The sequence below is a fragment of the Anoplophora glabripennis genome, unplaced genomic scaffold (assembly GCF_000390285.2).
Source record: "Anoplophora glabripennis isolate ALB-LARVAE unplaced genomic scaffold, Agla_2.0 scaffold590, whole genome shotgun sequence".
Taxonomy (NCBI): domain Eukaryota; kingdom Metazoa; phylum Arthropoda; class Insecta; order Coleoptera; family Cerambycidae; genus Anoplophora; species Anoplophora glabripennis.
In genome coordinates, this window is record NW_019416683.1 from 152,062 (window position 1) to 296,240 (window position 144,179).

Sequence of the window (144,179 nt, forward strand, 5' to 3'; positions counted from 1 at the left end):
GATATCTCATGCCTTTCTTTTCCGCAAAGTTTTTAAAAAAAGGACGTTTCAATACTCGAGTTTCATATGGCATCGGCTTTTTTCGTGCTTCCATAGTGGCTCTAACATAATCAGCTAGTAAATATATATCTTTGCCTTTGAGTTTTCGTTCTATTAGAGCGTGGACACTGTCGCATTCTATTTGTGTGTGCCCACGCTCTAAAAATTTTTGAAAAATGTCTACGTCATGTTTCATAGAAAAATTTAATCCGTGAACCAATAACAAACTACTTCATGAGACTCCAAGTTATACACGGTAAAATTGTAACAGCATAGTTTGGTTTTAAAAAAAATTGCGCTAGCATTTACATTTGGACTCACTTTAACAGCCTGAAGATCCATCGTTAAAGTAATGCAGATATTTTCTTGGGCATGAATTTTATCTATTTCTTTTTCATCACGAGCCCTATCTTTTTTACCTATGTGTAAACTCCACTCTTCAGGGGATACGTTGCCAACATTATACGCAGCACACGTGTCACATTGATCTTTCTTTTTTTGAATAAAAAAAAAAATTTTTTCTTGCAGCTTCTTAGTGAAAACCTGTCTGGATAAAGGTGTTCGATCCTGTTCTTGGCAGCAGCTTCTGTAATGATTTAGAAGATCCTGCATTGATACAAAAATTGGTTCTAAGTACAACTTGGAAGTATCTTTTCTTGAGTAATGGGAAGGTAATTTTGGTAGTTTGTCTATAAATGTATTTAAAAATCTAGGTCAGAAGTTTTGGCAGATAATGGCAGTTTTCTTTTAGAACGGGCAATTTCTTGTAGAGGAATAATGTTGTAAGTGCTCTGGTTCACCCAGGATTGGACGGTAAAAGGTCTTAGCCCTAATGTATTAAGAAACATAGTGCAACAGACTACTTTTTTTGTCATAACCTTTCATGGGCAAAGTGTAGACAAATGTACCTTCACACCTAGAATTTCCTTCAGTGGTTTTACGTTTGGGGTTAACTCGTGACACATGTGATGCTACAAAAATTTTTTTTGATCCCAACTCGTCTCAGACCAGAAATGATCAAAAAGTTCTCTTCGATGCGTTTCGGAAAAATCTGAACAGAATCTATTTTTAGAACGAGCACAATTTCTAGATTGGCAAGTAGGGCCTAATTTCCGAGGTTCTCTTATCGTATTGTGGTGCACAGTACCATCTCTTCGAGTATATCCCAGATATTGCTTTCCTTCCATGCGAAGTTTTTTATTAGCGTTTTTTTTCCAGGTGTCGGAATTTGTTAGCTTTCTTCTTTTCCGTTGATTTTCTCCATCTTCTGAGTCAGTTTCGATATGGTTATCTAGAATTTGACTTTCTTCTTGTTCAGCAGATTGTAAAATAAAGGTGGCGCTTTTTTCGTATTCTTCTGCTGCAGTTTCATTTAAGTTTGATACATCATTCAAACCATCATGGTCCGTTATTGCATTAGTTGAAAATTGTATAGCTACATCTGGGGATTCAGAACTTTCTATTCCGGTTTCATTTGGGTTCGTTGTGTTATTAAACAAAGTATCATCGACCAGTGGATCACTGTCAAAATCTGTAAGTGGGTTGTCACTAGACTTGGATTGGTTTTCGTAATCTGTAGTTGTTAATAGAGTTAACGAAATATTTTGCAAATTTGTTATTTTAGGGTGCTCTATGGTTGGTATAACACTGCAGAAATTAACTGACCCATCGTTTTTTACAGTCGTTGGGTGACTATACATCATGTCTTGTGATAAGGTGTTAATATCAACATCATTTTCCAGATTATTGAAAACATTGTTCTCATCAAAAATTATNAAAAGACAGACCGAGCGACGGTGGGTGGAACGCCAAGTGTGTGCGTGTCCCGAAACGCTGAATAGACTTCATAATTGTATAAATAACATTTTTATATAAACAAGGTACTTAGTTCGATATAGGAATAGAAAAGAAGGATAAGTTAGTTAGAATTAAAGAGTTGAATAGCGAACAATAATTGAGAATGTACATTTTACCTAAAATAAAGGAAATTGTTGGCATAAATTATTTTTGTTTATAACATATCCATTTTCGTATTTCCCTTTTAAATAAAAAGTACAAACTAAAAAGGCAATATAGCACTGTCCTGACCTGCTTCTGCATATTTTGCAACATTTTTACAATGTTTCTAGAATATTATCTTTTGACCTCTGATAATATATTTCATTAGATAAATACATAATTTTAGTGATTCTTGGTTACTGATGTCATCATGCCAATTTGGCTATTTCAAGTAAACTTGGAACAACTTGTATTAGAATTGCACACGATTGTGTTACCAGGATAGGTACTGTTTTTGCAATTCTTACTACATATAAATATTTTTCGAAAATTCTCTTCAGACTTACCTACATAATATGCTAATTTCAAATCCATGGTTCCACGAGGTTAGTAAAGACGTAGAAACCGACCACCACAAAGCTTAAACGACCGCCACACCACAAAACATATTCGACAACTAATTTTCCGTAATTAATAAATTTACACAGCAGAATTTTGAAAAAACAATTCATATACACGAAGTCGCAAACAGGGCTGTTTTCTTTTACTCATGATTTCGGAATCATAACGCGTTACGATCCGAAATCTAGCAATCTGATTGGTTTTCAGCGGATCGTAACACGTTATGATTCCAAAATCATGAGTAAAAGAAAAGGGCTCAGAACTAAAACAACCAATTGAACACGATCGCATCCATGTATTCCAAAGCCGATGTGATCTAGTAATTATGTACAAGAGTGCAGTGTGCAAGTGTTCTAACGCTATGGTCACAGAATGGTCACACCAGAAGCAACAGTTCCGCTTCCCGCCAATTTTTATTTCGAGTGCGCATGTGCGAAAATCGCCATTATTTTGTAGGTATTCCAGTCAACTTCAAAATATTTTATGTTTGATGCGTGTGTCAACAGTTATTGTATTTCTTCTATTCGTGCATAAATACTTTTTTATTTCTGTATAATATCATGAGTAGAAAAGGTGAAACAGTTTGTGTTGTAAAAAATAATTATTATTATTATTATTCGAAATAATAAAATTTATTGGATAAACTATGAAATATGCTTAAATTATACTTTTAGAAATTAGAAATAAAATTGAAACCAAATATTAACTCATATTCCACTAAAATTGGTTTTCTATTTCAGAGTTGACTCTCTTGCGAACTAATCCGATTTTGAATTTTTTTTGTAAATTACTTTCTGGATATATGTACTTTGGTCAAGATAAAATAATTTTTTACGACAAACTAATGCGATTTAATTTAACTGTATATTACAATAATTAATAACAGAAACAATGTGATTAAAAAAAGCGAATGACTTGTTTCATTCAGAGGCATTCGCACTCTACAGGGTATTTCACATTTTGAGGGCAAAACTGACTGTCTCTTGTACCTTGTATGTGCTGAAAACTGGAATTTCAGTAAAAATCTTGCATCGTTACTAAGGCACGACATTTCATTTTGAAAGCCAGGGCATCCTCTGTAGATTACCTAATGCATTTATAATAAATAATTTTATAATATTGTGGAATGTTTATCCTGTTCTATATTAAAAATCTGAGCTCTGGCAAAGATCTGGAACATTCCATATGCTTCCGCAGTAGATTCTTTAAGCGATGTCGGCAACGGAGAAAAAGTATTCTTATATAACGAAAACGATTGTTCGACATCTAATGACGTTATAGGCGCATATTTGAAGTAATCTCTAAAATCAGTTAATGAATCCATGGGAGAGCTATTGCTATGAAGGTGTCTTAATATGAAGAAATCTGGATTTTTTCTTAACACATTGTCAAACTTTTTCCGACATAAACACTTTTTTCGTCACTTAAGTCATATAGCACTGTTTGTATGTCATCTACTATTTGCAGTGATTCATCTAACGATAATGCAGTATTTTGTAAGTTTTTTTTTATATCATCCGCAATTGGAATGTAATTGTTGTAAATATTTTCCAACTCAACTAGAAATTTTATTTGGCTCTTCCGAATAGCAGTGAATTGTAAAATTACAATTTTATTTTTTGAAAATGTTTAAAATAATGAAATGATGCCTCTAACCATGTCCCCCATCGTGTAAGAATGGGTTGTGGATGTGGAGGTTCTGGACTACCAGGTGGAATTGACGAATACGTTTAGGGGATTTAAGAAACACTGCCTTGGTCTGTGCTATTAATTCATCTACATTTGGGTAACACCGACAAATTGTTTCTATCTACTTACTCTATGTAATGTGTGCAGAAAGACTTGTTTGTTAGTGTGTACTTAATTTCAACATACCTATGTATTTATTTTTTAAGACACTGAAAAAATTTCGTCGCTATGAAAGAACAAAAAACATATGATACGCTGCGACTTAACCGGATACTACTGCTGTCGTTAGAATGACGATTCCAGTTTTATTTGTTATTCCTAGTGGCGCGGCGGCATAGTGTTCCTTCACTCACTCTGCTGTAAGACTAAAAATGTCATGCCTATTAAGGCAGTAATGATTACATTACTGATGTAACTTGACGAGTTGTTCCTTTATCCATCGTTACGAACAGCGAACAGTACCGTAACGACATCAATTTATGAAAAAGAGCTCATCGATTATTATCATTTACACTTTAACTATGATACGTGGGAATTTAGAAATGTACATTGACAGAATGATTTTCAGGCACTTACCGTTCTTTTGCTCACATAGCTTTGCTCCCTGTAGTACCTATGTGTATATCGAATTTAGCTGAGAAAATTCAAGTCTTCTGCGTTAATTTTATTAATTTTCAGGACAAACAATTCAGGAAAAAAATAAAATTAATTTATACCAGTTTATTTGCAACATGTGGTATATAAATTGAACAATAATGATCAGTATATTACTTCACGTGTATTTATTACATCAAAAGCTAAATTACCTTCACAAAATATATAATTCTATGTATCACATTTAAAAAATATAAAAAAGCAACAAAACAAAAAAAATAGTAACAATAAAAAAACAATTACCTCGACCGAAGAACAATGATCGCTGACTTATCGAGTTTTTGGGACCGTTGAAAAAGTCATCTCTCCAAACTGACTTATTTTATTTACAAACACATTCAAATCGATATGTTGAACAAAATTATCAAATTCTGGTCATTTTACTTACTACATTTTCTGAAATGGCACATTTTGGTATATTGGAAAGTGAAAAAGTTAAATATTTTACAAAAAGAAGAACTGTTTGACGTCAGAAGTAGATTTATAATTTTTTTTTCAATAAAAGAAACGTTTAAAGACGCGATGAGGTAATCATTTCAATTATATTGGAATGAGATTCCTTGGAACAAAGAAACAAAAAAAAACAAGTTTGTTACATTTTGGCTTATCAAATAGTGGCAATTTCTTAAAAATACTAGGCATTTAACTACGTATTTCTCGGAGGGTTATTTCAAAACTTATATGCTATAATTTTAGAGATTCTCAATCTAAATCCTAATCCTCCTAAGTTTTGGCACTAGTTTACAGAAGCTTGAAAAGGCTACCAAACATTTTTTTATTTTTCCGATTTGCAAATTCAACTGTCGAGTAACAACTCAGAAAAACGTAATTCTGACCTGTACGATATAAAATTCCGACTCATAGGTCAGAAAAATCTTACTTGTAAGTTGGAAAAATATAATTCCATAATGTAACAGAGAACAATTCCACTTACAAGTTGCAAGTTTTGAGGTACAAGTCAGAAAAATATTAATTTCAAATCCTAACCTAACATAACCTAATTTAACCTATCATGACATTTTCCTAACTTTGTAACTTATAACGTTTATCTTGTAAGTCAGAGTTTTCCTCACTTAGAACCTTGAATTATAATTATATTTTTTCAACTTCCAAATCAGATTTTTCTGATTTAGAACTTTAAATCATATTTTTCTTACCATAAATTGGAAATTTCAACTTGTAATAGCTGTTTTACATTGACAATTTATTGATCAATTAATTCATGAAGTCGCTTAATCAAGAAATTGGACAAATGCACCAAATCTGCTGTCAAATAACTTCATGAGTTTATTCATCAAGTTCTTGACGCATTTTCTAATTTTTGTCAATTTCTTCGTGAAGTTCGGAAGTACCAACCCAACAGATTTCCAGCCTCAGATCAGAAATGAGGAGTTAGAAAAATAAAAATATATTTAGTGACCCTTCTACCCTTCCATACTAACTTGTTAACAGAAAACAGATTTAAAAAATTATTCTGAAGCAAATACAAACAATGAATTTTTTACATAAAACACACATAAGCCTGTCATGGAAAATATATGATAAAAAATGTTTTGACAAAACATTAAAATCGCAGAACTTACAGTTACATAAAACACAAAGTGGCAACTAAATTTAGAACAAACCTAGAAATTTTGTGAATATGCCATGACGCACAGAAAAGTGTCTACTACCGATGAACACATTAAAAAATAGCAACACTTCGCTCCCGTCACGTATAAGTCATGGTGAAAGTGCCACACAGCACCTACTTAAAGCTGAGAATTCAAATATGTGATTATTCGATGTAAATCGATGTCAATTAGGCCATTAGTCTTTGTCAAAATCACTAAAATTGTAGATGAGCAATTCTAAAATGTGACAAATACTATTCTGTAAATATATCTATAATATAAATCACACAATGCACGTCACAAAAATATGTAGGTGAAATTTTTAAACGATTATAATGTCTGAAATTATTTATTTGTGGCATAGTTTTTGTTTTTTCATATTTAGTGGGCATTTTGACCCTTGTGCCAAAAGGATCAGTCAGGAGTTGTTTCTATGAAGTTTTGTCTAACAAAAACATAGAGTGAGCCAATTTTAACATTTTTAGGTGATTTCTCGCATTTCCCGAGGAAATATACAAAAGTAGTTCAAATGACTCGAGCTTTTTTTTGAAAAAAATTGGAAAGCGAAAACCACATCCCGATCTTTACTCGTTTAGAAGATATAAGGCATTCTTTATTTTTGAAAATTTATGAAATATTACATTAGAGTTTTAAAAAAAGTCTTTTACATAAAAAACATTCATAAATGAAAACACCTTACGCTCTTACAGATATCATCGGGATACAGTTTTGCCTGTTAAATTTTTTTCAAAAATCGAACTCGGGACCTCTTTTATCTACTTTTTTTCTACCCACTCGATAAAAAAATAAATTTCTAAAATTGTTGAAATCAGCATATCCCGTAAAGTACACCAATGTTTGTTATGGCATAAGATGTCCCTCTAGTGGCTTAATCTGGTACTTTAGATATGTCATCTTACGTATGAATTCTGCTTTTGGAATTCATTAGCAATACAAATACTAAATATTTCACATTCAAGTACATGGACAAGTAAGTTTTTGACAGCCAGCCAATTATATTTTTGTGTTAAGTATCCATTCAAGAATGGTGAAAAGGAATAAAAATGCCTCTACATATTTTCATGATCGTAGCATTATCTGCAATGCAAAATTATGTTCTGTCTTATTCTCAACAACGATTTTTCCCTAATTTCAACCATAAAAAATATATATATCATATATAAAACACTTTTGATTTAAACATACTATTACAAATACTATAACGTGAAAGTCTATATATGTATTTACAGAGGAAAACTGTGTATAGAGTACGGAATATGTTATTGCGTTATAAATCTTCTATTGGCTAGCTGTGCACCTTCACGTTAGTTATGTCTCGAACCTCACGTCTCCCTCCACTCTCAATATATTTATAGGAACAAAACCAGTCTGAAAAAAAGAATTAACCTATACTGATGGCGAAACGTTTCATAACTCAATGTCAGTATCTTCGTTTATAATAAAAATATTAACCTTCGGTGATACAGGGAATGGTTTTAAACGGGGATCAGTTTTTTAGTGATAATAGTAAGTATTCCTCAGAATATGAATTCGAAATTATGTTTGAAATCCAATAAATAGTTTGAGATACAATTCACTTTTTAAAATGTACTTAAACTTTCATCTACAGCTAGTGGTCGGCTCTTAAGGAGGTTCGATACCGAAAAAAAAAAATGGTAAGTTTCCAAAACAATTGAAATCCAGATTTCACCCACACTTTTACAAGCTCTTAATGAATAAATATACACTTTTATTAAAATAAAAAGTTAATTGCCGTGCATGAAACACTAAAAATATATGCGAGCTAATATACCGGGTGATTCAGTTTGGTATTCGCGGCCCTGTATCTTTTTTATTTTAACAAATAGCTATAATAAACCCTATATATTTTTAAATCGCCATTCAAACTCTATTAAATGACATTATTAGATCGTCTCCATGGTAACATATGTCAAAATTGCTATAGATAACTGTTTTTGTTCAAATGGCACACTATATATTTTTTTATCAATTCTGGAAGATATTTTTTTTCTGCATTCAGATATATAAGGAACTCTATAGTTTCATTAGAAATATTGTTAGAAAAACAGCAAAAAAGATTAACCCTACATTTCTTATCTTTATTTTGAAAAATGATAGCCAGCTGCGGAAGCAAGCTACTATGTTTTTTAAAGTATCAAATTTTATTTGTAATACGATAATAATATAACAATTTAAAACAATACTTATTTCAAATGTTCAAAAGGGCCTACATATAGCTCTGTTTATGACTCCCTCTCTACACTCTACTCTTATTCTATTTTTAAGGTCGTCAATATCATTTAGGTAAGGGCAAAGAAAGAGTGAGATCCAGAGATCTAACAGGCCATTTAACATCTTTATCGAATGTTCTTCATCTCTTGCCCTTCTGGGTTTAAAAACTCTTATTTTCTTTTGAAAACTTTCATCTGCCACCAAATTCCTGGCTAACTTTCCGAAAATTTTATCTGATGGATTATTTTGACACACCGTTATTTAGAAACTTCAAAATTCAATTGTTTCCACAGCTGGCTATCATTTTTCAGAATAAAGCTACTGAAAGTAGGGTTCACCTTTTTTGCTGGTTTTCTAGCAAAATTTCTAATGAAACTATAGACTTCCTTATATAGCCGAAGGCAGAAAAAAAATATCTTCCAGAATTGATAAAAAAATATATAGTGTGCCATTTGAACAAAAACAGTTGACTATAGCAATTTTGACATATGTTACCATAGAGACGATCTAATATCATTAATAGAGTTTAGGCGGCGATTTAAAAATATATAGGGTTTGTTATAGCTAATTGTTAAAATAAAAGAGATACAGGGCCGGGAATACCAAACTGAATCACCCGGTATATTTGCATTATATTTAGTTCGTTTAGGCTTTCCTCCCGTACCGCCTGCCACGCAAGAGATCTATCGAACCTCCTTAAACCCAGTCGTATGTGCGCTGTTTATTAGTATTGCCTGTTATTACCTTTTCAAATCAACTGCGTGAATCTGAGTGTCAGAGAGTATTTCTTACCATTGTTTTAAAGCATTGTGTTTAGTCTGTGATTCTCAGTGTTAGTGAAAACGAGAATGGTCAAATACGTCAGCACTTAATTTTATATTTATTTTAGTTTTTGTTTTATCCATTAGGTGTTTGTAGCAAGGTAAAAAATTTTGCAACAAAATGAGTAAGTCTGATTAACAAAAAGTCTCCTTTCCCGTAACACCAAGCGGGTGGTTTTAGTTAACCTAAATAGTTACATATTCGTCCCTCTTATCACGTAGGGGCGTATAATCCAAGAAATTGATATACACATACGCCTCTATGTGATAATAAGGACGAATATATATATATATATATGTATGTATATATATGTATGTATATATATGTAAATATTTTTAGAAAGAGATCACAAAGCCTCGGCAAAATCTGAAAAAATTAAACAAAAAGGTGTTTAGGATTTGAAATTTTATATCAGCAAGTCGCTGATTGCGTGACCTTTTTTGTTTTTTTGTTTTTTGTTTTTATAATCAATGCAAAAAGTGTAGGTGTTTAAAATTGAATCAAACCAAAAAGGGCCTCCATAGAGCTTACAGCTGGGCCTCATTATAGGTTAATCTGGCCTTACAAATTCTACCTCCAGTGACAAGTCTGAGCTGTCATAATTTATTATATATAGCAGACGTCTCTCCTTGTTTGGGCAATATCAGGAAATCATAGTAACACATCGTTTATAAAAAAACCAAAAAATAAAAACTTACCTCATTATTTTCCCGTCTGCCTTTCCACCACCCTTCTCTATAGCCCTCCAATCCTATGATAGTAATTATCTCTCCTTCTACAACTCTCAACTGGTTTGGGTCTCGTGCTTCGAAATTTTTTAAAATCACTGCTCTTAACTGTCTATAAGGCCAAAGTAGCTTTGTGTCTTCTTCCAATCTATAAAATAATATATTGTACGGGGGGTTGTGCATAATAATCCTAGCTCCTAAAATATTTTGACCGAACGATCTAAAAACTAGAATCTTAGAGCTTCAAAATGCTTTTTTTTAATTCCCGATATGACCTTTTTTCACCTAAATACAGTCTGTCAAAAATCACGGAAAAATTTCAGAAATTCTTTTGCATTAGTGTATATTATATGCACACACAAATTTAATGTATGTATATATGTATCAATATCTTTGTTAATAAACAATTAAAAGTAACGTTTTTTAATAATCGTGCCGGATTAATGAAATGAGATTTTACTGTATTACAGTTTATCCCCAATCAAAAATAAGAGTAGTAGTTCAAAAGAACATTAGTTGCAAACATCATTTTTTATATACGGGGTGAATCATTAATATCTGTACACAGCTTAATGGCAGATTATTAACATCAAAATATAGCGATTGAGCCGAATATGCCTTAGTCAATTATTGCTCCTTTTCATTCTACTGGGTGTTAAAGTTGAAAAAATATTTTCGATTTTTTGCTATATTTTATCAAGGGTTTCCTGCCAGAAGGGCGTATCAAGAAAAAAAAAATTTTTCAGGAGCTAATAAAAACGTTTCAAAAATCAGTAGTAAAATTTAAGAGTTTGTTTATTACCTTATGTAACTGTTGATTAGTATATTTATCGCATATTATTATCAGCTTAGTGAATTATTTGAGAACATGTACAAACTTGACTAGGTACTTTAACTTGTAACTGAAGAGTAACAGTATGTAAACACAACAGAAAAATTGAGGTTATGAACGCCAACTAACTCAACGCATACTCGTGAATGCCATGAAATTTCGTCATGTCAGAAAGCCATATGTTCATACGACCTAGAAAATATATGTACAATTTCATTACAAAGGGACGTATGTACATACAACCTTCTGGGTTAATCGAAGTAATAATTGTTCATATGACCAAGAAAAGGATTGTGTGGCACTGTTATTATTGGTGTGGTAGATACGACCTTTTGTCACGACAGCCTTATGGTATTGGGTATCAAAGTTAACTCATAAACCCAAAATGGCACTTTTGTGGATACGTCCTTTTGGCAGGAAACCCTCGATGTATGTATGGTCCGATTGATTGTTTTGAAAATTTGTAGTTTCATGTTTTTTGAGGCGGCAAATACGAATATGCAAACAGTCACGTTACGTTTAGGAGGCGCTAGCTATGTTCTCCTATCAATGTAAAAATATGTCTAACTTTTTGTATTTAACAATTTTAAATTTCTTAACTAGAAATTATTGAACTATGTTCAATTTCGACACATTTTGACATTTTAAGTTTTGAGATTCGGCGGGAATTAAATTTAAAAATTTAAAAACTTGACACTACAAATTTTCAAAACAATCAGTCCATACATACTTAAAATATATCAAAAAATCGAAAATATTTTTTCCAACTTTAACACCCTGTAGAACGAAAAGGAGCAACAATTCATTAAGACATGTTTAGCTCAATCACTATATTTTGACGTTAACAATTTCCTTCATGCTGGCAATTAAATTTGGTAAAATTAAAAATTATTAAAACAATAAGATCACGATTACATTCAAACACAACATTACAAACGAGAAAAGATTATACTTGAATCTTTTTTTGTAATTTACATTATTTGTAATATTCTTACTTTTCAAAATTCTCCTTTAGGCTGTAGTTTTGATAATTAACCACCAACTCCTCGATAGTACTAAAAAACTTCGATTCCGACAAGTAATACTTCTTGGAATCGCTCGGCACGTCATTGGTGCAACAAATTTTCATATGCTTCACCGTATTGTCAGTCCTAAAACGACACACAAATTAGCAACGAGTACCACCTTAAAAACATGGTACTTGCTTCAAAGTTAAGGCGTACTGGCCCTTTTCGTCGTTCTGAGGCCGGATTCGTACCAAGTAAGTGCCGTTCTCCCTCTTATCCAACTTTGTGGTGGCGGTGGTCCTGTCCATCTCGCCGACGAACCACAACTTTTCCCTCATAGGTTCGCCGTTCATGCCGTTTAACAAACTGGTGTTGACGTGCAGGGGCATCTGCCCGCACTTCCCTGAATACTGGATACACGTTTTGTGGACGGCTATGTGACATTTACTGCATTTGTAACCTTGGTATATGAGGCCCTTCAGGTATTTGGAACAGTGGTGGCACTGAACCGGAGACGGAAAAGTTTGCAAGTCGAAATTGTGAGTAGTTCGTTGCAACGTCTTCGGATGTAAATTATCCCTAAGGTACAAATTGAAAATAAATAGGATTTACATCGATATAGGCACAACTAAAAATAGATATAGACTCCATAGTTGATTTTGTCTCTGGCGAATGCTAATCTCACTTCGACTATTTTTTTTGTTATACATTTATACCTCAGTAACGAGTAACTAAGCTTATACATTAAAAAAAAAAATTTGCTCTTTCAAATATAGGATCCAATTTTAGTTTGACTACGTACATGTGAATTTATTTACAACTGGAATACTCACAAAGCATCAGTTATTGCCTTTATAATTTGTTGCTTGAGCTCTATCGACTTCACGAAAATAGTATAAACGTTCTCGCTGTTATTTTTTACGAGATAAAACTGATAAGTCCACCTGGCCTCCTTCGTCAGGAGAGGTCTGTTGTGAACCTCCTCGATGTGATAGTCGGCGATGTTTATGATATCCCGATAGGCAAACTGGTTACCCTACGATTTAAAATTCGTCACGTGAATGTGAAACAAGGAGGAAAACACTTACCTTTAGCTGTTTGCAAATCAAAACGCACTTGTCGAATATAAAAACGTAGCGATTTTTAATCTTCTGATCCTGGTGGGCCTTGATTTTCAGTTCGGCGTCTTTCATAAGCCTACCGAAGTCTGACAATCTCATGTCTTCGATCTCCCACTCCGTTATTGTTTCCTGGAGGTTATTTATCACTTCCAGGTGTTCGCTGTCTTTCGCCGCCTCATTTATGTAACCGGCCACGTCCAACATAGCTTCCCTCGCCCGTCGCAAGTCGTTAAATTCTTCATGATTCTAGAAGAAACGTTTGTACAGGGTTGTTTGAATTTTTTTTTTAATTAAATAGATGGATCATTAAAAAAAATATAAAGTAGATTTGTTAATTTTTTTCAAGACTGAAGTTTTTGAGAGCCTATTATAGACTAAAAATAGATATATTTCATTACTTACCGGATCTGTGTGCTCTATTAACTTATCAAGCAGCAGGTGATACTTTAAAATACGCTGCATAGGAACAGAAAGGACGTCTCGCAATTTAAACCTCCCGTTATTGTCTTCTTTTTCGTATTTCTATAAAAAAAGCATACTTTCGTCCGAATTTACTTAAAAATTATGAGAAAAAAACTTACAATGACAGCTTGGTTGAACGTTTCGTCGTTATCGCACAGTTCCTGAAGCAAGGTGGTAGCTTTGGTTAAATTCGCGCAGTACTTTCCATAAAGTAAAAATTTCTCTCTGAATCTCATAAAAATATTGCTCAGTTTCACGGTGGGGTTACTTTTAATCCTTAATAGTTCGTGTAAAAATTCCGCATGTATATCGCGTAACTCCTGAAATACAAATATTTAAACATTTTAACCATATGCCTATATAAATATGTTAACCTTAATTTGAAAGAATACTGTGTTGTGTTCGTCAGGCTTCATTTGGTTCATAAGGGGTTGCATAAAATTATTCTTCAGCTTACTTAAAACGTCGACATAATTCTTTTCCGTGTCCAACAGTTCTTTTATTACGAAATCACGTTTTTCGAAAGTCGGAGGTTGCTAGAATAAGAAACTAATTAACAACCAACCATTGTAATATATAAAAGGATCACGTTTTGATTATTTGGAAGGATAAAAACAAATTACACAGGACGACAAAAAAAAATCGACGAAAGGTCTCCTCGGCCAAACCTATCGTATTATATGTTTTTTGGGTCGCTGAAACTGAATCTGCAACTCATTTGGTCCCATCACGTCAGAGTTTTTTTCTAACCTCAAAAAATAGCTGAAAAATGGTAGAATTCAACAAAATCAACCCTGCAACCTGTTAAAACCTTATAACTCCACATCCTTATGATCCCGAACGAGCTCGACAAGCCGTAAAATGATAACTCGCAACCGTAAAAATACATAACCTGAAAATTGGATGAGCACAAAATCCAAAAACCCAAAATAAGCAGTGAATAAACTTTACACATAGGGCACAAACCTTCATTAATCGCCACCCTCACCCTTATTAATGCCGGCCTTGGTTTTGAAGTTTTGGGGTTATTCAGCTTCGGGGATTTGAGGTTTCAGATCAGATTGAGGCCTTGTCGCGTTTGCAGGTTATGGGGTTTTGGGGTTTTAGGTTAAGTGTTTACTATTCAAAAATGAAGGTTTGTGCCCTATGTGTAAGTTTATTCGCTGCTTATTTTGGATTTTGGGCTCAACCAATTTTGAGGTTATGTATTTTTACGGTTGCGAGTTATCATTTTACGGCTTGTCGAGCTCGTTCGGGATCATAAGGATGTGGAGTTATAAGATTATAACTTGTTGCAGGGTTGATTTTGTTGAATTCTACCATTTTTCAGCTATTTTTTGAGGTTAGAAAAACTCTTGACGTGATGGGACCAAATTAGTTGCAGATTCGGTTTCAGCGACCCAAAAAACCTACAATACGATAGGTTTGGCCGAGGAGAGCTTTCGTCAATTTTTTTGTGGTCCTGTATTATTTAACTCAATGAGTCGTTTAATTGAAACATTTACGTTATATCCCCCTTGTGATCAGCACGTAATCAATATAAGTTAAAAAAAATAGGGCACTGTACCTCTACAGAGGTTTGATCGAGACACAGGTCTTGATATATTTCCTCACTGGTCATATCAAAATCACATTCTGGTACGACAACTCCTCTGGCTCTAACCGGCATCTCACTAACATATAAAAAAAAGCCATGCAAAAATTAAGTAACCGTGACAACAGAGAAAAGAAATTTAATAATGCAAAATATAATTATAAAACGAATACCATTAATTGCTTGCTAAGTGTTCGTAAATTAACATTCGCCTATAAATTGTTTCATGGAAAATTGTAACTAAATGAAACAAAACTAAAAAATAAGTACACCTATTAACGAAATTTTAATTAAGAGGAGGAAATGTGTAATATAAAAATTATACTATAACTTTAAATGGGGGTCAATTTTTTTAGTGGTAACTGGTAATATGTGTTTCCCATAATACCAACCTGAAATATATTTTTTTAATCAAATAGTCGTTATAATTCGTTTTTTAAACTATATCAACTACTCTACGTGTTGGGCAGCTCTCAAACTTGATTTTGTGTGCCTGTTGCCATTTTACTATAACTAAAATAAACTGGATAAACCATTTAAACAGTATAAAACTAACGAAGTGACAGTGAAACTGCAATAGAAAATATTTAAATAAAAACAAAATCTTTTTTCTAGTGTTTTAAAAAATATATATGATTTTTGCATAATTTATAATACAGGGTGTTTCATAACTCTACCGACACAGAGCAGGCACATGTAGGGGCTCTTAAAATATTCCGAGATGTTATGTAACATTTTTCCTGGGATGTACCGTTGAAGAGATCAGTGAAGATGAAGATTATTAAATTTTGAAAAACAATAATATTTCAGCAATGCCTTAACATAGAGCAACTAAATTTGGTACATAATTTGTGTCTATTGTTATCTTTAATTGGTAAAAATATGAATTTGTTCGGACTAGGTGTAGGGTGCCCTTAACATGTTATCAATTTTTTTATCAGTATGCCAATTATGAAATAATTTTACCAGTATTACAGGAAATTTAATTTTAAAGAATTTTTTACTCTTACAAATTTTTCGAAAAAAATATGGTTTTTGAGGAAATCGGAATTTTGTGAAACAGCGTGATTACTACACTAAAACCGCTGTATCTTTTCCATTGCGTCATAAGCAATATTCATATGAACTAAGTCCTAAAATCCTAGTCGAATTAGTCAGTTTTCATATAATTGAAATGTCATCTTGACAATTTCCAAATCTGGATATCTCGCAAATTTTACTGGATACGAAAATATGTCAAAAAATCGATATTTCAACGCTCAGAAAATATATACAACAGTTAGTACGGAGACACGATCAAAACAACTGTCAAATTTTTAATATAAGTGTCAGTTCTGTTTTGTTTTAAATGAGCTAGACAAACTACATTCTAAAATTAATACCCAACAAACGTCTTCCATTTTCTTTCACTCTAATACACATAAAATATTGGAATGGTTGTCTGTGATAGATTGAGACTATGAAGACATTTATACCATCATTGTATTTCCTTTTAGCGGGTTTAATAATGAATTCACGTCCGCGGCGACTGTCTGATATTACGACATACTCGTGACGTAATGGCAATCTTAAAACGGTTCTAGTGTAACTGAATCGGACAAAAAGTAAAATGTGCAGTTTTACGACTAGTAGGCTATGATTTCAAGTGTCATTTTTGACGTTCACAAAAAAGTCTCAAGGAAAAGGAATTTCATTAAATTAGATTCTATATTTTGTTTTTAACACATTAAAAAAAGAGGAACCTTACAATCAAAACATTAACAAATTCCACTTTAACCATATGAACTACCGATATCATTAAATAGCTCTACAGTAACTGTTGAAAATGGCCACCATTTTCTCCAATACATAAATTTACTCTCCGCCGAAAATTAGTCTACTCTGCGCAATAACTGTGGATAATTTCTTATGACGTTGCATTTATTATATATAGGATCCCATAAATCTGTTTCAGATACAAACGGTATAAAATAAACAAATTCTTTTAAAGCCCCCCAGAGAAAGAAATCACATTTATTCAGATCTGGTAATCTTGGTAGCCAATTTTCTGCACAATTGTTTCCTCGTCCTATCCATGTATTTGGGAACTACAGATTCAAGAAGTCTTATTGCATGTGGATTTTCATCCGAATATTCATTGAAATTGTGCAAATTTGTGATTTCTCTTCGAGTGAAACAGGCCTCGTCTATAATACCATGACGCAAAATGAAATTATAAAAAGTCTTTGACCTAAATTTTGGGGTAACAATTGTTGAATATTCTGGATATGATAAGGATGAAGCAGACTATATCTTATAATTCGATGGACCGTGGCATGTGGTATATTAAATTGTCCAGATAATCGTCTAGTGCTGATACGAGCGTTATTTTTCAATACTTCTTAAAAGTCGTACCTCGTTTCTTACGTTTATTGCATGATTAACAGGTCCTCCTTCGTTGCTGACTAGAAACGATCCAGTCTTTTGAGCCCTCCTCTCAAAATTAGCAAAAGTCTCCCAGTGTGGAATCAAACGATCAGGAAATATTATTCGGTACTCATGTATACTTCATCGACAATTACCCTCACAAAACCCCAATACTAACAACATGTCAACTATTTTATAAAATGAAATTTTTACAGGCATTTTTCAAGACGATGGAATAGTATGTAGTAATGTTAGGTCTATGAGTAATGTGCAGTTTTTGTGAATGACAAAAATGACACATGAAATCGTAGCCTACTAGTCGTAAAACTGCATACTTTACTTTTTTTCGTAATTAATTTTCACAAAATCCTGAATTTCTCATAAACCGTTATTTTTTTGAAAAATTTGTAGACAATTAGTTTCCGTTTTATAAAATGTACATAATAAATTAAAAAATCTATAAAAATACTAATCTAATAGATCTGAAGTATTTTTCAAAAACATTTCAATCAAGTTTTTAATAAAAATTATGTTACTATTTTTTTAGAGCACTGTGTTCAGTTTATGAATCTTAGTGTCAACGAACTCTACATAATTCAATGAAAAGAGAATGGCCGAATATATTACCTCTTCATTTCATTAGAAGGTAATACCATAGGTAATTTCATGACTGTAAAGTATTGGATTTTACCAAAATCGAAATAAAATTTGTATATTATAGTGTTGTTTTGTTAAATTTAATTTTATAGTAAAATTTAAAGCGGTATTTAGTGAAATGTCTTGTGTAGTGCAGCGTATCTTCATTGTTAAATTTCTGTGTGATATGAAGAAAAAAGGACACAAATCAGGCGACGAGATTTGACAAAAATACATGTTATAGCTCCTGATTGGGTGTGTTTGTGGCTGGCGAATGTTATACTAGCTTGTCTAACGGCGGAGCACAAAAATTACAAAAAAAACAGGTTAAACATAGCTCAATTTTCCTGACAGAACTTGAGAGGAACAAAAACTTAAGACATCTGTTTCAGAACGTTATTGGTAGCCTCTGTATAAATATGACCCTCATTCGAAGTTATATCGTGAACTTCCAAACTACAGCAACGCCTTAAAATAAGATATTTAAGGAATAGGTTCCTTCATAAATAAATAAAAACATGTTTGAATGGGAAAATTGCATGAATGATAAGAAATAAGTAGTCTACATCAAAAAATGCAATGAAATCGTGTGTGCAACAACTGCCCACCTCTGGAAAACTAGACGAAAATGTGACGTAACACAAATCATCGTAAACCTCCTCCTCCCAATCTTCAGGTTGCGGACAAGGAATTTTAAATTGTAACCAACTTGGTTCTGAGCAATTTAGTCCTGAATTAAATCTAATTTCGCTATAGAAAAAAAAACAGAAATTCATTTTAGAACTTCTCGATTTTAAATCAAATTAAAATTGGCCACTTACACACTCTTTAGGCTCTGATAGATCACTTCTTCTTCCCTTTTCAATCTTTGAGCTGTAAATCCCCTAGAAATATAAAAATGCAAAATATATTTTCGATATAATGAATGGGAATGATACAGTTTAACCTTCTTAATCAAACGATCAATATTTCAACAATACTAGATTTATTATATTATCCTTTCAAAGCTATTGCAAAATTTTATTTGTTTCCAGATATGTTTAAAATTAATTACACTAAAAGGTAATTAATTTAGATTTAATAGACTTTCTAATAAATTTCTAACAAATATTTAGATTAAGAAGCATCTGCTCTTTATAACAGCAGACTCTTGTTTACATAAGTAAAATATGTAATCTATTTTTTACTTGTATTATTGTTACGGATAATTATAAAATTGCTTGTAGAGGTTCAATTCACAATACTCAACATGTTAAAAAAGTTTCAAATTGTTTCATTTACAATAAGAAATGTGCAATGTATAATAAACAAATTTCAATGTGATTGATTTTATTGGGAACATACAACACTAACTCCAAAGTTACTAAACATATTAAAAATTATTGCTTTACTACCTGTTTAAGCAGCTAAAGATTTTCCAACTAATAAAAAATCCTATAAAGTTTAATTATACCAGTTACAATAAAAACAGTTATGAATAACATATAAAACTTGCACAAGTACTTACGGTACTTTTCCTCTCAGAGCTTTTGGACTTAAGGAAAGCTTTGACAAAGTGCAAAGGACTTTGTGGAAATTTGTCAAATCGAATAGCATCGTATCATCGAAAAGGTCGATGCGCTTTAGTCCAAAATTGTCCATACATGTCTTTAGGAACAAGTTTATATTACGTAGGCATAAAAACTGGAGAAAAAATTTTAATCAATTATACTTTTGTCTCTCGGTAAATGTTTCACGTACCTGAGCCATGGTAGGTTTGAGGTTTACGTCTTTCATGTCGAGACAACCTGGGTCTATTTTATTGAGCAATTTACATAGTAATACTCCATCTCGAAGGATGTTTGCCAGATCTGCTATGCACGCATTAGGCCAGTTTGCTTTATGATCCGATCTCAGCATCTCCCAACGGGTAAGCCAAGTAGCACATTCTCTCCACAATTCATCATTAGCTTCGTTTTCTTCAAAAGCTGCAGCCATTTTAATTAATTCTCTAAAAAAACAGAAACAAAAAGAATATCTATATCAAAAGAAAGTATAACTGCTTAATTGAAAGAATATTACGAACCTCTGAAATTATATTCATAACTTTGTTTATACAATTGTAGAAAATTCAATAAATGCAGTAATCACATTGTTTTATCAGTTATCATTCTTTACTTTTATCACTGCACTGATAAAATTAACGCCACAAAACATAAAGTACACAACACCATGTTGCTATTTTACAAGATAATTATTACTATTATGTCGATTATACGATAGTCGATTTTATCGACACAAAAGTGGCATTCAATGAAAAAAAGATCCAGGCTGATATGAATCAATTTTGTTCAACACTTTTGGAATTTGGAAGTATATTGTTTATTTCGGTTAACTTACCAGTATACCAGATACATATTTTATTTCGTCTTTATTTATCAGCTGCATTTAAGTCATTGTTCAAATAAACATTCTCATATTTTTATAAGCAATGCATTTTAAAAGAATGTTGTTTGAATATAATTGATCTTAAACAAAATTTAGCTATTGGGTATTCTAGAAAAGTTAAAACTTGAACTGATCTTCATACATAATATTTTCGATGTGATCGTTCTGTTCGAGAGAATTAAAAATATTTTATATTTCAAATCGAAAAATTAGATGAACACGCCAATCGAAAAGGAACCAGACTAATACCAACAGAAATACCAACGGAATCTTCTAGAAAAATAAAAAGAACTAGAATCAGCTTGTCATCGCTGTTAAAATTGCAAATGGCAGATGCGATGGCCGCAAGCAGTGGCGGAGTAGATTGGGCCACAATATTAAAACCATTTTTATCTGTGAATTACGAGACTTCTAACAAAGCAGAATTGATAGAATTATGTTCAGCGATCGTAAAGAGGTATGTTAATCATTTTGAAAAGTGTTGATAACTCGCGATGCGTTCTTAATACGCAATAAATTGTATTGACAGTAACTGATTTTCTCAATAGACATTTTGTTTATTCGATTTTTTGTTTTTTTAGTGAATCTGAGATTTTACGCCACAAGGATAGTAACAAAAACTTTTATAATCACTTTGCTGTGTTAGCCTCAGATTATATTAGCAGCAGTACATCTGGCTGTAAGTATTTTTTTTGTTTGGTTAGGTCCTTGAAATTATAAAAAATTGATATAAATTATTCGATTCAGGATGCCCTATATCTAAAAAAACATCTTCTGAATCCGTTGTCTTTAATCCATTTGTTTAGCTTGGCAAACATAAATGTTTATTTACCTTGATTTACAAACACTTTTTCACAAGTGTCTTATCATTGGATAGTGACTTCTTTCTACCATTTTTATTTGTATTTAACTACTGTTTATCTTTAAATTTTAAATTATATTTTATGTTTGCGACATGCTTTCGATTTATAAGATGTTACAACATGAATGTTCTAATAGTCATATTTGCACCTACTTTATTAACATATATTTCCATCTGTCTAGGTATTTTGAGATTCTCACTCCGCAAATAACTTTAAATTTAAAAAGCATCAATACGCTTTGCAAATATTGTAACATTGTGTAACATGTTCAAATCGGAAGCACTTCTCATTTCACAGTACAGATATATGTGTTAAATACACCTTTTTTTGTGATAACAGTGTCCGCAAGTCAGTTAGAGACAGTTAGTGCTGCATGTCGTGTTTTACTCAAGTATTTATTAAGTGCCCTACAGACAGCTAGTAGTGATACGAACATCTCTAATAACCAAATCAAACGTTATTTAAATGCGGTTCGAGTGTTGTGCATAGGAAAAGGTCTGCTGACCACCACAGAAGTTACTGTCCTTGTCGACACCATGAAGGGGGAAAATTTGCCCCAACATGCCAATCCTACACCAACAGGTGAGTTATGTTTAACAATTATTATCATTGTTGTTATCATAGAGGGATTCTAATATGATTCTTAATAGTTATTGATTTCATCATTATGTAATAAATATATGCGAAGAGTACAGATATTTTAAAATTCACCAAAATTAATTTTGTTGCACTAATATGTCATTCATAAAATTTCTAATCAGTATTGCATTGCCACAATATAGTTATTTTAACAATTAATTTTTTATTGCTATTTTGAATTTTTTATCAGTGTATTTATACAATATGTATTTTGCTTCTAATTTTATAGTTGAATCACAAGATGTAGGAGGGTAATTCTCTTTTCTCTTCCTCAAAAAAAGAGCCATTAAATAAGATTTAAAATAGATTTTCTTGGCAGGGGAACATTATAAACACTTGAAAATAAGTCACAGTTCATTATTGTACAAAAAAACTGAATGTGTGCCAATTTTTTTTAAATATTTTTTACTTAAAAATATTTTTGTTCATAAGTGATACATTTTTTTCAACTTGACTTGCCTATATGAGTTATTGTGTTAAAATTAATTTAAAATTAAAAATTACATTTTCAATCAGCCCTGTATTAACCTATCAAAATAGATATTGTTAGTATTATTACTTACCGGTTATACAAAGAATTGTATGGTTGAACGGAGCATTGCATTTTTTCCATAGGCAATGAAAAGGATGTAAGCAACAAGCAAGAGAGTTCCAAGACCCGATCTGACCTATCGATTAGCATTTTTGAACAACTGACTTTACCATTAAGAGATGGACATACCACAACCCTTGACCAAAGCCCTAGCGGAACAACTAGTGCGCCAGAGACTTCTGCTGGAAATGATCCCACATCTGAAATTAATGTAAGCAAAATAATGACTATACCATAATTATGTGATAACTATAGTTCGGGAAATGTCGCTGGTAACAGTTATATTCAGTTAGGAGCCAATTAACTGTTTTTTTATGCATTTATTTTGAAAGACTTCACAATTGTCTTAGTTGCAGTTGCCTTATGTGTTTAAGCAGGTTCGATACATCTCTTGCGGCGCAGGCGGTGCGGGAGGGAAGCCTATGTTTATACACGGTAGTTTCGTTGTAGTACCAACCTTACATAAACTAATTTGAGCAAACTAAATATAACATATACAACAAATATTAGCTTACATATATTTTTCATATTTAATGCATGACAATTAACTTTTTATTTGAATAAAAGTGTATTTATTCATTAAGAGCTTGTAAAATTATTAATGAAATCTGGCAACATTGCCATTGTCACGGCCTGATGGTAAAAGTTGGGTCAACTGCGATTACTGTCAACTGTGCTTTGCACGTATTCTGTAAACATGAATGAATATCCAAGGTACAAAGGAAAAGTAATGACTGAAAAGCAATATAAAATGTGTGAAACAGAATGTGGATTGATGAGAAAAAAGTAAAATATGCAAATCGAGAATCTATATAATAACTATCAAGCAGCTCAATGTATGACAGTGAGACGTCGCCGTCAGAACATCTCTACTGTTTGTTTTGCAAAGAGATCCTTTCAGTTTTTGTTTCAAATTGCTATTATATTGCATTAGATTATGAAAAATTTATTTAATATTAATTATTACCACATATGTTTTCGATTGGAATAATTTTATAATCTATAATCGACCTATTCAAATATAGCGTATCAGTCGAAGCGTTAAATACAGCGTACAGTGTTGCCATATTTCCTTTCATTGGATCAGATGTTTCTTCAAATTTCAATTTGTCAAAACGTTATATATTCATTCCGTTATCAATAATTATATTGTAAGTGCGTATTTTTATTGTTTTAAAATGTTTAGTAATATTTAATTCTTTAATTACAATTTTATTTTCCCGATCCTAACCATTTTTAAGAGCAATATTCAGGTTTGCTTAAAGTTTTTTCCCAACTCGCAGGAGAGCCTGTATATAAGAGCATAATTTTTAATATCATTTTTCAAAAAAACTATATTGGCAATCGATCTGATATTTTTACACGAAGCAGTTGGCATATTTATTAACAGATTTCGATGATTTTGAAAACTTTACCTCCTTAAATTACTAAATATACCAATAATCTGCATTAACTATTTAAGAGCAATAGTTAATGAAGGCAAAAGGATAAGGAACATAATTTATTTTACATGTGATCTTATAGTGATCCGTAAAGTTGTATGATATATTTTCTCGGCATTTTTTTATTACTTTAATCTCGATGATAGCATCAACATACACAAATTACGAAACTTACTAAAGGATCATTGTGATCACGGTGGCATGTTATATTAATGGATGCTATGCTGTCTTAGTTAAGACAGAAATGAAATTGGAATCATATAAATTATCGCTAAATGTATACTTTTAACTGTTGGAAAATATACGGTTTTATGTACAACGTAATCATCAAAAATCCTAGAAAATGTTTCAATTTTTTCCCGGGCCATACTCCATTTAACAAAATACAAAATTTCTGTGGTATTGATTTTTTTTTTAAATTATGATTAGGTTCTATTTAAAATTGTATTCCTAACAAAAAAATTCTTTGAATTCTTTTTTAGAAAAAGTTCTAGAATTATTTTGTGAAGTAATTGATAACAATAATGTAAGAAATATGTATAAAATCAAAGATATCTTTTTTCTTGGAAAATTTGCAAGCAATGATTGAATTTCCTGGGACTTTTAAAAAAGTGATTCCTGCTACCTCCTCGATTGGTATAGATATTTACGTATATCCAAGTTCAGTTAATAGTAGTGATGGATAAACCTGCTTTTATTCGTTAAATTAAAAATAGGATCTCCTGCTCAACATGTTTAAGTAGAGCATCACAAGTCTCCCAAAATGCTTCAGCTATTAATTAATTTCTACTAGTTTACTATGCAGAATGTCCCATTTGAAATCGACTCTTCCATAGCTCTAATAATGTACATTTCAAGTAAAAATTGTATCAAATCAATTTCTTCATATTTTGAAATAATTTTCCACTATACAAGGTGTCCCATTTGTTCTGGATGTTCCTGACATTTTTTTTAAGAATGGAGTTTGAAGCATACTTGAAAATATCAAATATTCCTGACAGCAAAATATGGCTCTTCGCTCACCTTGTTGTCATATCATATCAAGTGGATAGATATTATGTAGACTAAATAGAGATCATTCACACTGAAATTCACATACTAAACGCAATGCTTAAAAAAATGAAAAATAATTTTTATTAAAAACTTGAAATTATAAAAAAAAATATTTCTATCAGAACGGGAGACATTGAACGGTCGTTTTCCAAGTCACTATTAAGTGATCAAAATTTCACTAAAGCACATAACGATGTGTTTTATACACGTCCAATACAGCCCCCTTGTCTGATTTCTAAACTTTGTTGTCTAACCGTTTTTACTTTTACTTATTTTCTCAACTTTTCTGTTTAGTGTTACTATTTATTAGTTTAGCAGTGTTAGTGCCGTGTGTCCTTGAACTCTACTGCGTGTTCCCAAACTCTATTTATAATTTTTTTTTAACATTTATAGACTAATTTAAATATTTTGTTGTAGAAGCTATTTCTTAAAACCAACACCGAAAGTTTGCAAGCTCTCAGAGCAGGAGATACTCTCGTGGATCTTTGTTTGAATCTACCTTCTATAAAAAGAGCAAAAACCAAAGTCGAAGATGCCTTGGCCGGCAAACCCTTCAGCATACCCACCACTCATTCCGAGGCCACAGCTCTAAGAAACGGGTACGTGGAAAAAAATATTTCCTAAAAACCATTAAATATAATATTTAAATTTTTTCTTTAGGCTCGCCTCAAACGTGTCTGAAATCAACTTGGCCATGTCGGCGATAAATTTGCCCGTCCTAGAACCTCTCACGCCCAGTAAGCTAGATAAGCTATGCAGTCTAGCGATGGCAGTGCTGCACTGTGCCGTTGGACAAGCGACTGCGAGTGCAGTTTTGTCTACCGGAACGGCGGTATCCCCGAAATGTTCTAATCAACCGAACCAAACAGGATTGAAGGAAGACGATTTGGATTCCAATGCCGTGGCATTGGTGGAAGAAGCCCTGAATATGTACAGTTACATCGGCAATACTATTAAAGCTTCGACGAGAGCTGGAGGACATGTAAGTACATGTTATGAAAATTTAAATGTGAAACGGAATTATCTTTACCTTATTTTTGGAATTTTACTAATTTTAAGTAGATAAATAATCATTTTCACTTGTATAATAATAATAATAATAATAATAATAACACAACTTTATTTCAAAATAACAGTGCAATGTACAAAACAGTAGTGTAGTTTACACCATCAGATGAAATAGTAGTCAAAAATATAACAATAACAAAACAAAACAAAGAAAACATAGATGGATGATCAATGATACATTACTGTTAAAGCAAACATTAATTTTGTAAATATTCATTTAAACTGTATGGTTCCAAATTTAATAACATTTTGTGTATATATTTTTTGTACTGGGATAAACTCTGGGTATTTTTCACCTCTTGAGGGAGTTTATTATAGAATTTTATGCAAGTATAATGAACATTCTTCTCAGTTAATGTTAAATGATGTATGGGAAAGATTAAATTTGTATTTCTAGTATAGTAAAAGTTAGTTTGAAAACATTCCCTAAATAAATTCTTATTTTTAAAAGTGAAAAGTAAAATTTCTTGGATATATACGGCAAAAACTGTTAATAAACCATTTGACCTAAATCTTCCACGGCAAGACACACTTTGTGCGAGCCTCAACAAACACCTCAAAGTTCTTTTTTGAGAAATGAACAACCTATTTATGTGGATACTTTGACCAAAGAAAATTATTCCATATCGGAATACAGACTCAAAATTTGCATAATAAATCACTTTGAGGGTTTTGAGATCCAAATACTTAGTCAACACCCTAATACTATAGCATACACTATTCAACCTTTTTTCAATGCACTCGATATGAAAGGACCAACTAAGTGTGTCATCTAAGTGTATTCCAAGAAACTTCATATTTTCTTCCACTTTGCAGCTCATAGTGTTACTTAATTTGAAACTGTCCGGAGATATATAGCTGCTTTGTCTTGTTTTAAATAACATAACTTTTGTCTTATCCTGATTTACAACTAATTTATTTTTACTGCACCAATCAAGTATTCTATTGTAAACATATACAATTTTTTCTCGTATATCACTAAAATTTGACCCACAAATAAGAACGGTTGTATCATCAGCATACTGGACACAATAACCCTTTGTGCCGTCAATGTGTAGTGGCAAATCATTTACAAAAATCAGAAACAACAGCGGTCCCAGGATACTCCCCTGAGGAACCCCAGTTGTAATTGGTACATACATCGAAGAGCAGGTTATCCCACTTTTAGTAATAGTGACCTTTTGTCTACGATTCGTTAAATATGACCGAAGCCAATCCAGAAGACTGCCACGGATCCCATATTGTTTGAACTTATTTATCAATATAGTATGGTCTACACAATCATATGCTCGTGACAAGTCAAGGAAAAGCCCCAGAGGCACTTCATTATTTTCAAGGCACTGTACAATTTTATAATTAAAATGATAAATGGCTGTACTCGTAGACCTGCCCTTTAAAAAACCATGTTGGGTTTCAGAGAATAACTGAGCAGATGACATATGGTTCATTATTCTGGAATAAACTATTAATTCAAATAATTTAGCAAAGGCTGACAATAAACTTATAGGCCTATAATTTAACATATTTTTAGGATCACCCTTTTTATACACTGGGGTTATTACAGCTAATTTTAATTGGTCAGGAAACATACCATACTTTAAGGAATTATTAATAATATACATAAGTGGTCTGGTTATTAAGGACATGACCTGTTTTACAATGTTTGCAGGGATTCCATCTTCACCACTGCTCATCTTATTTTTAATTTTTTTACTTAATTCTAATATCTCAGCCTCAGTTGTATAATCTAAAAGTATACATTGCTCAGCCTGCTGTATTCTACTAGGACTACATGAATTGGGTATCCCTATCAGCTGATGTGAAACAATTTCTTTTAAAAAATTAGAATAATCATTTGCAATATCTTGCGAATTTCCTGGTATCATAACACATCTATCTTTTACCTCACCTTTTACTTCTCTCACTATACTCCAAACACATTTACTCTTGTTATCTGATTCCATAATTCTATTTCTATAAGACTTACTTCTAGCATTCATTAACAATTTATTATAATTGTTTCTTACACTGTTATAAACTTGATTAAATTCCTTGCGAACATTACTGATTGTATACCATATATCCAACTGTCTCTTACATTCTTGGATATCCGAATCTACCTCATAAAACTGACACTTATCTCTAGTTTTCTTATTTCTAAACCTTTTCGTTGGAAAGGAGGCCTCAAACAGCCTCAAAAAAACTTTCATAAAACCATTCCACTGCTTGTCTATGTCTTGCTCCCTCACTGAGTAGACATCATTCCACTCAGTTGATTGTAAACTCTCCCTAAATCGATCTTTATTTTTACCACTAAATATTTTTTTATAACTGAAACCTTCATTTGAAATCGCCTCAATGTTGAAAATCACTTTTTGAGCTGTGTGATCTGATATCTTAGGATGCAACACTTCCGAAACATACGTATCACCGTTAATAAAGATATTATCGATACACGAACCACCATTAGAGGTGATTCGGGTATTTTCAAAGACTGTTTGATATAAACCATATGAGTTTAACAAAGAACACAATTCATTTTTCTTCTGATTATCCACAATAAGCTCAACATTAAAATCACCCGCAACAATAGTTATAGCATCCTCATCAAATATTTTCATTAGCATAGTCTCCAGTTTACTTAGAAACACCATGCTATCTCCATCCGGCGGTCTATATATTGAAACCACAATGAACCTTCTACCATATACATCCCCTTCTATAGCTGAACACTCGAAATTGTTTACTTCCGCTAACGACTTTATGTCGGATCTTTCATGACACTGTACTTCATTAGACGCATAAACTGCGCTTCCTCCATGTCTATTCACCTCTCTACAACAACTGGATATTAACTTGTAATTTTGTATACCATAGTTTGTCAATTGCTCCTGGCTCTTCCAGTGTTCAGTTACACAGAGAAATTTACAAGTTGGATGGCAACTCAGAAAACGATTACAGCCATCCACAGCATTACCAATAGATTGCAGATTCTGATGAATTACACTTACTTCATATAGTTTCATATCCCTACTAGAATGTACATTATGATTTTCGACCCTATCTATAAAAAAGAATTTGGTTGTGTTTGTGCAGATGAGTCGTTATCCTGTGGGTTATCCGTTCTGAAATTAAACCGCCGATATCCAACACCTCTAGGCCAAAAGGATGGATTATAGAAGTCATCTTTATATTTGAAGTTGGCTGCTACCATAAAACACTTAAGATTTGTCTTTGTCGTCTTAATCAACTTCACAACAAAATTTTCTGCGTGGTCCCCTGTTTTTTCGGCTAAGAACTCCTTTATATCACTTTCGGCAACTTCTGGAACGACACGGTAAATATACATCCATACCTTTGGGTTAAGACCTTTAAATTTCCCACCATGTTCTGACACTCCTATTTTTGATGTTTTCACTTTATTTATTTTTTGTACATAATTTCCCTGGTTGTCGTCGTTCTGGTAACTTCTGTTCTCACTTTCCACATCTAAATTTATTACTGATCGCATAATCTTTCTTTGCTCACTCTGTAAAATATCCAAATTTCTGTTTATATTTACCTCCTGGTTTTTATCGTTTATTGACTCCTGCTTTTTATTTCTAGTTTTCACCTTATCAGCAAAACTCTGTTTTTGTGTATCGACTACACTTTTTACCTTGCTTGAATTGTCCAGGATTTTATCTGAATTATAATTTATGGTTTGAAAACCACTTAATTTTTCTTCTAATAACATAACCTTCTGTTGGAGTAGATTAATTCTCAATCTCAATTTTATCATTAATTATAACTTCTTTGTCACAGATAATCTGTTGCAATAGTTTAATTTCTTCTTTCAGATGAGTTTCTTCTGCATTAAAAACAGCTGCACACATATCATCAGGTTTATTATCACCTAATCCTGTTCCACAGCAGGATTTTACCCTTGTTGCACAACTAGGATGATATATAAGCCCACACACATTGCACTTTGGGCCACTTTTAACTGAGTTTTTGCAATAATTACAAAGTTTTTTATTCTGAGACAGAACCACTGCCGGCTCATTGGCTGCCATTTTTATTTTTATTTTAATTTTTTATTTTTATTGAAACATAATGACCATTCAAGTACTTTAGAATTTGTTATTGTTAATTTGTTTAACTTAAAACGTCTCATATTTTTTTTACTGTCATTTAAATGTGAATATACAGGATGTAGAAACATGTATCAATACTTTATTTTTTTCAAATTCTGTCCTAAAAACTTTAATTTTTTTAAAACTTTGAAAATATTCGTAATCCTACTGCTGGACAAGTTAGTGACCAAGGTGCTGATTCTCCAGTTGTGCGATCAACATTCCCATAAGAAAGTGGGCGGAGTTTTCATAAAAACCTGCCAATTTCAATCGTACAACAAATTTATGCATTCTTGAATCAGGGCAGCAGTCGCATCACAAGTTTTGGATGGGAAAGCTGCTTCCTGTGCTATTTGTGTGTAATACAGACGATCTCATGAACATATTTAATTTTGACATTTGTGAATTCAAATTCAAATTAGTTTTTGAGATTAAACGTAAATTTGGTGATTATGCCGATTATGCTGTTGAAGAATGTGGCATTTTTTTACTAAATTTTGGGGAGGACAGTCCACTTTGCAACTCCTCGTGAGCTTCCATGAATTCTATAAGGAGCTCCTTCTGTCGATGAGTAATAGGAGTGGCACGACTTACTTTTTTTACGAGTACTTGACAATTCATATTTCTATCTTACTAGAAAATTAGAAATTCACAAATTACCGAAGTAGAAGTTGCATAGATTTGATCAAATCTATGAGAAATTATAACTGTCAATAATAGTCAAGGTCACAGTAATAATTTTTATTTTATAATGCTGGCCTGCAATCCGAAACCCACCATATTTAAATCGCCGACTCTGATTGGTCCAAACACTACAATAAAAGTGGCAACTATGGTCATTTCTTTCCCGTGAAACAAGACGAGGCGATCGCTTCGCACCTTGGTTGCATTAGTTGGAGAATACACATTTTGACATTCATGAGAACGTTGTGTGATGTGACCACATCGCATCAACTATAAAATCATCGCATCACATATACTCGAGAATCGACGTCCAAAGGTCACTGTAATCTCAAAAGTATTTCATACAACACAAAATTATACATTTCTACATCAATACCGTCAAAATGACATATGTTTCTGTACTATTTTTATTTTGAAAGTTTTTCATTTAAAAGAAGAAATGCTGTTAAGCATTTTTGAAAAATTGTATTTTGTAAAATAAGGACATTAAAAAAAGCTGTGAACCGCTAAATCAAGAATTCATCCACTATTACGAATTTTTATCGACTAAATTTTGTAGAAAATTCCTTGTGTTTGCATCACCACGTAAGAATTAAACATGTGGAATGTCGTGCTTATACACTATTCTGCTTTCAGTTCAATCATTAGGAAGATTGATTCATATTATCTAGCAGCTGCGGCGTGATACCATTAAGATATAAAATGGAAATATTGTTTTTTATATTTACATATTGACCTATTAATATCCATATTTTGCCCTCTTTAGACCCTTTAGACCTTTTACCTTTAGAATGTAGGCCATATTGTACCATTTAAACTGTCTAATGTTTGCGGCCTATTACCGATCAACGATATATTCATATCTAAGTGGTCTATTGGATACTGATTCTAAGTTGATGTGATATACAAATTTTCCAAAGCCTTTAAAAAAAGGCAGGCTTCATAAGTTTGGTATGTGCATTCCTCTTCTAGAATGGATGGAAACTTATCCTTCAAAGAGACATCAGGTTTTCAATTTTCAAAACTTCATATCTTTCAAAATCTCAACAGTATAAGATGTGCCTCAAGGCTCTCACTTGGCACCACTGTTCATTAATATCTTTTTAAATGTCATCATAGAGTTTTGGTATTTTCAAAATAGTGTTAATTATTCGTTGAACACAACACTTTCCATTATGGTAACTAGGAAGTTTGGGGGATATTTTATTTATTTATTTATATTGCATACGTATAGACAAAGGGACAGTCCAATTACATGTATACAGTTGAGAAATGTTAGCTAATATAAAAACCAGTTAAAAATAATGTATAAACAACCAAACACATGCAAAATACAATGTAAAAAGAGAACAAAGAAAGAAAACAAAAAAAATGTCAATTAAAATGTACATAAAACACCCAATCGTATACGTATCATAAGTATGAGAGTAGCTTAGTCCGACTAATATTAAAAATATAAATATCGTATATTAACAAATTATTCACCGTACACAGACACTGTTCTAGGGGTGAATTAATATTAAATATTTTAAAAAGTCTATATCTAGTTGGCATTCTCATATCGGGTACATTAATATTAATAGACGCCAACAAATCGGGAACAACAATCTGACTATGTAAAATATTATAAGCGAACAAAATCTGAGCCCTTTCTTTTCTCCTATCCAAATAGGTCACACCAAACTCTGCTCGTTGATGTTCATATGATACCATGAACGGGTACACTCCATACTCTTTAACATATATTGACCTTAAAAGCTTCTTCTGTATTTTGCTATTGTGCTTGTTACTGGTAGCTTGTGGGTTCCAAATCACACTGCAATACTCCAATTTTGATCTTACAAATGTATTGAATAGCCTTATAACGTGTTAGATTTAAACTGTTGGCTAGTCCTAAGAACAAAACCGAGCTTCCTGTAACATTCAGCTGTTAAACTTGTAATATGCTCATTAAATGTTAAATTTTTGCTAAAAATTACACCTAGGTCCCTGATTCTATTCAGAGGCTCTATCTCAACACCATTCACCGTATATACTCCCAATATAGGGTATTTCTTCCGTGTATATCATACCAGTTTACATTTTGCCTCATTTAAAGCTAGGTCGTTATCTTTACAAAACTCAGAAACAGCTGTGACATCGCTTTGCAATTTTGCAACATCATCCCAACATGTTACGTTAAGGTAAATCTTCAAGTCATCTGCAAAGAGTAAAAAACTTTGCATGCTTTATATAATCAGAGATGTCATTTATAAATAAGATAAAAAGCAATAGTCCCAATATGAACCCTTGAGGTACACCGGAAGTTGACACAAAAGTTTCAGATTCTGCATTGTTGAATTTTGCAAAGTTTATCCGATCAGTCAGATAAGTTCTAATAAATTGTATCAAATCTACGCTAAAAGAATAAGAGTTCAATATCCATAATAGAATGTTATGGTTGAGTCTGTCAAAGGCCTTCACCAAGTCAGTATAAACAGTATCAATCTGGGAATTATATAAATTTTCTGTTGAAGAAGTTTCGCTATCAACATTTTATATGGGACTTGTTTCTTCTATATACATTGTCAATTGCCCACAATTGCTACAACCTAAGATTGGAAAATATCTGTTTTTCACCTTGTCTGCTGCTCCTTCTGTCGACACCGCTAGCCTCTCTCTCTTTCTCCAATTCATCGAGCTTTATTCACCGCCCCACTCCAACCCACTCCCGAGTTTTACATACCTATTACAATTTCCCAAGCTTATTAAGTAATTAAATGATCGATGGATTAAGATATTAATGAAATTCTAACTAGTAGTAGTGGACTTGGATAAATTTTGTAGTCGATATATCTAATGAAAAAGTGGAAATGTTAAAATTGGCGTTGCCATGTGTGTGATGTCGGAAACTTTTGGGGTTTTTTTCATGCAACTTTTGAGAATCAAACCATTTGTGTAATAAAAAATGACTTTTTACACATTTATTAAATAATTATGTATTAGTCAACTATAAAGTATCTTCTTTTTACCTGCTTCCCAAAATTAAATTTGATATTCCTTATTTAACCAACAATTTATCTAATCACTTATATTTCTTCATTTCCTTTTTTACGAGTCGGTTGTTGTTATTCATTTTTATTTTATTTTATTATAGTTATTTTCTTTAGTATTCTAAGTTCTGACTCATATGAACATTCTAATAGGTGTACCAAAATTATCTGTTGGCTGGGGCTTGGGTCCTCATCTCCGGTCTCCAGACCCATCTTACCGCCAGCACCTCTTCCGAAAAAAATCCTCATTTGCGTGAAAGAGACGAAAAAGGCCGAAGCCCTTGCAAAACCAGAGATTCGAATTCTGCCAGGTCCGGACTGCAGAAATTCCAACAATCCTTCGGAGTGCTGTCCGTAGCCTTGGCCACCAGAGCCTTGACTTTACTATCGGAGTTATTCGATGATTTACACTTAGAAGTTTGCGGCGGAGCGGGAAGCATCGTACAGGTTAGCTATCATCGAATAATATAGTTATATTGGTGATTATTTATGGTTATATCCAGGTTGAACCTGCACCGTTAGCAGTAATGGGACAATTCACGGCACTTCAAAGGGTCTCGAGAATTTTAAACGCAGCACCATTGAACCATCTTTTATTTTACCTGGCCATTGTTAGTTACCGCAAAGCTTGCACCTTGAAAAGGCTTCACCCACCAGAGGGTGACACTTTCAGTCAGTCCGACTCTACCACTTATTACGAGGATATGATCATGTGTTCCAGCGAAAGCTCAACCGATGAAGGTAAATAAACTAAGTATCTTTGAATCGATTTGCATTGAGACACACTTTTATGAAATAGATAGTTTTACTCCTTTTTTATGAAATGTTGCATTTTTTAGATGATGACAGCGAACCGATATTAGGGCAATGGTTTGAGGAAACCCTCGCGCCTCCCGACACGACCGAAGCGAAAACTCCGTCGACTTCGGACAATGTCGAGACGAAAACCTCCCAGTCCGACCGAGTCCGTTCTATAGTACCGGAAAGAGGGGAAGCTCATGGTTACATTTCCTTAGCCACCAGTATATTCGTATTCCTAAACAAGCATTTCCTTTGCTCCAAGAGTACTTATATCACCAGGTACGTTAAAAACGGACTCACGGAACAGCAGATGATCATCTTGGCGGCCATCATAAGGGATTTGGACAGGGAGACGGCCAGAACGGAAGTTGGTAAGTTGTAATAAAGTGCGTCTACATACAGGACGTTTGAATTTGTAGGTGTACAGTGTAACACTTCACACATGGGGTCACTTCAGAGGTGATCGATATGTCACTGAAATAAATAAGTTCAATTTTTTTTCATTATAAATGCCTGTATATTAATAAATGAAGATTATTATAACTTTTGTTGCCATATTACATGAACGTCGGTCACAATAGTTAATTTTTCCCATCACAATAATCTGTTTCTATTGGTGCAGTGCTAGGTCAACTGTATTGCGAGTTCTCTGGGGCCCTGACGAGATTCACCCACAATTTAATAACCAACAACAATCTGAGTTCACTCCAAGCCTGCCTCTTGAATCACCTCGGTGTATCGCCATGGAACACAGACGTACCACACGCTTGGCCGCTACAGGTTTATCCCAGAACTCTGGCCGTTTTATCACAGGTACGGCATTCGGAGAGGTATTTTGAGAATGTGGAGTAATAATTTTTTTTTTTTTTTAGGTCCTACTTCTGAGGCCTCAGAACGAGAAAGAGGCGTCTGTTATCAGCATTTGGCACAGGCTGGTAAACACTTTGATCGAGAATGTGTTGAACACACCACAGACTTCGAGTGCAGAATCGGAAAATGAAGGTAAAATGAGATTGTCGAAGAAAGAAAAAATTACGATTGTACTAAATATTGTTTCAGATTTAAATGTAGAGCATGCCCAAGTCTTGCTGTACCTGTTCCATTCTCTGAATCTGATGCAAAAGAAATCGGTGGTTCTGCTGATGGCAGGGGGCGTATTGAGGTGTTCCGAAATTGCTAGAGGCCCTCTGAAAGATTCCCAGCTTTTGCATTTGTCCAGGTTGTTGCTGCTCTTCGACTACATCATGAAACATCTCTATGACGCTCCAACGTCTCTATTAGAGCAGGTAAGTTGAGATAATCTTCTAATAGGCGAACCAATCAAGTATCAATCAAAAGTCGTAAATGAACCGCCTGTAACGATACACACACAAACTTTGTGACTCCAAAACACTGAAATAAATACCTCATAAGGTTATATACGAGGGGGGATTAAAAAATAAGGTCCTCAACGCTGTAACTCTGGAAGGAGAGATGTTGAGCGAAATCCACCAACACCACCATAAGCGGCAGTTCTCCCACTCCAGATCCTGACATTGAACGCTTTGCTGTGACTGTCGGTACCGGCCTGACAGCCATTCGTGATGGAGCCCGTAACTTCTTTCACCGCCAGATGTGAAATTCGTGCAGTGATAGATTTTTGCACTTGAAAAAGTTAGAACCTATAGACATTCATCGCCGATTGAGTGAAATTTATGGTCAAAAGTGCATCAGCGTTCAACTCGTCCGCAAATGGTGTAAGGAGTTCTCGAATGGGGGCACAGACATCCACGACGAACAATGAAGCGGGAGGCTGTCCATCTCAAATGAAACTATCGCAAAGATTGAGCGAATTCTGCTCGAAGACTGGAGAATCTCGATCAAGGAAATGGCTCTTCGGGTTCCTGATGTTTCCGAAGCTTCCATCGAAAGGATTTTGACCGAGAAATTGTGCTATCACAGGATTTCTGCGGGTTGGGTTCGGCACATGCTTACAACAGAACACAAACAGAAACAACTGTCGAGGAATTCTTAGACTAAATTGTCACTGTTGATGAAACTTGGTGCCACTACGTCACTCCCAAAACAAAATAACAATCTTGACAATGACACCACTCCAATTCTCCGAAATGGAAAAAGTTTAAGAAGTTGTTTGCAGAGAGTCATGGCTATGATGTTTTGGGACCGTAAGGGTGTTTTGCGGGACCGTAAGAGTGTTTTGCTTGTTGAGTTTATACCTAAGAGATCCACAATAAACTCAAACAATTATTGCAAGACCTTAAAAAAAACTTGGAGAAAGGGCTATTCAAAATCACCGAAGGGGAAAATTGACTAAAGACATAAGGCTGCACCATGACAGTGCGTGTCGGCACATGTCACGCCAAACCCAACAATTAATCAACAAATTTAGCTGAACTGTCATTCATCTACAGCCCTGATTTAGAATCGAGTGACTACCACTTGTTCCTTAAATTAAAGAATCACTACTGCACAACAATTCAACACAGATGGTGAAGTGAAAGAAGTTATCAGGTTCATCAACGGGTTGGCAGCAAACTACTATGAGGAAGGTCTACAAAAGTGGATCTCTCGTCAAAAAAAATGTATTGAAAAAAATGGCGATTATGTTGAAAAACAGCCGAAAGAAAAGTAGCTTTCGAATGGTGTACTATTCAGATAAAATAAACAATTCTAACTATTTTTAAAAAATGTGGGAACCTAATTTTTGAATCCCCCTCGTACTTACACTACGCAATCGATTCCAGTTTAAAAAAAATTGCCTATGCTACAATTACCTCCTCATAAACCAATAAACTAAAAACTAAAATAAATGTAATAAAACGAAAATAGCATAATTTGGCAGATCTTTTTTTTTGCTCGCCTAATGCCTTCTTGACATTTCACATCCGGTGGATTGATAGCCCTTTTCTTTTATTCATGATTTCGGAATCATAATGCGTTACGATCTGATGGAAACCAATCAGGTTGCTAGATTTCGAATTGTAACGCGTTATGATTCCGAAATCATCAATAAAAGAGAATAGTGCAGGTGGTATCTGTTTCCGGTTGGGTAAAATGCATATGATCGGAGATTTTTGCTTTAACGGCTTCTAAATAACATCAGAAATGATAATTTTTATATGCAAATTAAAAAAACGTGGCCTTAATTGTTATTGCAAATAAGTATAAAAAAATAGCAAAAAAATTCATTTTTTTTTTGGAATTCTTGCCGACAACTTAGCAACTATTCTTTTAGACAAAAATGAAAGAAGAAAAAAAGTTTTGTAATTAAATTTTGAACAAGATAGTTGCAATTCGAAAAAGTAATTATTGTTTTTGCAAAAATCGGAAAAATCATTTAAAAAATTGCAAAAAATGCTAGTTTATTTGTCAATTTTTTTCAGACACTTGAATAATACCTAAGATATTCATACTTTTCCCAATTAAACTTCTTAGTGTATAAAACCATCACACCAAACTTCATCCAATTCGGTTCGATAGTTTTTACATAATTGTTTAATTTTTTTTTAATTAAAAAATTTTTAAAATCAAATTTCTAAAAATCTAAAGCCTTTGAATACTTGAAAATTTCACCACAAAAAGAAGAGCTCTCAAGCTTTAAAATGCTTTTTGAAAAATTGAAATCGGATGATTAGGTGAGCCGTGGTGATTGTTTAAACATTTTCGCAATTTTCACACATAAACAATTGCAATAATTTGTAAGTTTGTTTAAATATTATGAAATTGTTTAAACAATAATTATTTAAATAAACAACTGAAAATTGAAATAAATAGTTTCAAATTTGAAAAATCGTGAAAAGTGTGTACTGTTTATTCAAGTATCCAAAAGATTCTTATACTTTTTTATATAAATAAAAATTAAAATTATAATTATTCACAATTTATGTGTAATAATTTTTGAAAGATTTTTAAAAATTTATCATACAACTAAAAATTAATACCAATTTTCAATTGTTTATTTAAATAATTATTGTTTAAACAATTTTATAATATTTAAACAAACTTACTAGTATTACCTGGTGCAACATGCAAACATTTTTGTCGTGAATATTAACATAGTAAATAAATCAACATAATAAATAAATTACTTTTTAAAGTAACTGTTTATCGGCATGTCAGAAATCCAATAAATTAATAATAAAAGGTAGTTGAAAATATGATAATTGAATTTTTTAAGTTGCAAGACATTTTAAATGGGACGCCCGTGATTGCAAATTTTGAAAATTTATATCTGGAAAGTAGTGATGTGAGTGAAAATATATAACAAATTGATATATATCAATTTTTGATACATATCAGCTATTATATATATGTTAATAGCTGATATATATCAATTTTCCCGCCATTTCATCAATTAAGCCAAATTTCAAACTTAACCTTACATTTTAAAATGGACTATAGCTCTTGGGTTCTTGGGTACCTGGCATATCTCCGTCAAAAATGAATATAAAAATCTGAAATTTTAGGGGTGTACTATAGATGGGAAGAACTAAGAGGGCACGTAATTTCAAATCACCCATTCCACCGTTGGGGCTGAGGAGGGGGTGAGGGGTGGTTTTTTTAGATGTACCCTATTCATTTTGCTAGTTTCGGATTCTACGTGTAAAACTACCCCCGAAAGCGCGTTCTTGCCGAATTCGCACATAAACCAAACCACCATCCTCGTATCGACTTTGTCGTTTTTTTTTGATGATCATCGTTCTTGGGCACATCTCCGTCAAAAATAAATATATAAATCTGAAATTTTAGGAGTGTACTATAAGTGAGGTGACCTAAGAGCGAATGTGATTTCAACTCACCCTTTCCACCCTAGTAGGTGCAGAGGGGGCGAGGGGTGGTCTTTTAAACGTACCCGCAAGAAAGCGTTTCCGAGGGTAGTTTTACGCGTAGAATCCGAAAATTGCAAAATAAATAGGGTACGTCTAAAAAAACCCCTTCACCCCACCCCCTGGGGTGGAAAAGGTGAGTTGAAATTACGTGCGCTCTTAGGTCTCCCCATCTATAGTACACCCCTAAAATTTCAGATTTTTAAGTACTACTTTAAAGCAGTTTCTTTATTGTCATAAGTTTTTGATAATTTTTATTTCAATTTTTATCTTTAATTTTTTTTAAGTACCTATTGTGATATACAAAGACTAAATTTTCTTGTTCTAGAAATTTTCCATTTTTTATTTGTGGGTTGATAAAACTAAATTGCTAATAAACAGCGTACTTGCTTATAAACAGTCATTGTATCATATTAAGTACGCAACAAAAGTTAGAAGTCATTACCATCATAATTATAATGAATTTATTAATTAAAACAACAACCTATTTCAAATAGATTATTACTTTTACTATAAAGTGTCTTAATGTAAATATGGTAAAAAAAAAATAAAAAATTCCAATCTAAATATGAAAAAAAATAAAGATCACTTGATAACTTTTCTAACAGTTCATATATATGACATGTATTTGGTGTCAAATTAATCAGCAAGGCATTAGCAATATAAAAAAACTAATTTGAGTATAGTTTTTTTTTAACAAAATTCATCTGATATATATAATGATATATATTTTGATATATATCACCCAAAACTAAATAGCATGCTATTTTACATCACTACTGGAAAGTACTCGGAATGACAAACCTATTAGTTCAAAAAACAGACCTTATACTCTTATAGCTTTGCTGTAAATAAGGGTTAACTTAACTCCGAAAATAATGGGCGGATCATCAGGTTTTTTTTTAAATACTTGTCTTTCCGAGTACTTTCAAACCATATTTTAAAATAAAAAAAAGACTGAAAAAAACATTAAATTATTGCAATTGTTTATAAACGTGAAAATTGCGAAACTGTTTAAACAATCACCACGGCTCACCTAATCGTCTGATTTGAATTTTTCAAAAAGCATTTTAAAGCTTGAGAGCTCTTCTTTTTTTGGTGAAATTTTCAAGTATTCAGAGGCTTTAGATTTTTAGAAATTTGATTTTGAAAATTTTTAATTTAAAAAAAAATTTAAACAATTATTATGTAAAAACTATCGAACCGAATTGGATAATAAGTTTAATTGGGAAAAGTATAAAGATCCTAGGTATTATACCAGTGTCTGAAAAAAATTGACAAATAAACTAGCATTTTTTGCAATTTTTTAAATGATTTTTCTGATTTTTGCAACAACAATAATTATTTTTTCGAATTGCAACCAACTCTATCTCGTTCAAAATTTAATTACAAAACTTTTTTCCTCTTCCATTTTTGTCCAAAACGAATAGTTACTAAATTGTCGACAAGAAATCCAAGAAAAAAATGAAATTTTTTGCTATTTTTTTATACTTTTTTGCAGTAACAATTAAGCCCATGTTTTCTTTTATTTGCATAGAAAAATTATCATTTCTGATGTTATTTAGAAATCTCCGATCATATGCGTTTTACCCAAGTATACCCTTTTTAAAACAGATACCACCTAGACTAAAAGAGATAGTTCATCTCAACTATGTTAATGTCAGAAGTCATCATGTGAATTGCAAACTAAACACAGTACTTTATAAAAAAAAATTTCTGTCAAGAAATTAAATAATTAAGAAAATATATCAAATCTGTCAGATTAGTAATTTATTTTTATTATGTACATTTTTAAAACAATATTTTAAAACATAAATTGGTTATATGTATTTACAATAAGTAATTTTAAAAAATGCTCAAATGTTTTTAATGTTCGGTGTCTCGCTCACATTTACATAAAAAAAATATTTTAGAACGAGTTGCAAAGTCATACCAAAGCCATTTGGTGTTGCCAAATTATTGTCCATTACATTATTCAATAATAATACTCGCCGATACAACAATTTGTATCGGCGAGTCACAACCCTCGCTGAGATTTTTAAAAAATTTTTATATTAGATACAATGGAATCTATTCTATTCGACAAACCTCAACACTGACAAAGAGAAAGAGAACAACATGTCCAGAATGTACACGGCTTGGCAAGATATCGAAGACAACTACAGGAAGATTTCTTCTGCCGACGAATTTGCCATGAAGCCAAGATTTTACATTTTGACTAACTTAGAAGTTAACAACCAGGATGCACCCAAATTAGACGGTTTAGCTTGCAATTTCATACTCGGAACTCCAGACAAGCTGCGTTATCCATTACTGCTTGACGCTTTGATTGAAATCTTGAACATCACCCACGTGACATCAGGCGCGAGCGTCTCGAAAATGAGCTTCTTGGGGCTCTGTGCTACTCAGTACTGTTTCACTATTTGCTGGAGGTAAAATATTTGTTTAAATTATTAAATGAAGGTCAAACTATTTTTTTTTTTAGACTGCTGCAGTTATTACCACCTTCCGCGAACTACATGGAACGCTTAGCAGCGGGAGAAAATTTGGTAGCGGGACCGCTACTACTGCATTCTTTGATTTGGGGCCCTAGAGCTTCGCATAAAAATTTCAGTAGGTGGCTGAAAGATTGCCTCGTGAAACAAGGGATGTACACGCAGCATACCGACAAGCTGCTTAAAGCGGTATCGGACGCCGTTAATAATATTAAATATGACTCTAGCAACGCTAAAAACTGCATCATAGCGCTTACACCTGATATTAAAAAAGGTATTTCGAAAATCACATATTTTTCCAAAATTTTATATAATTTATTTTTTTAAGGTTTGATCACTAAGGACAACCTTCCACCACTTTGGCATTTATTCCTTCTCGACGCACTGTTGGCGAAGGTCCAAGTATCTCTGGAAGAATCGGAAGGTAGTAGTGATTCGTCATCGGTTTCGATATCGGAAAACACTTATGTGCAGGACTTACTCCCGCACGTTCTGAGACTCACCCAAGCCGTTTTACATTGCACTAGATGGTCCTTGCTTCATTCCGTCGTAGATCAAAACGAGGCCACTGGCAAATCGTCTTTGCAGGACTTCGAAGGACTGCAAGACGTACTGGCCATCGCGTCGAATAAGAACGTTCTGACGAACACCTTGGCTTCGGAGTTGTCGTCGCTGTTACCCACCGCGGTTAGTTCCGTTCAGCAACAGTGGAATACTTCGACCCTTGAGGACATCTCATCGGTAAGTAGAAAATAAATTAATGTGTCCTTGACAAACTTCCGTTCCGAAACTTCATTATTAACATTAAGAGAAAAATATGCTAATTACAAAAAACAGTGGGGGACGTTCCGCAAGTCCAAAAATTGAATTTTTTATGCTGCTTCTAATTTAGAATTCGTCTTTCGTAAAATGCCACATAATTATAGAACAATTCAAAATTGTCGTCATTTAATTAACTAATAATGATGGTATATGACTCTTTTGTTAGAATTTTAACAATATTTAAATTTAAATTAATATTTCTGACTTAATTCACAATTTTCAGACTCCGTACCAAAGCGACATAATCCCATCGGAAAGCTTCATACTGAAAATTGTAGACACCCACATATCAACCCTCTCGATGAGCAGCCCCTTCACTATAAACTTATCCTTAAAACGGCTCCTTCAATGCCTCGTCAAATTCATATGCGACCACGCCCCGAAAGTGGAAAACACCGACACCAAAAACAAGGCTATAGAAATGCTTGTATCGATTACCCTCGATCTGAGAACGGAATTCTTACATAACAGCGTCACGAAAACCTTAGAAAAAATGATCGGCGACACGGAAACGGACGAGCATCAGAAGCGAGTGTACCTCCGGGTGCTAGATCACACTTACCGGTTGATTATAAACTACACGTCGTCGAATTCCGGCACGTACAGCACCAACATTAACGAGAAGATCTTGCACAACTGCCTGAAGTTCTATGAGAAGATTATCGAGAAGTCGTCGGGACGGCAAGCTTTGGAGACCTTTTTCACTGGCGATAAAGACCTCGTGAAAGTGCTCATGTCCGTTTCCAGCCAGTTAATGTCCCAGCAGTACAGCACCAGGGTGTTGCACTTCTTCAACAAGTTGTTCCAAGCTGCTGAGAAAAGTTCCACGGACCCAAGCCTGAATTATTTGTGCTCCAGCATGAGCAAACTAGCCAGTGTCGACGGAGACAAGTTACAGACTTGGCTGAGACAGATTATAATCGGCTCCAGCAATATAGAAATACCAGTGACTACAGTTACTTTGAACAAAGGGGAACCTTCTTCGTCTAATGAAGCAAAGTGGACGATAACCGCGGTCGATAGTAAAGATACGAATGTTTCCCCGCCGACTAATGACGACCAGAAATCGTTGGTGCAGGAAAATAGCCAGCTTCTACAGGCCCTTACCAGTTTTATAGTGAAGCAGAACAGCAATGTGTCTGAAGAGGTTTCCATAACCATTTTGAGAGCTTTGGTTCCTTTAGGTACCCATCTCCTATCTCCTACGCTTGAAGGCACTGGATTTACCGATCTTATGGTGGTCATGACTATGCTGGCGGATGCTGGATCCGGAAAAGGTAAATGACTGACCATTTTATGCACTGGTCACTTTTAGGAAGTTTGGTATATTCTCCAAAGAAAGACAAAAAGTAGTTCAAATGTCCCCAGATCGATTTTCAGAAATAATTGATATACTTAAACCATATCTTGGTATTTAGATTTAACAAATTTTAGATGCCACGGAAAAATTACCAAAAATAGGAATGAAACCCTCCAAAGTTGTGGAAACAGCATTTTCCAGATCAGAATTAAATTTATTTCACATGTCCCCGCCACAATTTTCGAAAAAAGATCTTTTCACTGGTCTGCTTTTCTTAAAAATCAAGCTCGAGACATCTGAACTACTTGTCTCTCTCTGTAAATACAAGAAACCTCCCAAAACTGACGAAAAATTGCATTTTCCAGATCATTATTAACTTTATTTACATTTTTATAGGTCACACTTACTTATTTCCCGCCACAGCCGAATGGATAGAATTGTGCAACAAACACACGTCAATCAAAGAAGTCCTCGAAAAGATTAAAGCAAGTCCAGACTCTGTGAAAAACAATCCCATGTTCGAGGCAGCCTCCTGCATCCTCGACTATGTCAGCGACGTGGTCTGTGGAATAACATCCCAGCAGTCGTCAAACGTCAGACCGCTCAGCCCCCCTTGGGAAAGCGAAACTCCCCTGGACTTAGACTCAGAGTGGCAAGAAGAAGTGAACGAAGACGACGACAGTGGAGAAGACAGTGACGAAGATTCGTTATGCAATAAACTGTGTACATTCACGATTACTCAGAAAGAATTCATGAACCAGCACTGGTACCATTGCCACACCTGCAGGATGTTGGACGGCGTCGGGGTGTGTTCGATATGTGCGAGAGTATGCCACAAGGGGCACGATCTGAGCTACGCCAAATACGGCAACTTCTTCTGCGATTGCGGCGCTAAAGAAGACGGATCTTGTCAGGCTCTGGTTAAACGCAGCCCACAGTCGCTGGAGGCGACAGCAGCCGCCGCCACCAGTTCTAATCAACAGTCCGGTAGTTTTAGTACGGAACATATGCTTACGAGTTCTTTACGCAGGCGTACCTCTTCGCCGGTGCCGTCGGATAAGGTAAGTTCGTTGTTAAAAATATGTACTTTATTAGCTTTTATCTTGATTTTTTTTAATTTTAAATTTAATTAGTTGAAATAAATTCAAAAAATATTCTTAAAATCGTATATATGCAAAAAAATTGTTTCAAAATTTCATCTTTTTCATGAATATTAAGAAAACTAATGGTACAGCAGTGGCCAATTTAAACATAGTTAGGTTTATTATACCATCCCATTTCAAAGCGAACTCTTTGTTGCAAATTTTAAATAATTTAAAAATATTCCTTTATTTTAATTACAGATTATGTTCAAAGAAAAAAAATCAGGGAACATTGTGAAACAACTAGACGGTTCTAGAGAATTCATCATCAATTACTTAGGGTCTAGCTCAGTGACCGGCTCATTATTAGAATTCGTTCAAACCCTCATACCGGCTGTAGAAGAAACATGCCACCAAAACTCACCCGTCGGTTGCCACACCCGGGGCGTCAAAGCTCTCGGACAACTGTACTCTACCGACAAAAAATATATCCATACTGATCAGTTAATGGTTCCTACATTGGGATCACAAGAAGGCGCTTTCGAAAACGTCCGCATGAGCTATGCGGGCGAGCAAGGACAAACGATAAGGCAGCTGCTCTCCGCTCACATCGTAAGGAGAGTGGCGATGTGCTGCATGACTTCAACACAAGGCCGTCGCCAGCACTTGGCCGTGTCTCACGAGAAGGGAAAGATCACGGTACTCCAACTAAGCGCGCTTTTGAAGCAAGCCGATTCTTCTACGAGAAAATTGACTTTAACGAGACTGGCAACAGCACCTATACCTTTCACGGTTCTCTCTCTGTCCAGTAACTTGTGTAACGAAGACTTCTTAGCTGTGTGTGGATTGAAAGACTGCCACATCCTAACGTTTACGTCTGGCGGTTCGGTGTCCGACCACCTTGTTTTACATCCCCAGTTAGAAACGGGCAATTTTATTATAAAAGCGGTGTGGTTACCCGGATCGCAAACCAAACTGGCCTTGGTGACGGCGGATTTCGTCAAGATATACGATCTTGGAGTGGATGCGATCAGCCCTCAGTACTACTTCTTGGTTCCCAGCGGAAAAATCCGGGACTGCACCTTTATGTATGAAGATGGTATTTACCACATACTTTTGATGTCGTCTCCGGGCCACATATACACGGAAGTTTTGAATGAGGAGAGTTCGACGAAGTACGGCACGTTTTACGTTACGAACACCTTGGAAGTGTTCCATCTGGACGTTACGGTAAATAATAAACTTTTTATTTATTTTTCTAATTTTGATATAGCAATTGTAACCAAAAATTTCAATTTTACAAAAACTTTCCACATTTTCAATATTTTAAACAAAGATTTAACGTCCTTAGTACCTTTTATTTCAAATTTTTATATCGACCTATACTTCTTACATGTAGGATGTCAACGGTCAGGTAGCGGGCGGAGGAGTATCTATCTACTATTCCCACACCCTCGGCTTGCTGTTCTACAGTTACGCCCAAGGCAAAAGCTTTATTTCCCCGATATTCCCCAAAAGTAATTCCTTGTCCGCGGTATTCCCGATAACTTTTCCCCCTTCGAATAACAGCACGTCGAAAAGCAACGGGTCTAGAAACGCAGCAAATCAACCTCTGTGTCAGTGGACGGAGATCCCGAACCATCCGGGTCTAGTGTGTTGCGCTATGCAGTCCAGTAATAATCCCGTCATCCTCATGTTGAAACCGGACTCGATCATGATACAGGAGATCAGAGTTGTACCGTCAAAGTCCAAGATAATGGATATGGTTGCTATTAGACACAACTCCGGTAATGAACTGAGAACGACCTTGATTCTGCTGTGTGAGGATGGCAGTTTGAAGATGTATATGGCGAATATGGAACAAACAGGTTGGTAATAATATTAATAATAAAATTTATTGAAATAAGTGTACGGTATTACGGTAACGCAAATACAAAACTTTATGTTACGAATGTCTTTTAGGTTTTTGGATGTCCCCCAGCATACAGGCAACGATCCCGAGCACATCCCTGAAGCCGAAGAAGAAGAAAGTTGTGAAGGCGGGCAAAACGTCCAATTCCGTTACATTCCCTGTGGACTTTTTCGAGCATTGCGTTGCTATGAACGATGTGGAAATAGGAGGCAATGACCTTCTGCAGATATACAACCAATCGCAACTTAAACACAGGTTAAATACGACGGGTTTGTACGTCGCCTGTAACAAACCACTCGGATTCTCAATAGAAGTTACCAACAACGATTCCAATATGGTTATGACTGGTTTACGGGTACTAGTTGGAAGTCAAGACGTCCAACGTTGTCCTTCATTTGTTGAAGTAAGCTAAAAATAAATTTGTCCTAGCGTTTAGAAATAATATTCTCTATTGTAGGTATTTGGGAGGATAATTTCAGTATCTATTACACGAAGCAGGTGGTACGACATACCTTTCTCGAGGGAAGAAAGTCTTCAGGCCGACAAGAAATTGACGATACTTTTCGGTCCTTCTCAGGACCCAGAAACCGTCACTATGGTCGACAGTATAAAAGTCTACGGTAAAACTAAAGACTCATTCGGTTGGCCTGAAGAAAATGATGAAAGCGTACCGGCTAGCACATCTGGAGTCACACAACCCATTAATACCACCAATGCGGAAGGCGACCATCACACCGGCGCAGTGACTCAACTTACCAAATTAGAAAAGTGAGTTATTTACTTGTGTTTAACCAATTATTTTCAAATATTGTTTTGTTTCAGGCTTGTTGTGGGAATTCTAGAGTCTCTCGACGGCACATTCTCATTGTATTCCTCCGACGATAAGCTCGTAACTGTTAAACCCACCACTTTAAAAGTCGCTACTCAACTCCTCACTTTACCTACACCTCCGTTGATTCAGGTCCACTCTAAGGCTTTGTTGTCATCACTCCATGCTACGAAGCAGTTGTACCACAACTACAAGGATCAAGCGCTGCTGCAGCACGTTTTAACTAGTCTGTCCGCTATGACATCCATTGAGGGTATCGATTTGGACGCAGAGAGTTATTATAGGTTGGTTTTGATTGTGAGAGGTATAGCGGTGTCCAGGCCTCAGAACTTGGTCAAATTTGCCGACAGCCACACTTCCATTCAAGATATCGTGTTGGAAGATCCTCTAGAAAGTAAGCCGCGTAAGTTTTTCAATGTTTGTGAAAAAATTCTGTTTTACTTTCAACTAATTTTGTCATATTCTATCAAAGTGTAGAAAAGCCAAACGTTTTATTTTTGCATATCTTTTGTGAAATTTTGAGTTTGATTTTGAAATTTTGCAATTGACTTGTTTCATGCTCAGAATTTTGAGTTCAAACTTATTTTTTTCTTTGCTAACCAAATTTCGTGATGACATTTCGAATTTGAAACAAAATTTTTCAAGTCTGCAAGAACTTGAACTCTCAAAATTCTTTTCAAACTCAGCATTTTGTGTTTAAATCTTAAAATTTCAAAATCAAGTATAAATTGCTAATTCAAAATGTAAATTTTGTTTCCAGACTCAAAATTTTGTTTGAAATTTGAAACTTTTCTACATTTCAGACTCATTTCTATTTCAACCTTGAAATTGTGTATATACAGTATGCGCCTAAAGTATGGAATAAATTCCTTGAACAGGTCGATTTTTAATTTAAAAAACATATTTTAGCATAAAAGGCGATTTTCAACCGTCATTTTTTTTCTTGATTCTGAAAGATCGTTTCATTGTCGATCCAACAGTATTAAAATGTTGCCATCTTACATAGGAAAGTTTTCGAGTAAATGATGATTGAATGTTAGTAAACTTAAATTTTATTCATTTAAAAAATAACAATTCCTATGTCAAGCAAATAAAATTCATTAAGTTGTCTACTATTAAGTGTTCGAATTGCCACCCACAGACTTCTTGACAATAGGCAAGTCTGTGTAGAAATTCTTCTTGCACTGCACAATTATGAATTATTTCTGGGGTAACTGCGTATTTCATGTATAATATAATTTTGGAGTTCTTCTAAATTATGTGTTCTATTAACGTACACTTTGGACTTTAAGTAGCCCCACAAGAAATAGTCCAGGGGTGTAAGATCTGGGCATCTCGCAGGCCATTCTAACGGTCCTCGTCTGCCAATCCACCTCCTAGGAAAACAATCGTCCAGAAAATCTCGAATAGGGCGCGCATAGTGCGGAGGTGCACAGTCTTGTTGAAACCATATGGTGTCATCAGGAATATCAGGGTCATTATCGTTAGGAAAATTTACTGCAAGTACTGGAACAAGGTCATTTCGTAAAAACTCTAAATATCTTTCTACTGTAAGGGTTCCTTCAAAGAAGAAATGCCCTACTATTCTGTTGTCAACTATTCCAGCCCACACATTTAATTTCTGTGGGTATTGGGTATGTGTCTTTGCCATCCAATGAGGATTTTCCCAACTCCAATACCTGCAAGTTTGACGGGTCACTGTACCATTGAAACAAAACGTAGCCTCGTCTGAAAAAAGTATTTACCAGTGTAAATCTCTATTTACTTGACATAAATCCATCATAATTTCACAAAAGTGTAAGTGGCAGTCGGGATCGTCTTCATTGAGTTCCTGCACAAGTTGAATTTTGTAGGGATGATGTTTTTCCTACCTCAGGATACCTAGCACTGTGGTCTGACTATAGTCCGATCGTATTCGATGCACAGTAGAGCAAATAATTGTCGGTCTTTTATCAAAGGAAAATCGTGTCATCATTTTTAGGAGGCGTAAGATGAACCGTTTCAAATTTAAAATGAAATTGAATGTAAAATCTGAAATACCGCCGCATACGCACTGTGTTCTGGTACTAGCTGTAGTCGGCCAGGTGCATCGAGTGTACGAAGTGGTCGGTTATACGTCAAATACTAACCTGGCGAGCTTGATCGTAGAGCAGGGAACAATAAACAGTGGCGCGTACAGAGGTGAAATGTAGTACATATGTGGAATTTAAATAACGAATTGGATTTATAATAAATTACATTTAAAACAAATAGTTTATGAGAATAAAGGGATTTTTGTAGGAACAGGGTTCCAGACGTGAACTGATCTCTTCATCGCACCCCATTACGATTCTTTTTTTATAAGGAGAACGAAGTTTCAAAGCAAAAACCTTGTATAACAAATAAGTATACTATAAATATTTAAAGAATGAAAACAAAATATAAATCCTATGATATGATTCTATCAAATGAAAACACTAACAACAATTCTCTACCAATCTCAACAAAATAAGTTATTTTTCTATCAAACAAGAAATGTTAACAAATTATAAACAAAATATAAATTCTATGTAGTGTATTTTTCTCATCTTCATTTAATATTAATTTCTTCTTTCCACCCCCTTTTTTAGGTTTCTTAACGTCTCCTTCATTTTTCTTCTCTCTTAAAATTTTGAAAACAGATAATTCGCTTACTCCAGTATATCTAGAACACATTTCCACCAAACCAGTCTTCAGTTTCATGGGATGATCCTTTTCTAAAGCGTTATAGACATTTAATATTATCGTTTTTTCTCTGTAACTTAATAAAAAATTTTTTGTACCCACAGCAGTACATCCGGCCCGCGAACATCCAGGCACCGCCTCCATTTCTCCATATAACGGCATCAGAGCAATAATAATACAAAAAACTTCACTTCACTAGCACAGAAAATATAATAACATTCACGATTCACAAACAACAGCCCGAAACACACACACAGCACACAAATAAAACACTAAAAACACTTTTGTTACGGAGCACAAGAAATATGATTTCACTCACAAATTCTCAAATAATTGCGCGAAACACACATATAGCCCGAAAGAAGTATAATTGCACTTATAACAGTTATAACCTCACAAATATCGCGAGCGAGAAACACGCAGCACCAATACAACCGAAACGAAACTGACCAGTGACCACGCCAGGCCGGCACGCGCGCCGCCGCAAAAAACACAAGACACAAGTCATATGAGGGAGAATGAAGGGAGTAATAAATGTATTGTTTCCCTGCCGCCCAATGTGCGAAGGAGATGCCTTTGTTTTTCATTTTGTCAACTGTTAATCCATAATGCATAAAGAAATTATTCAATTTCCAATACCCCCTATAAAATGTGTTGCACTGATTCCCTTGACAGGCAATGATTTATTACTTTGCATCGAATACGATCGTACTATAATTTCATTGTTTAATGCAACTAATCGTGAAGTATTATGAGGATTATCTACCATACTTATCAAAATGTTCTGTTTTTTTCATTAAATAAATCGCAAACTTCCTGCTGCGTTCTAGTTTTATCCCCGCATCCGATAAGAATTAAAATTTCAATTCTTTGTGTGACAGTTAAATGTGCCATAATACTTTAAATTCAACAATAATTTTATATCGCTTACAATACTTAGAAAGTCGGTGTGACAGTGACACTTTGTAAAGATTTACACCTACGTGATCCATAAAAAACTTCAGGCATTTCAAAAACTAAATTTGATAACGTATTTGCTTTATTTTAATTTATTTGGGTTTTCTAACATTCAATCGTCATTTACTCGAAAACTTTCCTATGTAAGATGGCAACATTTTAATACTGTCGGATTGACAATGAAACGACCTTTCAGAATCAAGAAAAAAAATAGGGGTTGCTATTTAAAAAAAATGTCGATGACGTCATTATTTGAAAACAAATGACGGTTGAAAATCGCCTTTTATGCTAAAATATGTATTTTTTAAATTAAAAATCGACCTGTTCGAGGATTTTTCCCTAAAAAAATTTATTTTGTTTTTACTGAATTTATTCCATACGTTATGCACGTACTGTATTATGAAATTTCAAACAGAAATTTAAAATTTAATTTTCAGTTTTAAAAATTTGTGTTTTAAACTTAAAATATCAAGTTCACTCAAAATTTCGAAATCAAACTTTAAATTTTCAGTCCAAATCCGAAATATGTTTAAAATATCATAATTTTTTCATTTCTAACTCGAAATATCAAGTTCAAACTCTAAATTTTGGATCGGAACTTGAAATTTTGTTTTTGAAATTGAAATTTAATGTTTCAAAGTCAAGGTTTCTGATTTAAATTTCAAATTTTGAAAACCTTTCTACTATCTTGTAATATTCTGCTTATACGATCGATCTATATCATGTTTTATCGTGCAGTGAACCCAAAAGACACAGAAAGCAGGCGCAAAAACCAACACCTCTTGCTGCAGCTCATGGACGTTCTGTGGCTCTTACACTCTCTAAACCCAGAAGTACCCGCTTTGGCACCCGTTGTCGTGCAAGGATTAAAACATACCGAGCAAGTAGTTCACGCTCTAGTCGAAATCGTCCACGCTTTTAATAGCTGCGACACATACAGCAACGTCACTATAGGCGTTTACCTGCAGCTGTTGCTCTGTAAAGACCCACAGATAGCTTTCAGCGCTAGGCAGGCACTAAGCAAAGTGTTAAAGCCGAAAACGAGGAGAAGGAGGGTGTTCATACCGAGCCCGCCTCATTGCATATCTCCGCCTCCTCCAAAGAATACCGATTCTGACGAAGGTAAACGCATATGATTGGCTGAGACAGTGTACTAAAGAGTTTTTTTTTTTATGTCAGTTAAACCACAACCTGCAAGCACTCAATCCAGTCAAGAGGACGAAGCCCAACCTAGGCAACAGAATCAGTACGATGTCGATGCCGTTGAGGCTATAGGTCTCTTAGAACAGCCGAATCATGGACAAAACAACCATAACGTTAACCCACTGGAAGCTTTACTGGGCGGTGGCGTAGGATTTCCTCCATTACTGGATATTCCCCCAGATGCCGATGACGAAACGATGGTGGAACTGGCGATAGCTCTTAGTTTGCAGGTAAGAATCAAATCGTTTCTCAAATTACGCTTTCTTTTAATAAAAACATTTTGTTGTCAACACAAATGCTGGACGTATTTGTACAGGGTGTTACTTTGAATAGGGATCATATTTGTGTGGAGTCTACCTTTGATTTTTATAAACACGTGTTTGTTTTCTCAAATCCCATCGTGAAAATTGATTTTTTGTTACCTTTTTTTAGTAATTTTCATACACCGCCACGGGACAGATTAGAACTTCAAACTGTACATGCTAATTGCAAACGCCAGTTATAGCATGCATTGTCAAATCTCGATCTTGATTTGTATACACGTTTTTTTCATATTATCTCCGAATTTACAATGAAGACACACAAACACACCATACTGTCATTAAACAAATAAGTAGCACTTCACTAAAAACCACTTTAAATTTTACTATAAAATTACACTTAATAAAACAGCACTACATTATACAGATTCTGTTTTGATTCCCATAAAAACCAATTCATGAAGAGCTGATGTATTACATTGTCCATTTATTTCTTACCCGCTTAGTGCCCTGTTGTCGAATCACATCAGGTGGATTAATATTATGCAGTTCACCTATGATGTCGGACATCAGTAATACTGAGATCCGCACAAGATTTTTTATCACAAACGAACGAAAAAGATCTACGGTTAATACTTCGAGTTAAAAAAAACAGTTTATTGTACTTGGGAACACGTTCTATTACCCTTGAAAAGCCTACCCCTCCTCCTCCCTTTATAGTTACATCCTGTATACAGGGTGATTCAGTCATAATGTCATTAATTTTAAGAGCAGATAGAGAAAAATGAGTATAATACGATGGCGTGATTAAAAAAAAATTTAAATGTATATTTAAGCTGAAAAAAAATATTTTCAAATCATTATTTAACCCCCTTTTCAGGCTGTTACTGACCGGCTGACGTCACAATATTATGCACGGCTACGATATGAATCTATGAACAACGCGCCCTAGATGCAACGTTGCCATATTTATATATTTTCGCTCATATAAAGACAATAAATAAACGGTTTTGCTCACGTCAACCAATAATAATTTAAAATGCTATAAATTATTTTTTATTTATGCAATCAACATATTAAATTGTTATTGTTGCCCAGCAAGAACCTCGAGGTCTGAGCATGCCTTGCCAAAAATCAGTTTTTATTAGCATCATAATTTTAATATTTTAACAACATTTGCTGTAAGCCCGAAGGGGAAGGTTTTCAAACAATTCTACTAAAAATTAGTAACGCGGCCCATTCAGATGTTCAGGTAGAAAATGCGGCCCAATTAAACGATCGCCATTGACATTGACACCGAATCTCCTCTGAAAGCTATACCACCGACGAGTAGTGTGCGGGTAGTAGTGTGTTTCATCTGACCAAATGTGACTATTATGGCTGCAAAGAAATTAGCTGTTTCACTTTAAATAAGATTTAATATTGAAGTTACAAAACCCCAAAAGTTCAAATAATTTAAATTTCATTTCATAACCATTTCAATTTCGTTACAGAAATAATGTCATAAAAAACCAACACTCACTAGATAAATTATAAAGAGAGGATAAATTGTATGCAGTATTTAAATATTGACTGCAATTAGAAGAGAGACTTGTATATTCCATAAAAAAACAATGGGACGGAGACAAATAAACAACTCGGTACGTCGTGTTTCCGACCTAGGGTAACCTGTGGTTCAGTAACCTTTTAACCCAGTTTTAATTTGCACACGTGCACCATATAGTCCAGGAGCCAGATGTGCAAACAACTTATTCTTAAATATTTGACCTCTTGAATCCAAAGAAACTTGGTCGCAAAGCCTGAAAGTGGTCAGTTTAATTGTTATCAACAAATTAAATGTTTAAATGGCTGTAAAAAGTTTATTTTTATAGCTAGTACAATTTATTCGCTAATAGTTACGTTTTCTCATAACAAATATGTATTTTTTTGGAAATTAAAAAAAATTAACTTTAACCAAAGTTATTGCAAATTTAGTGCAAATTTCTTACATTTTCCGTCTCCGTGCGCACTAATTTTACCATATCTGGTTCTAAGTTCCATTTATTTATTAATTTATTTAATAATTAATGGCATCTTAGAAAGTTGTGAAATTTCAACGAAAATGCCGGTTTTAATTGTTTATAAGGTTTTTTTTATTATTCAACTTCGACGAAAAGCCAAAAAAGTTACCGGATATTGTTCTTTGCATTCTAACAATCAAGCAAGGCATGAAATCATTGTTAGGATGCGAGGAACAATAACCGGTAACTTTTTTGGCTTTTCATAAAAATTGAATAACAAAAAAAGTTTTATAAACCAATAAAGCCAACATTTTCGTTGAAATTCCACAACTTTCTAAGCTGCCATTAATTTTTAAATAAATTAATTAATCAATGGAACTTACCTATCTTGTAAAATAAAGTTTAAGTTTTAAAATGAGATGTGCGTCTCAATCCGTCCAATTGAACCAGAGATATGGTAAAATTGGTGCGCGCAGAGACGGAAAATGTAATATATTTGCACTAAATTTGCAATAACTTTGGTTAAAGTTAATCTTTTTTTAATTTTCAAAAAAATATATGTTTGTTGTGAGAAAACGTAATAATTAACAGATAAAAAATTGTACTAGCTATAAAAATAAACTTTTTACAGCCATTTAAACATTCAATTTGTTAACAACAATTAAACTGACCACTTTCAGGCTTTGCCACCAAGTTTTTTGGTTTCGAGAAGTCAAAATACTTAAAAATAAGTTATTTGCAGCCGTGGAATTCTGTTTGGCTACGGAAACCTATCTGGCCCCTAGCCCCTAGACTAATACGAGTGTAGTAGCAAAAAGTTGTCGGTCTTTTATCAAAGGAAAATCGTATCAACAAATTTAATTTAAAATCTAAAATACCGGCTGTTTTCGTAGTAGCTGTAGTCGCCCAGGTGCATCGAGTGTACGAAGTGGTCGGTTATATGTCAAATACTAACCTGGCGAGCTTGAACCTGAACTTGGCAACGCTGTTCCTTTAGCCGACAACTGTTCGTGACATTACGTTACAAAATTTTCCGAGCATCCGGGCATCGGCAGGGCAGCCCTCGTAGCGGGAGTTATGAGTTGATTTCCTTCATTTTTAAAAGTCGAGTAAAAAATTTTTTTTCCCGATTTTCTGTCTTTATTAAGCCTTCCGAATACGTGGTTAAAATTAATGACATTATGACTGAATCACCCTGTATATTTTTATATTAGGAACATGAAATCGGTGGCGAACAGAACCCAGCGCTTCACAACCTCCAAGTCCAACTGGGCAATGAAAACCTAGCACATCAAGTAGGTCAATCGGCCCAAGCTCAAGAAGCGGCCAACTTCAGCGACACGACAGCGTCTGCTGCTGGTTCCGACGATGAAGGATCAACTGCTGCCACGGACGGTTCTACCCTGAGAACTTCCCCGGCAGAACAAGGGGGTAGTGCTGGTTCCGAGAGCGGCGGAAGTGGGGTGGAAAGCATCACCGGGGAACACAACGTATCCGGGAGGTCTTCTGCTTACGGCGATAACATGCAGGAAGCCATTACTCTAGTTTCGAGGTCCGATACTAGTTCCGTGGCAAATGCTGCCGGTATCGCCACGGAAAGTGAAAATATACAACATGAAGATCCGGAAGTCGAATCGGAAAATAGCAGCAGGTTGCACGTTTTGAGGCTGCAGCTCTTGGAGAGGCTGATAGAGTACCTGCCCAATTTAAAGAATGTCGATGGGGTTAGAGCCATACCTTTCCTTCAGGTATGTTGTAACATGGTTTTTAATTCGTGTGTATCTCATGATGTGTATTTTAGGTCGTACTCCAGTTAACTACGGACTTAGATGGTCATTCCGAGCGTGACCGAAACTGTCTTAATTCCCTGTTGTCTGCTATAGTGGCCGAACTACAACTAGACAAGAGAAATACCGAATATATGTGTACGAGGACTAAACAGAGAGAGGTTCAATTGATCCTTATGAGATTGCTTAGTAAGTACACATTTTTATATTGAATTATTTGAATATTTATTTATTTATCTTTTTATTAATGTGTTTATTGCCTAATTTTCTGGTGTAAAATGTACAAATTTTGAAAATTCGCAATTTAAAAGGAACTAAATATATGAGCGATTATTCTTTTCTTATTTTTTTGTTCCTTTTACATAGAAAACTGCAAAAAATAAAATTTTGAGATACCGCCATTTATTTGAAATATGGCCTGACATATTCGAATGGGAATAAAGGCTTTCATGTATAAATTGTTAAGTTCTTTGTACCCCGGATTATTTTTTTAGTAAGCATTAATTAGAAACTTGTTTTTGATACTTTTCATTAAAGATAAAACTTAATGGTATAGTCTTTCCGAAGTCAGTTGAATTTGTATAAAAACGCCTAGCAATAAAATTTAATAAGATTCATAGGCGTCCCTAAATAAGTTGATTTCTATTATATGTTTATTTGGCCAACAACATATTTTAATTATTTTATGGTCTCAAACAATTTTATTAAATTGGTGATAAATTTCGTTTTGTTCCATTACAAAAAGTCTCCAAAATGCCATGATGTAATAATATTAGTAAACAAAATATCCCTCTTATTTCTTCCTTTTGCAATTGTAATATGAATGATTAATAGAAACAATAAATTAAAATTACCTGATTCACATCAAATTCCGCATTGCTGCACTACACTGTTAGGCAATTTGTCAACCACTTGTCGACAACTGAGATTTATTGTCCAGTCGTCCAGTGCAACTGTGTTATACACCTTTTGACCACGCGCGCATTCTTCAACTGGGCGTATATATTTCTACCACCTCCACATTTAGGTCGAAAAGACCTGTATATGTGTATGGCTAAATAAATATGGGAACAAGTTTTTCAAATATTTCAATGCCAAGTTGCTGCGTCAGCGACCGAACCTGGTATATACTGCCAACCAAGAGGTTCTTCAATTGAGATCGGAAAGACTATACTAATGGTACCGGCAAATAACCATGATCTTGTAAAACCTGCAGATTTATGTGAGTATTATAAAACTAAGGTTACTAGCAAGCAAGTCACTAAATGCAGTGTTTCCAAAATTAGCGGTTTTTTTAATTTTAAATTGTTTTTAAAAATATATAATGGCAGTCTAAAACCTCGGCTTATTAAAAAAATTAAAAAATTAATACTTAGAATGGATATTTTTAATTTTGAGAAATCGTATTTGAGCTCATTATTATTAATTTACAACTACCACGAAGAATTTTCACACTATGTTTGTTTGAAGGCGTGTTTATGCAAAGGATCAAAACTTCGTCGTCCTCCTCTTCGTCGAGCAAGGTGCCTATCTCCGACAATTGTACCTTTGTTTCCCGTACTACAGCCACAGTCCTGCACAAAGCAGATATCATAAATTACTGCAATAAACTCCTACAAGCTTTATTAAGCTACTGGCGCACCTCCACGGAAGAGGACGGTAACTCCAACACATCGGGAAGCCTTTTGAAGGAACACCTTCCTCATCCTCCGCCTGACATGACGCCATTCTTCCAAAGGCAATTCGTCAAAGATAACCAAGACGTTTTCCACAGTTTCCCGCAACTACTCACCGAAATCGCCTTGAGACTACCGTATCAAGTACACAGACACTCTGAGGTGTCCGAGTCGATCAGCATTGCGTTTGAAAATTCGTGGTACAACCATCTGTGTGACTACATGATGACGCCGCATACTCCGTTTGTTAGACGACAAGTACGAAAGTTGTTGATGTTTATCTGTGGAAATAAAGAAAAGTACCGCCAGTTGAGAGATCTCCACGGTCTAAGAAATCATATGAAGGGAGTGAGGGAATGTTGTGCGAAAGGAGGGTATCAGCCGATGATGGATGTACAACACGCTCTAAGCTTACCTTACGACTCTCTTGTTGAGCTCATAGAACATTTGAAATTTTGCGTGGAGGTGGCTCAAAGCCGTACGGGCAACTGGCAACGATTTTGCATCAAGGAAGATGATGTGATAGAATTTTTGTTCAGAGTAAGCTTCTTGCTTGACGACGGCGTGGCACCCACAATTCTTCAGCTCTTACAGTCGGCGCTGGTTGTAAACTCGGGAAATACAAAGAAACCAGAATCGAGCAAATCTACTACATCACGAAAAGACCGCGAAAAGTCCGATGATTCTGCCATCGAGGCTGTGTTCGAGGAATCAAGTTGTGTAACTTTGGTAGAACAAATCAATAAGAATCTTTCCAGGGAAGTATTTGCTAGATTTGTGAAAACGTTTATGTTGGAAACTAACACTACCTTAGTACGTTGGCAAGCGCATGCTCTGGTCCAGGCTATCTACAAAAACTCTAAACCGAAAGAACAAGAATCTATACTAGAACTGCTGTGGCAACTGTGGCCCCTACTACCGGCTTATGGGAAGAAAGCCGCTCAGTTCGTTGATCTTCTGGGTTATTTCTCACTAAAATATACCGAAAAACCAGAGGGGACACCTCAAATCCCTGAATATGTAGAAAGAGCAGTGAGCGTGCTTCGAGCCCAAAACGAAATGTTAGCTCATCACCCCAATGCTAACCTTTACGCTCACATGAGCCAATTCGTAGAACTAGACGGTTATTACCTGGAATCGGAGCCTTGCTTGGTGTGTAATAACCCCGAAGTACCTTTCTCTGTAATAAAATTAAGTTCTATCAAAGTTGATTCAAAATTCACAACCACAACTCAAATCGTCAAGTTGCTAAACAGTCACACCATTAGCAAAATCACTGTAAGAATCGGCGATTTGAAACGTACGAAAATGGTGAGAACTGTAAACATTTACTACAACAATAGATCAGTACAAGCCGTTGTGGAACTAAAGAACAAACCCGCGTTATGGCATAAAGCAAAGAAAGTCAGTCTTCAGTCCGGACAGACAGAAGTTAAAATAGAATTCCCCCTCCCGATCGTCGCTTGTAATCTTATGATTGAGTACGCCGACTTCTATGAGAACATTCAAGCTTCGTCAGAAACGCTCCAGTGTCCTAGATGCAGCGCCTCTGTACCTGCCAACCCCGGAGTGTGTGCGAATTGTGGGGAGAACGTATTCCAATGTCACAAATGTCGAGCGATCAACTACGATGAGAAAGATCCCTTCTTATGCCACGCCTGCGGTTTTTGCAAATACGCCAAGTTCGATTTTACCTTACTAGCCAAGCCATGTTGTGCTGTGGAACCTATCGAGAACGACGAAGATCGGAAGAAAACCGTGTCCAGTATAAATTCCCTTCTTGAGAAAGCCGACAGGGTGTACAAACAGCTGATTGCGAATAAGCCAACGTTGGAGTCTCTGGTGTTGAAAATTACCGAACACAGGTCGGATAAAAGGCAAGAAGAACCCACTACCAGCACGAATAATTCTTCAAACGCTGTGGCTGTCACTACGGGAGCTCAGGTGAAGGTGAATAAGACGATACAGATGTTGGCGCAACAGTATTGCAATGAATGCAAGACGTCGTTCGAGGAACTGAGTAAAATTATACAGAAGGTGTTGGTGTCAAGAAAAGAGCTGGTCGCTTACGATAGAAAGCACAGGTGAGTTACAATTTTTTTTATTATTATTATTTAAGAATGAATATACTAGATGGTGACATTACCAAGAAATCACTGCCACCTTCACCTATTTCAGTAAAGTTTATTATTATAGGGACATGGAACTTCCTAAAACTACCCCTATCCTAGGGGACACAAATTCAGCATCTACTATCTGCGTCAATAACCGTTGCTATGGCTGCTCTACCGCTGCAACCGAACACTGCTTAACCCTACTAAGAGCCCTGGCTCATAACCCAACCACGAGACAAGTACTCTGTTCAGAAGGACTGATCCAGGAGTTGGTGTGGAACAACTTACGCAAAGGCAGCGTCCACAACCAGGAAGAAGTAAGACAGTTGCTATGCGTTTTGACTAAAGACAATCCCTCCGCTACCGAGGAACTTTGTAATCTCTTGATGGAAAGGATAACTCTGAGCCTTAACGGTCACGTTAACAGTTCGGATTTGGGAACGAGCGTCAGACATGAGATAGCGCTTTTGGCAGCGATGGTCCAGAAGGAAGACGAATGTTGGGAGTTGAAACTGCGGTGCATGATGGGGCTTTTCTTGAAAGCTTGTGAGGATTCGAAGAGTCCTCTGGTCATGGAGTCTGTCATTCTGCCGTGTTTGAAGATATTGCAGAGTTTGATGAAACCGCCTGAAAGTAGCAATACTAAGAAGAACAAGGTAGTGTAAACATTTTTATCAGTTGTTTTTCATTTTGACTGTCGAATGATGTATGTGAAAATGAAGATAAAATTGTTGTATGTAATTACGAATACACGAGTGCCAGCCAGTATAATTTTAGAATAATCCAAAATGGTCATCATTTAATCAACCAAAGCAATAAAAAAAAATCATAATTTTTGAATGTCCTGAAACATTGTCAACGGTTTACACGCTACATGTTTAAAATACACAAATTTTAAAGATGCCATTCTTTAAATTTCATAGTTAGCAAAGAGGTTAGGTTAGGTTTTGACAGTTGACAGTGAGGTTAAATTAAGTTTTGACAGTTGACAGAGAGATTAGGGTTTAATGACGGGGAGTAAAGTAGGCAATACTGCGAGTAGCGTTTTATGCCTGAACTTATTAAACTTTGGGAATTTATGTTTTAAATACCTTGCAGCTATGAAAAAAAACTTCAGGAGCAAAACAGTAGGCAGTAAAGTCAAATAAATCAAACCTCAGTTTTGACTACTTCTTGATGTAAAATAATTTTGTGTATTTCCTGCCAGGAAATTGTAACGTGCTGTTAATTTTGCATAGTGTTCCGATATGTTCAGCCTATGCTTGCGCTGTCAGTTTTGCACATATCTAAATATTGAGAATAGGCCTACTACTTTTGCAGTGCAGGTTTAGTTTTTCCAGCGCTATTAAGTAAATTAAAAAATATTAATTCTTGTAGTTTTCTTATGAATTTCAAATTTACAGGAAAAAGCAAATACCGCCACTAGTTCCAATGCTAAGGTTCCTCTAACTGGAATAACGGTCGATGTCTACAAATTCCTTGACAAGGACGCTGACCATACTTTTGCCGGGTGGAAAGCTAGACTGCCCAAGAAATTGGATAGTAAATCATCCATACCAAATGGTAAAGAAGAGGTATACGCCCAAAATTATATATTTTGTAGAAATTAAGTAACACGCTCTTTTCAGACGAGGAAGTATTACCTGGCCGAAAAATATGCAAGAAATTGGAGGAGAAACATGAGAAGATCGTTTGGCAACAATAAACTGAACTTGAACGATACGTCTTGGCTTAAGGCGGTTATATTTAACTCTAGTTCGCGCCTGGCACGACAGGTGGCCTGTAATATTATCGAACTTATGTGTGGCAGTTTCGAACGTAAAAGAGAGGTAGGCATTTTTTCTTGCACAATGTTATAACCGTTATTATTTGTAAATACTCAGAATCATTTTAAAATTCCAGATCCTCAACCTGCTGACGCATTTCCTGGTAGAACTAAGGGTAGCAGGTGAAAGTTCTGCGGAATTTCTCACTCTGTACCAGAATTTGATTCAGGAAGCGCCTTGGAAACAGTACCTCACCGTCCAGGGAGTCCTTCTGGTGTTGGCGCAACTGGTAACGGTAGAAATTGAACAACTTCACCGATTGGAAGAAACGACGCTGACCTCAGACCTCGCCCAAGGCTACGCCCTTAATCAACTAACCGAGCTGCTCTCGTCCTTCCTTGATGACGTGGCTATCAGGCGACAGTACAAGGGAAGGCTCGTCGGAGCCGTCCTCAACGGATATCTGTCTTTGAGGAGGCTGGTAGTGCAGAGGACTCGATTGATAGACGACACGCAGGAGAAACTTTTGGAGTTGCTGGAGGAAATGACTACAGGTAATAATTAGTTAAAAATGGTCACCATGCATTGTTGTCAAATATTATCTGATTTATCAAAAATTACTCTCATCATTTTATTAAAATTATTATTTGTAAGTCGTTATAAGCAGAAATATTAAATGTCGTCATATTGCAGGTACCGAGGAGGAAACGAAGGCCTTCATGTCCGTTTGCATCAAGACGGTCGAGAAGTACAGCCTCCAGGACATACTAACGCCAGTTTTCATCTTCGAGCGGCTTTGTTCGATAATTTACCCAGAAGAAAACGACATCGGCGAATTCTTCTTGACCCTGGAGAAGGACCCCCAACAAGAAGACTTCCTCCAGGGGCGGATGTTGGGCAATCCTTATTCGAGTCTAGAGGCAGGCCTGGGCCCCCTCATGAGGGACGTGAAGAACAAGATATGTCAAGATTGCGAACTGGTGGCTCTTCTTGAGGACGATAATGGAATGGAGTTGTTGGTGAATAACAAGATTATGAGCCTGGATTTGCCCGTTAAGGATGTGTATAAGAAGGTAAGGTGTTAGCCCTGCATTTTATTTGTAATATTTAGAATTTTTTTATTGTAGGTTTGGTTGGCAGAGGGTGGTGATCACGAAGCGATGCGGGTCGTGTATCGTATGAGAGGGCTCCTCGGGGACGCCACTGAAGAATTTATCGAAACTCTTAGTAACAAATCGCAGAGTACCGTAGATAATGAAGAAGTTTACAAAATGGCGAACGTTCTGGCTGAATGTGGAGGCCTTCAGGTAATTTAAGATTAGCAGGCCGTTTTTGATATATTTTTTTATCAGGTCATTTTCTTCAAGTCAAGTGCAACGAAGAGCAATTTTTATATAAAATATTGAAAATTTTTCAAATCTGGAACTTGATTAAATTTAAAACACTTTTAAGGTTATGGTAACAAGATTGGGAGCGATTCAGAGCGTGTTTAGGGCCCGTCCCCTGCTGCAGGTTCTACTAAAGTTATTCAGGTTGTGTGTTAAAGTGAATCGTTGCCAAGAAGTGCTTATACAGCCAGAAGTAGGTGCCATGGAGGTGTTTTTGAGGACGCTGCAACTATGTTTAGACAGTGAACCCGATTCTAGTCAAGCTGCCGTCACAGAACAGCTGTTAGACGTAAGTATTAAGCGTTTTTATTTCAGCTTAAATCAGACAGTTTCAATTTTCTTTTTTAGATAATGGAAACGATCCTATCGAAGGCCACGAGCGAATCGTTTGATCAGTTTGAGAAATTCTCGCAAACATTCGGCAGTCCTGAATATGTCAAATCTCTACTATCCTGTACTAGTCAGTCGAGCGTCAAAAATAACAATGCGGTCCTTGTACACCTCACGAGAGTACTAGCGGCTCTCGTGTACGGAAACAAGGAAAAAATGGAAATACTCCTCGACCATTTCAAACCCGTCCTCGATTTCAATAAATACGACTTCGAACACAATTCCGATGAGCAACAAAAACTGGAAATGTTCTGCGTTTTAACGAACGGTATCGAGAAGAATGCCATCGGTAACAGCCTCAAAGACTACATAATATCGCTGGACATTGTGAAAAACTCACTGGAATACATAACAATGCATGCGCCATGCGTGAAACCAACACTTTTAAGGACCGACAGCGACGAACTGAAAGATTTTATATCGAAACCTGCTTTGAAGTATATCCTGCGATTTTTAACCGGTCTGGCCCACAGTCATGAAAAAACACAAGTAAGCATTGACATTATACGAGAAAAACTTGTTAATTAATGTAATTTTTTTTTTTTAGGTTGCCATTGCAGCTGCCGAAACCATTCCCATCATCCACAGACTGGAACAGGTATCGTCCGACGAACACGTCGGATCCCTAGCCGAGAACCTCCTGGAAGCGTTGTGCACCAACCCTGATGTCGCGAAGCAAATAGATGCCGTCAGAGACTTCACCAGATCGGAAAAGAAACGTCTTGCCATGGCCATGCGCGAGAAACAACTGGGACAGTTAGGAATGCGGACTAACGACAAGGGGCAGGTCACCGCGAAATCCACGATACTCCAGCAGATCGAGGAGTTGGGAGAGGAGTCCGGATTGGTCTGCTGTATTTGTCGCGAGGGCTACAAGTATCAGCCGACGAAAGTTCTCGGGATCTACACGTTTACGAAAAGATGCAACGTTGACGATTTCGAGGCAAAACCGAGGAAGACCGTTGGGTACACGACGGTCAGTCACTTTAATATCGTTCACATTGATTGCCACATGAGCGCCGTCAGGTTAGTACACTTACAAGTAATAAAATGTTTTTAATTTAGCTTTGAATGTATTTATATTTATTTTATATTTGTTTTTAGATTGGCTAGGGCACGTGATGAATGGGAATCCGCCGCCCTCCAAAATGCCAACACGAAATGCAACGGTCTTCTGCCGTTGTGGGGACCGCAGGTGCCAGAGTCCGCCTTTGCCAGTTGCCTAGCCAGGCACAATACGTATCTTCAAGAGAGCACGAACCACAGAGACATAGGACACAGTTCTACCATCCACGATTTAAAACTCCTGCTACTGAGGTTCGCCCAGGAAAAATCCTTCCACGAGGACACGGGAGGCGGCGGACCGCAAAGCAATATGCACGTCGTCCCTTACTTAGTTCATGTTGCACTTTACGTGATCAATACGTGAGTATTCTACTCATCGCGATGGAGCTGTATTTAATTCTCGTGTTTTTGCAGAACTCGCGTTAGTAAGCGAGAGGAATCGAGTTTAATGTCGTATCTCGAAGCGAGTAATACGGAACGGTGGATAGAGTCGTGCTACGAAGCCGAGGGACCTCTGTATTGGTCCACGATGTCCGTTCTCTTGCACTCCGCGGAGCAGTGGAAAAGTCACAGGCTTTCGCACCTCAAAAGGCTGGTAGTTCTCGCACAAGCCAGGCATTGTCAACCCACCGGCCCCGCTAAGACCCTCTCGGACAAAACTGTTAAGGAATATGCCGTTTACAAGCCCTATTTGGTGTTCTTTGGATTAGTAGATGGTATATACAGTTACTTCTTTAAGGTACGTTGTTTGATGTAATTCAAATGTTTACCAATGTTTGCTCCATAAATCTTTCAACTAATTAGTCAAGAAATTGTTATAATGATCCTGCATACGATCTCAAAATTTAAAAATAAAAACTTCCTGAAGATATTCATCTCAAATATTAATTTTTTTACCAACCAAAAGTATTAGATCAGAATTTAAGTGTTTTTGTGTGTCTTCCATGCTTGGAAATTGTAATGTGCTGATGCTTTCGCATATTGTTCCAATGATATATTCAGACTGAATTGAGTGATATATAATTTTAAACTTTTTCTTTCATTTTCTGATAGTATTTTACCACTTAAATATATCGTAAAAGAATTAGGTCAATAGGATTAATAATAATTAAGTGATATATTTAATTCTGAATTTGTAAGACCCTTAAAAAGGTCAACACTGCAGGAAAACAGGTAATGACGTCACGATACCGGCCACTCGGCGGATCAAGTTGCGAGCAGTCGGAGAGATACATATTTGCCTATACTTTTACCTATATTTTTAAGTGTATATATACAGAGTGTATAAGAGATATATACCAAGTCTTGTTGAAGTGCATTTTTCACACAACATATTTATTATAAACTGTTAAAACACGGTAATTTGAGAAAATATTTATAACAATCCAGGAATTAAATATAACATAAAATCAATTATTAACAGTACAGTGCTCAACACTTATAAGTCTATATCGGGAATGAATTCCTGTCTCCCCAACTTGCAGGCATTCCTTATATTGAGGCCACATCTACTTTATGGCTGTTTTGACATTTATTATAAACAGTGACCACAGCTTGATACAAGGTCTCTCACAAAACATAGAATGACTTGGAATACCTAAATACATTTTCGGATTTTTCTCAGTGACGAACATAAATGGTTCGCTTTTCTACATTTTCTTTTGGGTTCCATTTTTGTACAAATGTATCCAACCTACTAGACTCGGTACTTGTAGATGTATGCAACGACATGTATGTGCCAGTAGTACTTTGACTAGTATTTGAAACAACTCGGAACCACCCTCATTTTTCTTTGGTTGTCCGTCTAGGGGGTTGTAAAATATTATTATTTAAATAAATTGCTTATAGGTCATGCCTCTCGTCACGTATTTCAAAATTTTTGTGAGTGGGAACGTTTAGATGGGGTAGACATTTTTTTTTCAGCATAAATTTGAAAATTATGCTCTAAATGTTCAAATATGATAATTATAGCCCCCTAGACGGGCAACCAAATAAAAACGAGGGTGATTCTGAGTTGCTTGTAGGTCCCTTTCGCAGACGTATTTCGAAATTTTTGTGAACGGGTATGTTTAGATGGAGTAGAAATTTTTTTTTCGGCATAAATTTGAAAATTCTGCTTTAAATGTTCAAATAATATTTATAACCCCCTAGATGGGCAACCAAAGAAAAACGAGGGTGATTGAGTTGCTTATAGGTCCCTCTCGCCGACGTACTTTGACATTTTTGTGAACACATGGACATTTAGATGGGGTAGAATTTTTTTCCGGTATAAGGTTGAAAATTGTGCTCTAAATGTTCAAAAAATATTTTACAACCCCCTAGACGTACAACTAAAGAAAAATGAAGGTATATCCGAGTTGCTTATAGCTTCCCTTGTCCTTCTATTTTAATTTTTTTATAAGCGAGGTGCAATGAACATGCAAATGTAGTAAAAATTTCCGCCCACAATTCGGTGATCTGAGCTCCTCCATCCCAAAGATGATTTCCTGCTGGTCATAAACCGTGGCTAGGGAAACCGTGGTTAACATCACACAAACTTTTCATTTTTCGGTAATGAAATAAATATTTTATTCGGAGTCGATACTGAGATACTTTTGCAGCCTGGAACTATACAATATTTGTACAATCCTCGGTTTCGACCTATTTAGACATAATAACAATGATTAACTAAACTGCCAAGCGAACCACACCGTGTGTATTAACGGAATGGGATGGGGAGTGAGCGGGAGCGTGAGCAGAGTGCTCTGCTAGTCGCCTGTACCGGTATTATGACGTCAGGCGATGGTTCCTCAATGTTTTTCTGCGCTCTTCATTAATTTATTTCACACATTTCTTATTGAAACAAAAAATTGATTTTTGGCATACTAACTAACTAAAGGGTAAATTTTTAGAATATGCAAAAAAAAATTCAACTGATTGGGCCTATTACTGAAAAATTAGTATAATAAAGAAGTGCTTACCTACCTACCTATTGGACCAGCCCACTTTTATGTTTTTGCATTCACATGTAACTTGACCAATTTATCATGTAAAAAAAATCGGTTAATGCAAGACAGGTTTTACTAAACATTTTTTCAACAGAATGTGTCCGGACCAGATGAGCAGTGGCCCAACAACCTTGCGGACTACATCCGTCATAACGACGAGTCTCTCATGAAATCTTCAGAGAAGCTATTGGCTTATTATACAGAGGAGCTTCTACCCTGTACTTCCTTTCCAGAATTCTGTGATGTAGCAGGTAAGTCTTTATGGCGATTTAATTTGCAAATTGTGGAAAAATCCTGCGTTTTAATGCTGGCGGAGACATTTTATATATTTATTTTTTGTTTTCAGGTTTGTTGGATGCGATTACTAATCCCGAAACCTATATAAGTGATCTTTTTAATGGTATATCTTAATGTAAAAATTTTCAAGGGTTTTAAATCTAAACAAAGGCTGTACTATGATTTTATTATTTGCTTGCTGCTAGTTTGTAATGATTCTATAAGTAGACCTTTTAAAATAAATAATGCTTGTTGATGGAGTTTTAGAATACTAAATTATTGTACTATTAAATATTTAAAAATAAATTTATTGGAACTTACATTGTATTTTTTTGTTCATGAATGAATCTGTGTTAATAGACAAGTGTATGTGTGGGTGTACTCTGTAGTGCCTCTGAAAGGAAATATGCAAAGGGGTGTAATATTGTTGTCCTGGAGACCAAGGCCCAAACAACCGCAAAGCTCCCCATAAATTAGGTTAAATATAAAGTATAAAACAAGCGACTACCTTAAAATCGAGTAATATGTTTATTCTCTGCACAATTTCTGAAATAATACGGAATCTTATAAGCATCAACTGATATAAATATAGAGTTGCAAGATCCAAAGTCAGTTTTCACTCGACAGGACAAATAATAAACCTCACACTTCTGATTGGTAGAGCAGTAGAAAATTTAATCCAAATACATCATTTCCTTTTTATTATTACAAAGAAGAGTTTGACCACCTTTGCCTGACGGCTGGGTTTGTGCTTCACCATAAATTAAAAGGATTTCCTTCAACCCCAAGTTGCTATACACGTAACCCATTTTTGACACTTGAAAAATTAATGTAAACACTATCGTAAAAACAATACTAAAATTGGATTTCAGTATTCTGAATCGCCTAGGGACACGTGGAGGGAAAGCGCAAATTGCGTACAGCACACAATGCGTATGATGTTAGACTACTACTAAGGATTTTACAAAAAAATTTTTTATGGTATTGAAATTTTTTTGGACAAGTTGTGAGTCACCATATTCATACATAGTGTGTCTGCCAACATTGTTGATAATTAATCTACGACACCCTGTCCTCTCATCATCATGCATGCTGTCTCCTCAATCAGAAAATGTACCGAACCACAGGAACACTTGTAACAGTTGGTACGTTTCTGTGGTTGTTTTTCCAGCTCTTAAACACCTTGATTGCTATATGCTGTTCAATGTGATTCCATGACAACTATTAAAAACTCGCTTAACATGTATTCATACACAGTCGGTCTGCCAACATTGTTGATAGTTGATCGACGATCAGACTTTGGCGCAGAGCGCACAGCTTCGATGTTTTCATGATTGCGAGGACACCCTGTCCTCTCATCATCGTGCACGCTGTCTCCTCCATCACAAAACCTACCAAACACATCAACACACTTTTGTAACAGTTGATATGTTTCCATGGTTGTTTTACCAGCTTTATGCAACTTGATTGCTGTGTGCTATTCAATGTGTAATTTGATGACAACTATCGAAAACTTGCTTAACGCAAAATGTTATATCTTCGTGGTAGATACATGTATACTGATGAAAATTTGTTCGGTTTCTCGGAAGGCTTCCCACTACGTAGCTCCCTTGACTACTAATAGATAGTGCCATGCACTTCGCCTCAATAAAATCAGTCTTAAGTAGAGTGCGCGAACGAAATGTGTGTGCTCATCTGCTTAATTGAACAATAGACAACTGTATGAATTGCACATATTTTTTATTACGAATTCGTTATCTGTATCTGCATCACTTTCTGGTACTGGTAGGAATTCTAATCAAGTTTTCACAGAATTTAATTAATTTATTTTCAGATTTTTATTCAGTTTAGGTCGACATAAATAACTGTCAACTGTCATTTAAATGAAAAATTAAGAGATGGCGCTAACATAGATTTACGTAGTTTATTTAAATTTAGTGTATTTTATTGTCAATTCGCGGGTGATAAATGTGATTACCACATGCAAATAAATACAGTAGGCACAGTTATTATTATACAAAAATAAAAACACAACAGACCACAGCGAGGGAAAAACTGAATTGAATTCAGAGACAGGCCTGTTTAGGTATGACGGGAGCGATGGCATCGACACCGACAGCTGTACTAAGTCATGCTAAATCTACCACCGCTGCATAGAGTGGTGGAAAGAGAAGCATGGCTAGCAGCATATCAACTCAGGAATAACAACGACTGGAGGGGTAGTTCCTATTCCAGGATCATGGACACATCTATGTCGGAACCAACTCTTGGGATAGTATCTGACAGGACGGTTCTAAGGTTCCACTTCCACAAGCCATTTGAGACTCGGATAGAGGATCAAGGCAAGTGAAAGAAGAGTTTGATACCCTGGAAAGATGGAGCCTAGTATGGTTTACAGATGGCTCCAAAATGGCCAGAGGGACGGGTGCAGGAATATATGGACCCAGATGGAGTGTAAGCTATAGTCTGGGGGAGTTCCCTACCGCAATCCAAGCAAAAATTTTCGCGATAATGGCATCCCTGGCAAAGAATGTACGTAGAGGTTATAAACGTAAACTCATATATATATTCTCTGATAGTCAACCTGCAATTAAAGCTTTAGGCACACACAGGATAAGTTCAAAACTTGCGTGGGATTGTTTACAAATGCTGACTGAACTGGCCACCAATAATACAGTTAGACTATTGGGTGCCGGGGCACAAAGGCATTTGTAGAAACGAGAAAGCGGATTAACTTGCTAGGAAGGGATCCGAGACGGAGTTCATTGGCCCGGAGCCCTTCTATGGTATATCTCCCAGTGAGGTCAGGCGGGCTCTGGGCAAATGGACCGAGACAGAACATAGGAAATACTGGACTTCAAGGCCAGAATATGGCCGTTCTAAGAAGCTCATGGAGTATCCTTCAAAGGAAAGAGCAAACGATTTACTGAGCTTGAATAAAATGTGGCTCGGGAGAGTGACAGGACTCATAACGAGACACTGTCACTTTCGAAAACATCTACATAAGCTAAAGCTTGTAAACAGTCCGGTCTGCCGAGGATGTGACTCGGCAGATGATACTTCTCTGCATATCCTGAGCGAGTGCCCAGGATTTGCACGTAGTAGAATGACGCTCCTGGGGAGACGTTATTAGGAACCCAAGGAACTGAGAAAAGTGTCAGCTAGAAAGATTTTGGACTTTGTCAAAAGGACAAAACTACTTGCTGAATAGGACTAGTAGTGGGACGCACGATAGACCTAATTAGGCCACGGTGCCATGGGACTCATTAGAACCAACCACTAGGAAAGAAGGCACAGTTATTTACCGATCTAAAAAACAAACTTAAAGACAGGACTTATCCCTCACGAGTAATAAAAAATGAGTTTAGTCACATTAAAAATAATTTTGATAGTCTCATGTTATATTTGTGGGTTAATAGGTACATCTCCCTTACTGTTAGAGGCAGATTCCAAACCGTTTACTACCGCGATTCAAAAAAATGTTCTATACACTAGTGAAGCACATAATCGGATGATTTGAATAATCGGAAAGTCGGTATTCGACTATTTCAATAATCGGATGATCATCCGAGTAATCGCTCAAATTTTTGTCGAACGGTATCTGGAACTGAGATGCGGCTTGTTGGACATATCCGCGGCCGCTCATGTGTAGGGAAGATTCCGTTCCGTACATCCCGCGTCGATTCTATTTACTATAATATTTTTACATTCGAAAATGTAGGGGTCACGAATTTGATCGTTGTAAAATTATTTTTCAAACATTCTTGTCAATTGTGATATTAGGTTATTTTTAAGCAGGTATTTTATTTTATTTCTGTTAAATAATTTTGCGATCGATGTACCGATCATACTTTAATTTTATTTTCAATCAAAAATGATTTATTTTTTATTATTTCAATAATCGGATGATCGATTATTATTTTTCAATTGGATGATCCCATCACTACTATACAACAATATACAGGATTGAAAATATGTAGAACTGACAAATGTACATCATGAAGGCGATTTTCAATTGTTTGTCTAGTCTACATTTATTTGCAGAAACATCGTTACTTCACTATGGTCAGGAGACGACATTACCAGGTTGTAAGAAATAACATCCCCATTGCCATTACTTCAACCTAGTCGTATATTTATATAAATAATATACATAATATTAGTACAGATTATATTTTAAGTGCACAAATGTAAAAAATAATGTAACCATATAATATTTATCTGTTAGAAAACATTGATTTTACTGACTTGACAGAATATACAACAGAAATTTTCTACACATTTACACACACACTATACGAGTTCTAAGGTATTTATTTTATTAGAGTTCCTCAAAAGGGTATTATTTTGTACCTCAAAAAAAAAATTGCTTCCGAACATCCAGCAATATATATCTATAATTAAAAGTACACGAGCCTTCAAATATGAAAGCTAAACGCAATAAAATTAATCAATTTTTGTGGGGGATAACTTTTTAGGCACAATATTACAATCCCCTTCAACCAAAATTTCAGAATTGACAAGGCAAGATGCACCTATTTCACTTCACGGCAACTTTACACAATTCAAATTAGTTGCACTGTTTTGAATTCTAAGACATTTATTCTATTAATGTTTACTATGAAATTTTGCATCTTACTAATCTAAATATATACATTATCTCCGACCCCCCGCATAGGGTGTTTTGGAATAAGTCGGAGGCCGATGGAACATACAGATATAAGACATCTTTTTTTTCAGAAGACCAACAATCTATTATCTGTTTATGAGATATAGGGCCTCAAAACAGTGCATTTTCAACGAATTTAACAAGACATTGTAAAAAAGCTATTGTTATACGATGTTACTGGATAAAGTCGTAACTAGTGATCTCTAGCAGATTGAAAACTTATCTGCACCAGATTTCAATACATTTTGCTGTAGTTTGGAAAATATATGGCTAAAATTTGATTTAATATTTTTTTTGAATTCAACAAAAAAAATTATATGTCCATGACCTATAAGAAAACATTTTTTGACCTTCCAATCTCTAAATGGTACCATTTCCCAAAACACCCTGTATAATGTATACTTTCAATTATAGATTTCAAATTGAATAAAAATTGTTCCCGATTTTCACGAACTCTTAACGATACAGTGGTCTTGGTTAATATTGCTACCCCTTTCGAAAAATTCTACATCAAAAAATTCCAACTGCCCCTTAATAGACTGTTAATTTTTATAATATCTCTAGAACAAATACATAAACTCTTCTTCACGCGGGCAGTAATAATTTTTGACGACAATTTCAGAAACCTCCCAATAAATACTTTAGAAAACAGTTCTTTATACATTGGTGCTTGCGATAATTTCTCTAGGATAATAAATTTTATAAATATACAAGAGATTCTCAAATTCAATTGCAAGGTTTCATTGAAATTTAATATTATATCTTGGTGTTAACCACTTTTTTTTTTCTTCTCGAAAAGACAGGTACTGTACAATATTATCTTTTAATATAATCTTACAAAATCAAAACTGTAACAACTATATAATTTTCCAATTAAAATTGCCGTTAAGGGTAATAAATTCAATGACGATATATAAAATTTATAAAATTAAATAAAGCCTAAAATACAATAAATACAAATTCCGAAAAACAGAACAATCATAAAACATTTTATTCAAAGAAAAAAAATTGTGTTTTGCACACTTCAATCCTAAGAAAACTGTTTTGTACCTTAATCGCAAATATATTATCAAGAAATTATTAGATAACCGATTATCTTTGTATGACAAACAATACTTAAATCTAAGAAAACAATTATCAAAACACAATTTTTGTGTGGCAAGAATCGCAAATGTCTCAATATTATCCTCAAACATCTACCAGATTTCTTAACTGTTGCAAAAATACCCTCACCAGAGTTGAAGCTGATCACTCCATATAAAATACGAGATTTTTTTGAAATGCAATGCAAGATGACCGTTGAAATTGAATTTGTTCAGACATTTGAGCATCGATACCTCAGGTCAAATTTTCTATCGAAGATCTTCTATTACTTATAATCAAAAGAATAATTTAGCACAAAATAAAAAAAGTTTGCCACAAGGAAAGCTTTTAGTTTTTTTATAAGTGGTTTGTTTTTATTTATCATCTCTAAATGCATAAAAATGGAAAAAATAATTCTGTCAAATATCTAAACTGAAATAAAATCGTAGACTGCTCAAGATCATTCAACCAAGTTTTTTTAAAACACCAACTAAAAATTTAAAAAATGCTTTGAAAATTATTGCTCAAATCAATTTATGCGCAAATAATGATTTTATTAAAAGTTATAATATAGAGTTTGTGTTACAACCCACTATGATCACCAATTCAATGTTAATTTTCTTCCAACCTAAGTTTATTCTTCAGTTTAAACTTTATGATAATTTTACATTTTGAAATTTTAAACACCTCGTAGAAAATGTCTATTGAAGAGATATAACCTACAAACTAGGTCCTCTTCAATTTTACTCTATGCCTACTGACACAAAGTGTTGCTTTGTACTTACTGACCAATAGTTACCTTCTAATCTATAGGTATTGTGAAAGCAAGACTTATATTATGCATTAACTAACACACACACAATATCTGCTAAAAAGTAGGTAAAGTCACCAGACACAGACCAATGGCACATTAATGAGAACTAACAAGTTCAAAACCAGTCTGAGTTTCGTGGTTCCGTCTGCGAATTCTGCTGGACGGGGCACTAGTTGTTTCCCATAGTAACGTTAGTTAAAATGAATGTCTATTCAAATCAAACTGTAATCCCATATCTTCTGAATAATCAAATTTTTTATTCATGTCATTATTTTTGTTATTATTTGAGATACAAAGTTAAATTAAAACGCATCAATCCAAGAAACGAAATCAATAACAAAAACAAGGAAGAAAATTAATTAAAACTTCTAATAACGGCTTCACATCAATGAGTCGTGCAAAACCAGATGTTACAAATTTTCTTGATCAATGAGGTTGCATGTATTTTCAAGGCATGTTCTCAGTGTCATTCAAAGTGGGGTATGTAGGGTTTGACAATTTACTTCTATTGCTTTTTTGCAATAAGTTGTTAATCGTGTATCTCATTTAATAACAAAGGTAATGAGTAGTTAAAAGAAATTATTTAGAAAAATGGCGCTATAGTTGGATACAAGTCAACATTTGAAATTTTAACTAGTGCACCCTAGTGTTTAACATATTAGGAAACAAATTATTCTCTCCCACACTGTATAAGCCGAAAATTATAATTTTAATAAGTGAGATATAAACTTATAATTCAAAAAAATAATAAATCGTTAAACTCATATCAGTCTTTTGCAAAGAAATCAACTTTGAAATTAATCTCCATTTTTAGCAGTGTATTCATTTTGATGCAAAATGTATGATTGTTTGCTCTATACCTAATGCTGCATTATAAATTTTGTAGTGTTATAAATATAAATATATAATATACTCCAACTAAAGTGTGTCGCAATAGTAACCCAGGATTTGAATAGTGAGGGTGTGTAGCTGAGATTGTGCGCAAATTATGGGGAATTTTCACTAGAAGTAATGCCCCAAATGAAACAACTGCGAAAATATTCGTTGTCAAATTTGAACAAACGGATTCGGTTGCAAACAATAAAAAAACACGGTCTCGTACTGGCCATTCAGCTGAAAATATTGGTACGGTGAATGATGGTGTGGCGAAAATTCCTGTAGCCTCAGTATGCTGTCGATCATTACAATTAAAAATTTCAAAAAGCTCAATGCGTCGGATTTTAACAATGATGGCTCATCCGTCATATAGCGCTCCATTTTGTCTAACCGAAACATGTTTACTACAACATATGACCTTGCACAATGCTGCCAACTCTTCAGAATGAAAATGGCACACAATACAAATCCTACGTTACTTTTGGGACACGATTTAATAAATTCGTGTGCCTACTTTCCTCAGTCTGAATCTACTATTCCAAATTTGCCAAACTCTAGAAATAATTTTTTATAATCAAGAAAATAGTTCATAAAAAAGGTACATTTTAATCAGCGATACTCATTATCTTTTTTAAAGCAATGCAATCAACGTTGACTGAAAGGTTTGAAACAGTATTAACGTGTTCTTAAGCTCTATGCCACACTTACGAAAAAGAGGGAAAGTACAAAGAAATGTTTTTATCAGAAAAGGCCTTGTTTTATCGCAATTTTTGCCAAATTTCGTGTCCCGAGGAGTATTCTTTTACAAAACAATATATTAACCTGTAAAAATGCCTTGTTAAAATGATTACACTGAATTTACCAAAAAAAAAAAAATTGTGTAAACAAGAATGAGGAATCCTTTTTTATTAAAACTTTTCTCGTTTATTGAAAGTGATCACTAACCGTCAAAGCTCTTAACAGCGTCTTCAAAACACCGCGCTCCATTCAGGATTATTATTGAGACATGCGCAATCCTTCCGAGTCGAGTAACATCAGCTTTAAACAACAAAATCACTCATTCTTGGGTGACGCCGCCGCCTGAGCGGGTGACCGTTCGTTTTCTGACTCACTCACTTCAGTCTTTGGCTTGTCCTGTAAGCTGATCCTGAGCTCGCCGACCTGGCTGCCAGTATAGAGACGTTTTATACCCCGTGGCAGTGCCCTGCACGACTGCAAATTTATGGAATGCAACTTGGAGCATTTCGTCAGCACCGCCTTCACGGGGTCCAGACTGACCGACGAGCCGCACAGGTTGAGGATCCTGAAAATCATGCAAAATGGCCTCATCGAAATTTATAGCATTTTTGAAAGACAAAGTTTCTCAGAAATTGACAAGGGTAATATTTCAGGATCTTAAACGAGAGAAAATATTTATTTCAAATATTAAGAGTACGTATACAGGGTGTCCCATTAATATTGCGAAAAAATTCAGGGGGAGTTTCCTTGACCAAAAATAAGATAGAAAGTTCCTATAAACCTATGTCCGAAAATGCTTTGTTGAAATTTAGAGAAAATACAAGGTTTTTACTAATATCTGGAGAACCCTAATTTTGATTTTTTTGAAATTTGGTATGTTTGTATATAAAAACGGTAGACGTCTTCTGACGTAATTTGATTTATTTTATCTATTCCAGCGGCGTCCAGGGAGTCACTCCTGTTGATATTAATCAGTAAACATATGAGACGTTACTGCTTTTTCTTAGGCGTCATATGTTTTTCTAATTATGCGATAAAAAATACATCTTTTTTATCTCTTTACTTTTTTTGATATCTTGCTTCGTTTTCGAGCAAAAAATTAATAGCTTAAGTGTATGATTTTAATAAGTACTTGAACTGTGTAGTTGTCAATTCCTGCTTGTCAAAATTAAATACACAAATAGTGAAATGTGCAATATGCATGTTCTTTATGGCCTTGCCAACAGTAATGCATTAGCCGCCAGGCGCCTCTTGAGCAGAAATACCCTAAATTCTCTAAATTTCAACACCCTGTATCTCCAAAACGAAGCATTTTCGGACTTACGTTTATAGGAACTTTCTTTCTTATTTTTGGTCAAGGAAACTCCCCCTGATTTTTTAGCAACACCCTGTATATTAGGCAGCTAGATCCAATAATGGATTACATAAAAGAGAAAGTAATTTTCAATAAAAATAACATTTTTGTGAATAAGTGAATGGAATATTGTATTTTTGTGTCTCATTTGGTACTTTACAATCATGCAACATTACTGTACACTTTTGCCTTAAAATTTTTCTTTATACAAGGTTGACCAAAAAGTAACGAGAATTTTCAAATTTCAATCTTGACTATGGAGTTGATTCTTTTTTTTATGTATTGGTGATGTACCTGCCATTTTAGACAGCTGCCATGCTGAGTTTGTGTTTACCAAACAAATGTGTTAAGACTTACTTCAGTGTTTTTGGTAATTTTCTTGTGTGGTGAAATGTAGGATCAGATAGTTTGCTGACGTTTTGATTTAAAAACAGAATTAAGTATAGCGAAACATTCAAAATATTAGAGGAGGCCTTTGGCAATGATGCTATGTCAGTCACAGGTGTACCAATGCAATGGTACAAATGCTTTCAGGAAGGCCGAGAAGATATTGCAGGTGATGCCCTAGCACATCCACTAAGGATGAAAAAGTGGAAAAAATGAAGAGATGGTGCTTGTTAATACTATCACAGAGGTTGCTGAAGAAATAGGAATTTCATGGAGCTCATACATCATTTTTATGAATGTTTTGAGCATGAAACAAGTAAAAACAAAATTTGTTCCAAAACTGCAAAATTTTCAACAAAAACAACATCGCACAACCATCGCTGAACAAATGCTTACTGACGTCACTGATGACCTAGAATTACCCAACTGCGTTATAATTGGTGACAAAACGTGGGTATATGGCTATGACGCCAAAACGAAAATTCAATTGTCTCGATGGAAGTTTTCTGAGAAGCCACGACTGAAAAAAGCACGTCAAGTCTGGTCAAACTTGAATATCCTTCTAACAGTTTTTTTCTACTACAACAGAATAGTTCATCGCGAATTTTTACCAGTTGTACTGTTAACCAGAAGTACTACCTACAAGATTTACACAATTTGTGTGAGGCAATCAGGAGAAAATACCCCGAGAGACAACTTGTGGATTTTGCACCATGACAACACACCAGCACATGCCACTTGCTTATCTTGGCGAAACAGAACGCCACTGTGTAGCCACAACCACCCTACTCTCCAGCCATGGCCCCTTGACTTTTTCCTATTTGCTAAACTCAAAAGGATACTCAAAGGACGTTTTTCAACAATAGATGAGATAAAGGCATGGGATAAAAGAGAAAATTAACAATTCTCGTTACTTTTTATCAAACATGGTATAAAAAAATTATTAGCGGCACAGGACAAATGGCATAGTTTTTAACTGGCAATTCTGTGTGAACAGAAAGCTTTTAAGGCGTTAGAATTTTCAAAATATCGTTTTTTTTTTGCTTAAAAGGTGGTTTGAACCTTTGAGAATATGAAGCAAAAGGTTTTATACATGAAAACAATTTTTTTTTTTTTGTTTAGTTTTGCGCTATTCCTGAAGCGTGTCGAGCGTCTCTCATAAGGCTACCTGCGCTATGAATATACTTGCTCGGAAGGTACCACGTACCTTCTTACCTATTGATTTATAACTTCTTTAATACACTCATAAATGTCGTTAGGGAGTATGTATGTACAATTCAAGCAAATTTTAAAACAGACCAATTTTTTATTTTTTCATATCTAAACTCATTTTAAAACTTTAAATGCGTTTTTCTTGAAACACGCTTTTTCAGAACTGCACGCACCATAACTCCAACAATTTTCAATATTTTCTTTAGAAATTGTAACTACATATTTATAACAACATTTTGAAGATAAGCACATATGGATCTTTTGATAAGTTAATTTAAACAATTGTTATAAAGAAATAACTGCCCTGTTTTTTTTTTGTCAAAAATTTAACCTTTTACTTCAAATATTTGCCAATTTTACAAAAAACAATATTGTAGGTTACGAGCAAATTTTTTTTTGTTCCATTTTGAATAGTGTGTGCCGTGGAACGTCTAGACGGCAACATGCTTCAGAAGAATGGCTCCAGTGCTGCCATTTTGAAATATTTTTTAATGAAGACATTTTTCTGTACACTTAAATACATGCCTAATAACATACTTAAACAGTTTTTTTCTATTACCTTTCCTTCTATTAAAAAAAAATGTCAAAAATACGCTTTTTAGGCCGTTACAGTGGTAAAACACCTTAATACATATATTTTTTACTGGAATCAAAAGAAATTATTAAATGTTATGTTTTTTCTTTTTGGTTTATAACTACATCCACGATAGAACTCTAGTTACTAAACAATTGTATCAATTGTATTTCAAAGATTTTTTAATACTTTACCAAGTGACATATCACTACCGAGATTAATTACATAAAAAAAAATAATTTCTCAAACAAGCAATTGACTTTGACGTTCAAATTCCTACCTTAACTTGGATTCCGGGCCCTTTTCAGCCAGCGCAAACACCGCAGCATCTAACGGGGCGGCGGCCGTGGACCATGCCAAATCGACCTCTAAAAGACTGTGAGCCCATTTTTGAACAATCAATTCCAGACCGGAGTTATGTAATCTGGTTATGTAACAAGCTAGAAAACAAATGTTACTTAAGATGTGATATTAATATCGCGATAATGAAAACTTACCGCTCAAAAACAAGTGTTCCAGATCCCAAGCTGGGACCCGAACCAATCCAGAATCGGTAAGTTTACTGCATCCCCTTACGTCCAACAAACGCAATTTATTGCTGCTTTTAAGCAACCGTTCAATGCAGTCGTCATCTACTGTCCGTGAAGTAGTTGTTTGGTCCTCTTCGAGACCGGCTAATGACAGTTCTTCCAGCATAGGAAAACCAGGAGAGGCGACCTAAGACAAATTTTCCATGGATTTATGGGTAACTTCCTTGGATGAAAATAAAGGAATTTAGATCAGGTTGCTGTAGTATAATTTTGCTCATTCTTAATTAAAGAAACTTTTTTATTTAACTTTTTTTAATAATTCCATTATTTCAATGAAATTTGGTACAGGGATGTTTTTCATATAGTACTTTTTTACTTAAACATAAATATTTTCTGAAATTATTAAATTGGCATGGTTTTAATTTTTTCTTATCTATTATTTTGTACATATAAAAAAAAATTACTAAGACAGTGAATGATTTACAATAGATGGCGCAACCTATGTTATATTGCATCGGATACTACTGTAACTACATTCACTATAAGCTCTGTTATTAGGCTTCACTTTTTATTATGTGTCATCTTGTTGAAGTGTTAACAACATATTTCTTCTCAGCTCCAAAGATCCATTTGCGAGAAGTTTTAGTTTTCCTGTTTAATTTAAAGAAAAGTGCTGCTGAATTCACAAGGTGCTGTAGGAAACTTACGGTGAACATACACCTTTGATAAAAACGTGTTAGTATTGATTTCGAAGTTTTAGAAGTGGTGATTTCGATACAGTTGACAAAGAACGCCCTGATCAACCGAAAAAGTTCGAAGATGAGGAATTGGAATCATTACTCGACCAAGATTCATGTCAAACTCAAGATGAACTTGCTGAATCGTTGATCACATAACAGTTTCCAAACGTTTGAAAGCATTAAGAATGATTCACAATCAAGGAAATTGGGTGCCAAACGAATTGAAACTGAAAGATGTCGAACGGCAATTTTTCACGTGTGGTAATTATTGCTCCAATGACAAAAAAGCAAGAATTTTTTGCATTGTATCGTCACTGGCAATAACAAATGGATACACTACGATAATCCTACGCGTAGAAAATGGTGGAGTTTGTATGGTTATGCATGAACATCGATGGCAAGGCTGAATATTCATGGTCAAAGCTGATGCTCTGTATTTGGTAGGACCAGTTTGGTGCTGTGGACTAGGAGCTACTTTAACCGAATCAAACCGCCGGTTAGCTTTACCAAACACAACTGATGCGTTTGAGCAGTCCATTGAAGGAAGAACGGCTGCAATTCAAGCAAAGGCACGATAAAGTAATAGTTCAACATGACAATGCTCGACCACATGTTGCTCGTGAAGTAAAAAAATTCTTTGAAATGATGAAATGGGATCTTTTATCCCACCGGCCATATTCGCCAGATATTGTTCCATTGGATTACTACTTGCTCCGATTAATGGAACAGGGACTATCTAAGCAGCCAGAAAGATGGGAAAAAGTAGTGACTAGCAATGGACAACACCTTGAAAAATAATAATGTATACAATTCTTCATAACAAAGCCTTGAATTTACAAAAAAATTCTTCAAAATGTATTAACTAATTGTTGAATATTATGAGAAATATACAGTAACAAAAATTAAAGCTCATAGGACGGATCTAAGTGTGTTTACTTTATATTTCTGTTTATTTATTAAGACCGAGCTTGGTCCATGCTCCAGCTGAACAGACGTCTCTAGTTTTATTTATTAGCCCTAATTTACAACATTAATAAAAAAAAAGTCCTTGCGCCAAAAAGATCAGTCAGGGTTATTTTTTATGTAAATAGTTTTGACACCAATAATCACACTGAAAAAAACAGACAAATAGAAAATACAAAATTATTTATTAGGAAAAACTATTTTCACAAAAAATAACCCTTGCGTGATTCTTTTAACACAAGGATCTTCCCCATTAATTTTTAATAAATTTTTCATTAGTGGCAAAATACCGATTAAACATAAAAGTCATTAAGTTTACCTGAAATCTGAAATAGTACGTTGTTTTTTTTCCTTTGTTTATTGAGTACTTTGGTACTTCAATAATTATAGTATAAATTTTCGAAAATCACTTTGTTTTCGTTTTAATTTTTCTCAGAATTTTTACCGTTCCATCCAAAAATAATTATATCCATATTATTAATTCACGTGATTACCTCAATTTAATATTCAGTGAATGTGAAACAATCACACACTTTTAGAGTCAAAATAAGATAATTGATGATGGTAGAATCAAAATAAGATAAACATTTAAACATAACAAATTATGAATACAAAAAAAAATTCAAGGGGAAAATGCAAACTGTAAAATTGCAGTGTTTTTGGCAAAGAAATATGATCATATTTATAGAGAAGGGGAAGTGTTTTTTACTTTTCTTTATTTAAATCTATAAAATATTAGAATAACATTGAAATTTTTTGACAATTTTTATTTTGCAGTAGTAAATAAAGTAAATCTTAATAATACCTACATTATATTGTTTATCAGTTTGAATTTCTTAATTTTTTTTTTATCAAATGAATGAATAAAACAATTCCAAATGCCATTTTGTCAAATAAATATTATCGCTAATAATTTAACGAAACGAAAATGCATATTCTCAGACAAATTTAGAGGCAACTTTAGCTATTTAAGGCTATATAGGGTTAAGAATATAACTAATAAAAATGATAAACCACATATAAAATTAAATAAATCTGGTAAAAGTTCTAATTTCAAGAATTTATTATAAAACGTACTTTATTTTGATATGTTATTGTAGTGTGTAGTGCAATTTTTATAGCGACGTAGTGATTTTTCTCTGGAATGATGCAATTTAGCGGCATACAACTGCAAATGAAGCGGCTTTTCAAGAAAAATATCAGTATTTTTTCAAAATCCTTATCAAAGAATATAGCAAGAAAAAAAACAAATATTTCAGGTATTCTTAGGGACCTCTATAGTTTTTGTAAAAAATAGGGCTACTTATTTCCAGTTCGCTAGACTAAGTTACACTGAAAAACAAAATTGTACCAAGGTAACTTGATTTAAATCGATTTATTTGCATCTACAGAAGCCCCCCCCCTCTATTAATTTAAGAACTCCCTGTATAGAAAGATACAATAGTTTTGTTCCTTGTTTCTGAGGATGAAGACCAAAAACCCTGTACAGATCTTATAAATACTAAATATGAATTGGAAAAAAAATCAATTACTACATTATTAAAGGGCAGAAATTGATAAGACACTAAAATAATTTAATATTCCTTAGGAATCTATTAGGAATAAAACTTTTTTCTGTATAAATATTCACTCCGCCAATTAAGGCAGTAATTCATCAAATGTTAGGTTAGGTTAGGATAATAAATCTTATTAATGAAAATAATTTGAACATATTTAACCGTTCTGTGGAGAATTTAAAAAGAAAAACATGTCCGCTATGTGCCAAATCATTGTATACATAAATCTAGAAACGATCCTTATACATAAGGAGCATCAGCTTGTTGTACCTACTAAAATTACATAAACAAAGCATGGCAAACCATAAGTGTTTAGACAATGGTCATCTGGACTGGCAAGAACACAAATTTTTATCGACTCAATCCAGTCGTGAAGTAGTATTGTTCTATTGGCGCAAATACAAAATATTATTTATATTATTTTTATAATCATTAAAACGTTACTTGTTGCTGAAATTTATTAATTTGTACATGTATTGTGTCTATTTGTTTACATTGGTGTTTACAGTAATCAATAAGGATTATAAACTTTGCTGGTAAGTTTTTTTATCTCACTTAGTATCTATTCATTTATTTTTAATACAGCTTTTAGTTTTACTTACCTGCTCGGTCAAACTGGCGGGGGCTAGCCATATCTGACTATTGGTGATGCGCAGGACCCTCAACTTAGGACACCCAATTTGTAGTTTTTCCACGTGCAGGAGAGACATATTGTGAGCGAACGTCCTGACATTCGAGAGATCAAGCAGTTGCAAGTTTGGACAATTCGTCTGGAACATAAAAATCTCGTAACACCCCATTTGATAAACTACCGACGCACACTTACAGCGATAGCTGTCACAATCTGTGTGAACCCGGCAATTTTGTTGTGGGCCAGTACGAGGTGCGTCAGACGGGTCGACATTGTCTGGCTGAGTTGAACCAACGGCTGCGCATTTATCGGCGACGTAGACTAGAAATACACCGTTTATAATTAAATTACTACTCTGCCTTTGCAGACTTACATTGACTGATGATAAGTCGAGGCGTTCCAGCTTCTTGCTCTCCGTCGTGAGGTACTTTATGTGATCTGGCGTAATGCCTTTCCATCCGCTCAAATTCAACCCCTTTAATAGTGAGCAGTGCTCGCACAGCGCCTCTAGGAAGGACTGAATATCACGGACTTTCCACTCTCCTAAGAAATAACCCTTTGCGTCAGTTGGAAAAACTAATTATATAGAATTGGTCAAATTTTAAATTTTAATTCGGGTGATCAAAATAAGAAATGAGAGTCGGATGGATGAATATCTGGAAATATTTTTAAAAGCCGTAGTGTTCAAATTATCTGAAAACATTTGACACATAGTTATGACTTGGTCTAATTACACTCGTCGACATGATTCGTGTGGATTCAGTACGAATAGTCATTTGACGAAGATTTTGTCGCTGAAACCAAATCTGACCTCAGAAATGCTCGATTACCTAAGGTTTTTGAGATATCGTAACCTAAGAGTACAAAACAACGCGATTTTTAAACATATTTGAGGTTATATATCGTTTGGTCATTTTTTTTACAAAACTAAGAATATCATCCTAAAATACAATCCGTCCCCTTCCCAAGCAAATTTTGAATCCAAATATCTTTTCTTTTTCACCGAGATATGACGATTTGAAGTTGTCGTCTCACCAAATTATGCACTCAGATGCGATGTCCATGGTAATGGCTAGACAGTTATAGTAACCTACGACACTATAACCTTGCAAGTTAAGAAAATTGGGGTGTAAGGATCGGGGATTATAGCATCGCAGGTTACAAAGATCGAGGGTTAAGGAAATTGGGGTGTAAGGGTCAGGGGTTATATCGTCACAGGTTACAAGGCTCGAGCGTTAAGGAAATTGGGGTTTAAGGGTCAATGGTTATAGCGTCGCAGGTTACTATAACTGTCTAGCCATTGTCATTGACGTTACATCTGAGTACATAATTAGGTGAGATGGTATCTTCAAATCATCATATCTCGTTGAAAAAAAAAGATATTTGGACGATTCAATATTCGCTTGGGAAGGGGAAGGATTGTACTTTAAGATGTTATTCTTAGTTTTGTAAAAAAATTACCTATACTCCGCGGTCGAAATTATATAGAGTGACTCATACATAATATAAAAACACTATTACCATAATGCGTATAAAATATAAAATGATTTTTATATGGTTCAATATTATTTATCTTTGTGCCGCTCGCTACGCACATCGATAGAATCTATAATCGTCTATAGACTGAGTTACACTGAACGTCGATCTATATTCTATCTCTGCCTTTTGCACTTGGTAGGGAATAGGGAAATGCTTTTTTAGTGGGTGTAAACGGACTTGATTTACACGTCCTGAGAAACGTCATTGCATAAGCGTAGGCGAGGGGTCTAATTCCATGGCTATAATAAATTTATAAAGTAAAAAAACACAACTGGGGCGTTTTAAAATGCTGTAATAATTAAAATGGATCAAAGTGCCGGTTATAGCAAACCCTATAAAAATATTAGATGTTATGTTTTATTATCTTTTTTCATTATTTTCTATATCTTGTTGCCTTTTATGCAGACAGGCAGACGGACAGGATTTTCGTTCCCGGCACGCTTCATCCCCCTTACTAGTCCAAAAGCTAGCGATGAGTCACTCTCTATAATTTCGACCGCGGAGTATAATGATATTATATAACCTCAAATATGTGTAAAAAACGCGTTTTTTGCACTTTTAGGTTAGGATATCTCAAAAAGGTTAGGTGATCGAGCATTTCTGAGGCCCGATTCGGTTTCAACGAGTCAAAATTATTGCAAAATGACTATTAGTACTGAATCCACACGAATCATGTGGGCCAGTGTTATTTATTTAAATCTTAATTTTTGTTGTACTTATTCATCTCAAAGTATGTCAATTATAATATGGAGACCAAACCGAAGACGCATATTCTAGAAGAGCCTGCTCAAGAAAAGTAAAGTAGCCTAATAGAATCGACATTGCAGAAATCATATGTAATCCTCCCAATAAAAACCAACATTTTAAAAACTTTTAGAGATGATTTTAGAACAATGAAGCATAAAAGTCAGAGAAGAGTCAAAAATAATAATTTATATTTATACTATCGGTGCAATTATATTGACCATATTCTATCTCAGCTAATTTCAGTTATTCTGAAAGCTAATTGGTCAATTAGATGGGATTAACTCTCATTTTAAGTTCCTCCAAAAAGTTACAGGTGGTTTTATTGCTAAAATTTTAGCAAAAGTTAGGCGAGATTTTTCAGTACAATACCGACTGTTCGATTTTAAAATTTCATGAAATACAACTGAATATTTGTGGAAATACTAACCTATCAAAGGCTTTGGGGAAAATCTGTACATATAATCACTTACAATCCAGCATCCAACTAATAAGTTCTGACAATAGACCAACAAATTTAACAATGTAGACTGTTTAGATATAATTATTTGATCAATAAGAGAACTGGACAGAAAGGTTAACACAGAAGTTTAAAAAGCATAAATCAAGCTATCAAATACTTTTGAAATAACACGATGATAATTGTCACTAAGAGATTTATTTGATTTGAAAAACGGGGCATTTTCAAGATATTCCTACGTTTAATTTACTGTATATTTATAATTACTATGATGAAAAATATGATTTCGAATATAGGTAACATGAAAACCATTTGCTAGAAATTTTGCAATATTTTTAGTATTATCACTTTAAATTCTTTCAAAATTCACATTTCTAGGAAACAAAAACTTTATTTTGCAAAACGAATATATCTACAGTTATTTTAGGTTTATTTCTGGAAAGAGTAGTATCAGTTGAAGAAAATAGTAACTATAAAAGTTCGTTTTATTCGAATAAAACAGTTGAGAAGTTTTTTGAAAAAAACACCACTAGGTATTACAACCAGAGATAAATGTGCTTAGCAACAGCGATTCCAAAAATTCACACTCAGTAGATTTTCAACTTTTATCAGATAAATAATTAACCAAAGTTTCATCAGTTTCAGACATTTTCAGACATATTTTAGAAAATCTGATTGTTTTTTTAATTCCAACACCCTGCATCTTGAAAATTAAACGTTTTCGAATGTTCCTTCATAAGATCTTTGTTTGTAATTTTGATTACCCATCCGAATGCAAATGTTAAATTCCTATGTATATAATTTCCCCTTACCCATATTGAGATCTTGGCACTTCATAAGCCTGTTAAGTATGAGCCAATGGATCCTCAAATCGTTCCTGTACTTCTCCTTAACATAATTCAAGTCAGCTTTGGACCACAACGATGGTAAGAGAGACACATCACGCCACAAACGACATACTTTGCCGAACCTACGATAAAATTTCATTTCAACAATACCGGGGAAATATAATTAAATCATGTAACCTTATTAGTGACGGAAGGCATCCGTCCTGTGCGACTGCAAAATGAAATATTCTTTCAAGTATCGGAACTGGCAAAATTTCGGGGCTGCCCCAGGGCCCCTGGACTAGGGGTTCGGGTTCCTGCGTGCTGGACACGTCGTTGTCGCAGGCCGCGGCCGTCCTACTTCGTTTAGGTTTCTTTTCATAGTCTGAAGCGTCGGTATCGGAAGCTATTTTGTGTTTTTTCCGACGACCTGATTTCTTTTTGTTAGGGGTTAACTGAAAAAATGTTTTCATAGAAGATTTCACACGTTTATGACAGATATAAGGTAAATGACACAAATAATCCCATTGCCCAACTCTAACCATTACTATGTGAACTTAATTTTTTTTTTCTAGAATTATTGTTTCTTTATGAAAGTGAAACATCAATTTTAAAGCTTCAAAAAAAAATTCTTAGTTCTTTTAATGTAATTAAATTAGTATAGGAATAATTCTCTTCAATGGCAATCCATTTCTTAAAAACGTATATTTTATTAATATTTTTGTTGAAGAAATTAGTTAATTTAAATTGGTGATATTTTTTTATTTTAAATTGAAATTTATTTTACGTATATGATGTCACTAAACAAAAAATTGGAAAAATTACTAAATATCTGTTATGTGGTAACGTACCTAACTGTTAGCAATTTCTGCACATATATTCTAGGTACGATTCTATAAATCCAATGATGCTGTGTCCTACACTAGAGGTAGCTACAGTCTCTTCGATAATTGAAGAGATAGAAAAAAGCTCCTTTGCCAGATTGAGCAATTTGTTACAAATTGAATGACTTTGTTTGTTTGTAAAATGCACCATATAATAATTATATAGAATACCAATTAAAACTATATTTGAAAAATTTAATAACTAGAAACTTAACATTTGCTGGGCATGATGGTACTTATCTGCAATAATTTTTTTTTTAATTTGTAAATCAGTTTGTCACTAAAACAGATTAAAATATTCTAAAAATTACTACATTTGCTGCAAGATTAGAAAGTTTAACTTAATGACATCACAACGCATATTTAAATTTTTTTAAGGACTTAAATGAGGTCAAAATGAAAAAATAGCGGCCTCACTTTTTTTAATCATTTTGTGATGTAGTTAAAAAATTATAAAACACCCCATTATAATCAAGCCTTAGTATAACAAGAACCATAAATGTTTAACTGTTTAACACAACATTCGACCTATGCATAAACTAATAAATTCTCGATAAATTAACAAAACTCAAGAACTAATGGTACTTTTTTAAAACAATTAAAATATTCATTAATTTCTGTGAATTCTGTGAACCCACAAAAAGTTTAAAGGGGGGACCTTGTGAGAAAAAGTATATATTTTATTTAAAAATATAAAATAAAAAAATAATAAAAACACACTTCTAAGAGCCACCACATGACTATTGTCATATAAAAAAAATACTGGAAAATATCGTTTGATCCACTAACAATGCATAACTAAATACTAAACAGATTTTCAATATGCTTTGAATTTTAACTAAAAAATATTCACACTACGTTAAAAATTATTTATAATTATTGTTAAGTGCCTTTTTGGTTTTTCAATGGCAATCAGTATTTTGCAACTTCCAAAATTATGTGCTTTGTAACACATATTTCAACAGTTTTCTTTACAATTTTAAATATATACTTACCTATTTTTGTAAGCAATTTCATAACGTTCACAATACTACTTTTATAAAATAATTAACCATACCATAACTTAAATAAACCAACAAATTAAATAATAAAACCACCAAATATTTGATTCTTTTTTTTTTCATGGCTATCTACAAAAGCACCAACTATTTGAATTTATTTTTTTCCATGGCCATCTAAGTTTAGTTTAGTGATTTTTATTCATGGCCACCTAGTGTTTTCATTTCAAATTAGTAACATGGCACACAGCTATATTTATACAGAGAAAAATTAAATTTGAAACAGTTAGGTACTCACCTGTACTTGTGTAGTGAAATTGCTTTTTTTAATTCGAATTTTAATAGTGTCTTTGTCACCACTGATCTGACTATGATACATGGCCACAAGCGCCTTCCTAGGTCTTCCCCTCCCGGGTCCACTAGACAACTTCTTCTTCTTATGATTAGTTTTCCTCACAACACCATTGCTGTGTTCCGAAGGCTCAAAACTGACATCCCCAAAGGATTTTTCATTATTAATATTGTAAGGATCAGCCGACTGGGCTTCCATGTTTTGATAATCGGTGGTGCTACCATCGTTAACAGAGTTTGTATCCTCGGAAACATTTGCAGAACAATTGTCGCTTTCTTCTTTCACCTCCATCTCGGAACTGTCTTCACATTCTTCCTTTATAGTACTTTGAGATACACTCTCGTAAGAATCACAGTCTTTTAAAACCTCATTCTTTTCGTTTTTAATATACAATGAAGACACCATTTCATCACAAATGTTATTATTTGGTAACAAATTTTCACTGCACATATCACCGTTCATTCTTATTTCCTTTCCACTTTTTATTACTCTGGAACAGCTGCCCTCCGGGGAAAAATCAGGTGATACCGAGTTGAAACAGTTGATGTTTGACATTTTCTCGGTTTGTTTTACATTGTACAGCGGTAGAAGTAACAGAGATTTCCTTTAGGTAGGCAGTAACATTTCTGATATTTGATTTTCACCTGAAACAACATTTACTGTGTTATTTTATAAATGATGCAAATATTTTAACCATTTATAGTGTTACAAGTAGACAAAATGCTAATTCTTGAATTTTATTTGTATTCTGATTGAAATGTATAACCTACATAATTCCAGGTTAGACTATAGAAAGGAGGATGTAGGATATTCATCAGAAAATTTTGAATTCGGCGGTTTTCATATGTAGTATGTAGTGTACTCGTAAACAATCACAAATGACAGCAGCAGAAGATAGATACGAATTTATTCGTTTTCGATTTCCACAAACAACTATTCTTCTTCAGCCGATTATAAAACTAACATAAATTTAATAGTTGTGCAAATCAAAGCAGGTTTACCTACTTTTCTGCAGTTTAATAAAAAAAAATCGTTATCGGTACTTCCAAACATTTATTTATTACAAAGAAACCCACATTTTTAGGGCACTTACCACTTCTTTTCGAAGTCAGTACTACGCATTTCACTAAGAATCACATCACAAAATCAACTAAGCCACTAAATTATTGAATATTTGTTCTCTTTTGAAGCAACTAATGTTGATGACCTTGTTACCCAAGATGCTGATATTTTTTATTTTTGTGAAATGAAAGCGCTAGTGGCGCCTCGGCACACATTTAATTTAACTTTCTTCTATGCCAGCGCCGCCTAGGACAGACAGCTCGAAACATAAACTAGAGCTCTATATTCGAATACTGGACTCTTGATATAGAGCTTAGAGCGTTGTTTTCTAGAGGGCGCCACTATCAATACCCTCAGACCTAGATTATTACAATATAGTCGATTATTACAATAATTACTTAATAAATTTTTCCATTGTTTCTTTTAATTTTATGCCTATTCTAATAAATTGCCTCTGCTGATGTACACCGTGGATTTATCGGTGAGACTACCGTGTTGCCATCTATATTAACACAGCTTACCTATATTTGTATTTGAAAGCAATTCATAATTTATGCCAGAGTCCTCTGGTGGAACTAGCTCATACCTAAAGATAAAGACAGCAGGATAAAATACAAACGAACCCTCGTCGCCCTCGTTCTCGATTTCTTGTAAAATTGTGTTTATTTAATATTGGGGATGTGGAGTTTACTCTAAGAAAAACTAGCAGTGCTGTAAGTTATATATTTTTTAACATATCTAGATGCAAATATAAAGATTTAACGGTTTCTTAATAATATAGTTATTTGGGACCTACCGATTTTTATATTTCAAGAAAAATTTGAATTTAAGTACTTTAATTTTACTATTCGAATTTATTGTAATCTTAAAAGTAATTCCTTAAACTGAATGACGTTTCTAATTTTGCATAGAATCAGATCTTCAGATCCATTCGTCACAAAAAGCTAATGGAGGACAAATTGATAAACAATTAAAATTCTTCAATGTTTATTGCTCAGTACATTGTACAGCATGAGGACAATAAAATTTATGAAAAACTATTATATGAAAAATGGTGTTCTATATTTATTGAAACTGATCACAAAAAAGTATACAACAATAATTTTCTAGTATTTTGGGATAAATAAAACCATTCATAATCAGTCAATACTCTTCACAATGAGCAATGATTTATGTTTTATATAATATACAATCGTCCTTATAGAGATAAAAAAGCAACATTAGAAAAGATAACATTAATAATATTTAATCTTAAAATTTGCAAGAGTAACAACAAGCTAAAATCACAGGAAAGGGTTTTCAATACAACACCTTTATTATTATAAAAAATGAGACACCAACATTAACAACTTTATAAATTTTGTTTATTTTCTTTAATATTAGATTAAAACGAATTTTTCTCTAGTGCGTACCCTAATTTCAGCTAAATACAAGACCAGTATCGAAACTGTTACGAAAACTACAATAATTATTTTACCACCCTACATTAGATTATGAGAATGTTATTGTCAGAAAATGTTTTTTTTTTAAGATATATTAACGGTATTATAATATTCAGCAAGAAATCAGTTTTTGTTGATTGTGACTTGCGTATGGAATCTAAAGAGTGGCCAACTAAGACCAGGAACACATGAAGTTTGTTGAGTATATTTGGTTTGGCTAAACCACACTATAATATACAGGGTGTATTTAAATAAAGGAAGCCTTGAGGCCAAAATATGAGAATCAGACCAAATATACATCTGGTCGCACGCCACAGATACCAGCCCTTGAACCCTCATCAGTATTGAATCTGTCAGTGAACCGGAAGAGCTCATTCGAGACTTGAGCATCAGTTCATTCAATTAATTAGGTATTATATTTAATTTAGCCCAGTAGTGTAGCATTTTTCGTTTTGAAAAGGGGCCAGGCTATGATAAAAACCATTAGAGCTATCAAATTGTGTTGAAATTTTATAGGGATATAAAAAAATATTTTTTTTCATTTCAACTAATTGCAAATGAAGCAACTTTAGGCTGGAGTATATTTAACTCAAATATTTTCCACTCTGTAATTTTGCAAAGCAAATGAAAATGTTCATTTCCTAAAAATACATTTATATGTTTTACTATTTTTGGTGAAGGAATTAGTTTTTTAAATTTTAATTTGAAATTTTATATTACGTATATGACGTCACTAAACATTCAATACGTTCTCTATTAGAGGTCATTATATGTAGTCTCTTCTATGGATAATTGAAGAAACTGGGAGGAAACCATCATTGCCAAATTGAGCCATTTGTCACAAATTAGACGATTTTTTGTTTGCAAAAGTAATTTATACAGGTTGATTCAGGTTTAATCTGGATAAGTTTAGGAATCAATAGAACAGGTTAAAATAATGTTCATTCATGATATAAACTTATTTCCTAAATCGCACCGTTTTGGAGATAGAGGGCGTTGAAATAGAATTTTTTACCATTTTTTTCCTCATAACTTTTGAACCACTCATTCGATTGAAGTGAAATTCGGAACACAAACACTCTTTATGATCTTACATAAGCTCCTTAAGTTTGAACCACCTACCCCTCTTAAAAGTGTATGCTAACCGCCTCTCACATTTCAAAACTTTAAAGAAATTAAATAATTTCAATAAAACAGCTGCACACCACCTTTGCCTCATTAATTTTGAAACTTTTTCGTCTCTTGTTTTTTTTTTCGAGGTAGCGCCCCAGCCGCGTAAATTTCATTTAACGTTATAGCAACCCTGAAAAACAAAACTCGCAGTGATTTGTATAAACTCGTTTGTGGAAATTATCGTTAAAAGTATTATTAAGTTCAAAAGTTATGAGGGAAAAACGGGAAAAAAAATACTATTTCAACGCCCTCTATCTCCGAAAGGATGTGATTTAGGAAATAAGTTTATATCAAGAATGAACATTATTTTAACCTTTTCTATTGATTCCTGAAGTTATCCAGATTAAACCTGAATCACCCTGTATACCTAAAATACCAATTAAAACCATATTATTTGAAAATGTTAATAATCATAAAGTTAATTATTATTTTATGGGTCTGAAGATATTTGCCAAAATGACTTTATGAATAAATTATTATTACTTTTTCAGAAGTATTTAAAAACACATGAATTGTATTTTAGACTATACTCCACGGTCGAAATTATAGAGAGTGATTCATCGCTAGCTTTTGGACTAGTAAGGGGGATGAAGCGTGCCGGCAACGAAAATCCATTGGCGTGTCTGCGTAAAAGGCAACAAGATATAGAAAATAATGAAAAAAGATAATAAAACATAACATCTAATATTTTTTACGGTTTGCTATAACAGGCCCTTTGATCCATTTTAATTATTACAGCATTTTAAAACGTCCCAATTGTGTTTTTTAATTTATAAATTTATTATAGCCATGGAATTAGACCCCTCGCCTACGCTTATGCTATGACGTTTCTCAGGACGGGTTAAATCAAGTCTGTTTACACCCACTAAAAAAGCATTTCCCTATTCCCTACCAAGTGCAAAAGACAGAGATAGAATATAGATCGACGTTCAGTGTAACTCGGTCTCTAGACGATTATAGATTCTATCGATGTGCGTAGCGAGCGGCACAAAGATAAATAATATTGAACCGTATAAAAATCATTTTATATTTTATACGCATTATGGTAATAGTGTTTTTATATTATGTCTTAGTCACTCTTTATAATTTCGACCGCGGAGTATAGTCTATTGTATTCCAGCCAGTAAATAAATCAATTTATGCTTTCGGAAAAATGATTAATGATTTCAAATTTTTTGTTTTTAAATTTTCTAAAATAATTAAAAGTTGGAAGATACTCCATTATCATTTTTTGGTTCAAGATTATCTGGTTACGTTCGACGAACTAAAATTCCTTCATTCTTGAATTGTACACATTTTTACAAATCTAAGGCAAAACAAAATTCAAAACGTATCTTTCAATAAAATGTCACGATAATATAAATACCTACTTAATACTCCACAGCCTTTCAACGAAGATATAAGCATCTTTGAAAAAATTGATAACAAACTGAAAATATTTATTACAGTATTTTAACGTAGTTGATTATATTGGTAAAAGTGTTAATGTTGGCATCAACAGATTCAGTATCATACAATATCTATATAGTGTAGTTAATTTCATTCAGACAACAGATTCTTCATTAAATCAACAGTCCGAACTCTCACTCCAGCATTTTCGACTTTCTTCAAACTCTCCTCGTTCGCCTCGAGCATTAGAATACACATGAAGCTTTTCCCCGAAACAGAGTCCGTGGGGTACACCGTCACAGGTATAAATTTCATACTTTCGTCCTCACAGTACACGACTAGCTGTTTATGGATTTCGGGGTGTTGCCGTTTAAGAGACACCCCGCGTGACCTCAAATGATTTTGTAGATTCTCAACAGCTATTTCTCTATGCTTTTTTATCGTATCAACGTCACCCTTGAGAGGGGCCGATGTGAGAATTAAAGTCTCGGGGTTCTCTAACGGTTCTTTCTCTGGTATTTGTATATTCTTGCTCAGCCTCATCTTCGCACACCTAGACACAAGTTGTCGTTCCCACTTCACCGCGCCTGATGCCGGAGCTTCCGAAATAACACACACCGACACATACAGAACGAGTTTTGTATCTGGATTGTAGTTTTTGCACATTTTCACTAGTTCGGCATACAACTGGGGGCCCATTTCAGACGGTAGCAAGTCTTGCCAACGAACGTAAGTCAGTTCTCCTAAATACTGAAGTCCTTTAGACAGAAATGTTTCTGCTGCTTCGGGATTGGGGTAAAAACACTTTACCGCTCCGGGTCCGTGCGACAGGTACCCCCTCCGGGCCACCTTAGACAGGTGAGTGAGGGTGTCCTTTTGTTCTTTGGCGGCTGCGATTACTTGTCGACACAACGTTCCGATTCGTGAAAACAAACAAGTTTTCCGATGCTTTTCCCAGTGTGCGCGCCTACAAGCCCTTGAACAGTAAGTATACGAGCAGTTGTGGCAATTTTTGAAGGAGCTAGCCTCCGAGGTTGTCGCCAGAGCTGTACGACCGCATCGAGAGTACCGGCAACGAAGCACGGGGGAGGAATTGAAAGAGACTCGTCTCGAGGCGTTTACTGACGCCGATGCTGGTTCGGAACCCTCGGATCGTCGTCGGAACTGCTCAGTAAGGTTGTCGTCTTGGCCTTGGCGACAGGGGCTAGTATTAGCTGACACCGTCTCTGAAAATTTAAAAAAGGCTCGAGAGTTAGTAAGTCTAACATTTTGGATACATAAAACAGAGGCTAGGGTAGAAGACACAAATTGTTACTTGTACTTTTGTATAGTTTTTTATTGCTACTGTTTAAGTTATTATTTATTTTAGCTATAAAAAATAGAACAAGCCATTAACCACAGATTCTTTGGTCGAAAATAATAAGATTTTCATTATGTGACATTTTTTTCGAGAACATAAAATAATCACAAATATTTTTAACTGTCTTTCAAATTTAAATATAATCAATCTTTCTTTTCTCACGTGATACATATATACAGATTTTTCCAAAATGTCTTTGATAAAGTTAATTGTGATAAGTATAATCCACAAACTTATCTTTCAGAGTCGCATCAAGAGCCCGAAGGTTCTCACTCGGAACCACTATCTTTCAACATCTTTTTAAATGATATTAACAAGTAGTGCTTCCCCTACTGTAAATTTTTACTGTTTGCAGACGACTTCAAGTCTTGCCAAAAAAGTCAGAAATTTGCATTTCAATTCACTTTATTTGTATGTAGATAATATGATATATATTCAGTCACACTTTTGCACACACTAAAGTCACACTAGTGTGAATTTGCACCCATGGGATTTTTCAGGTTCTCTAGGTTGGCCGACCTGAGAAATGCCATCTGTTCAAAAAAGATGGTGGTGCGAATTCGAACTAGTGTGACCTTTGAGGGTTAATAATTCATATTTTGAAAAAGAGGTGGCTAAATAAAAGTCCCATTACGTTCTCCTGAAGCATCTGTGATCAAAGGTTAAACGAATTTTTTATATCTAGGTACATAAAGTAAAATTTTTATCCAATTGTTATATTTTTCGTTAACCAAAATCTAAGCAAAAATTCATATCTAACGAGAGACAAACACTCGAAATTTGTGTGATCCGCCATTAGAATTACTTAATCTACAACCTACATCTTGCATCTATTAAGGTTTTTCCCTTGCTCAGTCTAATCACATCCATTAACATCTTAACGGAAGTCACCATATACTTAAACAGAAAACAAATAACCTATCTGCTCGAGCATTTCCCCGCTACGGGTGCTAATTTCGATATTTACATTCGAAACGTTCCCATTTAACTACATGACATTGATGAAGGTTAGTGCTCCCAATGATTTTGAAGGAAATTGTAGAAAACCTGAAATCGAAACTTACACATGTCTCCTACCTTGGAGACTGGGACTGGGGGCTCTGCCGGTAGACGGGAGACCTAGGAGAGAGTCCAGCACGTCCTCTAAGGTGGTGGAGCTTGGAGACGGTTTTAAAGTCGATCCGGTGGTCGTTAGAAGTGTCACATCTGTGTGAAATAAAAACTGCTTAATGTTTAATGCAGTGGAAGGCAGGGACTCTAGCAGTTAAGTAAGTCTTGAAAAAATACATGCTAGAGTAAGTACTTCGTCGGGTGAAATTTATAAAACTTTTAATCGACAAGAACTATTAGAAGAATTATCGTTTTATAGATTTGTTAATAATTGTATTAGTAATTTTCAGTTGACATTAAGCAGTGCTGTTAAACATAAAAAAATGTGTGAAACCTGTTTTGTATTTAACGATTTTTTACCTAATAAATTTATCAAGCTAATGGTCAAGTTAAAAATTGACTAAGAAATTACCAACATAAGTTGTTCCTGGGTGCACATGTGGTCTACTGAATTATAATATGTCACCCTCTCTCCCACATAAGCCTCTGACTTCTGGGTTAATCCTTGCGATTAGAATGTAGGGTAGAGATATTGTTATTTAAACAAAAGTAAAAACATATGGATGTATCAACAGTTTTGTGTTTTTATCAAAATAAAAATAACATTCTTTTTTATTTACATATTCGCATTTGTTAAAAATCTGCAACAAAATGCACAAATGTAAAGTTGAGATTTAGTGCAAATAGTTCACAATTGCGAAAGGGAACAGGAGAATGAGTTTTGTCAAGCTAAAATGTCACGATATGACAAATTGTCACAGAGGAACAGAAGTCCTAAAATCATTCCCAAAGAAATGAATGCAAAATATGAATATCATATTTTAAATTAAAATATTGGTCAAAACAGTTTTGGTGGAGTCATAAATCCAATGAAGATGACGCAAGTGTAAGTCCTCCAAATGCAATAAACCTAGCAAGAAAGTGGAAACAGTGGTTCCCAAAGATCATTGTTTGAAAGTACATATTTACAATTATTGCTAAACCATTAAGTACATCTCAACTGAGAGATGAGAAACACGGTATGAGTAAAGTTTCAGCAAGGTGGGTGTTGAAGTTGTTGATTCTCAAACAAAAACTTCTTTGACAGCAAACTTTTCAAAATCACAAACGCAATCTTCAGCTGGAAAGCTCGTAGCTAGCTGCCTTTTGGGACGAAGCAGGCATTCTTGATAAATATATGTCGGAAGGCAAAACTTATACAAAATTATGTATAGCTACTGATAAAAAATATATTGATTTGTGTCACAAAAATGTCAAAACCAACCCAGCCTTTGTGACTGTAACTTCTCTGAGCTGATATAGCCTGAATTTGGCTTCACTTGACTTCTTTTTATACGGAAAAGACCCAGCAACTATCCTTATGGAAAACCGGTCCTGATAGTCCTGAATATGTCAATCAAAAAAGTCCATGGGACCTACATCTGAAAAACTACTGTTCTGAAGCTACAGCCTTCTGAAGTTATCGAATGCACCTGCTCGTTCAATGATTTACGGGCGAGTAAAAGCAAATATTTCTTTATAAAGTGACCAAGCTGGCTGTTTATTGATGTATTTTCGTGTGCTGAATGCGAATCCGTGGTCAATATAGGTGTATCAACCTGTAGTCTTCAGAAAATCGGTGAAGCACCTACTGAAGAACAGAGATAGCGACACGTACTGCTTGAGCGACATCTTATGTTTTTACGCATGCTGAACACTTATCTGTCATCAGCATATCTGCAGCATTCCTCAGTCTTCAGAAAATAGCTGAAGCACCTTCAGAGAACTTGACTTGATAGTCATCGAGCACATGGATTCAGATAACTTCAGAACTTCAGAACAGTAGTTTTTCAGATCTAGGTCTCATGGACTTTTTTGATCGACACATTGAGGACTATCATTCGGCAAAGTTTCGTTCCATTTAATCGGAACCGGTTTTCCATAAAGATAGCTGAGGGTGCCGCACCGGGTTGCGGGTTTAGCACCTTAAGGGTGTCATTTTGCAGATGATAGCCAGTCGGGAGAGGATATAGATGCCTATTTTGAAGGCCAATAGAAATAATTATTTTGTGGTGGAATAAAATCGCTGCATGATAAGTGGCACAAGTGCATTGAGATTAAAGACTCCCTTGTACATTGTGGTTTGATGTTATGATTTACTTTCATTCTAAAGCTTTAAATGTGCTCGGTAAATTAGCCAATTTATTCTAATGTGTAAAAAGGTGCCACACGTACAGCGTATTGTAACAATTTCTTGAATAATTTACAGTTAAAATCTGATAAATGCAAAACAAGTGTAAAATTCTTGGGATATTTATTTTTATTTGACACAAAATGCTTTTATAGAAGATATTTTGCACAAATTCTCAGTATTATCTGAACAACATAGTGATGGCCTTGATTTTATCTTCATTTTAATGAATTCTGTGTACCTTGAAATCATCAATAAGCTTTATCTAATCTAAACGATGCACTTGCGATAATTTTTATGCAAATTAAGCGTTGGTGTCATTACATTTTTCGTCTTTCCACGTTAACGTAACTTTAAATTTTTATTTACATTTTATTAATAAATGGAAGATTTGCCTACTTAACACAGATGTACGAGCGATGTAACTGAATATAGAGAAAAATTGTATTAAATATATGTATACAGTGTGTCTCATAATTAGTGTCCAATAATTTACCACTTGATTCTTTTTCATATAAACATAAATTATAAATTTTGACATCGTGAACGCCCATTAAAAGTCGAAATGGATCAACATAAAATTTTTCAAAAATTTTAGTCAGGGGCGTCTCAATTGGGGGGGGGTCGTTGGCTAAAATTTGCCCCAATTTTTTTGCTTGTCGAAATGTTTCAATTCAGATGCCAACATATGATAGACTCATTTCCTCTACAAAAAAGATACTCTATTTCTTTCGATAAAATACTCCATTTCCAAAAAAACGGATCTAAGCATTTCATTACATACATTAATAAAATTGAAAAAAATCTTCTTGAATAGCTAAAATGAGTACATGTACCAATATGAATCATCATATCATTATACATTATAATAAACAACGTGAAAAGTTCTTAGAAAACTTTGTTATGGCTGTCTCAAGCAGGGAGAGGGGCTCGGGTAAAATTTGCCCCAAATTTGTTGCTATTTTCAAATTTAAACAGTAAAATTTAATAGATCTGAGTTTTCAATTAAAAATGGTAATGTTGTTCTATATCGAAAAAGTAATCCATTTTCGAGAAAAATCGGTTTAACACTTTCTGTGTGCTTTTCTAAGCACTTAAATCCGTGTTTCTTGGAAATGGAGCATGTTATCGAAAGAAATAAAAAGTACCTTTTTTGTAGCGGAAATGAAGTCTATCATTTGTTGGCCTCTGAATTTGAAAATGTCGACAAGCAAAACAATTGAGGCAAATTTTAGTCGGCGAACCCCCCAATTGAGACGCCGATCAATATTTTTGAAAAATTTTATGATGATCCATTTCTATTTTTAATGAGCATTCATAGTGTCAAAATTTATAATTTTCCTTCAACCCATTTCAGAAATATTTAAAAAAAGCATTTTTTGAGGCCCCATTTAGGGGACTCCCTTAGGCAGTATTTCTCGACCCATGTTTATATGAAAAAATATTCTTATTTTTGGCAATAGAATCAAGTGGTAAAATTATTGGACACTAATTATGAGACACCTTGTATAAGTACTTACCGACATATTTTTTTAAATTGGGTTGTCTAAAATTTATGAAAATGATCATTTTCTTCAAAATTCAATCTTAATAAAAAGTGGAAGTACATTTTAATTTTCAAAATTTTCCGCAATAAAAAACAACTCTATAAACTTTTTTTTTTGGTTTCTTATGTTTCTATTTTTTTTTTAGTCTAATAAGAAAGCAGAAATATATTTTTTTATTTAATTGTACTAACGTGCTGCAAAATTCAAAATTTTTTTACATGTACCACTAGATCTGTGAAGGATGACCCGACATTCATTTCAAGGTATATTTTGTTGTCTCTTCTTTCTTTCATATTCTTTCTTTAACTGCTATGAACTTTTCAGGCATTATTTCTCTCAAAATTTCTTGCATGTGGAGATACTTGCACAATAAATATCCCAAGTCTCTTGAGATCAATTATTGATTGATAGATAAAAAGTTGGTTAGTATATAAAAGAAAAGAATGATTACAAAACAGAAAAAATGGAAAATTATACAAAGCCAGAAGCAAAAAGCAGTGCAATCAAAATTAAAAGTGTAATATTTACCTCTAGTTTGGACATCATACAAAATCTCTCCTAAACAGTACCTATTTCTAACTCTGAATGCAAACCTAAAAGTGCAGACAAAAAAAAACGAAAAAACTAAAACAAAAAATGTAAAAAATAAAACAATTTATTGATGAAAAGTGTATTTTTACAAACATGCATCTAACCCTAAATAATGACATGATACATAAAAAATACAACATCAGCTGAAATCAATATAATAAACAGTGCCAAAAACAAAATTGCACTTGCGTCGTTAATGACAATATATTTTCCTTACGACTAAAATGAAGATATGTTAACTTATGTTTAAAAAAACTGTACAAACATAGAAATATATATTAGTACACAGTAATATATTTTATACTCTATACTATTAACAATTATTAAATTTTCTCAGAAATAAATGTATTTTGATTATACAAGAATCGAATAAATAAAAAATACTACGCAAAATTATAAACATTTTGTGACCTTTTAGCTATTGCTCTCATCAATAAAATATAATACAAACGGCCCATACAACAAAATCACTGGTCTTTATCTGCAATAAAAAAATATGTAACTTTGCGCAATATTTTTACTCTAAACAGAAATATTTACAATGACTATCCTTTATTTTTTTTCTAAATGTAGGTCAAATACTTTTCTAATAACGCTTGCGATAATATCAATAAAAACTTTAAAAAAACATCATTAGGCATCATCAAAACCATCACAATTTACCAAAAACCGTAAACCATGAGGTGACATAAAAGCATCCCTTTTATGAAGCTTAAGCCAACAATATCTGTCGCCTTAAGGGTCATAAATGTTAAGTTTGCTCGCTTGAAAGCTCTGTCAAAAACCGTGTCATAAAAAAAAAAGAAAAGAAAATAAATACAAACGTACAGGTAGCACCAAAATGCACAATGTAGAGAGCAGGACTTATTTTAAAATTTATACACAACTTAACCGAAACGAAGGTAAGACACCATACAGTCCGACAAACATGACATTCAATTTCTTGCTAGAAATTGTTGCTGTGGGTAAAAGCTTATCATTTACTTATTTGCAGAAGGCAACAATACGAGTCAAAAATAAAGCAGCGTTCACCTCATCCAAATTTAAGAATAATTTATCGTATAAACTTTTGCTCTTGAAACCCTTGGTTTTGAAATACAGTGTTAAAGTTTTCACAAAAATGTCTGTAAATATCCTCTAACAATAAAGCGGTATTTAGTGTGAAAAATGATTATACCAGGCGTTCAAAATGGCGTCTTTGTACCTTGACATATATTTGAACATTAAAAAATGTTCAAAAAATATCTACAAGTAGATATAATATTTGGTGGGTGAAACATACAAGTATATGTCACATCTTAAATGTCATTGCTACTCAATTTCTGGCACAAAGCATTGCTTTGTACCTACTGGCAGAGAGCGACCTACTAATCTATAGGTACTATGCTTGACCAGTGTCGCTCTAGGCGAAATAAAGTTCTTTTACAATTTTTTAGAGTATTTGTTTCCCATGATATTTAAAAATATATAACATTTTTCAAAAACTGAAATATCTCGTATCTCAAAACTGACGGTATCAAGGGAAAATACTCTAAAATTTGGATCAGGAATACGGTCTTTCATTTTTGGCATTGTTGTTACACCCTGTATAAAAACAACGAAAAAAATGCATCAATGTTCTGGTATTTGATCATTACTAAAATGCAGTTAATAAATTCATCCGCGATTGCAAAATGAAACATTATTTTTTTTCATTAAAACAATGTTATACATGACATTTAAAAATAACTAGTCAAAACAACACTGCATTTCCAAATATGTTCAGTATACAGTGTGTTCCTATTTATAATGGTACAGGCCATAGGGGCGTCAAATAACACCATGTTATTACATTTCAGACAAAAAAAATAGTGCTTAAAAAAATTAACGCCGTTTTAGGAATTGTAACTGAGAAAATTATCGGATAAGTATTTTTAAGACCTATTTAGTATTTGAAATTTATTTCTCTTTTACTTATAATGTAAAGGACCTGTATACTCATAAATTAGAACACTCTTTATACTCGATGAAAATTTATGAAGAAGAATGACAAAATAAATTTGTGAACAAAAAAATTGACCAAAGTACCAAATTTGTTTTTTTTTTTTTTAATAAAAGAAACACTTCTAGTTGCCATCTGGTACAAATTTAGCAAAACCGATTTATATATTCCTTGTGTCTCAAAAATCCCATTTCGCACGCCACAAATAGCTTAACAAAGGACACATCTTTCATTTTGAGGCATCGAACAGCAACATTTTCCTAGACCCACCTAGTCACATTATTAAGCGATAACAGACTTACCATTATGAGCTTGCAGATCTAACCTCAGAGAAGAGGGCGGTACAGGGTTGTGACTTTGGCTCTCCGAGAGCGTCACCGGCGTCTGCGGCGAATCCAAAGGCCTCGTCCCGACGAAGGAGCTCTCCAACCAGCACAGCTTCTGACTGCCCCGCGGACTCACCGAGCTGGATCTCTGGCTGGCCGTCTCTTGACTCTCGTAGCTCCGGTCTCTGGTATCTTCCGGCCTGAGTCCGCTAACATAGTGTACGATAGCCGAGGTGACCTCCTTGATAGACGTCTGTATCTCGGGGCTCTCCTGGGGCTGCTGCGGATGTGAGGAGTTCTGTGAAGATAGTAAAGAGCTAGCGAGACGTTCCGCGGGTGTCCTAGGTCTGCTGAGTCTCTCCTGCGACCTCCAACCCATGTACGGCTGTCTGTAACTGAAACTAGACCTTACGGAAGAAGGCGAGATGCTCCCGTTGGGCTGGCGGGTGTTGAAGCTGCTTCTGGTTGAAGCGCAAGGTGACGATGCCGTAGAATTTAATTTAGAAGTGGACCACCGGACGAACGGTTGATTGCCTGGGGTGGGACTGAGGATGACGGGTGACTGAACGTTCGAGCCCAGGCTGCTGAGGGAGGTGGTTTTGCTGCCTGTGCCCGTCCACCTTGCCTCTCGGGGTGAGTGTTTCTTGAGCAGGAATCCCTCCCGGGGGATTTGGGATTGTTTGTACCATTCGGGGATAGTGAGCTTCTGCAGGGAACGCTGCACGCGGAGCTGGTGTTCAGACATCACCCGTTCCCCCTTCTGTAGCTCATTCTCTGGTGGCTGGAACAAAACTTGGATTAGTGATGGTGTTACAAAATTACAGCAACAGTTGCAAAAAATTAAAGAGTGGGATATACACTGCTTTTTAGGGGACGATTTCTAGGCCCACATACAGAACTTTTGTGTTGAAAAAATATTGAACTAATTTGCTTAAAAAGGTGTCTGGTAAGTATCTGCTATTCTCTCGGTAGAAAATATACTTACACTATACATGTGAAATACTTTTTTCGTTACAAAGTGATAAATACAAACAGGTGTTTTCTTATTTTCAAAAAAATTGAATTTTTCATAAAGTTACAATATTGTGAAATTTGGAAAATGTAACTACGAAGCATATCTAATTTCGATTGATTATGAAAAAGAAATACTAATCAGCCAAGTGATATTAATAGATTCCACAATAAAAATTAAGAAAAATTTTCCTGAAAAGTGCTCCAATTTTGAGGATGAAAAATTTAATACCATTTTGAAGCATATCTCAGAAAATCATTAAGCAATTTCATTTTAATTTGATGTTTATTCTTTATTAAAATAAACAAGTATAGCAAACACATGAAGTTTAATAAATAACGATGTACCACAATACACAGTTGTCATAATTGATACCTGCAGTAGAAATTTGAAATATATTTTTTATCAAAAAATTTAATTACATGTTAATTTCTACTTTTCACAGTGGCATAACATTTATTATTAATAAAAGTTCTGCAAGAATTAAATTAATGCGCTACTCCTTTTTTTTTGTATTTACATGAAATTATATCTGACGATGGAGGTCACCTATATCCATATCAAATCAGAAAAAATTGATTTAGTTTCCGAAATATGCTTGAAAATAGTTTTCATTTGTTCAACTTCAACACCCTGTTCTATTTGAGAAATCAAGCATTTTTCAACAAAACTATTATTTGAACTACTGTACTGTTGATGACGTATTGCCAATTACATTTTGGCATGAAAATTCGCTATGTGAACATAGATATCATCCACTATAAAATAAATTAAAATATACACATTTTCTGCAACTGCCACTGCACTTACTGAAACACTTTGCACCTCATATATTTGAGTAGCCATGGATTTTTATAAAGTTGTTTTTTTAACTGCTATAATCGCCTACTAAAGGCTTCGCAAACAGTTGATAAAAATGTTATGCCAATTTGAGACCGTTATCTTATCTGCTATTGTAATCAGTTATAGAAAATTCAAAGTGTGTATTGTATTGTGATTTAATCTTTTGATATTTCTGTATCTACGTAAGAAAGATTCGACAACAATGACAAATAATTATTATTATACAATTCTATCATTATCATTGATAAGAAATATTCCATAGATGCTTCACTGCTATATATAGAGGAATGAGTTCGATTTACAACCGATATTAAAACAAAATTGGGGCTGGAAGATGCTTTTATATCTGGGTAACAACATTTAATACATAGAAAGAAAACAATTATGTACAATCAAATTCCTTAGTATCTTCGGATGAATGAAGTGTGTGCCAAATGACTTCGGGTCCGTAACACTTCAGGGCAATAAAAAATTACAAATATTTTCAAGTGAAAAAATGATATTAACGAATTTTATTATTATTATTTTTTTATTATTAAAAATATGTACTTGTCTCAATCTAACCTTAACCTACCTAATCTAATTTAACCTAACCTAACCTAACTTAACCCAAGCTAACCTAAACCCACTTATCCTGAGGGAACATAATCTAAATCAACACAAAACAGAAAATTACAGATTACACGAGCAATTACAATGAAAAATTAACAGTAACGAACAACATCCACAACATGGAAGAACAAAAACCCCTGAGTGCTTATCTTAGTAAATAAATGTATTTTTGGGCAAGTTACTTATATGTATTTTTTTTGACCAATAGAAATTGATGAATACTGTATCTATTTGGAATTGCAACTTATTCTAATTGTAACACTTACAACTTTTATCCCATAAACAAGTATGGACCCATCCGGAAGGTCAGAAGGCGATGGACAAAGTAATGGAAATAATCCTTTTTCAGGAAAATTACCGCTATTAGAATGGACAAGAGACATTTTGCAAATGACAAATTCTACAAATTTTGCGCCTTATGGAAGTTTGTAAGTATAACTTAGAAATTCACTTCACGCACTGGAAGTAAATGATTAACGAAGCAAACGACTTTAATGACATTTAACAGTAATGCACTTACTAGATCCAGTAGTAGGTAGGTATAACATGCTAGATAAAAAAATAGCTGTTCAGAAATCTATACAGGGTGTGCCAAATTGACAGGGATCAATCTGATGTGAAAATAACTAATTTGTTTTAATATTTAAAATGGAAACTTATGTTTTTTATGGGTCCCTATAAAACATGATGCAGTCGAAGGGAACATAACATTTTTTTAAGTTTGTGCGCAAAAATTATTTTTACTCCGCTATTATACTACACAGGGTGTTCCGATTTGTAGGTCAATTACATCTTTCTCAAAATTGCAAATTATAGATCTATTACGATTGACTTTTTTAAATGCAAATTTTTTACATATATATATATATTATTCTACACCTACATTTTCTTATTGACATTTGCAATAAAAAGTGTAAATTAAATTGTTCGTGTAAAGTGCAGAGTGTCTTTTTTTTCGGCATTAATTCAGTAAAAAAGAAAGTGATAAGTTAACTGAAATACTTTAAAATACAAGGTGTTCTCGAAAATGCGGTTTAAAATTTAAAAGTTTCTGATAGGTGGAGGTAGAATATTGTAATTTAACCTAAATTACTTGTGTAAAAAGTAGCACCGGATGGAGTTATGGGACTTCAAAGTGAGGCCACAAATTTAAAAAATATATATATCTGTGAAGCTTTAACTTAGAAGTACTAAGTCTGGTATACAATTTGGATACATTTAAGGGTTATAAATTAACCATATCAATGTTATTGAGGTAGTGCAAGATTAATTAGAGAAGACCCATCTTTAACAACTCTATACGTTTATCAAAGATTAGCAAGAGCAAAAAAGTTTTAGAATTGAATTCTGTATAATATACATTTTCAAATTTCAAAAAGGGCAAACAAAATCCTTATAGACTAATTATCACCATATTTGGCCTTGAATATATACAAAATTTGGTACTTCTAAGTTAAAGCGTTGCAGAGATAATTTTTTTTCGAAAATTGGGGCCTCATTTTTAAGGCTTATAACTCCGCCTGGGTGCAACTTTATGCATACGTAAATTTGGATAAATTACAATATTTTAACCACCCTTACTATATACTTGCTCTGAGTCGGTTCTTATGCCGGACACCCATTCATGAAATTACATATCTAGACCTCAATTTTTAATTCCGTACGCATATAAGACCTATAGATAATAAAATACAAACTGACCATTTTCTTTATTACCAACACACCGCACTGATGTGACTGACTGTCATACTGGCACGATTTCAACAAATTCTTAATATTGCTATTGTAATAATTTCTCACGATAAACACAAATTTTGTACTTAGGATTGGAATACTACTGACAATAATGCTGACTGTAATGAACGACTATGAACGCGATTGACCTTCGCTACATTATTATCATTTATCGCCGTAACAGATTATTTAATTTAAAAAAAGTAGGTATTATTTCATAATAAAATTTATTTAAGTAATTACTAGATGACATTTAAGAAAAAAAAATCTCTAATGATACGAGTTTAAATAAATACTTGTTAAAACTTAAATTAAATAACAATTTTTATACTGAAAAAAAAAAACTAGAGAATGTTAGCATATACTGGATGTGCCACGATTTAATTCCGAAGAAGAAAAACTTTTTTATTCACTGTTTGTGAGAAAATATCCTGCAAACTCTCAACAAATTTGCTGTCTTTTTTAGTTTTATATACATATCGGTTTTTAAATTTTTGGTAATATTGAGGCTGCGTGAAGGAAATTTACATCTTTCTGTCGGAGTGACAAAAGTGACGCAGATGAGTTAGGAGCATATAAATCGAGTTTTACGTGAAAAGTTTTAATGGACATAACAAACTTCAAAAGCAATTAAATATAACAGGATTACTTACAATTTCCTCCCATAACATGCTTAGGCGTACCCACTGATGACTATACAAGTCCTCATCTAAGTACCCTGGCATTTCATACAAGACTTCCATTTTTTAATTTTTGAATTATTTAACGTTAAATTCAAATCAAGTAAGGTATTGTTTTTTCGAGTTTAGGTTTTGCAAGCTGCTACCAGTAAAGACACTGAAAACCTGAGCGGGTTTAATCCATTTAACAATTAATCTAGTAGAACCGTAGTGAGTCGGGGCAGAATTAAATAGATTTTTATTAACCTTCAAACTAATTTATTTGGACCCGGCCATGTCGTGGATATTATAAGCGGAGCGGTACGTTAAATTACCAATTACCGTAATTATCTTATTTCTAATTGATGGTATCGATTAGTTGCGCGAATGACGTAACCCGCCAGGGACGTCATGACCGAAACTATCAATTTCATTTGCTACGAAAGATACTAGAAGAAATATATCTACCTCATGATAGAAACAATTGACTGTGCGTTGCCTAGCAGCGTTTCATGGTGACCTTTCGATTTCAATTAGTTCATTACATAAACGAGATGCTGCACTTGCACTTTGTCGACATTCCCCGTAAATTAAAAGTATATCTACATGTTCATTGTTTCCATAAGCCTGTGTGGCATACTTAAAAAAACGCACAAAGAACATAACAGAAAACTTTGTTTATTGCACCCTCTCAGGCCGTTCTTTTGCGATAAATTTCCTTATGCGTGCCCAAAGTAGAGAATACAACCATCAAAACAGTAGGAGGCCAAGACGTACTTCAATTTGTATAAAATGTTTGGTTTTTTTAATATTTTCGTTATGTTGCAGCTTTAATATAGGTGATTCTTTGCAAGATTATCTATTTTTATTAAAGTCGTTTATCTTGCTTCATTATATCTCAACTTTAAGTCGATTTCTAGATATATCAATGCGGTAGAGTTATAAATATATCAAAACCACCATTTTAATGTGTGTAGTATAATTTATTTCGCCTAATTCTGTATTTACTTATCATGAACAAAATGCTGAATACATACTTTTTATAAATAAAAAAGTACTTTCCTTCCTGTTGGATTTATAAATTTCAAGTACAATCTATAGTTTTTTACCAAAATCGACGTTTTATTTGTTATCCTATATGAAACTATTTTTGGAACCCTCTAACATGATACGCCCATGGAATCTCATTCCCCGCACGCCTTACATACTAAATTAAATTGGGCCGATCGTCAGTGAGGGTGGTACCATTGTCGTACGTTACTACAACTGTATAAATAGGAAATTTAGTCGTCACCTACAGAAAATAGAACAACAAACTACTATCTCCGCGCATCTCCCTTAATTCAACCGAATGAATACAGAACTGGGTGAAAGCGTCTGGCAACAATAGCAACGTATTTCCAGATCTGTTAGTCAAAATAGTCTTATTTCCATATTCAACTGGTGGAAAGATAGCGAGTCGAGATGCCATTAAAAAATACATAATTAGATACAGCAGTTACTTATGTAAGACAACATAATTGCTAATTACGGTAAATGTTACTTCCTCGTACATAAACCTTTAATAAATTATTTCTCCCTTAAACACTACTTTTATACTTGTACTGGTATCATTTTATTGACATAGCAGGGCAGATGTGTAAATGCGTTCAACTATAACCGCACGAAATGTAAGCCGACCCACAGAGGCAATCATAAATAAATTAATTAATAACAAATGACAAATTAATTACGTAATTTGCCAGTAAATATAAAAATTTTAACAGCTGCTACCACTAACTACCTAGTACATATTAATTATTTAATAATAGATTCCAGAAATAAAACATGTTTTACTTTTAACAATGTTTGAACCAATAAATCGATCAAGAAATTGGGCAGGGTGTTTCTGAAATAAGTGCGTTCCTTGAAAAGGGCACGAAAATGGGCAACTTTTGTTAAGCAACTGATGGTCTAAGTGTTTCTGTTTTCGAGAAAATTAATTAAGAAAATTAACCATAAATGTAACCGACCCTGTGCATCTTGTGCACATGTGTTGTATGTTGCAGTATTACTTAGCCGGGGTATAAAACTAACAGTACCGTGTGGCGTGTACTACGGGAACAATTATTACACTCCTATCATGTAAAAAGGGTTCATGCATTAAATAACAATGATTTTCATCCCAGTGTGGAATTTTGCCAGTGGTTTCGACATCAAAATAATACATGATCCGGATTCTACAAACAAGGTGCTTTTTATGGATGAACGTTGTTTTACTAAAGACGGCATACTAAATTTTCACAACATTCATTATTGGTGTGACGCAAATTCTCATGTTGTACAGAGATCTCGAGCAACGGTTTTCAGTGAATGTGTGGTGTTTTTGGAGACAAAATTTTGACCGTCGTTTGGAAGCATGTCTATTAGCACTTGGAAACAACATTGTATAATTTTTGTAGAGCATATCGTCTATTAGTAAGTAATTCGTTTATTCGTTTAGTTTTTGTGTTACTTTTAAACGGGATTTGAATAATTTTCAGTATTTTCGAACACAAAATTTAAACCGACACCATCAGCGTTTTCACACTGGGACGCGCGGCAGCTTCGACATCAAAGGTACAGCTGGCTGCCGCACCAGAAATGGCTTTTAAATTTGATTAAACCTTCATGTGAACAAAATTTTTTCAATTTAAAACGTAATGTTTTAGAATAAAAGTTGTTAATTTTCATGCCCTCTATCACCCTTTTCAAGGAACACAACTTATCTGAGAAAAACCCTGTATAGGTACACATAATTTATAATTCCCTAACTAAAATAAATTGGAGAGCTGGTTCTAATATATTGGCTAACTTTCCTTTCTACAAATTTGACACTACTAGACTTTCGAAAGCCTTAAATTTGACTAATAAATTAAATTCAATTACTGTAACATATTAAAAAGTGGTTTTGTGTGTCTTGTTCCATTCAGTGATTTAACTCAGAAAGTATGTGGCAAACAAATTGGTATCCCAGGAGAATTTCTTCAAAATTTGTAAAAGTCTACAAAAGTATTTTAACATTTAACAAATTTTAATAAAGTTAAAATGCAATTTGAAATATGTACAATGTACAGGGTGTCAAAACGGTGATAGATACAAAAAATCTGATATCGATGTCTCGTCCTCATTTTTTGAGTTTACTTCGCTGGTACCAAAAGATCTTGGCTAACTTGATTAGTTTTAGATAGACAGGTTTTTTTGAAAAATATCCCATTTACATTAACCTCTCTATCTCCGTTGTCATTCAATTTAGAAGAAAAAAGTATGAACATTATTTGTTCTATTTTTTATTAGGAAGCCAGTGGTGAACTTAGATTTTTTACAAATAGCACAGTTTTTCTGATATTACATAAACATAGTTTTTTTTTAATAGAACACATTGGGACATCCCGTTGAAAATAGCATTTTTTTACCTTTTCAGCGATATATATTAATAGATACTATTTATTTGCCTAAATGAAAAAAAATGCAAAAATGTAGATATTTTTTCAGTTGGCCATGAGATTTACTTAGTATTCGTCTTTTGTTGTTGATTAAAAGCTTGTCTATTACTGGTTTTATTATTTTTGAAAGATATAAAAATGGTGTACGAAAATCTTCACAAAGTTTAAATGTTGGAGTGTTACATTGAAAGTAAAAAAAAATAATGACACAGCTTTAACTTATATCATCAGTCAGAAAAGAGAATTTTTAGCTGACTCTATGATAACTTGTGTGAGTTTGGTTATTTTCAAAAACTGAAAGCTAAATCTTATAATATACAGAATAGAGAAAATTATGAAATCAATACTTTAGCTTTTGTTGTCGCAAATCCCAATGTATCCAGCAGAGAAATTCAAAGGACGATAGGAATTGGTAAATTCAAAGCATTGAGAACTTAAAAAAAACACAAGTTTTGACCATATACTATAAGAAAGGTCCATTTGCATCCAGGAGATGCGTTATTTTCTGCCAATGGTTTTTGCAGTAAACTCATGTAGATTGCAATTTTTTCAAAATGTTATTTGGACCGACGAGGCTTTTATAAGCAGCGAAGGTATATTCAACGCATAATGCGCGTTATTGGTCAGATGTGAATCCTCACCAAACTGGCCAGAATTCAACAAGGTTTGGTTTTTATTTATGAGTAGCTCTCTTTCACAATAGAAGCTTACGAAATGTACGATGAAAACCTTAACGCTATTGAACCGCTGGATGATATGCCACTAGCTCAACGATATCACATGTTCTTTCAGCATGATGGTGCGCCTCCACATAATTCCCACATAGTTAGAGAATTATTAAATCATAATTTTGGGGACAATTGGATCGGTACGTACGGACCAAACAGATGGCCGCCCAGGTCACCAGACCTAACTCCTATATACTTATTTTGGGGGGGGGGGGATCTTAAAGACAAAATTTATAAGTATAGAGCTGATAATGTCGAGGAGCTAAGGGAACATTTTGAAAATTATATTCAGTGGGTGTCAAATCATTTTTGTTTTATTGTTGTTTTTTTTATAGTTGTTATTTTTGAGTTTATGTTTAATATTTATAAGTGTACCTATAATTAAACCTATTAAGGATGGGATTTTGTACAAAAAATATCGCCCAGCGTGAGTCACGAAACGGGACCCCGGCAAGTGCTGCTCTAGCTCTAGCGGCCAACGCTTCAAGGTGTGTTATTTAATAATTTACGCTGGACCGATATTTTAACAGGCCTTGCGCCCGATTGTTCAGGAACGGCTCCAATTTGTGTACATATTATGTACAGTTTTATAAGGAAAGAGAGTAAAGATTTTATTAATCATTAATAGATTATCGAGAACAATAATAATTTTTTTATTAAGTAGGCAATAATTTTTAGTTAATAAGCTTAAACAATCTTAGAATTACCATTCCTTTATTATAAAAGCAGATATAATTTTTAAAATTCCATGTAGTTTCTTCTTCAAAAGCTTAAAAAACGTATAACAGGAATAGTCAATAGTCTAATGTTTATATTTTCACGTTAACAATCCGATACGTAAATTACTATTTTCAGTAAAAATGATATAACTTGAATTATTTTTATACTTTGGTGAGTCGTATTAATTTAAAAAACACTGCCTAATTACTAAAATATATAGAAACTTGCTACTAATTACGTTTGGAGAATAATATGTATAGTAGGGTGGTCCAAAAAAAAACCGATTTTTTTTTCGTGTCTTGTCAAAATATGTTAGTTTATCATGTTTTAAGAGCCCCCTAAAAAAATCAGCTCAAAAAAAATTTTTTAAAGGTCGCTCAAAATTTTTAAAAATTTCCAAAATAGTCAAAAATTGAATTTTTTTTTGTTTAATTTTTTTCCCGTTATTTTATCATTTTCTAGGTTGAAAAAAATCTCGATTCTGAAAATTTCAAATCAATATTTTAATTTCTAAAGGTCACTCATAATTTTTTTAATTTTCAGTTGAGCGACCTCTAAAAAATAAAAAATTTTAAAAAAATTAAAAAATTATAAATATTTGATACTGACTGTGCGGTAGTAAATTTTGCCTCGAGATATTTATTAAGTGTCTCGTGATTAATTTCTATTATTTTGTTGATCAAATTCAATGAAAAAAAATTGTTAGTTCGTTGATATTTATTTTCTAGAGGTCGCTTGAAAATATAGGTACCTACCTACACTACTTTGAAAATTAAAATAATTATGAGTGACCTTTAGGAATTAAAATATCGATTTGAAATTTTCAGAATCTAGATTTATTTCAACCTAGAAGATGATAAAATAACGGGAAAAAAAATAAACAAAAAAAAAATTCAAATTTCTACTGACTATAAGTCGCACTATCGTCTTTAGTACTGTGAGGGTCATTTGTCTCGAAAGCTCTTTTTTATTTTTAAGCAAAACAGAAGGGGATGCTATTTCCGTAAACAACAATCTGAAAAAATTTGTTAAAATAATACAGTTATAAAGACTATACTATATACTCTGCATCGGACCGTGAACGTAATTGACCATTCCGATACTGTTTTTAAGAATATCATATTTATAACTGCATTATTTTAACATATTTTTTCAAATTGTTGTTTACAGTTATTTGCTGCCTTTGTCGGTTTTTTATTTTTTTAAAGAACGCCATATTTACGGAGATAGCACTCCCTTATGTTTCACTTAAAAATAAAAAAAGAAGACCTTTTGAGACAAATGACCTTTACAATATTAAAAAAAATACTTCGACTTATCGTCAGTAAAAATTGGAATTTTTTTATCAGTTAACAAAAAAATTACGACGTAAAGTGAGAGGTATCAATAATTTTATATGCAGAAAACCGTGATTTTTTCAACATTTTTATTAATAACTAACAAATGGGATAACGAAACCAACTGAAATTTTAGCACACAATAGAGTAATAGTGAGGCTATATGGTCGAAATTTCAAATTTTTTGCCCCTACGTTTTCTTAATATCGGTTTCCAAACTCAGAGGTCTATTTCATTTATTTCGATAGTAAGTGACTAAAAATCAGCAAAAGTTGATTATCAAGACAATATGAAATTAAAATCGTGTTAGTTATATTCATATTCTAGAATGTATTACTTTTTTGGTCGTAACTTTTTTCATTAAATATCCAGTGGTTTCCTTCTTACCGGTAAGTAGCTTGAAGATTTGTAGATTTGTAGATTGAAAAAGAAATCTATCTGAGCCAGGCTAATTTTTAAGCTGTAAATTTATTTAAACATAAATAACGATTTTATGCGGGACACCCTGTACGTAAAATTTAATATTTATTCTTAATAAAGAAAAATTAGTACATATTATTGGTTTTTTTATGCGTTATATTACAAAATCTTATTACTTAGGTACTTTTAAAAAATTACCCACATTTATATAACAAAGATAATATTAGACCATGCTTTATTTTAGCACGCATTTATATTAAACCAACTCTGTGTTTACTCTTTCATTTTCAAGGGTAGCGACACCTGTGACAGAGTATACAAACTAATTATACTTACAAATTCTTGTATTCAGGTAGAAATCGCTATAATTATGGTTTAAATATATAATAAAAATGGTGTCGTGTGTAAAATGTTGTCATTTTACTTGAGGACACAAATTATAGAATTATTAATAAATATTAATCTGAAAATTAAATACAAATGATCCTAGGTGTCCGTTCTAGTGAGTGAAGTAGTTTGGTTATTGTGCCTGACCTAGTTCCGTCGTAAATGCAATATATTGACAGACTAACAGTATGGTTAAAATTGAGGTACTTTGGCATTTATTTAAATTATTCTTCTGTTCTCATGAGCATTGAAATTTATCTCACTCACTAGCGGGGACCATTGCGAATACATTGATATATAATAATATTCAATTATGTTAGTTTCTTCGATGATTTGTGTCCTCATCTGAAGCTCTGTTACACGGTAAAAATATACATACTAAATCGCCCCCTTAAGTAAAGATAAACGGATAATCTAATTTATTCTTTCTTGTAATTTTTTAGTCTAAGTTAAGTGCCTAAGATAAACATAATAATAGTAAACGAAGAGACCAATACTAAATAAATCTCATGGCCAACTGAAAAAATATCTATACATTTTTTGCATTTTTCTTCATTTAGGCAAATAAAAAGTATCTATTATTATAATGGCTATATTTATATGGCTTAAAAGGTAAAAAAACTGCTATTCAAAGAGATGACCAAATAAAGGGTGTTCTATTTAAAGAAACCTATGTTTATGTAATATCGGAAAAACTGTGATTTGTAAAAAAATCTGAGTACGCCACTGGCTTCCTAATAAAAAATATAACAAATAATGTTCATACTTTTTTCTTCTAAATTGGCAAATGATAACGGAGATTTTTCAAAAAAATCCAGTATATCTAAAACTAATCAAGTTAGCCAGAATCTTTTGGTACCAGCGAAGTAAACTCAAAAAAAGAGGACGGGACATCGATATCAGATTTTTTGTATCTATCACCGTTTAGAAAACTATCGAAAATCAACCACCCCGTACACATAAAATTCGTTAATCATTGTTTTATTTTGAGGTAGTAATTTTAACCCAGTCATGTAATATGTTACTCTTTTTCTTGATAATAATAAAATTATAAATAGAACTTCTACTCAACTCCTATAATGTAAAAAAAATTAAGCACATCGCAACTGGATATCAATAAAAATAAAAACGTGTAAATAAAAATTTGATATTCAAATGACGTACTAGTAAAGTATCAGGTAATTTTAAAGAAAAGCAGATTCCCTCTAATGTATATCTAGGGAAAACATATTAAACACGTTAGTATGTGTCGGCGTGTTAGCTATGATGTGCCAAGCTATACATATGACGTCCGTAATCATTTAGTCTGTTTCTGATGTACGTAATAAACTTTTTTAAACATAAAATGGCATTACTTACGAAGATGCTGTTCCTTGATTTTTTTCAGGAGATTACATATGTTCGTACAGTTCCAACTGTTCTTGAAACAGTCAGGCACGCTGAAAATCAACACTCTTTGGCAACCAACAGCCATATACGTACAAACATCTGGGTTTAATGATGATAAAGTTACTGGGATGGGAAGAATTCTGAGTATATGCACTGGAGTTATGTACGTATATATTACTGGAGGGCATTTCGCTAATAGGTCACTCTTGAATAATTACAGTGCGCTGCATTCTGTAATATTCGCTTCATGAAAGCTTTATGAACTTAAGCTGTATTGGAGAAATTAATTCATATGAAACCTTGCTACGATTGCCACCGATCGTTTATTAGATATTTTTTAATTAATGAAGATAGGTTGCAGGGAGAACGCTCGTTTGTTTTATTTTTAAGATAGCGCTGTTAAATTAAAACAAATTATTCATATGGGCTTGGCGGTCTCGCCACTTGAATAGGCTTTCATCGTATGATCGAAACTATCTACTGTCTTTGAATAATGATTTTAATATGAGTCAGAGTTTACTTCCGCCAAACATGTAGATTACACATCTAAAATTAACAGCCGTTTAAAACAACCTCCATGAAAAAAGTATACACAACTTTCACCTTGGTTTCTGCATTTCGTACAAACGTTACTTATTTCTACCTTATGATTTTCTATTTACTTATCAATTGTCAACAAACAATCTGCATATGTTTACTTTTACCTAAAATACATACAAGGTGAATCTTACAATAAAGAAAAATTAAGTATACAGGATTAGTCAAAAAGTCATGCTTTTTCTTTGATGAAACACCCTGTATAGTATTCCATATTTCAATTGTTCTCAAAATTCTAAACCTGTACCTAAACCTAACCGTTTTCGAGATATCGCACTTTGAAAATCATTTTCTAATAAATTATATTGAGTGAAGACGATTGTGATTGTCGAATCGAGTTCTGCGAAGTTATTTTGGATAAATTAAACGAAAATGTCAACTTTGTCACCCACATATTGTTTTCTGACGAACCTACATTTTGTTTAAACGGGCACATAAACCGACACAACTATAGGTATTGGTCAGACCAAAATCCACATTGGATAGAGGAAGTTGACATCCAACGACCACAGAAAGTAAATATTTGGTGTGGCATTATTGGTGGACACGCCATAGCACCCTATTTTATAAACGGAAATTTGATCTCTAAACGATATTTATTACTTTTGGAAGAACTTATTATTCCAGAGCTTAGACGATTATTCCCGAACAATAACAATCCCAATTTTCCGGCAGATCAAATATAGTTTCAACATGATGGGGCTCCTCCACATTGTAGACGTGGTACGGGCATATCTTTTCCTGATCAATGGATTGGATGCTAGGACTCCCGATATGAACCCACTTGACATTTTGCTGTGGGATCACATAAAAAAATGTAGTCTAGAAAAATAGGCCGCAAAATATCGAAGAGTTGCAGGAAACAATAAGGCATGAAATTTCCACTATTCCTCCCAACACCTTTTCAGATAAACTACAAAATTTTGTTCAGCGAACCCATTACTGTCAGGAGGTAAATAGTGAACAGTTTGAGCACCTTATAAAATAGAATTTCAGAGAAAATATTTGTTGCTTTTTTTTATTCTGGCATAACTACTGTTTTCATAAAATTTCAAATATCCAGGACACTCATTAAAAAATAATTTTTTTCGTTTCATGCATTTTTATCAATCCTGAACCATTGTGCTTTCTTATTGTCTGTAAAAATATAATAATAAAAGTAAATCATATCCATATCCTTCACCTTGTGTTATTTTCAAAATAAATATACATAATTTGGGGCCCTTTTTCTTTTATAAATTTGAGAGAAACGTTGCTTTCAAAATTTGATATCTCGAAAACGCTTAAGAGGTTGCTATCTTATTTTAGGAGAAAATCGACCGTTTCCATATACAGGGTCGGAAAGTCCCCATGGTTCATCGGCCGTTACGTGAGAGCGATAAAGTAAGTCATAGAAATCCGTGCGATAGAGAAAGATTACTATAATGAAGGCGTCTAATAGTCACCGCCCATTTCGCCCTTCCACAAATAAGAAGTGGATATTATTTGTGGAAGGGCGAAATGAGCGGTGACTATTAGACGCCTTCATTATAGCCATCTTTCTCTATCGCACGGATATCTATGACTTTCTTTATCGCTCTCACGTAANTCACCGCCCATTTCGCCCTTCCACAAATAAGAAGTGGATATTATTTGTGGAAGGGCGAAATGAGCGGTGACTATTAGACGCCTTCATTATAGCCATCTTTCTCTATCGCACAGATATCTATAACTTAATTTATCGCTCTCACGTAACGGCCGATGAACCATGGGGACTTTCCGACCCTGTACATCCGTGACCCTAGTAGTCAATGTCCTAGAGTAGTATGCAATGAATTTATCTTTCAAACTTGTCAGTTAGTAATAAAATTGCCTCTGATTGTTGTTGAAGAAATTTCATTTATTATTTTTATTATTTATTTGTGTTTTTTACTTAATACAATATTCGCTTATTTAAAAACTACCTGGGTACTTGGTTTCTTTTTGCAGAAATAAGAGAGAAGTGAAGTAAAATTTATTTGGCCAATTGTCAAATTTGAAACATAAAGCCTACTACTGACTTTTCGATTATTTTCTAATAAACACTGTTAAAATCTTGTGTCAGTTAACATGTTTTTTCTTGAAAACAAAGAAGTTTTTTAAAATTTAACAAGAGTAAACAAATTTTAAATTAAATTCTGCTAAATATTAATATCACTATTTTTCAATTCGGTTAATGAAAAAAAAGTTCGGTATAATTTTAGGGGTGAGTCATCTCTAATAAACACCTTATAGTGTTTCAATTAATTTTAAATCATAGTCAATGAAGATTAGTAATAAACCTAAATCATGTACCAAATTTGGTTCCTCTACGGTAAAGTGTTGCAGATATATTAATTTTTTTCGAAATTTAGGGCCCTATTTTGGGGCTAATAACTCCTCAAGGGTGCAACTTTGTATATAGGTAAGTTTGGTTAAATTACAATATTTTGGACACCCCTACATGCACCTGCCCTGTGTCGCTTCTTATGCGGGACACCCTGTATACAGGGTGTAACGTAAAGGTTGGGAATAAATTAAACGGTGGATTCTTTAGTATAAAAAATAAATTTTTCTCATATGAAGTTATGCTCTACGGGTTTTCTTTTTCAAGCTACAGGGCATTAAAAAATTTCAAAAGATTTAGTTTTTCTCCAATAACTTTCGAACATTAGAAGATAATGGAATGAAATTTTATCCATAGCTTAATTTGATAATCGCCTAGTAACAGGAAAAATATTGGCTTTGTAAGTTACTCAGTGGCGTGCGTACGTATTACACCGTAAGGTTTTTCGAAGAAAATTGTGGTACGCCACTGGTAAAAACATTTTTTTAATATTTTTGTGTAATCTACATTTTATTTTAAACAAAATTACCCTCTTGTGTTTTATTCCTAGCTCTTGTCATTTTTCCGTAAATAAAACTTTTGCAAATACCATTTTTCCCGCTGCTAACATAGGAAAATGAAAATAACAAAAACATTATGATGTATGCTTTGACTCAGCTACCGAAAATGGTCAAACACGCATTAAAAAAGACTTGTTTGTTTTGAAAATGATATTAAAATATCACATTATTTTAACAATAATAAAAAAAACACTAGTGACTTGGAATTTAAAGAATTCATTGAGTAGGTAATAAGAAGTAATGAACAAGATTACAAAAGGTGCTGAAAATATTGCCCCCCCAACTTACAATACATTTTTCAATGCATTTTCTCATAAATTCTCTTACTCGTCCAAAAATACCAGGCATATCTCGAATTTGCTGACAGCCAATTTCAACTCTTTGACGAAGAATCTGTACATCAGAAATGGGAACGGAATAAACTATGTTTTTTAAGTGCCCCCTACACATAATAGTCTAATGGATTAAGTCCGGGAGAACGAGCAGGCCACGCTTTTGGCCCTCCACGACCTATCTATTTATTGGGGAACGTTTCATTGAGGGCGCCGTCATGCATAAACCACATGTTCTGGCGTGTTTCAATTGGAACTTCTTCTAATAAAGGTTGTAATCTGTTTGAAGGAAATCCAGATACGATAAACCGCCTAGTCTGTTTGGTAGTACTATGGGGCCAATAAAAAAAATCGCCAATTATTCCGGCCCAAATATTAATTGAAAATCGTTGCTGGTGCCGGGATTGTATTATTCCATGCGGATTTTCATCAGCCCACATATGACTATTGTGGAAATTAATTATACCATCCCTTGTAAATCCAGCTTCGTCGGTAAATAAAATGGATGGGTGGAATAACAAGTTCCGATTGCACTTATTTAAAAACCAGGTACAAAATCTAAGACGTGGTGCATAATCTTCGACAGAAAGCGCCTGAACTCTTTGCAGATTATCATGCAGGATTCGTTGGACAGTCATATGACTTACTTTCTCCATTCTTCCAATTCTTCTAGTACCTACTTGATTTACGATTCACCTCGATCATCTGAAGGATGTGGTACTTCAAGTTGTACTGTCCTTACATTTCGAGATCTTCCGCCGGAGGTGCAAGGTTTTAACGAGCCGGTTTCACGTAAGCGCACATGAATTCTCGAAAAAGTCTTCCTATTTGGAATACACCGAGCTGGAAAACGTTCAACATAAAGACGCACAGCTAACATAGTATTCCCCTTGGCAAGGCTGTAAATAAAATGCATATCTGCTAATTCTGGAAATGAGTATTCCATTTCTAACAGATCTAAACCAAAGTACAACCGCTTAAGGAAAGCTAGATGTCATGACTGACAATGATGTTTTGTCTGAAAACATCTGAAAACAAATTTTGGTGGCTTGGTCAAAGCATACTTATAATGTTTTTATTTTCATTTTCCTATGTTAGCAATAGGAAAAAATGGTATTTACAAAACGTTTATTTACGGAAAAGTGACAAGAGCTAGGAATAAAACGCAAGAGGGTAATTTTGTTTAAAATAAAATGTAGATTACACAAAAATATTAAAAAAATGTTTTTACCAGTGGCGTACCACAATTTTCTTCGAAAAACTTTACGGTGTAATACGTACGCACGCCACTGAGTAACTTACAAAGCCAATCTTTTTCCTGTTACTAGGGGATTATCAAATTAAGCTATGGATAAAATTTCATTCCATTATCTTCTAATGTTCGAAAGTTATTGGAGAAAAACTAAATTTTTTGAATTTTTTTAGCGCCCTGTAGCTTGGAAAAGAAAGCCCGTAGAGCATAAGTTCATATGACAAAAAATTATTTTTTAAACTAAAGAATCCACTGTTTAATTTATTCCCAACCTTTACGTTACACCCTGTATTTTTTATATGTATACATTTAAGATTCGTGCATACGGTACATTAAACCGATTTCGATTTCCTATGCATTTTGGCAGTCGACAAGCCACACTCATCGCTTGTGCATTGTTCACATGTGACAATACCGAACGTTATATTTATGAACCGGAACTTCTTAATTTGGTGTGGAGCTCATGCTCTTTCTCTCTTTCCTTTTTATATAATGGTAACCCGGCGACAATAAAAATATCGTCGCTTGACGGACTACCAGTGACATACATTTCAGGGGCATCTCTTAAATTTGTTAGCTGACCTTTTCGACATTTCAGACGGGATTGATTTCAGAAAGTAAGAGTAAATATTGTTTTAATATTTCAACATTTAGTTGTTTTTTTTTATTTAGTTAATTAACAAAATATTTGGAACCGAAAGGTTCGTCAAAATTCAACAACAAGGTTTCAAAAGAAGCCTGTTTGTTTTAGAAGTGACTCATTATTTTTGAAGTTGTAAATAATTTACCGAAACTGTTTATGTGTGAAAAGAATAATAAATCTCATACTTTCCAACGTACGCCAGCCATTATTGTTTAATTATAAAAAGTTATTTATTCTTTTCACGCGAAATTTATAGTTATGGACGGTCTCACATTATAGACTATATAGACGGTAGTATTTTTATATTGTTTCTGAAAAACCAGTTTTATATTTAGAAATTTTAATTCCTGCAAAAATGTTCAAAATATTAATGGAGAAATAAAAACAAGTGCCAAAATTATAGAATGTAATTAAAGTCGTTATTGCTAAATAGATATTAAAAGTCACTAAAAACCAGCAAAATTAATCAATTTATAATAGTAATTTTATTTCCTTCATATTGGTACTTATACTTCGGTAAAATTAAAACAATAAGATCAAGATTATATTAAAACACAACATTCTGTTTCACCGGCTGTGATTGGTGTAATTTTTCACGAGATTTATTTAACCAATCAGTGAACGCATTAGACGTAACAGTTTGTCACTATTCATTGTAAACGAATAATTAATATTGGTGAAGTCAAGATTTAGGGAAATTTCGTTACTAGTATAGTCTTTCCGATCTCAATTGAACACCAAAGACCTAGACAGTATGTACCAGGTTCGGTCGCTACACAGCACCTCGGCATTGAAATATTTGAAAAACTTGTTCCCATATTTATTTAGCCACATACAGGTCTTGTCCAATAAACGTGGAGGTGGTAGAAATGTATACGCCCAGTTGAAGAACGCGCGCGCGGGCAAACGGCGCACAAACACAGCCGCACTGAGCGACCGGCCATAAATTTTTTCAGTTGTTGATAAATTGCCTAGCAGTGCAGTGCAGCAATGCCGAGTAGTAATATATTTTAATGAAAATGTAAATGTATTTTGATATGTCATAAGCAAAATTTACCATCAATATAATAAAATAAAAATGTTTGAGGACATATGTTGTTGGCGAAATGAACATAATAATAGAAATTTTCTACACATTATATATAAATGATTATTTTTTACCTTCAGCAAAAAACTTTTTAGGGAGGCCTATGAAACTCATTAAATTTGATTGCTAGGCGTTTTTATACATGTTCAACTGACTTCGGAAAGACTATACCACTCGTGCAATGTTGTGTTGCTCGGCGGTCACATGGCTTGTAAACATTTATGAAAGCTCTGTATATAAAACATGCATTTAACATATTTTTGCTAAAAAATCAGGAAAAAGACAAAACTAAATTGTGTACATTTTTTTGCGAATTGCTGCCTTCTCTATGGTACTTAACTGTAACATAATTTGTCTAAGTAATTTTTAGCGTGCAATGTTGCCGGTGGTACACAGAACTTTTCAGTTCTACTTTTTATATGAAATAGAGAGAAAAGGTTAAATAAACAATATATGTTTCTGAATCTGACTCTTCTCATCTGTTGACGACCATTCTTGTGGATATGATAGATGCGTGATCTCTTAACTTTTGAAAAATACGAATAAAAATGCTTTAACTTGGGATATTTCTTTGCCCTTCACACATAGGCGCAGCTAGGATTTTTGCTTGGGGTGTTTACGCAGCGACTTACCGTTTAAAATTTCAAAACCTAAACACTTTTTCGTTTAATTTTGAAAAAAATATTGGATCTTTTTTTTGGGTTTGGGCTTTCTGGTGTGGGCCGTGCACACCCCTACTCCCCCCGTAGCTACGCCCATGCCTTCACAAAAATACACCCTATCCGTATTTCAGATTAGTCTGAGTCCATTTCAATGTTTGTTGGTACAATTTTTAAATCTAATTTGATTTAAATTTTGTCCTGACGTACATTATTTGTCATTTTGACGAATTCAAATGACTAAAATATAATTTACATTTTCTGAATAAAATCGATAAAATTCAAAAAGTGTACAAATTGTGTAGTTATTTAAGGCTATTTTTCCGATGAAAGAGAACAGTATATTTTAAGCAAATAAAGCTAAGCTAAGCTATAGAGCCAAGGGAAGTGAAAATATCGAAATGAACCAAGAGAGAAAAAAGAGGTTCTTTGCAAACACCAAAAGTTAGTACATACATGAAAAAAAAAAAAAAAAACGTCATGTATGTTAAATAGTGATGTAAAATAGCATGCTATTTAGTTTTGGGTGATATATATCAAAATATATATCATTATATATATCAGATGAATTTTGTTAAAAAAAAACTATATTCAAATTAGTTTTTTTATATTGCTAATGCCTTGCTGATTAATTTGACACCAAATACATGCCATATATATGAACTTTAAGAAAAGTTATCAAGTGATCGTTATTTTTTTTCATATTTAGATTGGAATTTTATATTTTTTTTATCATACTGACTTCTAATTTTTGTTGCGTGCTACTGACTGTTTATAAGCAAGTACGCTGTTTATTAGCAATTTAGTTTTATCAACCCAGAAATAAAAAATGGGAAATTTCTAGAACAAGAAAATTTAGTCTTTGTATATCACAATACGTACTTAAAAAAAATTAAAGATAAAAATTGAAATAAAAATTATCAAAAACTTATGATAATAATGAAACTGCTTTAAAGTAGTACTTAAAAATCCGAAAATTTAGGGGTGTACTATAAATGGGGAGACCTAAGAGCGCACGTAATTTCAACTCACCCCTTCCACCCTAGGGGGTGGTTTTTTTTTAGACGTACCCTATTTATTTTGCGATTTTCGGATTGTACGCGTAAAACTACCCCCAGAAACGCGTTCTTGGGGGTACGTCTAAAAGACCACCCTTCACCCCCTCTGCACCTACTAAGGTGGAAAGGGCCAGTTGAAATCAGGTTCGCTCTTAGGTCTCCCCACTTATAGTACACCCCTAAAATTTCAGATTTCTATATTTATTTTTGAAGGAGAAAAATGCTCATCGAAAAAACGACAAAATCCATACGAGGGTGGTGGTTTAGTTTTTGTGCGAATTCGGCAAGAACGCGCTTTCGGGGGTAGTTTTACGGATAGAATCCGAAACTCGCAAAATGAGTAGGGTACATCTAAAAAAACCACCCGTCACCCCCTAGGGTGGAAGGGGTGACTTAAAATTACGTGCGCTCTTAGTTCTTCCCATCTATAGTACACCCCTAAAATTTCAGATTTTTATATTCATTTTTGACGGAGATATTCCAGGTACCCAAGAGCTACTACAGTCCAAATCAAGCCTACCACACCACAAGTTTTTAGTTTTAAAATGTAAGGTTATGTTTGAAATTTGGCTTTATTCATGAAATGGCGGGAAAATTGATATATTATTATATCAGCTATTAACATAAATATAATAGCTGATATGTATCAAAAATTGATATATATCAATTTGTTATATATTTTCACTCACATCACTAATGTTAAATGAACGGAAATATTTGAAGAGAATTTACAAAATAGTACCCAAGACATCCTAAATACGTTTTATCTGCCTCTTTGGGAGATTCAGAAGTATGTGAGATGTTTAAATGCTTGATATTCGGTTACTTATCCTTTTTAATACCTATTACATCTACATACAGGGTGTAAATTTCAGTGGTGGTCAGTTTATAGGGATATTCGCACAATACTAATCTGAAATTATGATTTATTTAATACATAATCAAGTTATTTTTCGTTTTTAACTTAAATTCTTGTCTACGCCTTCACCGGGCGTCACCCGAACCCGGTTGTGTCAATAATCTAATTTAGGAGAACTACATGATATCAATCCACCTATAACATGATAATAATGCACTAGACAGACGAAAAACAAATGACCAACGTGCCTGTGTGTCTTGATTGTTAAATTTATGTGTGATATTATGCAAAAATCTATATAGGAATCAGAAAACACGAGATCTGACAACAATGCCGTGGCATTCAATTAGATATGCGCTCGCGGATGGCGCGTTTGAGGTTATACTAGCCTGTCAACTCGGTGTGAGAAAATAAGCTTAAGATATAGGTTTCTATAGGTCAAAAATTGCCTCCACATATATATATGACCCCCACTCAGACTTACACCCTGTATAGACAAATATAGTTGTAAACACAAAATAAAACAAGTCTGTGCCAACTAAGAGAAGAATAGTGTTATTTAAATAAAAAAAATGCCAACTTGATTAGAACAAGGCGATAGACAATTATTGTTAAAACTAATACAGCAACAGATACTTTATCCAAAATGCCAAACATCAGTCAAACATTGAAATACGTTTTAATTTAAGAATAGCCGATATGTTGTTGAGTATCCAACGTATGTTTTAACATTTTGGGTAATTTAGCAAATGTATATTTGTGTATACGAATTTTTTACTTTTTAGTGATAGGTTAAGCACTCTACACACCGCCCTTACCTATCTAAATTTTAAATTTCTCTCCTAAAGTTGCCGTGGGTGCCATTGCCTTGCTCTCTTCAAGTTCTATATGTAATACTATAAAAATTAAAAACAATTAATCAGCTAACTCTAACTAAATAAGACGTTCATTAAGTCTATTTAGCATAACGAGGCAGGGAAACCATCTGTGTGGTAATTAGGCATGTATGCGTTTAAATTTGTCAACGCTAATTGCATAATTATCATAAAGTTGCTAGATCTAGAAGATCTGCTCGAAGAAAACAGTTTTAGATCCAAAGTAAGTACAATGATGAAACTAGGTGCACGTAAAAATTAAAGACATATTCAATATCTAAAGGTCTCGATGTTTTTTATACTACTTTTAATAGTTTCATTCAAAATTAGAAAACGACATGTTATATATGGTGTTTCAGGATTAAGTCGACAAACTTTAAGGAGATATTCCTCATACAAAAAAAAATAAGAAAAAAATCAAGTATAATTTTTTTTCCAGAGACGCTTCATTTTCGAAATATAGGGCGTTAAAGATTTTTAAGGAAATTCGAATTTTTTAAATAACTTCTAAATGAAGATGGCTATTTAAGCCAAATTTGAACAATTATTTATGCAACAATTAAAAATTATATATATTATTAATAGAATAACATATACTGTCTGATTTCTTAAAGAATGTGGAATGCTAATGAGCTTTAAAATAAGGTAAAAGTGCAAGAACGAATACAAAAAGAAATTTAGTAATGTGGCAGATATGAGATTTGTATAGAAAATAACCGAACTTTTATTTTTAAAACTTTATTATTCATTTCACAGTCAATCGGCGATTTATACACTCCAGATCTTTGATTTTTCACACACACATCTCTTTCTTAACCTCACATTCTCTCCTCCTCTCTCTGACCGCTGAAACTAAACTAAGCACACTTGATATTTCTTCCTTTTCTCTTAAGAACTACTTAAATTTAAATCTTAAAACAGGTTACCACAGTAAAAAATAAAAAAATTAAATTTCAATTTGTCAGGCATGCGTTTTTCCATTAATGATATTTAGATATATTATATTATTTTTATTTTAGATAGTTATTTATTACTAACTTGTCTATGGGGTAAATATCTTTTGCAGACTTAGATGTTTGATATCAAAGAACATTTTTTGATTTCATTTGATAAGAGTTTTAGGAACACTTTTAGAATTAATTTTAATGAAATTAATAACATTAAAACAAGAAAAAAAATACTATTTCTTATTATGTAGTCTTTAACAATAAAAAAAACCCAATAAGCCAAAAGGCATAGAATTACGTCTTATTATTTGCTTATGCAATAAAAAAAAGACACACGAAGACAAAATTATAACAGATTTAGGAATTTTAAGGCGCGCATTCTTAGTGTCTATCCCAAATAAATTCAAATGAATTTTTTTTTTATTGATATGAATGACCTGTACATAAATCGGAACATGCTGTATATATTTCACATATCGCATAAAAGTACAATAATGCAATGCAATAAATCATCAAAGTTCCTCATTTTTTTCTATGTATGCCTGGTATTTGGCGCTAATGGGTGTATCTCATATTTTTTCGAAAATTGGATTTTAAATTCTTTGCACAGCCAACTGTTTTTAACCTTACTAAATGAAATAAGAGTTTCAAAATTTCAGTACGTAAAATATTGTATACCATAGAAAAAACAACTTTTGTATGCGGGATTAGGTTAACTTTCAGTAAGCTAAAGTCGTATTTGTATTTATCAGTAAATATTTAATACTAATTTTGATTGAAATTCTCTCTTGAAATTATTTATTTTACTTAGCAAAACATTTCAAATTTAGTTCAAGTTTCATAAGACAATGCATTGACCTTTTCTGCTCTAATGTAATGGGCGGTGTCACGCCAAAGATGAATAAGGGCATCCACACACTACAAGTTTTCCACTTTGCCCACAATCGATTGATTTATTTCGTTTATCATTCTACAAGTAGTAGTAAATATGCCCACGTGCCTTTCACGTAGAAGGGAACTGACAAATGAGAAAACACTAGCGCGAAGGAGATATCAGTCGGTGCAGCTAACGATTTTATTACCGGTCCCCCATATTCCTACATTGTCATGCAGAAACGAGAATGCCTACGCGACAGAGTGAATACGGCGATTATCATTCATGTATAATGTAATGATACAATAACCTTCACAAAGCAACGTCAATGGATTATACAGGGTGTAACAGTGATGTTGTCACAAACTTTAATTAAAAAAATTAAAGACGCTGCTCATTATTGGTACGTTTGCTACTTTGAGACATTTCGTTCTATCAAGTAATTTTTTTTATTTTTTTACTTATAGTTTGAAAGTCTAAAAAATGTTAGTTTTTATTGTATAATGCAAAATGATGTCAAAAGAAATTATAACTTATAACTAGGCTCAGTGCACGTGCAGAGTCTAACAGAGCCGGCACGGGGTCGGTGGCCTTCACAGCTGACTCGCGTTTGAACTGTTCAGTTATTTACGGAATCTCGTAGTAGTTGGTGTCGCGTCGATTTTTTACGTCTGCTGTATTCGCCGTGTGTATTTAAATAACTATTTAGAAATACTAATATATTTTACATTGACAATTATTAGTTGCGGGGAAAAGTAAAATGCCAAACGAGAAAAGAAATAGACGGGAATTATTTCAAATGTGGTTTGACAATGATTGCGAAGGTTACACGGACATACGTATTAAAGGAAGTGGCCTGTTTTGTATTGTATGTGAACGCATTATAAATTCTTGTGACAAAACTAAAGTGACTTACAAACATACATACAGACAGACAGACAGACTACAGTGACTTACAGACGCCTTTCTTTCAAGCAATATTCCATTAAACAAACTAGAGAACCCCAATATCCGTAATTCCGTAAATTGGAATCACATGGACTATCCTTAAATGAACAATTTGATATAATGGATGATATACAAAAAAATATATATGAAGCCAATAATATACGCCCAGTCAGTAGTACTATAAAAGAAAAAATGCAAAGAGTGTTGGAAAAAATCCAGGATACACCGTTTTGGAAAACATATGTAAAGTTTTATCTGGTACATATCAGGAGCTACAAGCAAATATATTAATATATAGTTCATGCCTTAAGAATTTCTCATACTGCCCGTTGTCAACAGTAGACTTTGAACGGTCACTTCCCCTACACAAGTTAATATTAAGTGATAAAGGTCGCCGTTTCACTAAAGAAAACTTAGATATGTTTAACTCCTTCCAATATGCCACGGAAGCCTTGTCTCAACACTAAGGTTTATCGGGTAAATGGTGTCAATTTATATAGGTATTTTTTCCTCTACTTAGCTTTGGTTTTTGGTACTATGTTGCGACATATTTTCTGTAAACATATTAATATCTTCATTAATCTGACTACGGTCCTGTTAAACTCCGCGCCGCACTAAGCCTACTTATAACCTCAAATTTTACTTTGATATATTTTTTTCATTTTGGGACAAATTAAAAAAAATGTGAGGGTACACTAAGTACCATGAAGAATTTCACACTCCGTACCAATTTTTATCAAAAGCCATACACAACTAAATTTGTATATACATATTTCAAAAAAATATATGTTAACAGCTATTATATTTACATTTCTTTCAAAACTATTAAGTACTTAATTTTTTTGAGAACTCTTACACCCCAAAAAAATCATTTTTTTTTCAGGCAGTATTAACATTGTTATTTAAAAAATATACGTTTAACGTTACTATTTAGTATTAATATTATCGTGTTGTGACATATTTTGTGTGAACATGTTAATATTTACAAAAGCAAATTAAGTCCGGTTCTGTTAAGTGCCGATTATCCCGAACTCTATGAACGTTGTTTTTCAGACGCACGAACAAGATGTTTGTCGGGTTGACATATTTGTGTTGATTTCTTACATTCAGAAACAATGCTTTTCTTTCAAATACTTCTAAATGTATTTAATCAATACTTTAAATAAACTATAATGTATTCAAGTGGAATATGGAGGCATATGCACATACGGCAAAAACTTTATAGGCGGATTGGTACGAGGACAAAAATTATTTTTTTTTTTGGTAAATTTTGTTGTAGCTACTCCTTATTCGACGCCACTGGTACGAGTACTTCTGCAATGACGATGAACGACAAATGTTTACAACATGTGGAATTCTTTGAGTGCTGCAGGTCCGAATAAGGAAGTTCAAAGTTTAAAACAATGTATTGAATGAACACAATATTGTCCTTGCAAGTAATACGAGTATAACATGCAACAATTTTTATTTTAGATTTTTTATTTTATTTAGCTACGAGTACGTTCGAAAACTACTACCCCTTGAACGCTACACCCTTTCTAGATGTATTTTAGTCGCAATTTAATTTCGGAAAGCGTATTTTAATTTCATACAAGCAAAAATTTCAGAATTGTACTTATTTTAGATACATCGGGTCATTTCTGTGGAATACTTTTGACGAATTCAGTAATACATTTCATCTTTCTAAAATACATACCTGTAATATATAGTGAAATGTGAAATACAGATAATTTAAATGATACATTGTCTGTAATTATACACAGGGTGTTTTCGAAGGTGGGTTTTTAATTATAAGGGGTAATCTCTGCCAAAATAATGAGTTTCACAAATAATTATTTCAACAAAAATTTTCTAATAACACAGATATTTACATTTAAAGTTGATCAGATTTCTGATACCGGATCTGTAATTATTATTCATACATTGGTACTACCGCGCGAAAAAATGTGTTTAACGTCGTCACTAGTCATTTTAATTTCTGAGTTTTGGTTTGAGTTTCTAGTGAGTTGTGGTTAATTTAGGTGTTAGCACATGACAAATTGTTAATGAATCTTGACATCTGAACAAACTCGACGCATTTGCGTTGGAAAGCTGCACCCCCACTGCCAACGCAGTGTATATCGATCGGATAGAATACATATCGACCGCTCCTTTAAGCCAAACTAAGAAAACTGCAAGGAAACATCCGTAGCGTACTAAAGTACCAAGAACATGGAAGGTTGACCGGTTTCGTGGGCGAAATAGGTGTATAAATTCAAATTAATACTCGGCAATTACAAAAGTTACCAGTGAGACTTTACAGAGCGATAAGTGGTTTGCTATAGACTTATGTTAACCCGTACTAATTACAGTTCATTTTTCTCCGGCAATACACGTTAGAAAAACATTCTGTATAATTAATTACTAAATATATACTTAATTTATACGTTATTTTTGTTGTTGCAATAAATTTGCAGTGATTAATGCATCTATTTTGCAAGTGAAAGGTAGTTACGAATTAATAACCACTTTTATCGAGGGCATGATATTGTTCGTTTTTAATGGGAGTTTCGTGTAAATTTTTATGTTAATTTAAAGCAAATGTTGGTCAAAGTTCGAATTAATCCAACTGATAAATGTACAAATAACCCTCAACTAAAAATAACAATCACAAAGAACTAGCGTTGTTGTAACACTTAATCAAATTTTAAAAAATTCTAAAAACTTTCTATAGTTAAAAAATGTTTTGTAAAAAATTGCTGTGGTCCTCGATTATTATGACAAAAAGACTTTCACAATTATAATCGTGTATAAAAAGTATTTTATATTTTACCATGGTATTGTCTTTATTTTAAATTCTTTATAAATTTTTCAAAAATATTGATTGCTCTTACTTTAACATGTACCTACTTGATTGCACAAATTGAATTGCAATAAATAGATTTGTTTGAAAAACGTTAAGATATTAAAACGTAGGGTTTCTACTCAAAATATTAAAAAAGAATGTGACCAAGTGATGAAAATATTTTAAATAAGTGACCCAAAGTCATCTTTCTAATATAAAATATTCGCCTTTTATTTTGAAAACATGTAGGTATGTATGTATTTAATATTTTAACACAAACTGCATTGTACATACCTATACATATAGAGTGTAGGCAGAAGAACAGGTCAAATGAAAAATTAATGACAGCTGTTTAAATGAAAATTTGTCGGCAGATACTTCAGTTTCAAGATAAAGGGTCTTAAATTGGCTTCTGATATTTTAAAGGCGAGAGTATATAAAAAAAAATAGTATTTTTCTTATATGTGTCTATGCCATTGCCACGCTATTGATTTTTTTATACGTATGACATTGTGGACAAACTTCAAAAATGCTTTTTTCGTTCAGCATAATTCTCCTCTTAATAAAAGATAAAATTGAAAAGGAAATGATGTTTTTTGAGCAATATAATGGTCTAAAACCGTTTTTCTATCCGAGACCCTCTACATCACCAATACCCATCATCACTCAGTATAAAAATTCTATATTTAAATAAAGAAGTCGTAAACATACTTTTAAATGAAACCTTCGCTCTATGTGCTTTATACAAATTCTTCTATAAAATAAAATGGCATGATTTCATTGGTGCAATATAAAGGACGCATTTTTTTAAATGAACGAAATTCAAATTGCTCCTCAATAGGAAAATGATGTACATGACCATCGCATAACTATGTAAATTTCTGTAACTGTGGCCTAAAAGTGACTTTGTCTTTTTCTTTTTCAAAAAGTGACAAAAAATAATCTAAGTTACATCACTGGAAGTCCTGTAATATGGTCTTAAATTTTTTTATTTATTCGCAATTAGCTGCAAAACAGTGGTACACAGGGTGTTTCTGAAATAAGGGCACGAAAATGAGCAACTTTTCTTAAGCAACTGACGGTCTGAATGCTTCTGTTTTCGAGAAAATTAATTAAGAAAATTAACCATAAATGTAAGCCGACCCTGTGCATCTTGTGCACGTGCGTTGTGTGTTACAGTATTATTAGCCGACGTATAAAACGTTGTGTATAGAGATCTCGGTTCCAGCAAGGGTCAGTGAATGTGTGGTGTGGTGTATTTGGTGACAGAATTTTGACCGTCGTTTGGAACCATGTTTATTAGTACAGGGAAACAACTTTACACTTTTGTAGAGAATATCATATATTGGTAAATAATTCGTTTATTCGTTTAATTTTTGTGTTACTTTTAAGCGAGATTTGAATAAATTTCAGCATTTTTGGACACATTAGCGTTTTCGACTACACTTGAATACTGTTTGTGTATTATTTCAAGATTATAATATTTTCTTTCTATGTTTGATTGCTCCTTTTGTAATCTAACTAATAATATCTAGGAAACATTTAAGCATTTAACAGTAATACAATATACAGAAATTTTCGTAATAAATGCCTGATATTTTGTGACTATTAGTATTTATTTAACACAATGATGTGCATGGTATAGTTAAATAAAAAAACAAATAGACAATGTATTTAAAAAACTTTTAGTAAACTAAATAAAATATTTTAAATACAATTTGTCGGTAACATAACACAAATTGTAATTAGTCGCTTTTTCTATATAATGTCCTTGTCCTTTCAATTTTATTTTCTAGAAATAAAAAATTGATACGCCACTGGTCCAGGCTACCATCGCATTCTTCCATTCATATCACACAATTACAACATCCGAGAAAGCATCTTTCCTTGTGCCTCAACTTCCCACTTGACCTTTTGTGCCTTTTTAACACTGCCTGATACAGTCACTTGTAGAGTATTTAGTGCTTAATACATCCTCCTTTGTGCACTCGATGTATAAAAAGAATATGTAGCAGGTCTTACTACGCCTCAAAAAACATTTTATTCCAGAAAACGTAATTTAACGTCCGTAACAGTGTTTACGATGTTTTACAGGTCAGTAAAATGCATTAAAAATGAGCATTTGCTCAAATTTTCCTGAGGGGAAAATCTTTTCTCTCACTGTTCACAAAAACCTTCGATATCCGCCACTGTTTTACACGCGAATATCGTACGGGATTTTTCAGTGCTGGATCCCTTTGTGTCACGCGGTATCGTTTATCGATTTACAAGTAGCTACGAATCAAGGCTGAGGGAACATCAACAAGTAGTGACACACTTCTCTGGGATTCAATTAACGTCCAATCAATATCTCCATCTGTAACAGGTATCCAAGGAAGGCCGCAACCTGTAATCAAATATTAACTTCTGCCGGCCGAGATGACTACGGGCAAATCGACGTCGTTATTTTTGCAGACGGAATGCAATATCGGTCGGATGCAGCGAGCTGATTGAATTTCTAAGCATAGACCTATATTTTCCTATTTACTGATTTTCCTGATTTAATCGAAATGGTATATTTACAGTTAAAATATGAAGTTTCATGCGGCGTCAAAGTAAATTGGACAAAGTATAAATATTATTGCTAAAATCCTGTCAAATGTAGTCAAACAACGGTTCTTTGAAACTAAAAATCTAAGTAAGCAAACTCCACAGACTGATGATATTGCCAGAAACGCCTTTGCAATAAATTAAAAGTACTACAGCTCAATATAAATAAAATATACATACAATGTATGTACATTCTGTCAAAAAATATATTCAATTAATCGTCAAAATGTATTGTGTCTCTTTCAAAGTAGGTTTGATTTGAAGCAATATACTTTATCCAACGAACAACCCAGTCATCAAAGCACTTTTTAAACGCATATTCCGGTAGGACCTCAACTCCTTCAGCGATTTTTGTTGTGGCTTCTGTCGACGCGATGGTATCCACGAAGTGGTAATTTGAGTTCGGGAAAGAGGAAAAGTCAGCAGAGGCTATCCCCGGCGAATACGGTGGCTACTCGATGACATTCGTTGAGTTTTTGGTCAAAAATTCATTCACAATTATGGCTTTGTGTGCATTATCGTGGTGCAGAATCCAAGAATTGTCCTTCCATAAATCTGGTCTTTTGCGGCAGATCCTAAACGCCTCGTAACATCCAGATAATATCCTTTGTTGACTGTTTCTCCATCCGGAGGCAATTCTGTGTGGAGAACACCACAATAATCAAAGAAAACAATCAACATGACTTTAATTTTTGTCCGACTTTGATGTGGTTCTTCTGGTTTCGGGTCATTAGAAAAACGCCATTCCGAAGCTTGTTGGCTCGTTCGCTCGTTCGCTACCCATTATGATATGTTGTATGGATGTAGAGTCCAAATTAAATCGTACAAGCAACATATTTGCGATGCTCTTTTGCGTTGATGCGTTTCATACCCTAAACAGCAACTAAAATGGTTCAAACTGATTCGTGAGATATGTTTAGTTCATATACCAGCTCTCTCAAGCTATAATGACAGTTTCCAAGCACCATTTCCTTCAGTTTATCAATTTTCTCTTCAGTTGAAGGCGTTGAATAACAACCAGAACGTGGCAAATCATCAACCACTTCTCGACCATGTTCGAATGCTTTGTACCCATCGCATGCTTGAATTTTCGATAAAACTGAATTACCGTACGTCTATCCCAACATTTTCAACGATTCAGCACAAAAATTCCATTGCATTTCATATTAGAAATAAAGTTCCAGTCTAGCTCGAACTTTTCCATATATAGGTATTTCAGAAAGACATAATAGTCCAATTAAATGGGCCTTTAAATCGCAATTTTGGAAAACTTGCCTGAATTTTTGATATAAGTTAGATATGTGTAATAACAATAAGTGACAATAATTTTTTTTCAACCTCCGGCCAGGGATGATAAAAGATAAAATAAAGAGGTTTTTCAAAATAACTCAAAAGGGTGAGAGCTAGAAAAAAGTTTCTTATAAAAGACTTATTGTGGCAATTTTACTCTTTTAAAATCTTATAAGAAACAGTATCTTACTAAACGTTAACAACATTACTTACAAGATCGAAAGAACATTTATTTCGAGATAGATCATCAAAAATAATAGTAATAAAAGTTGGCATATACTATTCGTACTGAAAGTGCTTTTTTCAGACTATCTATTTTACTGCTGTTTTATGGTGATTTTATTTTTATGCAACAACATCGTTATTTGCAATTCGGTGAGTAAGATTGACTGAAATTTCGAATGCGCAAATCCATTTAAATTGTAAATAAACAGAAATCTTTTATTTTTTTGTCTATTTCAATTTTGTAGCACAGAAAACAATGAAAATTTCATAGTCGGTACTTGAAATAAAATAGATGTTTATATTTAAATACTGAAATAGAGCTGCTGAAATGTCAGTGAATTTCAAAATTAGAATAGAGACGACATACATCTTTTGCAAATCCATTTCAGAATACGTCAATTTTGATTTTAAAAATGATACCAACAAACAATAAAATAAATTTAATTATTCCAGTTATTATAATAATTATTATTAATAGTTAATAAGTATCTGGAAATAATTTTATTTTATCAGACACAAACTATGTTTTCTGAAAATTGAGTTACACTTTCTGATACACAGGGTGTCTCAGATATTTTCCATTATACAGGGTATCTTATTTCTTCTGAGCGTTACCTAACTTCATTTTTTCAAATCAACACCTTGGAAATAATTTTAATTACTTGTTGAATTTGTTAAACGTACGTATTTCTAAAACGTACCGTATTGGTGTTATTTAATATTTTTAATTTCCGTTTGGGTAAAAGGGAATTTGATTATATATATATATATATATATATTTCCGTTTGCAATATTCTCGATAATACTTAATATCTCCAAATTGAAACAGAAGACGCGGTTTTTCTAGTCGTTGCATAGTGCAAAAATAGTAATATAAACTATAAAAGTTCCAAGTTTGGTGTTGTAGATAACTGGATTTTTTTTGGTGGGCCCATAAGATAAATTTCACACAAACAGATGTAAAATTTATTAATATTAATTTTTTTTCGATTTTATTGGGGTATACTAGGGTCTATTTATTATAGTTAGCTTTGGATGAGTATCCTTAACAAGCTGTCTTGATTTTTCGATCTAACAAAATCTAACTCTGTAAGTAACAAGTAAAATTTATAATTCGCCTCCTACAATCCAAGATATGATAAATCAAAAATGGCAACCGTTTAGACATTACGGCAGATTGATAGTGATGATGAATGAGAATTTTATTCGATACGTGCTCAGCAAAATAGTAGACATTTTGATTAATTTAGTATTATACATTTTTTAAGCGATTAATAATTTTTTGTTTTTTTTTTTAATTCAATTTTATTATTAATGCGCATTTTTAAGGTCATGTGCTGACTTAATATAATTATATTTTTATACAAATTATGTTGTTATTTGCACATTATCGTAATTGTTTTACCTGTATTTATTAACTTTTAAACGATGTTAAACGAAGCTCAAACGTTATTTTCCATTATTTTAGATAAAAATTTCATCAATAATTAAGTTAGAAATAATAACAAAAATACGAATAACTACTAAAACGCTAAAACTACGGGAAATATATTCCAACTTGCTTAAACAAAATTGAAGAAATTAAATTTTGCATCACATTAAAAAAATTAAATCCGTTGAACTTCCAAGGTTTATAATTACTAGTTCAATATTTAAAATGTTACACATTTACAATGTAGAAATTTGATTTTTTACGGTTAAATGAGTAGTGAAATGTGAAATCCTATCTCGTTATCCTGTTTAGTTTTGGGAAGATTAGATATTTCCCGGGATGCTACACATGCCATTTTTTTAAATAATAAATTGACAAATCTAGAATACAAATAAAGTGTTCTGCGACTGAATTTGGTAAAACTGAAATGATGCTTTTTAAAATTACATTCATTATCTCTGAAAACATCAGCAAACGTGTAGAAATAGATGCCGAAGAAGGCAAAACCTTTAGTTACATTGAAATGCTCTTCCTAGTTTTGAAATTCACTGAAATGTCAGTACCTCTATTTCAGTATTTACATACAAATACTTTCATCTACTGATATGAAATTGTCATTGTTTTGTGTGCTAGAAAAAATATTCCATTTGTTTATAATTTTATGGTTTTGGTATTTCGAAATTCAGACAATCTCACTTACCGAATTGCAAATAAAGATGATGTTGGACAAAAATAATACTACCGCCATAAAACAGTAATAAAACACACGTTCAAACAAAACAACACTTTCATTTAAACTATTGTACAAGTTTTATTATCATTATTTTTTATGATGATCTCGATTTTTTTTTTAATATCTGTACGTAATACCACAATCCTTTAATGTTTGGTATTTTTTTTAACAAGGTTTAATGAAGGAAGGAGAAATAGCCACAGGAAGTCTTTATAACACTAATTTTCTTCGAAATTATCATAAATACGCGCCGTATACTGAAATCTGAAAATTTATTTTGGGATTTGTTTATTTGGATGGTGTTGCCAAGAATGTTTTGATTTATATGTTTTGAATTTGCCTCAGAAGTTGTAAATTATAATTTGTAGCGCGGATTTTGGAATACGCATTCTCAATAATGATGCAAAAATGCCAAACCTCGTCAATTCAAGTTCATATACTACTTTATAATTAATGTGATATTTTTTGAGAAGGTACGTCATTAATAAAATAAATACATTATTGTCATTTCTCTATCAAATATCAAATATTCACGCAGTATTTTGACCAAAAATTTCGCCGAAATTTCAAAATATCAGAAACAGATATATTCTTGCATGTAAACTGTAAAAAACTTCAGCCGACTAAGATTTTAATGTGTATACATTTAACGTCAATCTGTTTATACTGAATTTTGGAAAAGTTGCCTCTACTTGAGCACGTACCTAACTAATCAAGTCCTGTTTATAAATCATTTATATACTTTCAACACATTTTTCTGCTCGACAACATCGATTTGTTAAAACAAGCTGTAGTTGTACAGGGTGATACGGAATCCTAAGAAATATAAACAGCTATAATTTAGGAAAAGATGAGATTACTAAAATGTGTCCTATTTTATAAACATCGAATTAATATTCGTATGAGAAAAATAAATTTGTCAATTTGAGTACAAATAAATTATGTCTTAGTTAAGGCCATACTAAGCTTTGAGTTATTATAGTTACTGATATTATACTAGCTTTATTTTAATATTAAATTTTAAGTAGCGATACAGTTTACTACGTAAAACATGTAATTAATGGGTGATTTTTACCATACTTATCGACTTCAACAATCTGTATATAAAAATTTTGCCATTTCTGCACTTCTATTCCACAGAAAACTAGCACATTTCACTTAAATACACTATAATTCACTAAAAGTCATCACACGCAAAGGCTCTTACAAGATAAACACCGTCCGTGAAAGTAACAAATCAATATAAATATGCACACCAGTCAACCTGTCAGCGTTGTATTATTCCTACAGTCCGAGAAACAATGATCGTAGAGTTAGGGAATACCCGACACTTAACAGAACCGGACTCGGTTTACTAATGTAAGAAATTAAATAAATAAAACAGAATTATTGAAATAGTTATAATTTTCCCAAGTGACACGAGTGCCATACAAAATTTTGTCCAGCACTTTCATTGAATTTCGTCTTAATAATAAATAAAAGTAACTTAAAATTTCAAGTTGTCAATGTCAAAAAAGTAATTTAACGAAATGAATGTATTTTTAAATATTATAAAGGATGCGAGTGTCAACCTAAATTGTCTCTGTAACCAAGGATTGTCAGTAAACAAACAATATTTTTTGAGTTGAAGTCACGTTGAAATCCTAAAACCAAGACTGAAAAAATGGAAAATGTAGAAATTCCATCTGAAATTTTAGGAAAAGCTAATGCGGCTACTGCAGGCATCATTTCGAAAAAATCAAAATCTGTATACAATGAACTGAAGGAATTTCAAGATTGGAAAATCAAAGAAGGGGTGAAAAGCGTAAATGAAGATGTCTTGCTGGCTTATTTTTCAATTTAAGTGAGAAATTAGCTCCATCTACATTGTGGTCTAAACATTTCATATTGAAGTCAACTTTGACAGTTGACAAGAACATTGAAATTTCTAAATTCGAAAGACTAGTGACATTTCTAAAGTCTAAGCACAAACATTTTCAACCAAAAAAATCCAAGGTCTTAGAAAGACAACAAATTGAACAATTTTTGCGTGAAGCCCTAGATCAGGGGTCGGCAAGTAATTTTAGGTGCGGTCCGGATACTTTTGAAAATTTTTAACGAGGTCCAGAAAAAATTCATATTTCTTATTTTTTTTATTTTAATTTGGACTCAAATTTATTCTGCTTACTAATTAAGAACTCAAAACACTCACACAATTGTAAAATACTAGAAAAAATGATAAGATTGGCACTTAAACGTAAAAAACATTTTTTAAATAATTTATTTGAGTAATTTATACTTTCAAAAAATTTTTGGCGGTCCAGTATTTTACCTTCCGCGGTCCGCCAGTTGCCGACCCTTGCCCTAGATGAAGATCATCTTATGAATAAGGTAGGTTCTACTGAATAGTTTAATTGAGTTATATTTATTAAATTTGTTTTTTTTTAGGTGGCGTTGATATTAGGGAGTTTTTGGCGCTTGGCGTTGCGAGGAATTGCCCCATCTAAGCACAGACAATATACAGGACAAAGGGCAGTATATCCACATCATGATTTCAAGTACCAAAACGAACAAACCAAGAAGCTTCCCTGCGCTAAATGAAGGATTTTGTGATTCAACTTGCACTGTTGCCAAGTTGCAATAAAATGTCCTAATATTTTAAATCGACGTATTGTAAAAATGGTTAATATTACGCCCATATACTTTAGAACCTGTTTATTCATTTATGCTTAATCTATTTTATGCTGAAATAACAGCGCCCAATCTTCTAACACCCTATATAATAGTAATAAGTACTCTACATTCATTTAGCAAAATTTACCATCAGAGTCGATAGATGTCAGCATTTATACCTCATTGAGAATATTTCGCACTGCCTTTATAGTCTTTCCGATATTTCCGGTAGAAATGTATACGCCCAGTTGAAGAATGCGAACGCGGGAAAACGAAATGCAAATACAGTTGCATTGGGCCACTGGGCAATAAATCTCAGCCGTTGACAAGTGGTCGACAAATTGCCCAGCAGTGCAGTGCAGCAATGCGGAATTTGTTGTGATTCAGGTAATTTTAATTTATTATAGGCACCAATCATTGATATTACAATTGCGAAGGGAGAAATAATATTATTACAACATGGCATTTTGGAGACCTTTTGAAACGGAACAAAACGAAATTTACCATCAATATAATAAAATTGTTTGAGGACATAAATAATTAAAATATGTTGTTGGCCAAATGAACATATAATATACATTTTCTGCACATTATATACAAGTTATTATAATTTTTTACCTTTATCAGAAAACTTTTTTAGGGACGCCTATGAAACTCATTAAATTTTATTGTCAGGCGATTTTTGACATGTTCAACCTGACTTCTAAAAGACTATATTCAAATATACAGTGTTTTAAACGAAATGAAGCAGTCATTGTCTCAGTGTATTAGTTATGGAGGTAACACATCTAGCTTCGAGATACTGAAATTTCAGCGACCACCCTGTAACATGGTATTTAAATTAAAGTCAATCGTCATTCCCGGCGCATATAAAGGCCTCGGCTCGTACACACATGGCTTCCAGCGAGCGAAAAAATAATTCGTATTCGAAACATGTGTCGATTTTATAGCTAGGCGTTTGTTTAAGGTCCGTGTAAAATTGAATCATGAAAATTTTACGGCCGAGCGTAAATGGCCACTTAGCCGGCGGGCAGGAAATTGGGGCTTTTTGCAGGCCGGTCCTTTTGTGTGATAAACGACGGAGTACCGAACAAAGGGCAAAGGTTAGGGCGGACGGTGTCGCGGCGACAAAGGGAGGGTTAATGGTAGGTTTTTTGGACTGCGCGCTAATGACATTTTTCCGGCGTACCTTCATGGAGCCG

General features: G+C 33.8%; 4 protein-coding genes across 4 annotated transcripts; 1 reads left to right on the forward strand and 3 right to left on the reverse strand.

Moving 5' to 3' along the window:
* Positions 1-6,122: 6,122 nt before the first annotated feature.
* Positions 6,123-20,474, reverse strand: LOC108913611 (protein vav). The gene is made up of 14 exons (XM_018719178.1): positions 20,322-20,474; positions 19,997-20,246; positions 19,764-19,939; positions 19,078-19,140; positions 15,188-15,293; positions 13,995-14,156; positions 13,740-13,940; positions 13,561-13,680; positions 13,126-13,404; positions 12,871-13,073; positions 12,236-12,616; positions 12,026-12,181; positions 10,169-10,346; positions 6,123-7,784 (listed from the first exon to the last, which is right to left on the reverse strand). The coding sequence occupies exons 2-14, from the start codon at positions 20,231-20,233 to the stop codon at positions 7,725-7,727; spliced, it is 2,322 nt and encodes a 773-aa protein (XP_018574694.1). The 5' UTR covers positions 20,234-20,246; positions 20,322-20,474; the 3' UTR covers positions 6,123-7,724.
* Positions 20,475-21,009: 535 nt separating this feature from the next.
* Positions 21,010-69,130, forward strand: LOC108913608 (E3 ubiquitin-protein ligase UBR4). Its single transcript, XM_023455234.1, has 40 exons — positions 21,010-21,140; positions 21,265-21,362; positions 21,886-22,128; positions 22,801-22,988; positions 25,690-25,871; positions 25,933-26,254; positions 34,325-34,618; positions 34,675-34,912; positions 35,011-35,343; positions 35,595-35,785; positions 35,845-35,974; positions 36,032-36,258; positions 41,857-42,230; positions 42,284-42,567; positions 42,622-43,034; positions 43,339-44,392; positions 44,812-45,476; positions 45,759-46,727; positions 46,897-47,365; positions 47,460-47,812; positions 47,867-48,177; positions 48,232-48,641; positions 52,637-53,020; positions 53,078-53,331; positions 56,576-57,109; positions 57,163-57,337; positions 58,619-60,908; positions 61,021-61,594; positions 62,342-62,512; positions 62,567-62,767; positions 62,841-63,258; positions 63,398-63,777; positions 63,832-64,011; positions 64,157-64,381; positions 64,441-64,971; positions 65,030-65,508; positions 65,587-65,907; positions 65,962-66,286; positions 68,629-68,785; positions 68,881-69,130. The coding sequence occupies exons 1-40, from the start codon at positions 21,010-21,012 to the stop codon at positions 68,943-68,945; spliced, it is 15,543 nt and encodes a 5,180-aa protein (XP_023311002.1). The 3' UTR covers positions 68,946-69,130.
* A 3,837-nt stretch (positions 69,131-72,967) lies between these two features.
* On the reverse strand, positions 72,968-91,961 carry LOC108913610 (F-box/LRR-repeat protein 6). Its single transcript, XM_018719177.2, has 10 exons — positions 91,835-91,961; positions 90,688-91,385; positions 88,706-88,962; positions 88,493-88,650; positions 85,311-85,480; positions 85,133-85,258; positions 84,909-85,076; positions 81,015-81,234; positions 80,798-80,957; positions 72,968-77,555 (listed from the first exon to the last, which is right to left on the reverse strand). The coding sequence occupies exons 2-10, from the start codon at positions 91,294-91,296 to the stop codon at positions 77,306-77,308; spliced, it is 2,118 nt and encodes a 705-aa protein (XP_018574693.1). The 5' UTR covers positions 91,297-91,385; positions 91,835-91,961; the 3' UTR covers positions 72,968-77,305.
* A 3,560-nt stretch (positions 91,962-95,521) lies between these two features.
* LOC108913609 (uncharacterized protein C9orf172 homolog) lies at positions 95,522-107,764 on the reverse strand. The gene is made up of 4 exons (XM_018719175.2): positions 107,626-107,764; positions 104,869-105,673; positions 98,245-98,373; positions 95,522-97,033 (listed from the first exon to the last, which is right to left on the reverse strand). Exons 1-4 carry the CDS (start codon positions 107,740-107,742, stop codon positions 95,958-95,960), a joined length of 2,127 nt encoding a protein of 708 aa, XP_018574691.1. The 5' UTR covers positions 107,743-107,764; the 3' UTR covers positions 95,522-95,957.
* Positions 107,765-144,179: the final 36,415 nt, after the last annotated feature.

What these genes read in the sequence shown, in the direction of transcription:
- LOC108913611 (XM_018719178.1), bottom strand. Translation starts at nt 20,233, where the DNA reads ATGGCTGCAGCTTTTGAAGAAAACGAAGCTAATGATGAATTGTGGAGA. An exon ending in TGATTTGCAAACAGCTAAAG is followed by an intron (nt 13,074 to 13,125) that starts GTAAGTGTTTTC and finishes TTTAAATCGTAG; the next exon opens with GGTAACCAGTTTGCCTATCG. An exon ending in CTAAAGGAGAATTTTGAAAA is followed by an intron (nt 10,347 to 12,025) that starts GTAAGAATATTA and finishes ATTATTTTATAG; the next exon opens with ATTGGAAGAAGACACAAAGC.
- LOC108913608 (XM_023455234.1), top strand. Translation starts at nt 21,010, where the DNA reads ATGGCAGATGCGATGGCCGCAAGCAGTGGCGGAGTAGATTGGGCCACA. An exon ending in ATCCCACATCTGAAATTAAT is followed by an intron (nt 22,989 to 25,689) that starts GTAAGCAAAATA and finishes ATTTTGTTGTAG; the next exon opens with AAGCTATTTCTTAAAACCAA. An exon ending in GAATACCGATTCTGACGAAG is followed by an intron (nt 53,021 to 53,077) that starts GTAAACGCATAT and finishes TTTTTATGTCAG; the next exon opens with TTAAACCACAACCTGCAAGC.
- LOC108913610 (XM_018719177.2), bottom strand. Translation starts at nt 91,296, where the DNA reads ATGTCAAACATCAACTGTTTCAACTCGGTATCACCTGATTTTTCCCCG. An exon ending in ATTTCACTACACAAGTACAG is followed by an intron (nt 88,963 to 90,687) that starts GTGAGTACCTAA and finishes ACATTTTTTCAG; the next exon opens with TTAACCCCTAACAAAAAGAA. An exon ending in AGATTGTGACAGCTATCGCT is followed by an intron (nt 85,077 to 85,132) that starts GTAAGTGTGCGT and finishes TTTATGTTCCAG; the next exon opens with ACGAATTGTCCAAACTTGCA.
- LOC108913609 (XM_018719175.2), bottom strand. Translation starts at nt 107,742, where the DNA reads ATGTCTCTTGTCCATTCTAATAGCGGTAATTTTCCTGAAAAAGGATTA. An exon ending in AGATCTGCAAGCTCATAATG is followed by an intron (nt 98,374 to 104,868) that starts GTAAGTCTGTTA and finishes TATTTCACACAG; the next exon opens with ATGTGACACTTCTAACGACC. An exon ending in CCCCAGTCCCAGTCTCCAAG is followed by an intron (nt 97,034 to 98,244) that starts GTAGGAGACATG and finishes TTAAATTTTCAG; the next exon opens with AGACGGTGTCAGCTAATACT.